At 44.4% G+C, this 144,179-nt stretch overlaps 2 protein-coding genes, 1 non-coding gene and 1 pseudogene across 5 annotated transcripts; 3 read left to right on the top strand and 1 right to left on the bottom strand.

The window, feature by feature from the left end:
* Positions 1 to 5,948: 5,948 nt before the first annotated feature.
* LOC128597239 (60S ribosomal protein L35a) lies at positions 5,949 to 6,373 on the top strand. The gene has a single exon (XM_053607453.1). The coding sequence runs from the start codon at positions 6,010 to 6,012 to the stop codon at positions 6,340 to 6,342; it is 333 nt and encodes a 110-aa protein (XP_053463428.1). The 5' UTR covers positions 5,949 to 6,009; the 3' UTR covers positions 6,343 to 6,373.
* Positions 6,374 to 48,376: 42,003 nt separating this feature from the next.
* CAPN8 (calpain 8) lies at positions 48,377 to 138,871 on the bottom strand. Of its 3 annotated transcripts, XM_053607647.1 has the most exons (21): positions 138,586 to 138,855; positions 133,264 to 133,333; positions 102,402 to 102,520; positions 101,858 to 101,991; positions 98,940 to 99,108; positions 97,541 to 97,624; positions 95,360 to 95,445; positions 92,815 to 92,889; positions 91,946 to 92,106; positions 88,525 to 88,700; positions 84,921 to 84,932; positions 82,169 to 82,380; positions 80,545 to 80,581; positions 69,165 to 69,233; positions 66,963 to 67,020; positions 65,343 to 65,407; positions 53,522 to 53,590; positions 53,039 to 53,117; positions 52,329 to 52,445; positions 51,376 to 51,434; positions 49,832 to 49,992 (listed from the first exon to the last, which is right to left on the bottom strand). In XM_053607647.1, exons 1-21 carry the CDS (start codon positions 138,820 to 138,822, stop codon positions 49,969 to 49,971), a joined length of 2,112 nt encoding a protein of 703 aa, XP_053463622.1. In that variant the 5' UTR covers positions 138,823 to 138,855; the 3' UTR covers positions 49,832 to 49,968. The 3 variants fall into 3 exon arrangements, with proteins under 3 accessions (XP_053463620.1, XP_053463622.1, XP_053463621.1); XM_053607645.1 differs by lacking the exons at positions 80,545 to 80,581; positions 82,169 to 82,380; positions 84,921 to 84,932 and having other exon boundaries at positions 48,377 to 49,992; positions 51,339 to 51,434; positions 138,586 to 138,871; XM_053607646.1 differs by lacking the exons at positions 80,545 to 80,581; positions 82,169 to 82,380; positions 84,921 to 84,932.
* On the top strand, positions 109,678 to 110,126 carry LOC128597341 (40S ribosomal protein S16-like; annotated as a pseudogene).
* On the top strand, positions 125,298 to 125,405 carry LOC128597877 (U6 spliceosomal RNA). The gene has a single exon (XR_008383432.1). It is a non-coding gene; the product is annotated as a U6 spliceosomal RNA (small nuclear RNA).
* Positions 138,872 to 144,179: the final 5,308 nt, after the last annotated feature.

Genomic DNA, 144,179 nt, shown 5'->3' with positions numbered 1-144,179 from the left:
TAAGATCCTGTTCGCCACCATGTTAAGCAGCTCCAAAGAAAAGGAGTGGAGGGTGAAGAAACTGGCCACCAGAGGAGGTAGGGAGCTGCCCTGAGGGGATTGAATTCAGTTATGGAGAGATCAGTGTGCATACTGCAGGGAGACTTGCCACTGGGCCAGAAAATGTCCAAAAAAACGGGAAATGGAAGATGGCGGACGAGTAACACCTTCCTTGCATCTGGGCACCGTGAGTCCGGGGAGATAGGACTCCAGGCATCTCTGGCTGGTGGGATCTGCCTATCATCACCCCTGCGAGGATACAGGGAGTCAGCAAGAGACTTCTGGACCCCAAGAGGAGGACTAAAACAGTGGAAAACCAGCAAGTGGTCGCATGTGTTCAATCCGTCTAAGCCCGCCCGCAACTGTAAGTTCAGTAGCAGAGAGACTGCAAACCAGAAAGGCCTTACCTGTGAACTGTTTTGGTGTCTTTGGACTTGGCACTCAGTTGAACTGCCTTGGGGAGAGCCTGAGCAGGAGTGCGGAGAACTTTGGCCGTTGTCTAGGGCCCCAGTCTGAGCCGCTGAGCCAGACAGAGCTAATAGTGTTTGGCTGTGGGTCACAGGGAGTCATTGTGAGTGATCTGCCCTGGCAAGCTCCGCCCTCAGGGTCGCAGAGCTAGAATTGGGTGGGAGTTGGTAACCCAGTGACCAAGTAGCCTAAGGGCGGGTCTGAGCCGCCTTGCAGCCCTAACCCTCAGGGGCAGATGAGACCAGTTTTGGCACACAGGGTAAGTGGATAGCCACTTCAGCAGTGATGCCAGTGACAAGCACTTTCCTGGGAAAGCTTCTGCTCAGCAAGTGAACAAGTTCAAAGTGCCTTTTAAGTGGGCTGAAGGGAGATTTAGGGTGTCTACCTGCTGGGGTTTGAGAAATCAGCAGCCTCCAGTCATATCAGAACTGTGATTAACATCTCATACCCCAGAAGACCACGTGTTGTCCAGACAATATTCAATAACATATAAATACTGCTTTGTTTTTGATTGTGTTTTTTTTTGGGGGGGGTTGGTTGTTTTTTTTGTTTGTTCATTTATTTTGATGTTGTTGATGTTGTTTTGTGTTTTAAGGTCAACCTTTTCCATATACATCCTTTTTCTTTCTCAATTTTTCTAGTTTAATTACAATTTTGCATTGCTGCCTTTTTCAATAATTAGAACTTCATTTTTGCTAGTGTTTCTACCGCTATTATTTGGTTTCCCACCCAATTTTATCCAGTAAAGTTTTCTGTTTCCTCGTTTTGGTTTGACTTATAGCATTTTTGTCTTTCCTCTCTACTTGGTGGAGGTGGGGTACTGTGTCTGATCAGGTTAGCAAAGAGCTGCTGACCTCAAGGGAACCACCCAACTGGGCACCCCCAGAAGGTGGGGTTTTTATAAGGTTGTGTCAAAGTACCCTACTGTAAACCTATATTGCTCTGTCTCCCTCTTTCTGTGCCTCTCTTTTTTTTGTCAATATTCCTTTTAGCCAAACCCTCTCCTTTCTCTATTTTTCTTATCATTCGGTCCTCCTTTCTTTCATCCCTTTTTTGCTCTTCAACCTTCTCACCCTTCTGGTCGTGTAACCCTTAGTCCACAGGCACAAGAACTTAAAGAGCAAGAGGAAGTGAAAGGAAATTAGGGCAAGGAAAAGATAAAAGAAATCACTCATGAGGAAGAATCAGCAGAAAACTCCAGGCAACATGAAGAACCACTCCAGAACAAGCAAGGGGCCAAGGGACCATGAGGTAGCTACTGCAGATGATTCCACCTATAAAGAAATGTTAGGAATGACAGAAAGGGAATTCAGAATACACATGTTGAAAACAATGAAAGAAATGGTGGAAACAATGAAGGAAACTGCTAATAAAGTAGAAAATAACCAAAAGGAAATCCAAAAACAGAATAAAATAAGAGAAGAACGATATGAAGAATATAAAAAGGATATAGCAGAGCTAAAGGAACTGAAACAGTCAATTAGGGAACTTAAAGATGCAATGGAAAGTATCAGCAACAGGTTAGACCATGCAGAAGAAAGAATTTCAGAGGTAGAAGATAAAGTTCTTGATATAACTAAGATAGTAAAAGAGGCAGAAAAGAAGAGAGAGAAAGCAGAATGTTCACTGTCAGAATTATGGGACTTTATGAAGCGTTCCAACATACGAGTTATAGGAATTCCAGAAGGGGAAGAAGAATGCCCCTGAGGAATGGAAGCCATACTAGAGAACATTATAAAAGAAAATTTCCCAAATATCACCAAAGATTCTGACACACTGCTTTCAGAGGGATATCGGACCCCAGGTCGCCTCAACTCTAAACAAGCTTCTCCAAGACACATTGTGATGAACCTGTCCAAAGTCAACACAAAAGAAAAGATTCTGCAAGCTGCCAGGAGTAAGCGCCAGTTGACCTACAGGGGCAAATCCATCAGAGTGACCGCAGACTTCTCTAATGAAACTTTCCAAGCAAGAAGACAATGGTCATCTACCTTTAATCTACTTAAACAGAACAATTTCCAGCCCAGAATTCTGTACCCTGCTAAGCTAAGCTTCAAAATTGACGGAGAAATCAAATCATTTACGGATATACAAACATTGAGGAAATTCGCTACAACAAGACCAGCTCTACAGAAAATACTTCAACCTGTTCTGCACATTAACCACCACAATGGATCAGAAACAAAGTAAGAACTCAGAAATTAAAGGACAGAACCTAACCTCCACACTGATGCAAAAGATAAAACTAAGCAATGGACTCTCACCAAACAAGACTAATAGAATACTAACACACTTATCAATTATCTCAATAAATGTTAATGGCTTGAATTCCCCACTGAAGAGACATAGATTGATTGACTGGACTAAAAAACACAAGCCATCTATTTGCTGTCTGCAAGAAATACACCTGGCTTCAAAAGACAAATTAAAGCTCTGAGTCAAGGGTTGGAAGACAATTTTTCAGGCAAATGGAATTCAGAAGAAAAGAGGAGTTGCAATCTTATTTTCAGATACATGTGGATTTAAAGCAACTAAAGTCAAAAAAGACAAAGATGGTCACTTTATATTGATCAAGGGAAAAATACAACAAGAAGACATTTCAATTCTAAATATTTATGCACCCAATTTAAATGCTCCCAGATTCTTGAAACAGACCTTACACAGTCTGAGCAATATGATATCTGATAATACCATAATAACACTGATATCTGATAATACCATAATAGGACTTTAACACTCCTCTTACAGAGCTGGACAGATCCTCTAAACAGAAATTAAACAAAGATATAAGAGATTTAAATGAGACCCTAGAACAACTGTGCTTGATAGATGAATATAGAACACTCCATCCCAAAGATAAAGAATATACATTCTTCTCATCGCCCCATGGAACATTCTCCAAAATTGATCATATCCTAGGATATAAAACAAACCTCAACAGAATCAAAAGAATTGAATATTTCCTTGTATCTTCTCAGACCATAAGGCAGTAAAGGTGGAACTCAACTCTAACAAAAATGCTCGACCCCACCCAAAGGCATGGAAATTAAACAATCTTCTGTTGAATAACAGATGGGTGCAGGAAGAAATAAAACAGGAAATCATTAACTTCCTTAAGCATGATAACAATGAAGACACAAGCTACCAAAACCTGTGGGATACTGCAAAAGCAGTTTTGAGAGGAAAATTCATTGCTTTAGATGCCTACATTAGAAAAACAGAAAGAGAGCGCATCAACAATCTCACAAGAGATCTTATGGAATTGGAAATAGAAGAATAATCTAAGCCTAAACTCAGTAGAAGAAAAGAAATATCCAAAATAAAATCAGAGATCAATGAAATTGAAAACAAAAGAATCATTCAAAAAATTAATGAAACAAGGAGTTGGTTTTTTGAAAAAATAAATAAAATAGATAAAACATTGGCCAGACTAACGAGGAATAGAAAAGTAAAATCTCTAGTAACCTCAATCAGAAATGATAAAGGGGAAATAACAACTGATCCCACAGAGATACAAGAGATCATCTCTGAATACTACCAGAAACTCTATGCCCAGAAATTTGACAATGGGAAGGAAATGGATCAATATTTGGAACCACGCCCTCTCCCTAGACTCATTCAGGAAGAAATAGAGCTCCTGAACAGACCATTTTCAAGCACTGAGATCAAAGAAACAATAAAAAACCTTCCAACCAAAAAATGCCCTGGTCCAGATGGCTTCACTCCAGAATTCTATCAAACCTTCAAGGAAGAGCTTATTCCTGTACTGCAGAAATTATTCCAAAAAATTGAGAAAGAAGGAATCTTCCCCAACACATTCTATGAAGCAAACATCACCCTGATACCAAAACCAGGAAAAGACCCAAACAAAAAGGAGAATTTCAGACCAATCTCACTCATGAATATAGATGCAAAAATTCTCAACAAAATCCTAGCCAATAGATTACAGCTTATCATCAAAAAAGTCATTCATCATGATCAAGTAGGCTTCATCCCACGGATGCAAGTTTGGTTTAACATACACAAGTCCATAAACGTTATCCACCATATTAACAGAGGCAAAAATAAAGATCACATGATCCTCTCAATAGATGCAGAAAAAGCATTTGATAAAATCCAGCATCCTTTTCTAATTAGAACACTGAAGAGTATAGGCATAGGTGGCACATTTCTAAAACTGATTGAAGCTATCTATGACAAACCCACAGCTAATATTTTGCTGAATGGAGTAAAACTGAAAGCTTTTCCTCTTAGAACTGGAACCAGACAAGGTTGTCCTCTGTCACCTTTACTATTCAACGTAGTGCTGGAAGTTCTAGCCAATACAATTAGGCAAGACAAGGAAATAAAGGGAATCCAAATGGGAGCAGAGGAGGTCAAACTCTCCCTCTTTGCTGATGACATGATCTTATACTTAGAGAACCCCAAAGACTCAACCACGAGACTCCTAGAAGTCATCAAAAAATACAGTAATGTTTCAGGATATAAAATCAATGTCCACAAGTCAGTAGCCTTTGTATACACCAATAACAGTCAAGATGAGAAGCTAATTAAGGACACAACTCCCTTCGCCATAGTTTCAAAGAAAATGAAATACCTAGGAATATACCTAACAAAGGAGGTGAAGGACCTCTATAAAAAAACTATGAAATCCTCAGAAAGGAAATAGCAGAAGATATTAACAAATGGAAGAACATACCATGCTCATGGATGGGAAGAATCAACATTGTTAAAATGTCTATACTTCCCAAGGCAATCTACCTATTCAATGCCATTCCTATCAAAATACCAACATCGTACTTTCAAGATTTGGAAAAAATGATTCTGCATTTTGTATGGAACCGGAAAAAAACCCGTGTAGCTCAGGCAGTTCTCTGTAACAAAAATAAAGCTGGGGGCATCAGCATACCAGATTTTAGTCTGTACTACAAAGCCATAGTGCTCAAGACAGCATGGTACTGGCACAAAAACAGAGACATAGACACTTGGAATCGAATTGAAAACAAGAAATGAAACTAACATCTTACAACCACCTAATCTTTGATAAACCAAACAAGAACCTACCTTGGGGGAAAGACTCCCTATTCAATAAATGGTGTTGGGAGTACTGGATGTCTACATGTAAAAGACTGAAACTGGACGCACACGTTTCTCCACTCACAAAAATTGATTCAAGATGGATAAAGGACTTAAATTTAAGGCATGAAACAATAAAAATCCTCAAAGAAAGCATAGGAAAATCACTGGAAGATATTGGCCTGGGGAAAGACTTCATGAAGAAGACTGCCATGGCAATTGCAACAACAACAAAAATAAACAAATGGTACTTCATTAAACTGAAAAGCCTAAACGCCCACCAACCCAGGAATGGATTAACAAGCTGTGGTATATGTACACCATGGAATACTATTCAGCTATTAAAAAAAATAGAGAGTTTTTCCTCTTTCTGCCATCTTGGGGCCTGTGGAGGTCTGCTGGGAACAGGACTTCTAAAAGGCAAATATGTCTGGAAGGCTGTGGTCCAAGGCCATTTTTGCTGGCTATAAGAGAGGTCTCCGGAACCAAAGAGAGCACACAGCTCTTCTTAAAATTGAAGGTGTTTATGCCCGAGATGAAACTGAATTTTATTTGGGCAAGAGATGTGCTTATGTATACAAAGCAAAGAACAACACAGTGACTCCTGGCGGCAAACCAAACAAAACCAGAGTAATTTGGGGAAAGATAACTCGAGCCCATGGAAACAGTGGCATGGTTCGTGCCAAATTCCGAAGCAACCTTCCTGCTAAGGCCATTGGACACAGAATCCGTGTGATGCTGTACCCCTCAAGGATTTAAAGTGATGAAAAGTAAATAAAAGTAGATTTGTGCTGTTGTAAAAAAAAAAAAAAAAAAAAATAGAGACTTCACATCCTTCGTATTAACCTGGATGGAAGTGGAAGACATTATTCTTAGTAAAGTATCACAAGAATGGAGAAGCATGAATCCTATGTACTCAATTTTGATATGAGGACAATTAATGACAATTAAGGTTATGGGGGGGAGGAAAAGCAAAAAGAGGGATGGAGGGAGGGGGGTGGGGCCTTGGTGTGTGTCACACTTTATGGGGGCAAGACATGATTGCAAGAGGGACTTTACCTAACAATTGCAATCAGTGTAACCTGGCTTATTGTACCCTCAATGAATCCCCAACAATAAAGAAAAAAAAACGGGACAATGAGGACCTCCCTCAAAACCGAGCCCATGTTCTAGAGCTTAGGGAACTCAGTGACTAGAGGGGATGGGATTTGGATCACCTCCCCGAGCCCTGGGTACCCTCAAAGTGGAGGGGGCACCAGTAGACTTCTTAGTCGAGACAGGTACACAACACTCAGTCCTAGTTGAAAGGAGAGGCAAGTTAGCCTCCAAGAAATCCTGGGTGCAGGATGTCACTGGGATGAAACAATACTCGTGGACCACCCAGAGAACAGTGGACACAGGGGCAGGCTGAGTGTCACGCGCATTTATGGTCATCCCAGACTGCCCTTACCCCTTACTTGGTAGAGACCTCCTTAGCAAAATTGGAGCACAAAATTCTTTCAAACAAGGAATGCCACAGGTTATGGACAGACAAGGACATCCTGTCCATGTCCTAACCCTGCACCTACAGGATGAATATCAACTCCATCAGCAACCTCTGCCACTGAGCCAACCAGATATCTTTGACTGACTGAAATCCTACCTGTCACTCTGGGCCAAAACAAGGGGAATGGGACTGGCAAAACACCAGCCCCCAATCATAGTCGAGCTCAAACCTGAAGCTGAACCGGTGCGGGTAAGGCAGTACCCCATGACCCCTGAAGCCAGAAACGGGATTCTACCACACATTCCGTGGTTACTAGATGCTGGGATCCTAATCCCCTGCCAGTCCCGATGGAATACCCCCCTGCTACCAGTCAAAAAGCACCTCACTAATGATTATCGGCCAGTCCAAGACCTCCGGGAGGTCAACAAGCAGGTAATGGACATTCACCTGACTGTACCAAACCCCTACAACCTCCTAAGCTCACTGGCCTGGTATACCCCATCCCAGACCTGGTATACAGTATTAGATTTAAAGGATGCCTTCTTCAGCTTGTCGCTGGCGCCCTGGAGCCAGGCTGTGTTTGCCTTCATGTGGAGTGATCCGGAAAAAGGCATCAGTGGACAGCTAACTTGGACCCGCTTGCCACAAGGGTTTAAGAACTCTCAACTATCTTTGATGAGGCCTTGCATGAAGATCTGGGTGAGTTTCACAGACAAAACCCCAACCTGACCATCCTCCAGTATGCAGATGACATCCTAGTAGCGGCCATCAGCAAACAGGACTGCCTACAAAGTACATGGGACCTGCTCGTCATCCCAGCAGGGGTATCGGGCATCAGCGGAGAAGGCCCAGATCTGTCAGCAAACTGTGTTACCTGGAATACACTCTTAAAGATGGTCAGAGGTGGCTCACTGAGGCCAGGAAGCAGATTGTACTCAAGATCCCAACCCCAACCAACCCCAGGCAGGTGTGAGAGTTTCTGGGGTCTGCAGGGTTCTGCTGACTTGGGTACCAGGCTTTGCTGAAATCGCGAAACCCTTCTATGAAGCCACAAGGGAGGGACACCCCTTCAAGTGGATAACAGAAAGAGAATTGGCCTTTCAGAGACTTAAAACTGCTCTGCTTTCTTTCCCCGCTTTGGGGCTCACACACATTACAAAATCATTTCATCTCAGTCTCCTCTTCACTGTGGCATCTCCAGGAGGACCCAGCTATCTCTGCTGCAGTTTCTCTCACCTTGGGACGTGCAGGTCCTGGGAGATCTGTAGGGAAGTCGGAGGGACATCCTGGAAACAGAAATGGGCTTGCTGTCTCTAAGCCAGAGCTCATCACCTGTCTGGAGCAAAGGAAAGAAACCTGGAAGGTGAAGACTCACCAGACAGTGGTCAAGCACCCAGAGGCTCCTGTCCAGAAGGAGAGTTAAAAGACAGAAATTTAGCAAATAACCTGGTAGATTAGAGCTGCACCAAGAGAGAAGGTTGAAGAATGTACATCAACCCTGCTGAGGCAAGCTGTGACCCCAAGGATACAAACAAAAAGTACAAAATCCATCACCAAGAGGACGGGAGTCCCCTCCCCCATGAGAACGGCTCAGAGTACCCCAGAAACAAACGAGCAGAGTTCAAAAGTCCTCCCACTATACTCCACAGGAGAGACCCTCTAAACCCTGGACCTACTTCCCCTACTGGGTGCCACAGTGCTCGGCTGCCAGGCATAAAACTGTGCAAAACTGTATATATTCTCTACCTGCAATTCCCTCCAGCACACCCCTCCACTCTCACTCTGAGGTCTGGAGGTCTGTCCCCCAGGACTCCAGAATCTTGGGTGATTTCTCGAGGGGTATGAATAGTGCCTGGACTACAGCTGGTCAGTGCTGATTCTGTGGCATGGGACTGAGGAGAGGATGGTCAGCTAAGAGGGAACCACATCAGAGCAGCAGTGCCCCAAGGCACAGAGCAGCAGCCATTTTTGGCAACAATAGGGCTCACCTCTGGATATTCTATAGTCACACCCTCTATCTCTCTGGGCAACCAGAGGAGGCCGGGCATCTTCTCAGGTGGCAACGACCAGCAGAACAGATCTAGGATGGAAACGCAGGCCCAGAATAAAGGGTTTGCCTGAGGCAGTACCCACCTGGGTAGAGTGCAGGGACTAGAAAATGCACGCACAGTGCCGGCTGACTCCCAGGGTGGGGCAAACCCTGAGGACTGCTTTACTGAGCCTAAGACGCACCTGGCCCCAGGGGATCATCAGCCTAGACAAAGGAGGGCAGGAGGCTAGAACTGACAGCTAACCATGCTGCAAACACAAACCTGCAGCAGCCAAAACAGGGCCTGAGGTGCAGGTTCTGGGAACTCAAAACACCTTCTCTTCTCCAGGGGAATTTAGCCAGGACAAAAACAAAATCTGCAAAGTTGTTCTGTTCGGTCAGTAACATCAATCAAGGGGGAGCTGGAACTAAGTGAACACCCCCAACCTCCATCAGGCACCTGAGGTCATCAGCCCTTACCTCCCCCTCCTGGATAGAGGTAGAGAGCAGCGGCCTGGCTGAGGAGAAATACATTTCCCTGTGATTCAGGCAGGTGCAAACCCCTGGAGTATCTGCTCAATGGAGGCAACTGGGTCACAGCCCTGTGGGGTTATCAGTGACTGGGTAACAGAGGTGCAAGGTGGGGAAGGAGACATCAACCTTCCAAGAATAATCTATTTGCTGGGTGGGTCCTCGTGACCTCACAGAGCACCAGACCAAGTCATATTTGACTTGTCAGCAGACCCCTGTGATCTAGTTGCCAGAGACTTTTTAAACTCTTCCACCTGAGACAGGTGCTGACTAAGATAATTGAACTGAGATTTTGAACTGAGCCAATCACCTGAGGACTATCCAAGTGGTGCCCTGGGTGTGTGGTTGTAGGAAGGTTTGATTTTCCTCTTCCAATTGTTGCCTGTGGGGGACGGGGTGACTTAATTGCTGGTATTTCTCCACAGCTGAGACTTCAACCCAGAGTAACTGTTTCACTAGGGTCGGACAGAGACCATCTGAAAACAAGACAGAGCCTCTTAGCCTCACCACACGAAACAGATCTCCAGTTTCTAAGGCCATAGCACTGTACAGGTCCTCAGCAAAGCTCCAGGGGAAAAGTCAAATGGTGTAAAATAATAATGAGGCAGAATCAGCGGAAAAACTTAGGTAACATGAATAACCAGAGTAGATCAAACCCCCCCAAGGAAAGATATGGCAGATGTAACTGAAGATCCCATTCATAAACAGATGGCCAAGATGTCAGAAATCGAATTCAGAATTTGGATTGCAAACAAGATTAATAGAATGGAGGAAAATTTGGAATTAGAAATTCAAGGAGCAATTCAAAAGTTGGAATTAAAAATAAAAAAAAGACATGTGCCGGGGGCATGTCTTATTTGGGTTGAGTTGTGCTGGGGTTCTGAAACTGTCTGCTATCTGAATTTCAGAATCTCTTGGCATGTATTGAAAATTCTCTTTCATAATTTTATGGAGAAGGGCCTCTGTGCCTTGCGAAGCCACTTCATTGCTTTTAGGATTCCAATGAGGCGGACATTAGCTTTCTTCAAATTATCTCAGAGCCCCAGAGCTCTCTGAGAGAATGATCCGTTTTTGCTCTCCATTTCTCTTCCTCTTTGAGAGTTTGGGAGAGTTCAAAAGCTTTGTCTTCAATGTCAGAAATTCGTTCTTCTGCTTGCTCCACTCTGTTATGGAGGGATTCTACTGTATTTTTCAGATCTTTGAGGACTGCAAGTTCTTGCTTCAATGTGTCAAAATCTTTGGTGGTTTTGTCTTCAAATTCACTGATTTCTTGACACAACTTTTCAATTTCTCCTCACTAAAGTTAATATGAAGGAGAAAATCCTGAAAGCAGCCAGACGTAAGAAAACCATTACGAACAAAGGGAAGAATATTAGAATGACTGCAGATCTCTCAGCGGAAACTTTTCAAGCCAAGTGGTCATCGACTTTTAATCTTCTAAAACAAAATAAATTGCAATTATGGATCCTATATCCAGCTAAACTGAGTTTCATTTATGATGGAGAAATTAAATACTTTAATGACATTCACATGTTGAAGAAATTTGCCATAAACAAACCAGCAATTCAGTATATTCTCAGACCTGTCCTCCATAATCACCAGTCCAATCCTATACCACAAAAATAAACTCACTCAGAAACTTTTGATCAAACTCCAACTTCCACACTGGCAAAAGGATTAAAAATGTCCACTGGACTTTCAAAAAACTCAATACCCAAAATTTTACCAGACTTATCAATGTTCTCCATTAATGTGAACAGCTTAAACTGTCCTCTAAAGAGGCACAGGTTGGCTGACTGGATACAAAAACTCAGGACAGATATTTGCTGCATACTAGAATTACATCTTACCTTAAAAGATAAATATAAACTCAGGGTGAAAGGATGGTCATCCATATTTCAGGCAAATGGTAATCAGAATAAAGCAGGTGTTGCAATTCTATTTGCAAACACAAATAGAAAGCCCAACAAAAGTAAGGAAGGATAAGAATGGTCACTTCATATTTGTTAAGGGTAAAATTCAATATAATGAGATTTCATTACTAATATTTATGCACCCAACCAGAATGTGCCTCAAAGTATAAGAGAAACTCTAACAGACATGAGCAACTTGATTTCCCCCAGCTCAATAATAGTCAGAGATTTCAACACTACTTTGGCAGTGTTGGATTGATCCTCCAATAAGAAGCTGAGCAGAGAAATTTTAGATTTAAACCTAACCATCCAACATTTGGATTTAGCAGACATCTACAGAACATTTCATCCCAACAAAACTGAATACACATACTTTGCATCAGCCCACAGAACATACTCCAAAATCGATCACATCTTAGGTCACAAGTCTAACCTCAGTAAATTTAAAGGAATAGAAATTATTCCTTGCATCTTCTCAGACCACCATGGAATAAAAGTTGAACTCAGTAACATTAGGAATCTGCATACTCATACAAAAACATACAAGTTAAATAACTTTATGCTGAATGATAGCTGGGTCATAGATGAGACTAAGAAGGAAATTGCCAAATTTATGGAACAAAATGACAATGAAGACACGAATTACCAGAACTTCTGGAATACCACAAAGGCAGTCCTAAGAGGGAAATTTATAGCACTGCATGCCTTCCTCAAGAGAACAGAAACAGCCTTAATCCTTAGGGGCAGAGTGAGATGGTTTTAGCACACTGGAGCCTTGGGCTGTTGCCCTGGATAGACTGCCGTGACGTCACAGCTCATAGCAACCTCAAACTCCTGGGCTTGGCACCGCCCAGACCTCCATAAGAGCTGTGCAGCAACCCCCGACCGGTGACCCACACCCACCGGGCTTCTGAATTTCCTGACAAGGAACTGCGGGAGCCACACAACCCTGCGTCCTCCCTCTGTGACCTCCCAGTGTCCACACTAGCCAGTTCATCTGGACAGGGACTCTGGTAACTGCTTGCCCTTTGGAGCCATCCCTGCCTCTGTGCAGAGCTCTTCTCCTGGCCAGAGACTGCTGGAGCCTTGGGCTCTCTGTGCAAAAGTCACTGGGCGCTGGGCACTCCCAGAACCATGCGCACCACCCCCAGCCCTGTTGCTGGATCCGGGTGTGTCACAAACCAGAGCTGCTTCCACAATCAGAACTCCCTAGATAGAGCAGCCCCAGAGGAACTACACAGGGTCACTCCCTACAAAGATCCAGCAAAAATAGAGTGATCCCGCTGGGATCTAATCTTGGAGAGACACCTCCCCAACTCTGAGGACAGCCAGAGGCAATGGTGAAAAACAATCTTGAGGCGAAATCAACAGAAAAACTCTGGCAATATGAATAATCAGAGTAGATAAACTCCCCCAAGGATCAATGGGGCAGACACAGCACAAGACCCCATGCACAAACAAACAGCTGAGATGTCAGAAATTGAATTCAGGATCTGGGTAGCAAATAAGATCGAATTAGAATTCCAAAAGTTATCTCAAGAATTCAACGGATTCAAAGACCAAATGACCAAAGATTTCGACACATTGAGACAAGAAATTGCATCCCTCAAAGATCTGAGAAACATAGTAGAATCCCTCAGTAACAGAATGGAGCAAGCAGAAGAAAGGATTTCTGACATTGAAGACAAAGCTTTCGAATGCTCCCAAAGAAGAAGAGAAATGGAGAGCAAAAACAGACCACTTTCTCAGAAAGCTCTCGGATAATTTGAAGAAAACCTATATTCGTCTTATAGGGATCCCCGAAAGTGACAAAGTGGCTTCACAAGGCACAGAGTCTCTTCTCCATGAGATTATGAAGAACTTTCCAGACACGCCAAGAGATTCCGAAATTCAGATAGCAGACAGTTTCAGAACTCCAGCATGACTCAACCCAAATAAGACATCCCTCAGACACATCATAATCAATTTCACTAAAGTTAATATGAAGGAGAAAATTCTGAAAGCTGTCAGAAGAAAGAAAACCATTACCTACAAGAGGAAGACTATCAGAATAACTGCATATCTCTCTGCTGAAACGTTTCAAGCTAGAAGAGGATGGTCATCGACTTTCAATCTCCTAAAACAAAATCTTCTCAGACAATCATGGAATAAAAGTTGAACTAAATAACAACAGGAACCTGCATACCCATACAAAAACATGGAAGCTAAACAACCTTATGCTGAAGGATACATGGGTTATAGATGAGATTAAGAAGGAAATCACCATATTCTTGGAACAAAACAACAATCAAGACACGAATTACCAGAACCTCTGGGATACTGCAAAGGCAGTCCTAAGAGGGAAATTTATAGCACTGCAAGCCTTCCTCAAGAAAACGGAAAGAGAGGAAGTTAATAACTTAATAGAACATCTCAAGCAACTGGAGAAAGAATACCACTTCAACCCCAAACGCAGCAGAAGAAAAGAAATAACCAAAATCAGAGCAGAATTAAATGAAATTGAAAACAAAAGAATTACACAACAGATCAATAAATCCAAAAGCTGGTTTTTTGAAAAGATCAATAAAATAGATAAACCTTTGCCCAACCTAACCAGGAAAAAAAGAGTAAAATCTCTAATTTCATCAATCAGAAATGGTAATGATGAAATAACAACAGACCCCTCAGAAATTCAAAAAATCCTTAACAGATACTACAAGAAGCACACCACCTACCAAGACTTAGCCAGAACGAAGTGGAAATGTTGAACAGGCCTATATCAAGTTCTGAAATAGCATCAACTATACAAAATTTCCCTAAAAAGAAAAGCCCAGGACCAGATGGCTTTACGTCAGAATTCTACCAAACCTTTAAAGAAGAACTAGTACCTATACTACTAAACCTCTTCCAAAATATAGAAAAAGAAGGAATATTACCCAGCACATTCTATGAAGTAAACATCACTTTGATCCCCAAACCAGGGAAAGATCCAACAAGAAAAGAAAATTATAGACCAATATCACTAATGAATATAGACGCTAAAATACTCAATAAGATCCTAACAAACACAATCCAACAACACATCAAAAAAATTATATAAAAAAAATTATATACCATGACCAAGTGGGATTTATCCCAGGGTCTCAAGGCTAGTTCAATATACATAAATCTATAAATGTAATTCAACACATAAACAAACTTAAAAATAAAGACCATATGATTCTTTCAATTCATGCAGAAAAAGCTTTTGATGATATCCAGCAATGCTTCATGATCAGAGCACTTAAGAAAATTGGTATAGAAGGGACATTTCTTAAACTAATAGAGGTCATCTACAGCAAACCCACAGCCAATATCGTATTAAATGGAGTTAAATTGAAATCATTTCCACTTAGATCAGGAACCAGGCAAGGTTGCCCATTGTCTGAATTGCTCTTTAACATTGCAATGGAAGTTTTAGCCATTGCAATTAGGGAAGAAAAGGCAATCAAGGGTATCCACATAGGGTCAGAAGAGATCAAACTTTCACTCTTCGCAGATGATATGATTGTATATCTAGAAAACACTAGGGATTCTACTACAAAACTTTTAGAAGTGATCAAGGAATATAGAAATGTCTCAGACTACAAAATCAACACCCATAATCTGTAGCCTTTATATATACCAACAATAACCAAGACAAACAAACAGTCAAGGACTCTATTCCTTTCACAGTAGTGCCAAAGAAGATGAAATATTTTGGAGTATACCTAACAAAGGACGTGAAAGATCTCTACAAAGAGAACTATGAAACTCTAAGAAAAGAAATAGCCGAAGATGTTAGCAGATGGAAAAACATACCATGCTCATGGCTGGGAAGAATCAACATTGTTAAAAGGTCCATACTGCCCAAAGCAATAAATAATACTAATGCAATTCCTATTAAAGCTCCATTGTCCTACTTTAAAGATCTTGAAAAATATAATACTTCATTTTATATGGAATCAGAAAAAACCTCGAATAGCCAAAACATTACTGAGCAATAAAAACAAAGCAGGAGGAACCACACTACCAGACTTGAGACTGTACTAAATCCATAGTGACCAAAACAGCACGGTACTGGCACAAAAGCAGAGAAGTAGATGTCTGGAACAGAATAGAGAACCAAGAGATGGATCCAGCTACTTACCGTTATTTGATCTTTGACAAGTCAATTAAAAACATTCAGTGGAGAAAAGATTCCCTATTTAACAAATGGTGCTGGGTAAACTGGCTGGCAACCTGTAGAAGATTGAAACTGGACCCACACCTTTCACCATTAACTAAGATAGATTCTCACTGGATAAAAGATTTAAACTTAAGACATGAAACTATAAAAATACTTGAAGAAAGTGCAGGGAAAACTCTTAAAGGAATCAGCCTGGGTGAATATTTTATGAGGAGGACTCCCCAGGCATTTGAAGCAGTATCAAAAATACACTACTGGGACCTGATCAAACTAAAAAGCTTCTGCACAGCCAAGAACATAGTGAGTAAAGCAAGCAGACAGCCCTCAGAATGGGAGAAAATATTTGCAGGTTATACCTCCGATAAAGGTCTAATAACCAGAATCCACAGAGAACTCAAATTAATTAGCAAGAAAAGAACACGTGACCCCATTTCAGGGTGGGCAAGGGACTTAAAGAGAAACTTCTCTAAAGAAGACCGACACAAAATCTACAAACACATGAAAAAAAGCTCATGATCCTTAATCATCAGAGAAATGCAAATCAAAACTACTTTGAGATATCACCTAACCCCAGTAAGAGTAGCCCACATAACAAAATCCCAAAACCAGAGATGTTGGCGTGGATGTGGAGGAAAGGGCACACTTCTACACTGCTGGTGGGAATGCCCACTAATACGTTCCTTCTGGAAGGATGTTTGGAGAATACGTAGAGACCTAAAAATAGACCTGCCATTCGATCCTATAATTCCTTTACTAGGTTTATACCCAGAAGACCAAGAGTCACAATATAACAAAGACATCTGTACCAGAATGTTTATTGCAACCCAATTCATAATTGCTAAGTCATGGAAGAAGCCCAGGTGCCCATCGACCAACGAATGGACTAGCAAATTGTGGTACATGTATACCATGGAATACTATGCAGCTTTAAAGAAAGATGGAGACTTTACCTCTTTCATGTTTACATGGATGGAGCTGGAACATATTCTTCTTATCAAAGTATCTCAGGAATGGAAGAAAAAGTATCCAACATACTCAGCCCTACTATGAAGCTAAATTATAGCTTTCACATGAAGACTATAACCCAACTATAGCACAAGACTATGGGGAAAGGGCCAAGGAAGGGGAAGGGAGGGGGGAGGTTTTGGTGGAGGGAGGGTAATGGGTGGGGCCACATCTGTGGTGCATCTTAGAATGGGTACTGGTGATTGCACTAATGTACACAGCTATGATTTAACAATAAAAAATAAAAATAAAATAATAATAATAATAATAAAGAGAACAGAAACAGAGGAAGTTAACAACTTAATGGAACATCTCAAGCAACTGGAGAAGGAAGAACATTCCAACCCCAATCCCAGTAGAAGAAAAGAAATAACCAAAATTAGAGCAGAATTAAATGAAATTTAAAACAAAAGAATTATACAACAGATCGATAAATCAAAAAGTTGGTTTTCTGAAAAGGTCAATAAAATAGATAAATCTTTGGCTAACCTAACCAGGAAAGAAAGAGTAAAATCTCTAATTTCATCAATCATAAATGCAAAGACGAAATAACAATAGACTCCTCAGAAATTCAAAAAATCCTTAGTGAATATTACAAGAAACTTTATTCTCAGAAATATGAAAATCTGAAGGAAATTGACCAATGCTTGGAAGCACGTCACCTTCCAAGACTTAGCCAGAACCAAGTGGAAATTATGAACAGGCCTCTATCAAGGTCTGAAATAGCATCAACCATACAAAATCTGCCTAAAAAGAAAAGCCCAGGACCAAATGTCTTCACGGTCAGAATTCTACCAAACCTTTAAAGAGGAATTAGTACCTATATTACTCAACCTGTTCCAAAATATACAAAAAGAAGGAAGACTACCCAACACGTTCTATGAAGCAAACATTATCCTGATCCCCAAACCAGGAAAAGATCCAACAAGAAAAGAAAATTATAGACCAATATCACTAATGAACATAGATGCAAAAATATTCAACAAGATCCTAACAAACAGAATCCAGCAACACATCAAATATACATCAAATATTGGTCAATACATCATGACCAAGTAAGTTTTATCCCAGGGTCTCAAGTCTGGTTCAATACACATAAATCTATACATATAATTCAGCACATAAACAAATCAAAAAACAAAGACCATATGATTCTCTCAATTGATGCAGGAAAAGCTTTTGATAATATACAGCATCCCTTCATGATCAGAACACTTAAGAAAATTGGTATAAAATGGACATTTCTTAAACTGATAGAGGCCATTTATGGCAAACCCACAGCCAATATCGTATTTAATGGAGTTAAATTGAAATCATTTCCACTCAGATCAGGAACCAGACAAAGCTGCCCATTGTCTCCACTGCTCTTTAACATTGTAATGGAAGTTTTAGCCATGGCAATTAGGGAAGAAAAGGCGATCAAGGGTAGCCCTATAGGGTCGGAAGAGATCAAACTTTCGCTCTTTGCAGATGATATGATTGTATATCTGGAAAACAACAGGGATTCTACTATAAAACTCCTAGAAGTGATCAAGGAATACAGCAGCATCTCAAGTTACAAAATAAACATTCATAAATCGGTAGCCTTTATATATACCAATAGTCAAGCTGAAAAAAACAGTTAAGGACTCTATCCCATTCACAGCAGTGCCAAAGAAGATGAAATATTTGGGATTTTATTTTTAAAAGGACATGAAAAATCTCTATAAAGAGAACTATGAAACTCTAAGAAAAGAAATAGCTGAAAATGTTAACAAATGGAAAAACATACCATGCTCATGGCTGGGAAGAATCAACATTGTTAAAAAGTCCATACTACCCAAACCAATATATAATTTTAATGCAATCCCAATTAAAGTTCCACTGTCATACTTTAAAGATCTTGAAAAAATAATACTTATTTTTGTATAGAATCAGAAAAAAACTCAAATAACCAGGACATTACTCAGAAATAAAAACAAAGCAGGAGGAATCATGCTACCATACCTCAGACTATTCTATAAATCAATAGTGATCAAAACAGCATGGTACTGGCACAAAAACAGAGAGGTAGATGTATGGAACAGAATAGAGAACCAAGAGATAAACCCAGCTACTTACCATTATTTGATCTTTGACAAGCCAATTAAAAATATTCAGTGGGGAAAAGATTCCCTATTTAACAAATGGTGCTGGGTGAACTGGCTGGCGACCTGTAGAAGACTGAAACTGGACCATTAATTTTCACCATTAACTAAGATAGACTCTCACTGGATTAAAGATTTAAACTCAAGACATAAAACTATAAAATACTAAATTCTATACTAAATAATATATTCTAAAATACTACCCTGTTTCCCCAAAAATAAGACAGTGTCTTATTTTAAGGTGTGCTCCCAAAGATGCGCTAGGTCTTATTTTCAGGGAACGTCTTATCTTTCCTGTAAGTAGGTCTTATTTTCAGAGGATGTCTTATTTTGGGGGAAACAGGGTAGAAGAGGGTGCAGGGAAAACTCTTGAAGAAATCGGTGTGGGTGAATATTTTATGATAAGGAGCCCCCCACCCCACCCCAGGCAATTGAAGCAGCTTCAAAACTACACTATTGGGACCTGATCAAACTAAAACTCTTCTGCACAGCCAAGAACATGGTAAGTAAAGCAAGCATAAAGCCCTCAGAATGGGAGACATTATTTGCAGATTATGTCTCTGACAAAGGTTTAGTAACCAGAATCTACAGAGAACTCAAATGTATTAGCAAGAAAAGAACAAGTGATCCCATCACAGGCTGGGCAAGGGACTTGAAGAGATACTTCTCTGAAGAAGACAGGCGCACAGCCTACAGACATATGAAAAAAATGCTCTTATGCAGCCTTAAAGAAAGATGGAGACTTTACCTCTTTTATGTTTACATGAATGGAGCTGGAACATATTCTTCTTAGTAAAGTATCTCAAGAATGGAAGAAAAAGTATCCAATGTACTCAGCCCTACTATGAAACTAATTTATAGCTTTCATATGAAAGCTGTAACCCAGTTATAACCTAAGAATATGGGGACAGGGAGAGGGCGGGAAGGGAGAGGGGAGGATGGGTGGAGGGAGAGTGATTGGCGGGATTACACCTACGGTGCATCTTACAAGGATAGATGTGAAACTTAGTAAATGTAGAATATAAATGTCTTAGCACAATAACTAAGAAAATGCCCTCTGGGCAATTGAAGCAGCTTCAAAAATACACTACTGGGACCTGATCAAACTGAAAAGCTTCTGCATAGCCAAGAACACAGTAAGTAAAGCAAGCAAACAGCCATCAGAATGGGAGAAGATATTTGCAGGTTATGTCTCCGACAAAGGTTTAATAACCAGAATCCACAGAGAACTCTAACGTATTAGCAAGAAAAGAACAAGTGATCCCATCGCAGGCTGGGCAAGGGACTTGAAGAGAAACTTCTCTGAAGAAGACAGGCCTACAGACATGAAAAATGCTCATCATTTTTAATCATCAGAGAAATGCAAATCAAAACTACTTTGAGATATCATCTAACTCCAATAAGATTAGCTCATATCACAAAATCCCAAGACCAGAGATGTTGGTGTAGATGTGGAAAAAAGGAAACAGTTCTACACTGCTGGTGGGAATGCAAATTAATATATTCCTTTTGGAACGATGTTTGGAGAACACTTAGAGATCTAAAAATAGATCTGCCATTCAATCCTATAATTCCTGTTCTAGGCATATACCCACAAGACCAAAAATCACATCATAACAAAGATATTTGTACCAGAATGTTTATTGCAGCCCTATTCATAATTGCTAAGTCATGGAAAAAGCCCAAGTGCCCATTGATCCTAGAATGGATTAATAAATTGTGGTATATGTACACCATGGAATATTATGCAGCCTTAAAGAAAGATGAAGACTTTACCTCTTTCATGTTTACATGGATGAAGCTGGAACATATTCTTCTTAGTAAAGTATCTCAAGAATGGAAGAAAAAGTATCCAATGTACTCAGCCCTAGTATGAAACTAATTATTGGCTTTCACATGAAAGCTGTAACCCAGTTATAACCTAAGAATAGGGGGAAGGGGGAAAGAGAGGGGAGGAAGGGGGGAGGGGGAAGAGGGAGGATGATTGGTGGGATTACACCTGCAATGCATCTTACAAGGGTACATGTGAAACTTCGTAAATGTAAAATGTAAATGTCTTAACACAATAACTAAGAAAATGCCAGGAAGGCTATGTTAACCAGTGTGATGAAAATATGTCAAATGGTGTATAAATGCAGTGTGTGGTGCCCCATGATCCCATTAATGGGATCAGCTATGCAGATCCCATTAATCAGCTATCACAGCTATGATTTAATAATAAAAAAAAAAACGTTTCTTCTCTATGTAGATGAACACAAAGGGATAGCCAAGTGGGTGCTGACTCAGACCTTGGGGCCCTGGACCCATCCAATAGCCTCCTTATCAAAAAAACTAGACCCGGTGGCTCAAGATGGCCCCTCTGCCTTCGCATTGTGGCAGCCACTGTGCTGCTCATAAAGGACGCAGACAAACTCACCATGGGGCAGGAACTGTTGCTAACCACGCCCCATGCCATTGAAGGGGTCTTGAAACAACCCCCAGACTGGTGGATGAGCAACACGCAGCTAACACACTAGCAGAGCTTATTACTAAACCCACCACGAATCCAGTTCTTGCCCAGCACCACCCTAAACCCTGCTACTCTCCTGCCCAACCCGTACATGGAGACACCACTCCACAATTGCCAGGACATCCTAGCCCAGGTCCACAGCACGCGCCAAGACCTGACCGACCAACTGCTGCAGGACTCCGACGAGACCTGGTTCACAGTTGGCAGCAGCTTTGTGAAAGTTGGCCAATGGTACTCGGGGGCAGTGGTGGTCTCCGAGGCAGGTACACTTTGCGCTGAACCCCTTCCAGTCAGAACCTCCGCCCAACAGGCTGAATTAATTGCCCTTACCAAGGCCCTAGTTCTAGGCCAAGGGAAAAAGCTTAATATCTATACTGACAGCTGATATGCATTCACCACCGCTCACATACACTGGGCCATCTACCGGGAGAGGGGGTTGCTGAGAGTGGAGGGGAGAACTGTTAAAAACAAACAAGAAATACTAGACTTACTAACGCCATCTGGCTACCAAAAAAGCTAGCCATCATCCATTGCCCAGGACACCAAAAGCCCACTACCCCAGTGGCAAGGGGCAATCATCAGACAGACAAAGCTGCCATAAGTGCAACCCTCAGAGCCACACAGCCCCTGGAAGTTACCCTACCTGACATTGGGCCTCCAGTCCTGCCAGAAGAGCCCAGATACACCCCTGAAGACTTGGCATGGATCCACACCATCCCTCAGGCACATAACCCCTCCCAGTACAATGGCTGGTGGTGCACAGCCAATGGAAAGACCATCCTCCCTGTACAGCTAGGGCTAGACATATTGCAGTGCATGCACCAGGCAACCCATATGGGCAGCAGGAAGTTGAGAGACCTAATCAGACATGCACGGATTAAGATTGAGCGAATGGATGCCAAAGTGGACAAGACAGTTAACGCTTGCAAAGCTTGCTGGCTCACTAATGCCTGAGCTGGGCCTACTACCCAAGGCACCCACCTGAGGGGCATCAAGCCTGGTGCATCTTGGGAAGTGGACTTAATGGAAATTAAGCCTGGTCGGTGTGGGTACAAATATCTCTTAATCTTTGTAGATACCTTCTCAGAGTGGATAGAAGCTTTCCCCACAAAACATGAAATTGTTCAAACCATGGTGAAAAAGCTGCTAGAAGACATTCTTCCCAGGTATGGACTACCAGCTATAATTGGCTCAGACAATGGGCCAACCTTTATATCTCAAGTAACTCAGGGAGTAGCCACAGCACTGGGAACAACCTGGAAATTACATTGTGCGTACAGGCCCCAGAGCTCAGGGCAGGTAGAAAGGATGAATAGAACTTTAAAGAGACCTTAACCAAATTAACCCTAGAGTCTGACCGGGACTGGATGGCTCTCCTTCCCTTTGCCTTATATAGGGTCAGAAATTCCCCATACACCCTAGGCCTCTCCCCCATGAAATTCTTTATGGGAGACTACCTCCTATCCAAACAACCATATAGACCTTTTAACAGAGGCAAATGATGAGGATTTTCTTCTTTCCCTCCGCTGTTACCAGCAGATTCAAAAAGAGAATTGGAATGGCCTGAGTGCCACCTATGCAGAAGGCCCAATTCCAGAGCCTCACAAGTTCCAGCCAGGGGACTGGGTCTATGTCAAGAGACACTGGCAGGAAACTCTCGAACCACGGTGGAAAGGGCCCTACACCCTGATCCTGACCACCCCCACTGCACTCAAGGTTGATGGCATTGCTGGGTGGGTCCATCACACCCATGTCTAGTTGGCAGACCCATTTGCCATCAAGGAAGATTACACCCCACAATGGAAGCTCAAAAAAGACCCTGCCAACCCACTCAAGCTCAAATTCAAGCGTCCAGCACAGTCGCCCTGATGACAGTCTTGGCACTCTTGTTAACTGTATGTACCCCTTGCTCAAGCTCACGCCACATCCCTAGCAGCCCGCACCAGCCTTTCAACATCACCTGGCAGATCCTGGGAGGAGTCAAGGGAGGAATTCTAAACCAGACCTGGGGCTTACACCCCCTGGGCAACTGGTACCCAGATTTACAGGTAGATTTAAATGATTTAATTGAAACCATCGGATGGGACACCAGCCACTACTGTGTGCCCTGGCTATAGGGTAGACAAGTATGGCGGAGCAGAGCATTTTTTCTGCCAAGCTTGGAGTTGCATCTCCACAGGCCAAATCTGGTGAGATCCCCTTCACAAAGAGGACCTCATTACAGTACGGCGAGCCACGGTGTCCCCACCGTCTTGCCCACAAACGGGGGCGTGGGGTCACCCAAATCAACCTTGCGACCCCATACTCATCAGGTTCACGGCAGCAGGATGGGAATTTGCCTGTATGACAGAGTCCGGTCGCCCTACATGGACAAAGGGGCTACGTTCACCCTAAAGGTTGTCTATACAGCCCCCAACTCAGGCCCCCCTTTAGCAGTAGGCCCTAACATAGTTTTGCAACTGCACCCACCAGCTCTGGCTACTCCACCCTGTATATCCCCTGCACTCCCCTCTCCTAATCCCTTTCTCAGCTCCTCACCAATTAGCCCCACCAGGACCCAGATCCTATTTGGGACCTCCTCGTCAGCACCTATTGGGTACTTAATCAATCACGGCCAGAGTTGACTGATGCATGCTGGCTCTGTATTGATGTGAAGCCCCCTTACTATGAGGGTGTAGCCCTCCAAGATAGCTTCACTCCTGGTGAGGCCACAGCTTGCCACTGGCATCAGCATGGCCACCCTCTCCTTACCCTCCAAGCTGTCTCAGAGAAGGGAACTTGCGTGGGATGGGTGCCTACCTCCCACAGGTACCTGTGTAATAGTACCTACCAGTGGAATGGAACCCAGTATTTACTGCCCCCCAAAGACGCCTGGTGGGCTTGTTCCACAGGCCTGGCCCCATGCATACACTCAGGAGTCTTAGATGCAACCAAAGACTACTGTGTCCTTGTGCAACTGATACCTAGATTAATTACCATAAACAAGAAACTATTTTTCAGAGAGTTGAAAGCACAGGCCTTCATTTCAAAAGGGAGCCTGTGATGGCACTCACCATCTCCACCCTGTTAGGACGGGGATTAGCAGGAGCAGGTACCAGAATCTCAGCTCTAGTCCTCCAAGATAAAAACTATGGGGTACTGCGAGTGGCTATCAATCTAAATATAGAAAGAATAGAAAAATCCATCACTCTACTTCAGGACTCCCTCACTTCCCTCTCTGAAGTAGTGCTCCAGAACCGGAGGGGGCTCGACTTGCTGTTTTTGCAGCAAGGAGGATTGTGCACTGCTCTAGGCGAAGAATGCTGTTTTTATGCTGACCATTTTGGGGTAACTAAAGAATCCACGACCCTAGTAAGGGAAGGACTACAGAAACGCAGACAAGAGAGCAAGCCCAGAATTGGTATGAGGCTATGTTTAATTAGTCCCCTTGGCTTACCACCCTTATTTCTACCATAGCTGGGCCCCTAACCCTGTTCTTACTAACCTTAACAGTAGGACCATGTGTAATTAACAGACTTATATATTTTATAAAAGAACGAGTTGGGGAAGCACAACTCGTGGTCCTCAGAGCCCATTATCAGCCCTTAACCTCCCCTGATGATCACAAACTCATCATTGAGGTCCCATGATTGGGTTCTCTTAGCTACAAGGAGAAGGGGGGAATGAAAGACCTTGTGGTGCGATTTTGGACTTTCATCCTCCATTTTAGAGCAAACCTGAAAGTCCCTAGTTTCATTTCTTGGTAGACCACACCCCTCCCCATCTCCTGGAGTGTATGCCCCATCCCCCACGCCCCCAGCCGTTAAAATTGGCGGGACCCAATCAGCTTTAAACTCTAGTATAAGCATAAGAAGTAACCAATCCAGGGACCATACTTTGTTTCCCACACCCCTCACCCCATATCCACCCCATAAAAACCCCTCCCGCCTGGAGCACATGGCTCTCAGTCCCAGCTGCATCTGGGAGTGCTGGCAGCCCAGGCTTGAGCTTGAATAAAATGCCCTCGTGTGATTGCATCAGTGTCTGGCTCTCTCGTGTGGTCATTGGGGACCCCGATCCTTGGGTGCAACACTCTAAAAGGTCATTTTGAATTCAGGCTTAAATACCATCACCTGGTGAAACAAAAAAGAAGGGTTTGGGTGATACCAGTCATGGGAGGCGACCAGGAAAAGCAGGGAACAAGGACAAGGTTTGTTATGCAGATTTGTCAGTGCCTCCTCCATTGATAAGAGTCTCTGGTGCAGAGGTGCCCAATCTTTTTTCTTTTCTGCTGCACATTGAAACTATAAGAGTTATCTTAGGCAGTTAAATACACAAACCCTAACGTAAGCTGATGAGCAAAACGGATAAGCAAAATAGTCTTCAAATAGTCTGCTTGTGGCCATCAGGCCCCAGATTGGACACCCCTGCAAGCACTTTAGAGTCAGTCTTCTGGTACAGAAAGGGAAACACACTTACAAATGGAGATTTCCCTTGTACATGTAAATTTCCCTTATAGAAGAGTAACTTTTACTGTTTTCAGGGTTTCTCCTGTGTCTGCTGTTTCTTAAAATCATCCTTATGGCCAAAGAGACATATTTTGGAGTTGCATATTCTGCTGTCCTACAGAGGGGATGGTGGCAGCATAGGTGAGTGTTTAAAAAGGAAGAAGAGAAAAGGGAGCTCCCAGGTTGAAGGAAAAGCCCCAGCAAGGGTGTGAAAGTCATCTTGTGCTGCTCTAACACAATCCCTGAGACTGAATAATTTATAAAGAACAGATATTTATTCATTTATTTTTTCCTTCTGGAGGTTGGGAAGTTCAAGTTCAAGGCGCTGCAGCATCATCACATTCTGGAAGGCATCACATGTGAAAAGAGGGTGGGAGGGGTGCAGCAGGGCTGAACCTGCTTTATAACAAACTCACTGGAGATGGAGCAGGGACTCCCTCCCTGAAAATAAAGGAAAAATCTTGAGTCCCTTCAAGTAAAATTCCAGGCACCTGCCTCACCTGGGGCAACCTGACAAGCAAGAAGGTAATACTAACAATATTACTATCTCCAAGCAAACCAAATTTTGTTCCTTATAGAAACTAAAAGATAACATCAGAACGTATGTTCTTGAGTTGTTTTTCAAAAACCATCCCCACCAGATGGAAAATGCAGAAAGAGGGGAACTGAGGAATTGAACTCTGACCTCCATTTGTTCTTTCTTCTAAATTTCTCTCTGAAGAGCCTGGAGAGAATCGCACCCCCCCTTAACATTCCTTTCCATGATGAGGCTTTGTTTCCTTAACCAACTGCTAATCAAAGAAGCTTTGTATCTGCCTATGACCTGTAAGCCCACTCCCATGCCCCTACCTTCACTTTAAGATATAGTACCTTTTGGGGCCAAAGCAATGTATGGCCTCCATGTCTTGATTTACTATTTTGCCAGAATTTCTGTATTCCTGAAATGTGCTCCTGTCTTTAAAAACCCTTGCATGGCACAACATAATAAAATGCCTCTTTATCTCCTGATGCAACTCTGAGCATTGTTGCAGAGGGAATGGCCTGAAAAAATAGCAAAAATATTTTCTGTCTTCTCACCATTTGGGGAACTGAAACCTGCATCCCTTCCTCATGCCCCTGGTCTGGAGAGGCAGGGAATGTCTCTTGTTCTCTCTACCTCAGGAAATAGCTCAAGGAAATTGACTGGGTGAAGATCCTTCTATCACTTTAGCTGAAAATGGGATGAATGGAAGTCACGAGAGTGTCTTAGACAAAGATGAGATGAATCTAGCCAGAGGCCACAAGAGTGTCTTGGCCCAAGATGGGATTATGAAATCATAACCTTTTAAAGCTTTGTGTTTCTGCTCAGAAGCAGGAAATTGGATTTGAGACCATTGTCAACCATTTTCCTCTTTTGCGGACAAAATAATAAACTTCTCTTTCCTCCTCCTCAAACTGCATGTCCTTCTTTTTCTGATGTGGCTTCAGGGGACAAGTACCAAACTTTTGGTAACAGCACCAGTGTCCGGCTTTGCTGAGCTGGATGAGAGGCCCCTTGTTTGGTTTGATAACACACTCCCATGATAATTGAGAAGGGACATGAAGAAAGGGGCTTCAAGGGGGATGGGCAGGAAGCCTGGCACTGGAACCAGGAAGTCTGGAGGGCCCTTAGAATGTGAGTATGAAGTAACCTAGTTAACCATTGACCAATAGGAAAGGGCAATAATGCCTGCAAAGAAGCCAGTGAAAGACTTGCAAACAATTTCAAACTGAAGAGGGTATTTATACCCCTGCAGGCCTTTATGTCTGGCTCTCTCACCTCTTCTTAATGGAAGGACCCACTTCCAGCTCTCTTTGGAAGTGCTCTAAACTTTCTATTTTTTCTTAAAAGTCTACTTTGTTACACTGAGACTTCTATAGATTACTTTTGCTCTCTATTCACGCTGCCCGTGCTGCTTCTGTATAATTTTCCTTTTCCACGCACTTTTGCTTTCAATTCCTGCCAAGCCTCGGTTGAACTTTCTAGCTCAGCCAAGTAAATAAACCAGGTCAACTGGGTTCAGAGAAGCAGGATCCCAACCTCCAACAACAAGGACATTAATCCATTCATGAATGCAAAGCCCTCAAGACCCAAATACCTCTCTCATTAGGCCCTACCTCTCAACACTGTGGCACTAAGGTTCCAACACATAAGTGAACAAAAATAAAATCATGACTAAATAGACACCCTCTCTGCCAAGGAGACCCAGAAACACCCTACAGCTGAGTTGCTGGTCATGAGAAGGAAGGTCAGACAGTCCTCCTCATGCCCCCCCTCCCTCATGGAGATACCCTTTGTAACTCATTAACAGGCCTCAGGTGATGCAGGGCAAAGCTTAAAGGACACCTTCAGGTCATCAAACAGCTCACTTGAGTCTAGGTGCATGTGCAGTGGCTCGCCCCTGATTAACAGACTTCCTTACCTTAACTTAAACATCCCAAGCCTTTCCAGGGGGGTCCAACCTGAAGCTCGCCCATGCAAGACTATGTGCTGACTTTTCTTTCTTTTCTTTTCTTTTTTTTTTTTTTTTTTGTAGAGACAGAGTCTCACTTTATTGCCCTTGGTAGATTGCTGTGGCTTCACAGCTCACAGCAACCTCCAACTTCTGGGCTTAGGCGATTGTCTTGCCTCAGCCTCCTGCATAGCTGGGATTACAGGTGTCTGCCACAATACCCGGCTATTTTTTTGTTGCAGTTTGGCCCACCAGCCTCAGTATATGGGACCAGTGCCCTATCCACTGAGCCACAGGCACCGCTCTATGTGCTGACTTTTTAAGGAGTATTTTTGCTTACCTGTAGTGTGGCATATCACAAAAAGTATGTACAGACCCTTTAAAAAAAAAAAACTATTCAGCTTTCATTAGTGTTGGTATATTTAATGCATGGCCCAAGACAATTCTTACTCTTCCAATGTGCAAAGAGAAAAAAATGGTTGGACACCCTGATTTAGACATAGCTTCATTTCTTTAACCAATTACAAATCAAAGAATCTTTAAACCCACTTATAACCTGTAAGCCTCCCTCCCAGCTTTCAGATGTCCTGCCTTTGGGGGCCAAACCAATGTACACTTCCATGTATTGATTTATGACTTTAAGTGTAATTCCTGTCTCACTGAAATGTATAAAAGCAAACCACAACCCAACCACAGCAAGGCCACTTACTTAAGTCTTCTGTGTGTGCCTCCAGGCCATGGTCTTCAAACTTGGCTCAAAATAAACCTCTTAAAAATTATTTTACAGAGTTTGAGTTATTTTCCATTGGCATATGGTATAACAGAGGTAAGAGTCTACAACAGGGCAACAAAATGCTTTGGAATGTTTTAAGTTAAGAACTCAAGTGATCTGTTCAATAAATGATGATCTGCAGGTGTGGTTCAAGCTTTGTCCTAGGCCTGTTTATGAGTTACGAAGGATATCTTCAAGAAGGGAGGGGAGCATGAGGAGGCATGTCTGACTTCCTTTCTGATGGCCAGCAACTCAGCTATAGGGTATTTCTGGGGTCCCCTTTGCAGAGAGGGCATAGTTGACACTAGGGGGCTTAGTTCACACATCCAAGAAGGGTCTTGAAACACTATGCTAAGGAATTGGACTTGACGTTCATTCTACTGGCAATAGGGCAACAATGAATGTTTTGAGAAAAGAAAAACATAACACACTCAGTGGTTAAGCTGTAGCAAGAGCCAAGGCCGACACAGACCACAGGCACCAGTTGGAAGAGGAAGCAGCTTTATTCACCAGACGGGAGACTCAGCAGACTAGTGTCCCAAAAACTGAGTCCACTGACTCAATCTCTGGCCTTCCTTTTACACATTTTAGGGCTTGGATGCATGTGAAAGTCTTGTGATTCAGGGAAAGGTCAGGTCAGCCCATGCCCTTGGTGTAGCACCACCTGTCCTGAAAGACAACAGAAGGTCAGGGAAGTTACAAGGTTACTACATAAGTCCAACGCGTACCCTCCAAAGGACATAAAGATAACAGTGACATCTGCTGCAGTATAGGGGTAGCAATTAGGGGCTTTTGTACTTGACACAGACTGCCTGGCTAATGCCTGTACAGAGTTAGTAGGAAAGAGTCTAGCTCTGCTTTACTCCTTTGCCTCATTCTCCCCTTTGAGACTCAAAACAGCTTGTTATGAGGTCTCATCACCATCTTCACCAACCTGTGTCATAGTTCGTTGGTGATTCATGTAATACACTCCACCTGAAGCTCTTTGAGATGTAGCTGAATCTACTAGATTTCTTACTATTCAGAGTAATACCAGCAATAAGCATGGGTGGAGAAGGCAAGTACCCAATAACAGTAAGATGACTATTATGAGGGTTGTAAAACCTCCAAAAGCAGAGAACCATCCTCCATAGATGGATTTTGGGTCAAATCCATGCCACACCTGTACTGGCACATGAGCCAATTTGGAAATTTCATCAGCTATATTTTCTACCCACTTAACCTTGATCATCTATTTTCAGACATCAGTTGGTTAGACTGAACTTTCCACATACTCCTCCTTCTGCAGCAAGTAAATAATCTAAAGCAAATCTGTTCTGGTACTCAGCATTTCTTATTTGGGTTTGCTGGTGGGCAAGGAGAGTCAAAGCTTTGCTAGTTTCATTAGTGATTATTTCTAAGACCCCTTATAATCATATAATATGATTTAGCATACAGATGGGGGTCTGGTAAGCCAATGACCCATCTTCTGCCCATGTAGCTGGCCCATAATATTGTATTATTTTCTCTGGGGGCCACTCCTCTGTTTGTAAGTCTTGATGTTGCCACCAGACCTTTTCCTGAGGAATGGCTACTGTAAGTACAAATAATTCTCCTGCCTTGATGGGCAGTAGAAAGAAAGTTTAATAAAGCCTGTTATACAACTTCCAGTCCATTGATTAGGTAACCGGGTGTAGGCCTTATTCCCACAAATCCAATACATTCCCTGAGGGGCCACACCAATCCTGTGAGAATCAGGGGATTCAGTTCCATTCAATTCAGTCCCAACCAGACAGTTATTCCAGTGGTAGCGTTGTACAGCCTTTGACTGAGGCACTGTAGCTGCCCTACCGGCACAGTGAGGTTTTTCCCTTCACTTCTTGCTAGGCAATGTTGTCTGATAATTGGGGCCTTCAGGATCCATACGTTGTCCTTCAGGTCTCTCCGATATGGAGGAATGTCTGGGGTAAGCTCAGTGGGAGTAAGTTCTTTAGCTTCACATGGCCACCGATCTCCTGTCATAGTTCCTCCACATATAAAGCAAGAAGTTACATTTAAGGACTGTGCCACATTTTCAGCCAACTGGAAGAATAAACTTTTTGTGCTCCTGGTGTGTGACTGGAGCAGGGCTTGCTGTTTTCTGCAATACCCGCTTAAGAGGGTTGTAAGGATCTGGGATGGCCTTCCAAGGTCTGGGAGTTGTCTAGGTAGGGAGGCCAAGCTGTGGGAACACAGGGTTGGCTGCCACTATCACTTTCTGCTTGGTATGGTTCCTCTTAGGTGGGGGTGGCCCCTCCTCAGGTCAATGGTAGGTTTCACACTGCTGTAATGGATCCAGGCAGGAATTTCTGCTACTCTTACTGCAGATGACATTGTAAGGGCCTTTCCACCTTGCCTCAGGGGAGACACCTTCCAGTCTTTGACCCACATTGTGGTTCCTGGGGAGAAAGGGTGGACAGGGGAGAACAAACTAACTGGACGTCTCTCATTCGCCATCCTGACTCTGCTTCTGTCACTTTGCCCAGGGCTTGCAGCTGCTTCCTCAACTCTACCTCTCCCAAGTCCCAGGAAGATCCTGGCAAGGTTTGTAGTTAGGTGGGGGTAGCCTATGATATAAACCTTTATAAGGTGAGAATCCTGTCCTCTTAGTGGGAGTACACCTAATCTTTAATAACACCAAGGGCAGGGCGCTTACCCCCTGTAAATTTGACTCCTGGCACACTTTCCCTAAACTTGTTTTGATAGTCCTATTCATGTGTTCCACCTTCCCTGAGCTCTGTGGGCGGTAGGCTGCATGGAGTTTCCAGGTGATGTCAGGGACCTTCGCTGTCTTCTGGACTAATTCAGATATGAATGCCAGTCCATTGTCTGACCCAATCCATAGCAGGAGCCCAAAACGTGGTATGATGTCTCTCAGGAGTGCCCAGGTGACTTCTTGTGCCTTCTCGGTGCAGGTAGAATATTTTGCTTCTACCCAGCTGGAATAGGTGCAGACCATCACCAGCAAGTACTTGTTCCCTCTACACCTGGGCATTTCAGTAAAGGTCTACCTGAAAGTCCTTGAAGGGCATCACTCCCTTCAAGTGACTGGATTTCTGAGGGTACTGTTGGTCCTTGGAGTATGTTGAACTGGCTGCAGGTGACACACTGTTGACTGACAGTTTTGGCCAGGGCTGCCAGGTGGAAGATGTAGAAGTACTGACCCAGCAATTTCACCAAAGACTCCTGTCCCAGATGAGTGCTCTCATGCATGGCTGTCACCACAGTGGCTCCTAGAAGCTGGGGGACTGCTCCTCATCCATCTGGCATCTTTATCCATCCTCCCTCTGTTTTCTGGCTCCCCTCTACTGCCAACCATTCCTTCTCCTCTCGGGAGTAGATAGTAGATAGTGTAAGCTCTGGAACCCACAGGATGAGGGAAGCCACTCATGACACCTGGTACAGCCCTTCTTACCTCAACATCGGTCCTAGCATTCCCGTTAGTGATGGTGGAAGCATCTCTTTGATGACGATGACAGTGCATCACTGCCACCTTCTGGGGTTTCCATACCACCTCTAGTAACTGAAGAATCTCCTGCTGATACTTATGTCCTTTCTCCCAGAATTTAGTATTCCCTTTTCCTTGTATAGTGCCCTGTACACTTGGAGAGTCAGAAAAGCATACTTGGAGCCTGTGTAGACATTCACACTTTTCCCTTGACTTAGTTCTAAGGCTTGAGTCAAGGCAATCAACTCAGCCTTCTGAGCTGGTGTTCCTTGGAGTAGGGCTTTGCCTCTCCAGTCTCTGTTAAGGTGACCACTGCATATTCAGCCCGTTGTTCACCTTGCACTGTCACATAACTATCTACATACAAGTCCCAGTCTGCCTCTGTCCAAGGTTGGTCACGCAAGTCAGGCCTGCTCTAGATGTTGTAAAAGACAGTCTGTGCCTCAGGCACAGCCCTCCAGGGTAGGGTGCCCTAAGAGGAGGTCATCAGCATATTGGAGCAGCACACACTCAGCCGGGAATTTCTGGAGATCATGAGCCAGCACTTCTCCAAAAATCATGGGTGAGTTTTTGAACCCCTGTGGCAACCTAGTCCATGTGTACTAGATCACAGTTCCTGTGTTTGGTTTCTCCTGCTAGAAAGCAAACAGCCTCTGGCTCTCTGGAGCCAGTCTTATACTGAAAAAGGCATCTTTCAAGTCCAGGCAAATGAACCACTTAACTTCTGCTGTCAACAGACTCAGCAGAGTATACGAATTAGGCACAATAGAATGCAGTGTTGCAGTTGCCTGATTAATAAGCCTCAGATCCTGCCCTGGTCTATAGTTTTTTGTGCCAGGCTTCTGCACAGGGAGCAAGGGAGTGTTACAGCGAGACTGGCAATGTATGATTACGCCAAACTGCTCAAGTCTCTGAAGGTGAACCTGGATCCTTTCCAGGGCCTCCCTGGGCAGTCGGTACTGTTTTTGCCTCACTGGCCTTGCCCTGACTTTACCTCTACTATTAAAGGTGGCTGGTTCATTGCAAGCCCTGGGGGGTTATCTTCTGCCCAGACCCCTGGCCACCACTGGGCCAGCTCAGGCTTAAGTCCTCCCCCAGCTCAGTCACAAACAGCCTCCATTTCCCTTCTCGTGACATTGTTAGAGCTAGCACTAGACCTGGTTTGGACAGTTTTAGCTGCATAGTTCGAGATTGTGGCTCTTAGTTTTCCTAGGAGGTCTCTACCCAGGAGAGGCAAAGGACAGTCGGGCATGTAGAGAAATTGATGAGTCACCTCATGATTTCCTATGGAGCACTTCCAAGGGAGGCAAAAAGCTTGTTCAGTAGTGGTCCCAGTTGCTCCTATGATATCAATTCTGTAGTCTGAGAGAGGGGCTACTGGCTGGGTGACCACTGAGTGTTCAACCCCAGTATCAATCAGAAAATCAATGTCCTTGCCCCCAATCCTTACTCAGACCATGGGCTCTCTGGGGGCGACTGAGTCCGGTCCCCTTCAGTCTAGCAGGGCCTCTCCCACTAAGTTGTAGAGTGCTTCCTGCCTTTCTGGGTCTGTGGCCTCTCTCCCAGGATCTTCCACATTTCCTTGCCTCTGGGAACACTCGTTCTTCTAATGCCCTGTCTCTCAGAAAATTGCACTTTGATCCCTCCGCAAGGGGGGCCCTTTTACTTGAGGTCCTCTACTTCCTCACACACTTTGACCCTGTCCTATTCAAAAGGCGGGAGGGAGGGTGCCCCCTTTGTGCCTTCCAGAGATGCAGCTATGACATCGGCCCTCTGTTTCATGCGCCTATCTTCCTCCCTACAGCCCACTGCTTCCCTATTTACAAAGACATTCTGGGCTATTTCAAGAAGCTGTGAGGTGTTCATACCTGCAAACCCCGCCTGCTTCTGCATTTTTTACCGTATATCCTCAGTGCTTTGACTAACTAGGACCATATTAACCATCCTCTGGTTCTCAGGGCTATCCAGGTTAAAAGGTGAAATGCTTCACATAACCTCTCATAGAACTGGCCTGGGCTCTCAGTCTTTTCTTGCAGGACCTCATTCACTCAGGCTAGGTTGGTAGTTTTCTGTGTCCCTTTCCTCAGTCCCTGCAACAATGCCTCCTGGTACCAGGTTAGGAATGGCTTGTCCTCTGCCACATTTGGGTCCCACTGGTGGTCCTCTCCAGGAAGCTGGACCCTAACGTACTCCTGAGGGTTTTGGAACCCATCTGGGGCAATCTCTCCTAACCACTTAGAGATAGCCTGAATCACATGGCATCTCTTGTCTGTGTTAAAGAGGGTCATGTGCAGTTGGTAGCAATCTGCTCATGTAGGGTTATGAGTCTGAAAAATGCTTTGCATCATATCAACCAAAGCCTGGGTCCTCTCCGTGTAAGAAAGAGTGTGATGCCTCCAGTTCAGTAAGTCTGTGGTCATGAACAGCTGATATATCATTATTCTTCATTCCACCATATGCCCCTCCTCATCCACTTCAGTGTGTCTAGTCTCTCTGAGGGGCATCTGGACTCCCAGTTTAGGCTTTAGTCAAGCTGCTATGGTGGGGATGGACCTCCTGGGACCTTTCCTTTCTTTGCAGGAGAGGTGCCTGGCTGGGCTGGGTGTGGCTCAGTCTGCCTTGGAGGTAGAATCGGCTCCTCAGGTACTATAGCGCCTGCAGTCTCTGTGTACAGGGGCAGTGGAACTTCAGCTAGGAGATCCTCCCTCATGGAGTCTGTCAATATCTTTGGCACCACTACTCTAGGTCAGGTGGAAAGCACTTTCCCTTCCTGTCCCTGTGCTACTAGCACTGTCACTACCTGCCCTCTCAACCAGGTGGTGTGTTTACTACTAGCTGTAACCAAGTATCAATGTAGAGAAACCAGTCAGGGTGACCACCTCTCCCAGTGACTCTGTGTCATACCTTAAACACTAAGGACCTCTCTAGACTTCCCTCAGACAGCCATCCCACCCCAAAAGAGGGCCGCTCCCACTTACAAAGACTTTTTAGCTTTCCTGGGCCATAGTAACCCCATAGTCACCTACAAATTTGTTCTTAAAGTTCTTCAACATGGTAGCCAGTGGGGTGGGCTTTCCTTGCTCATTTCTCATCTCCACCCAGGGTCTCCCTCCCAAGACAATGCACACTCACACCATACTCTTTCACACATCTCCTACCTGCCAGTGACCTAACACCCAAGGAGTTGGTCTGACTCCTTCTTCCACAAAAATTGTAGAGGGCCCCAGTAAGTCCCACTGTACTGTAGACATCCTGGCACCACCTGTTGCTAGTTCTTTCCTGGTACTTAGCTGCTGCAGGGACCTCGGCAGCTCAGTCTCGATGAGGCATTCCTCTGAGAGAATCGGTCCCAGGAGCTGAGGACTGTGTCACCAAACCAACTGTCCCCACAGGGATCGTCCATGGGCAAACCCAACTCAAAGAGTCCGACTGCACAGTCTGCCATCAAGAAATGTTGGTGGGACCTTTCCTTTCTTTGCACAAGAGTTCACTTCCCAGTCAGGGAACCAAGAAATGTTGCAGGAGCCCACGCAGACAAAAGACCCCAGGCAGTTGGAAGAGGAAGCGGCTTTATTCACTGGCCGGGAGACTCGGCAGACTAGAGTTCCAAAAGCCGAGTCCACTGATTCAGTCTCTGGCCCTCTTTTCATACATTTTGGGGCTTAGGTGCACGGGAAAGTCTTGTGATTCAGGGAAAGGTCAGATTGCTGTGCCTTTGGTGCAGGGCCACCTGTTTTCAAGGACAACAGAAGGTCAGGGAAGTTACAAGTTTACTACAAATGAGAGAGGATACCCAAGAAGAGTGAGGTCCAGGAGAACAGATCTTCTCAAGGACACCACAAGAATACAACTGCGGGGTCCTCTCCATGGTGACTCAACTCTTGGGAATTTGTAGACTTGACTTCCTGAAACCTGAGAATTTCCACTTCTATGAAATCTTGTAGTTCTGTGGGGGCTAGAACAGATGTCCCACTTCACTCAAACTAACCAATGAAAAAGGTATCTGTGGGTTGGAACTTTTTGACTGGAGATAAAAAGGGAAAGACCAAGCCAGTAGGGGAGCTCGGCCATTTTGAATTCTTCTATTCCATAAGCTCCACCAGCTGAAATAAAGAGCCCTTCCTTTTATAAAATGGTGTTTGGGTGCTCTTTCTCTCCCTTGGGCCTTGTCTTCCTGCAACAATAGATCCAATATGTATCCTCCGAAGGGCATAAAGATAACAGAGACATCTGCTGCAGTAGGGGTAGCAATTAGTGGCTTTCGTACTTGACACAGACTGCCTGACTAATGCCTGTACAGAGTCACTAGGACAGAATCTAGCTCTGCTTTACTCCTTTGCCTCAAAGGTAGTAACTCCTGATGCAGGGAACAGAGAGGAAAGAGTTTGAAAAGAAAAGAATCTCTTAGGAGAGTCTCTGTACATGGTCAGGCCAGGAGAAACAGGGTAATGGCCTGAATGTCAGCAGTGGAAAGCATGGGGAAACCAGGAAAGGGCAGAAAGAGAACAGATAAGAATCAGTGAGGGGTTAGCCCTGACAATGAGAAAAAGGAGGAAGTCAAAGATGACAGAGTTTTGTAGCCAAAAGGCTGCGTTATGGCATTAAGTGGCATCAAGGACTTTTAGCTACAAAGGAAGGAGAATGAGTTCATTTGGGGACATGGAGAATCTCAGAGACCCTCAGGACAACCTCCTGGAGATCCCAGAAAGCAGATTGAAACTTAACCACGTCAGAGATATTTAGGCGGGTGTAGAGGAATGGACACCATGCTTGCAAAGAACAGTTACTGATTCTTATCACATTAAAAGGACATGCTGAGAACAGGACAGTCTCCTGGCAAGCCTAGAGATGTTTTGTGACTTGGGGGCAATACCCCAAGTAACTCAGTGTTCCAGAATGAGATAAGATGAGTCATTCACTAGTAAGCATGTGATAAACATTGATGCTTAGTACTTCTTCATGGGGGGTCTGGGGAAAGAACATGTGAGGCGAGTACGTGGCAATCCTTACGCATGGAGCCCTCGTATGTAAGCACCTTAACTCCCCACACCTGTTGTGTATGTCAATTACCTTAACTCTCCACACCTGTTTTGTGTATAACCTTAATAAATAGCCGTTGTGGAGGGGGCTCGGGGCTACTCTGCAACTAAGGTTAGCCCGCCTCCCACGAGCTTGTACTTCTAATCCATGTCACGCCTGGGTCCTTCCTGCAGCAACCGAGACCAGTGCCATAGGGGTCGTGACAGGCTGGGAACAAGATGTGGATCTGGGAATTGACAGTGAAGGAAATGTAGCATTTAGATGTAGCATTTTGACATACTGGATTCACTGAAGGAGGCTCAAGGTCTCTCAGAGCTTTCCCCACCAGCAGCACCACCACTGGGGACTCTCCAGAAATCTGACTTCTCTTAATCTTCCTAAGATCCAGACCCAACTAGGAAAACAATTGTCCTTTTGGTCCCCTCCCTGTAAGACCGGAAGTGTGAACAGGATCATTTAGATTCCAAAATAGAACTATTAACCAGTTAATTGTCACTCCCGTTCATTAGGCCTCCCTGGTGGTCCCTGTTGCCCTGGACATATTTTCTCTTCTCCTGCAACCATAACCTGTTTACCAGAAAGGCATGTAAGCTTCTGTACCCCACTGCGGAGTTGAATCTACATTTTCTAGGGGTTCCCATATATACACATTAAATAACTTTGTTAATTTTTCTCTTATTCATCTGCTTTATTGTGACTCTATTTTTCAGTGAACCTTCTGAGGACAAAGAGGAAATTTTCTCTTTGCCCCCAAAATAGCATTAGGAAGGCTGAGGAGACTGAGATGGCAACCCAGGAGAATGCAGAGCTGGTGGTGGTGAGCACAGACACATCACTGGTAGCTAAAGATGAAGAGGGATCCGTAGGTAACTGGAGTCAAAACAAAGTCTAAAAGGGATGGCTGTGTGGTGGGGGAATGGACCCCAAGTGCACAAAGTCCTTCAGCTCCCAGAAAGAAGAATTTCTATCCCTGTGTGGGCCCAGGAGAATTGAAAAGAAAACATACAAATATTCCGAGTTACTCAGACCAGATCAGGCCCCTTCCAGGTAGCATGGATGTAGGCTATTCTGAGTTATTCAGAAGAAAGATTTATACACCTCAGATTATTATGACTTTGCACACTTCAGATTAATTCTCTCTTAATGAATTAAAACAGACTTTTCATCACTTTATAATCATAAGTGGTTGAAATATTAAAAACAAACAAATAAGAACTTCTGATCATATGACATCCTTCATTTGCTCCAGTCAAAAATATTGTCATTATTCTCAACTCCTCTTTTCTGTTCACACCCCATATCTAACAGGACAGCAGAGCCTATAAACTCTTTTTTCAAAGTGCATCCAGAATCCGATCACTCCTCACTACCTCTGCAGCTGCCAGACTGGCACACGCTGCTGTCATCTCCCACCTGGGTTGTGACTGTAGCCCTCTGGCAGTCTCTCTGCTGCTCCCCAACCCAACTCTCAACACAACACCTTTTGGGGGCGGGACACAATTACAAGAGGGTCCTTATCTAACAAAAGCAATCACTGTATCCTGGCTCTGTGTACTCTCAATGAATCCCCAACAATAAAAAAAAAAAAGAATTGTCCAGATAAAATGCAAGTGGGACCTTGTTGCTGTAGGGACCACGGTGCTTAACCCTATGGAGATTTACTGAAAAGCACTGACTTGAGGCAGATTGATTACTAGGAGAAGAGACACATATTTTATTTAACATACATACACAGGAGCCTCCCAAATAAAGAGCCAATCCCCCAATGGGGTCAGAAGCTTATATACCATCTTGAGATTACAGAAAGAATGGGGGCTGGGATCCTGGCTAAGCAGGGTATGGGAGGCGGGGGAAGAGGAATTCTCTTGAGGGGCAATAAATTGCTTACTAGGGAGAATGGATGGATGGAGAATAGAGATTTAACAGGCAAACAGCTCTCTTGGGATTTGAAAAATTCTGAAAGACGGACATTATCTTGTTAAAAAAAAAGTCTGTTTAGGTGTGGTTATATTCTTGGTCTTCTTTTCTGTAGTAGATAATGAGATGACAGGGAGGGAAAGAAAAAAAATTGTTCTCTTTGGTGAGTCCAGACTTTAGGCAGATAAAGGAACTTCGGAGAACAACTTTATCTTTTTTTTTTTTTTACACTCAAATATTACATTTAATAGTAAACAAAATGAACTGTGTAAACTGTGAAATATACACCACTGCAAATGACAAACAGTTCCTTCCTTAAACAGTATAAAGAAAGACTCAAGTCATATCACTTTCTGTGTGAGCAGAAACCAGTGATGACTGACTCCCTTGTGTTGTCTCTCCCTACTGATGCTAACCTAACCCTCTCTCTAGAACCACGTGCAAGACAAGACAGTGTAATTAGTGGTACTCAGTCACTGCAGGGTCAGAGATGTCTCCCTAGTTGGCTGCACGTGATAATCAAAGCCCTCTTGTCATACTTACAGAATTTTTCTTATCAATCTGTCTTTGCCCGAACAACTTTATCTTATGCTTTGGGAGAGACAGTGAAGATGCAGGGTTGGGTGGCCAGAGGGATCTGAGGCTTCTTCAATCCAGCAGACCAAAATGCCATATTTGGGGCATTGGTTTCTGAGTCTGAACACTACCCCTTAGCTCATATCCTCCAGTGACTTCTATCTTAGAATGTTCATGCTGCTATTTAAAAAAATACCTAAATTGGGTAATTTATAAATAATGGAAATTGATTTCTCACATTCTGGAGGCTGTGAAGTCCCATGATCAAGGCCCTGGGCAGATTCAGTGCATGGTGAGGGTTCCCACATGGCAGAGGGCAGAAGGGTGAAAAGGAGGCCTAAGCTGATCCCTCTAGCCCGGCGGTTCTCAACCTGTAGGTCGCGACCCCTTTGTAACAATGAAAATACAACCTGCATATCAGATATTTATGTTACGATTCATAACAGTAGCAAAATTACAGTTTTGAAGCAGCAACAAAAATAATTTTATGGTCGGGGGGTCACCACAACATGAGGAACTGTATTAAAGTGTCGCAGCTTTAGGAAGGTCGAGAACCACTGCTCTAGCCCTTTTATGAGGCACTAATCCACTCGAGAGTACAGAGCCCTCATGGCTAATCATTTTCCCAAAGGCCCTACCTCTTAATACCACTACAGCGGGGACTACGATTCAACGTGAGTTTGGGGATGGACATGATTGTTCAAGCCACAGCAGCTCTCCATCTCCCTGGAGTACAATCCAAAGTCCTTACAATGGCCTAAAGACCTGACATAACTGGCTCCTGCTCTCTCCGCCACGGCCCTCCTTCTCTGCAGACTCAGCATGGCTGCACTCCTGCGCTTCCCTACTACCTGCTCTTCTCCAGGACAGCCACACAGCAAGCTTGCCCATGTTTTTCAGGCACAGGGCTGTCCAACCTTTTGGCTTTTCTGCACCACATTGGAAGAACAGTTGTCTTGGGCCACACATTAGAAAGACACAAACACTAACAAAAGCTGATTAGAGAAAAACAAAAATCTGTGAATGATTTTCATATTTTACACCACAGATAATCCAAAAAATTCTCATATAATGTGCATGTGGCCCACAAACTGCAGGTTGGATGCGCTACAAAGTCATGTCCTCAGAGAGGTCTTTTCAGACCTTCCAATTTAGAATTGAACCCTTACCTCCCTCACACACTCTCACACCCTCCTTTCCTCTCCCACACTCCTATTTATGCTACATAATTTACTCATTTATTTGTTTATTGCCTGTTTCCCTCAACTGAGGTGTAAGTCCCCAAAACATGGGTATTTGTCTGTTTTGTTCACAGATGTGTCCCCAGGGCCAGAAAAGCACCTGTCACTTTGTGGGTGCTTAAAAATCTATGTTGAATGACTGACTTTCCAGCTTGTGGGCTGAGAGCCCCCTTCTGAGTCTGTCTGCACACTGTGTGACCACTTGGTTCTGTCAAGCTCCGCCAACAGGGGGCATAAGCGGCAGCTGAGTCCTCTTTGCAGGTTTTCCTGCACGTGTAGAACCAGCCTCCCCATGATACCAGCTCCTCCAGGTCTGAGTTTCAGCTCAATGGGATCTCTTTTCCAAGTTCTTATGTTTTAATAATTCCAACCTCGCCCCTTTGTTCACACAGTCCCATAGCAGCTTCTCAAAGTTGTAATCTTCGTGATATATTGAAGTACTCTTTTTACCTATTCAGGTACTAGTTATAATCTAGTTGACAGTTGTTACATTAAATTCTTTGTGTTCAACTAACTGATGCAGTTTCCATCTCCAAATAAAAGTGACAAATACAACCCTCCTCTCAGGATAACCACCCATTGCCTACAGCCTTCCTGCCTGGCCTTCTACCCGTGGCCTGGATGCAGAGTACACCATCTAGGTAGACTGGAAGCAACTCTTATCTCTCACTCTCCTCTGGGCCACATAGCCTTTCCTGAACCCCAAGATGGAGCTCATGTTTCCCTGTGCCCTCAGGGCTCCCTATTCCTGGCATCACCATTGCTCCCACCATCTCATTTTTTAGCCCTTGTTTTTATATCTCTTTCCCTCTCAGACGTGGTGACACACCTAAAGGTAGAGTTCATATCTTATTCATAGGTGTAGCCCTACTGCCCTGCATACCTCTCTGCACATAGAAGGAACTCAATAATATTCAATAAACCTAGTATTTAATAACCACGATATTCCAACATGATCTGAAGGTCACTCATTTTAATGTGTCGTTCAACCTGGTATAAATTAAAAGAAAGAAATCCATGTGGCAATAAAAACAAAAGAGAGAGAGAGAAACTAGAGCTGCTTTAATTACCACAATGCAAAACATAACTTTCAGATAAAAAATGTGCCAGTCCCCAGTCTCCTCACGATGTTGGACCGTAATCATGCTTACATCGGGGCTGCATGCTACCGTTTCCATCTCCGTGTTGGTGTTCGCACAGTTGTCAGGCTCCATAAGTAAGACTTTCTTCTCTAAGCCCAGAGATGGCTGCACAGCTCTGGGCTGGGCTGCTGAGGCCCTGGACAGCCATCCTCATTCCTGTGATCAGAAGGGTCTAATGACCAAGGCTTTTCTTCTGTCTGTCCATCTTTCTCTCTCGTTCTCCCTCCCACTCTTCTTTTCCCTCTTTCCCTCCCCTCTTATTCTCCCTTCTCTCATTTCTGGTAGTTCATTAGAATCACTTGTGCGATAGATAACAACCCTGTTATAGCTGCTAGTGTGCTTCCCCTGTGTAATTAGGAAGCACATTGTTGTGTAATTCAGAAATTAATTAGTAGTAAATGTTTCAAGAATGCGGGTGGAAGTGAGAGCCTGCTGTGCTCCTTCAGCCATGGGTCTGGATTGCTTTTTAGCTCCAGAGGAACATTTCCAGGCTCACCCAGAGACAATCTCCACAAAGGACACTACCTAGGCCTCTGTGTTTCTGGGGTTTGGCACTTTCTGAGTGGTGAGCATATATCTTTCAGGGCCACAAATTAGCTGCATATCAAGGTGCCTTGACCCATTGCTGGGCAGCAGCCACCGAAGGTGTCTCTTGTCTGCCCAAAGAGCTCTCAGGGTCCTTCTAGCCAGGGTAATGAATGGAGTAGATGTTACCAAGCAACCTGAACCTCACAAGCCCAAGGACCTTGCCCTATCTGGGGAGTAGCCTGAAATTACTTCTCTCTGGCATAGAATAGAGAAGTGCCATATTGCTTAACACAGGCAGGATCACGGAACAGAAGACAGGAATAAGCAGGGAAGATGGCTGCTTCCTGGCTGCAGCTGTCCTGGGGGGCTGCAGTGATGGCCTCAGAGAAATGATGAAGCTCAGTGTCCTCAGGAAGAGCCTAGGCTTCTCTATACAGGCTCAGTCTTTCCGTCTCCTATTGCATTCCCTCAATAGGTTTTCCTCTCATTTCTCAGTGCCTCATGCAATACCTAGAATATGGGATGCTTAATAAATATTTACTGAATGAATGAAGTTCTATTTGTTAAATTCCTACCTATCCTCCATGAAGCCTGCTCCATTTCCTGAGACACTGTTGACCTCTCTCCTCTTGGCTGAACTGACTTTCTGGGCCTCTCTTAATGCACTCATGCCACGTTGTTTCAAATTATTTTTATGTGCATATGGGTCTATCTTCCCCCATTGGACTACAAGTTTCTTGAATGTAATCACCTGTCTTATATACTCCTCTTAAGATGGTGGAGGTTCCATCCAGATACCTAGGAGGAACCCAGAGGCCCAGCAGGAGCATCCCATGTCCACCAGGTAAATCCACTGTGCAAATCCACTCATTAGTATCCATGAAGTTCTGGCACAGACTCCCCAGCAGTCTCTTCCAGAACATAAGCAGAATAATTTTGACTACAGGACGATTTTGGCTTGAATTTCATCACCAGATCATATCACTCATCTCCTAATCCTCTCTTCCTTCTTGAACTGAATTCAACTCAATAAGCCTAAATTGAAGGCTTATAATACACAGAATCTTCTAAAATCCTGGCAAGTTCCCATCTGCCTTCCTCTGTCTTCAGTGGAAACTCAGAAGCAGATTTACTTTGGCAGAGCCTCTGCCTGCCCTGAGCCTGATGTCTTCAGAGCCTCAGATGGGTCAGGATGGGTATAGCCCTGCCCCTAATGGTCAAAAGTAACTCTTGGTAATACAACTCTGAGAGAATTGCTGAACCTCAGCATCCTCTAACTTAGACTTAAAATTGACCAGGACCAAAGGGAAGCCTGGCAGACAAGGCTCGATACCTATAAAAGAGACCCAGACTCTGTCTCGCACAATGACTACAAAAATGCTAATAATCCCTGATATTTATGGCATGTCTCCTGGGGAAATGGGCACTTTCTCTGTGCTTTTATTGATCCTTACAACACCCCATATGGTACATATATATTATTATCTCTTTCTATAAATAAGGATGCTGAGGCACAGAGAAACTGGCCGTAAGATGACAGCCCAGGAAATCTGTGGAGATCTGTCTGAAGGTGGAGCAGAGTGGTGATTAATGTCTAGGTTAGGGGTCCTCAAACTGCGGCCCATGGACCACATGAGGCAGTGTGATTATATTTGTTCCCGTTTTGTTTTTTTACTTCAAAATAAGATATGTGCAGTGTGCATAGGAATTTGTTCATAGATTTTTTTTTTTAACTATACTCCGGCCCTCCAATGGTCTGAGAGACAGTAAACTGGCCCCCTGTTTAAAAAGTTTGAGGACGCCTGGTCTAAGTGGTGAATGAATGGGTGAATGTATGGGGTGTGGTTACAGCCCATGGGGTCCCTTTTGGAGAAATCTGAGTACAACTTTTGTCTTACCTTCTTCTCTTTCCACAAGTGAACTGTTGCTTGAATAAGCAGAATAATTCACTAAGGTCTCCAGCCTCCTCCACACTATGGTCAGCAGGTGGCCAAAGCTATGTGTTTTCTGGTCTTAGGGGATGACTTCAGACAGGGTATGACTGTGACAAAGGCAGCCAGCAGAGAATTAAGAATGATTCAGAAGAAGGAGGGGTCAGGAAAGAGATGTTCCCAGCAGGGACCTGTTCCCACACTGGCAGGGGCTCCCAGCCCAGACAGTCCTGGAGCCAATGGGTGGGCCTAGGAGCAAGAGATGCCTCCTCCAAGGACTAGCAGGCCTAGACAGTAACCACAGTGGAGTGAAAATTAGACATCTTCTCCCCATCCTCCTGTCCCTGTAAACCATTCTGTGTGGCCCTGGGGAGCAGGAGGAACTCTGTGTGAGATTTAATTAGACTGAGAAACATGTAGAGAGAATTCATATTGCCAGCATTTTGGGTTTTTGTTTTTTTTTTAAGTCCAATTACTCATTAGTCATTCTATGGCATGGGAAAAAGGAAGATTGCTCTAGATTAAGAAGTGCAAGGTGAGGACCTTGTTTGAATCCTCATTCAACAAACCAACTATAAAAACTACACTTTGAAGCCAATCAAGGAAATTTGAATATAGATTTGCTATTAGATGTGATTAAAAGAATTACCGTTAATTTTATTAGGTTGGCTAATAGTGCTGTGGCCATGTAATAGCATGTCTTTTCAAATAGATGAATAATGTAGGATTAAATTCATGAAATCTGTGATTTACTTCAGCAAAAAAAAACTCGGTAAAATCTTCAGCAGAAAATGATAAAATAGAAACGGTAAAATATGAAAATCTAATTGTTATTCCAGAGGGCTTCAGTATACTGTTATTTTACTTTTGTTTATATTAGGTTTACATAAATAATATATAAATATGTAAATAAGCATATAAATTTATATAATTTAATAAGCAAATGATACAATAATTTATATAGAAATAAGTTAAATTTATTGACTACAAACATAAGAATACAAATATGATACAAGTGTTTTCAAGAGGAAATGTGCCCATAGATGATGATTCATTGAAGGATTTCCCCCACTCCTTGCATGGCCTGGCTCTGCTCTGAGCCATTACGTGGCTCAGAGATGGGATCAAAGCCTCTGACTTATCTCCATCCCCCATAAATTCCTACACTTAACTGGTGAACCAAGTACACAGGCCTGCCAAATTTGCGAGAAGCCAGCATACGTCGTCACATATTGAAAACTCCAAATAATCACCCTTTTCCCCATGAGCAGTCCCTCCTTCTCCATGCAGCTGCCACTGGTAAGTGACTACTGTGATCCTTTCCAAAGACCAAAGCCAAATGAGAGGGAGTTCAGACATGGCCTGTTGCACGTCAGACAGGATCTAAGACAGAGGATGTGCAGGCTGGTTCTCTCCATCCTTGTTGTCTTAGCCTGTTCTGGCTGCTATGCATCAATAACAAAATACTATAATCTAGGTGGCTTATAAACAACAGAAATTTATTTCTCATAGTTTGGGAGGCTGAGAAGTGAGATCAAGGTGCCAGAAGACATAGTGTCTATGAGGCCCACTTTCTGGTTCACAGATGACTATCTTCTCATAAGGGACTTTTACAAAGGCACTAATCCCATTCACAAGGGCTCCACCCTCATGACCTAATCACCTCCCAAAGGTGCCCTCACTTTGGGGGTCAGCATCTAACATGAATTGGAGTGGTTACAAATGTTCGGTCTATAGCACTGGTTCTACCACATAGCTCAAAGTGTAAAGAAAAGGCAGCAGACAAGTTCCCTCCAAATGGATTCTTTCATCTTGGTTATTCACTGTCAGTTATCACCCAAGCCCATATGTAAATCAAAGAAAAGGATTCACATTGATCAGGAGTCTGAGGTCCCTGTGTGGGCTGGGGTGTGGCAAGACAGTCGTGTCCTGGAGCCAGGTGTAGAAGCAATCTGTGGAAGAGGGGCTCACAGGGAACTGGAACATCCAAAGCTGCAAAGATGCTGGACAATTGAGAAACTTGCAGGTTGAACTTGCTCCAGCTCAGAACAGCTGGCGCTAGAGAAGAGCGACAGAGGAGCCAGCCAAGGAGCCAGAGCAAGACCACCCCCCAGAGGGCAGGGAGCCTCCCTGCCAGTTGTGCTGGGCCATGGTGCGTAACCTGCAGGATCAGGCCCTTGGCTGAGAAGAGCCTCTTGTCTGCCTGCAGAAGGGCTGCCAGCCTGATGCTCCCAGCCCTGCTCAAAGCTGCCTCTGTGATTGTGCATAATTACACAAAGCCCTGCCTGGGCAGGTGGATGTGAGCAGAGAGCTAATTCATGATTCTCAGCAGGAAAGGGAGACTTGCTGAGATGGCCTTGTTTCTGTGGGATGACCCAGAATATTAGGCATGTGCCAAATACCTAAATGTTGGCTTCTGCATTCCAGGAACTCTCAGATGAGTCTGGGGGTTGTGTGGAGTCCTGTGTTTCAGCAAGTTCACTAATGAGGAAACAAATGTTGTCTCTGAGAGGTGAAATGAATTGGCTCTGAAGGTTAGGGAGGCCTGGAGTGCAACAGGGGAACAGTAACTGAGACCCCCAGGTGGACTTAAGCCCCCCACTGAGCAGTTTATTTCCTTACAGAAGTGGGGATCCAAGTGCTCTCTGGGGTTCTCTGCATAATCAAAGACCCTGCTGACAGGGAAGTCAGTTCAGATGCAGCCACAGTTTCCTCTGCTCCTGCCACTGAGGGGGTTGAGAGGAGCTTGGGGCCATGACTTCTGCCAGAGCTTCACAGTCCTTCAGCCCCACTTCTGACAAGAGACTCAGCTTTGGTGAATCTTCCTGTTAGAAGTAGTGCCTGTGAGGGCTTCTGTCGCTAGACACTGCTGTGTCATCTGGAAGGGGCCTGACAAACCCACTGTCTCTGTTAGAAAAACGGGGGGGTGGGGGGGGGCAGGGACACCTGCTCTCCAGTCCCTTCTCATCTGCACAGGGGAAGAGCTCTCTTATTCACCAAGCACCTGCATAGTGCCAGGCATTGCTCCAGGCTCTACGGAGACAATGGAAAGTCCATCTCTGCGGCCACAGACTGTCCCACGGGAAAGGGCAGACAGACCAGTCAGCAAGCTAATCAAGTATGGTGTGGGATCTGTGGTGGACATGCAGGATGCTGTGGCAGCTGCTGGTCCCAGGAGGAATCCTCCTGGGAGACAGTCATATTCAGGGACAGAGGAGACACCACACCAAAAGGTAAAATGTCCCACTGCCTGAACCTGGGGGAAGAGAAGAACATGTAAGGCAAACTCTAAGGTGTATGAGAAGAAAACTGTGTCCTGTTGGGATCTTTAACCTGCTTGTGAGCTGTATGGGTAAGGAGTCCCCAAGACAAGCCTTAACTGAGACCCAAGGCCCCAAAGCAAATGACATTTTGTAATGACACTGTATTTATTTTAATTACCAGACTATTGCCTAAAATAGTTGAACCTGTTGAGCTTCAAAATATAACTACTTGTTGCAAGTTGATTATAATAAAGCACTGTATATTTAGGGGAGAATTGGTCTGCAATGCTTTCTAAAGGAGTACAATGGAGAATGGGGTTCAGTGAAGAATGAGGGAGGGTGGAGTCTTGTACCTAGTCAGTGTGTCAATGAGCGTGCAAAAAACATCAGGTGGGCCAGAGGGGCAGGCAGGGTGGCCTCTCCAGGCAGCCGGAGGGTGGTGGGCCATGCACTTGTCCTCCCCCACCCTCAGACCCCTAACTGAACAGGGAAGGACCCTTTTCTTCTGGGATCCACAGATATAAAACAAATATTCCTATTCTTCATACTCAGATTAACTGAGCCTTCCCTGCAGTGGTGTGATGGCAGAGTCACTCCCCAAGGGATGACACCCTGAGCTTTTCCCTCTTCTCCTCATTTAAGAACCTGCCCCCTCATTCTCTATTGGGTCTTTTCTTCTTTGATTTTTTTTTTTTTTTAGAGATGGGGTCTCCCTCTTGCTCAGGCTGGTCTGGAATTCCTGAGCTTAAGCAATGCACCCACCTTGGCCTCCCAGAGTGCTGGGATTACAGGCGTGAACCACCACTGCACCCAGCCTGGGCATCTATTTTCTTAGCAACAACAAAGATGTCTGTGTTCAGCTGTGAAAAAACTAACCTGAATTGCATTTCACCTGTAGCTATTTGTCAGGTAAGAAGTCCAGTCAGCTCTGCGTAGCAGCTTCCCCTGCCGCAAGTAAGGAGGAGAGCCCTGTTGTCCCTGTAGCCCATCCCTGCACCCTTCCTGGGCTCCTTTCTTTTTTTTTTTTTTTTTTTTTTTGTGGTTTTGGCCAGGGCTGGGTTTGAACCCGCCACCTCTGGCATATGGGACCGGCGCCCTACTCCTTGAGCCACAGGCGCTGCCCCCTGGGCTCCTTTCTTGAAGGCAGCCCCTAGGGGTCCATAGCAGGCCTTGCCTCCAAGAAATTAATCCACATTTTCTATCTTTCAGCAGTTTGGGGTTGCGTCACTTCCCAAGACTATCTTTCCTAAAGCATCAGAAGCTCAGGGTGCAATAGATAACACACCACTAGAGAAGGGCAGAAACCACTCGAGTCCACACTTTAATCAGGGGTCCTCAAACTGCGGCCCATGGGCCACATGAGGCGGTATGATTGTATTTGTTCCTGTTTTGTCTTTTTACTTCAAAATAAGATATGTGCGGTGTGCATAGGAATTTGTTCATAGTTTGTTTTTTTTTTTAAACTATAGTCTGGCCCCCCAACGGTCTGAGGGACAGTGAACTGGCCCCCTGTTTAAAAAGTTTGAGGATGCCTGCTAATTGATCGCTTTTCCTCTACTGGGCCCTGATTCAGCTGAAACAGCTCACAGGTGGGTGCTGCTCTGCTGGGACGGGCCAGGATCCCAGGGCACAGTGAGAGGCAAGAAAGATATGAATAACCAGTGAATGAATGCTGCTTGAGGATAAGTGTTCAGGAAAATGTAAAGAAGGGGAGAAAAGAAGCAAGCAGGGACGCAGGGAGTGTCGCCGACGTCCAAAACCCTGGGTCAGACCAACACGCAGCACAGCCACTGCAAAGAAGAGAGACAAAGGTGAGCCTGCAGCCTCTCAGGGAGCCGGTGTGGGTCCCCATGGGTCCTCTTGCCTCTCAAGAGTGTCATCCTTTATCTCCACTCTGCAGTGAACAGTGAGTATTGTGTTCAACTATGGTGAGCAAGGGGGCCCTGAACTAAGTCACTGGTTCCTAAGCCAGAGCATTACAGAAATGCAACTTAGACTCAAAGGAGTTGCTAAAATAGGTGTGTGTGTGTGTGTACACACATATATCATATCATATATATACTCTCCTATGTGTGTATATTCCTATATATGGATTTTTTCTGTTATTGTGTGATGTCTGTGTATATATATCCTTATATACACTCTCCCTCTCTTTCAGGTTTCACTCTGTTATTGTCCAGGTATCTGACAGAATCCCCAAATATGTTTCTTGAAAGGCATTTCCCAGACCACGGCAAAGAGGCCAGTGATATTCCCATTTTAGAGAAGAAAAGAAAGGGGTTGGGCCTAAACAACTTGGTATGGGCAGCAATAACTCAGTACTCTGGTTCTATTGCCAGTGCTTCTCACAGCCTGGACCCTGGGACTCTTGCATGCTTCTGGCTGTCCTCTCCGGCCAGTGAAGTGTCTGCAGTACAAAACTGCAGCCCCACATAGGGCAAGTCCTATGGTTTTGTTTTTCTTTTTTTTTAGTCCTATGATTTTTTCTACATAAAATACTGTGTGTCTTATATTCAGTAAAAACACTCATTTATCTTGTGTCTTCTTTCTACCTTGTTGCAATTTCATTTTTTGTTTCCTGTATCCTTTTATATGTTAGTCTAAAATAGCTGGTGCCCAGCACCTCCAACTCCATCCCAATTAACAAAAGCTTGAATCTTTAAAATCATTTGAAGTGTAGCTGTTGCCTTATCATTAAGAAGATAATAAATAGGCCACCTGTATGGGCTCACAGCTATCATTCTAGTACTCTGGGAGACCAAGGCAAATGGATTGCTTGAGCTCAGGAGTTTGAGACCAACCTGAGCAATAGTAAGACCCCATCTCCACTAAAAATAGCCAGGCATTGTGATAGGCCCCAGCTATTAGGGAAGCTCAGGCAAGAGAGTTGCTCAAGCCCAAAAGTTTGAGGTTGCTGTGAACTAAGACACCATGGCACTTTACCCAGTGAGACAGAGTGAGACTTTGTCTCAAAAAATAATAATAATAATAAATAAAAATGTTTGGAAAACTGCATGTAGATGATCACATTCCTCTCTTAATGATGCAGAATGTGTGTGGAATTCATGTGGAAATAAGGCAGTCAGTAGTAATAAACTCCACTCAGCACTTACACCATCCAAAAATTTCTAAGTACCTTCAACAAGCAGTTCATCAAACCTCAGGCCATTTACCTCAGCCAGAGAAAGCTGAATGATGCCATCCTGGTTCTTGTCCAGAAGTCTGAACAGTTCTAAAATGCCAGAGAAGGAATGAAATTAGAGAGGGCTTGTTTCTAGGCTTTGGGACAGTCCGGAGAGCTGCTGCTGTCCACCCTGTGCCAGCCTGGGCACCTCCCTTTTCCCTACACACCCTCCCCTCCAGCTCCCACGTAGCCTCAGGGACCTTGAAGAGCTCCATCTAGACCCAGGGCCCAGGATAAACCATTTTGGCAGCAGGTGTCCCCCTGGCCAAAAGGAAAAACCCAGGTGCCAGCAGAAATAGTCCCTTTGGCATCTCCACCCACAGAAGATTTGTGCCAGAAACTTTGCAAATATTCTATCAAGGGTGAGACTGTGGAACAGATAGTGGTTGCCTTGTTTGTGGGTAATCCTGTCCCTTAGCTTTGCCTCTAGATAACTGACCCTTTCTTTACCCATCAGAACTCATCACCTACCAGTCCTCAATGGAAGGAAACCCCCCTCCCTTAATGAGATGTCTGATTCCAAGGCCCAAGGTGGCCAAAGAACACATATGGCCTTCCAGAGGGGTCCCTGATCCTCTCACTGGAAGGTGACACATGTTCTCAATATGTGGAAGCATAAATATAAAGCTTTCTAAGCACTACTATGGGATTCAGTCATCTCAGCATAGGGACTGCACACAGCAGATCACAATAACCTAGATGGCAGCTTTTTAAGTCTCCAAGAAAGAGCAGCCTCAGACCTTAGGTCTGGCCAGCTTGGACATCTGCATTCCCTTCAATTTCTTCCTGCCCTTGCCCCAGGGTGCCACAGTTTCAGAACCCCATCCATGGTTTCTTGGACCCCTTGGCCTCCAGAAAGCAAGGTTCTGCCTCCTGGCCCTGCCCTGCCACTCCCTGCAGCTCAGGAGCAATGGGGTGGGGTTAGAGGATAGGGTGACTCACTGAAGAGGGTCTCCAGGCGGATCATACAAGCAACGAAGCTGTCAAAGTCAATGCCAAGTTTGCTGCATGCATACCGCACAGCGATGGTCTGCTGCACCTGGTTGTTGAGGATGAAACCTGAGGGTAGAGAAGGCCTGGGTCACAGGTGGAGTGCAGGACTCGGCACTGCCTCTGATCAAAATTCATGGAGCTGACATCAGAGGGGCCCTTCTGTGGTTCTACAAATCTACAAACCAGGTCTGACACTTCTTTCTTCTTCAGGGGATCCCAGAAGTGTCCTGTCATCCAATCCCTCTCCTCTTGGACACTCCTTGCCAGGATTATCTTCAACTGGTGGTCCGACACCAGCACCCCCACTAACTCAGCCAAGGATCACATTAGCCATAGCAAGTGAAAGCAGAGAAGGTAAGGGGACAGCCTGTTGGTGGTCCCCTGCCCATTTCCTTCATAGCCCCATACTCTGCTATTGTTGTCATCTTCCCAGTAACAGGTAGAGCTGTTGAAAAATTCTAAAGAGTTAAGCTATATAGAATTCAGAAACATTCTCGCCTTCCTGCATAGGAAAGGCCCTCTCCAAAGCTTTTTTGTCACACTGATATCCAGCATAAGATAACCACCAATGATGTTTATCGGCAATCATCATAATGAGAATAATGACTTAAAATGGCCCATCTGGGTCCCAAGACCTTGTCTCTGGGATGTGTCCTCACCTGCCTTCTTGAGAGCTGTCCTCATATCATGGGCATCGATAGTGTCCATGTGGTTATGATCCATTTCTTGGTAGATCTCCTAAAGCATAAGAAAAACTCTAAGTAGGAATAATCATTCACGATCCCTACACCTCTGCCAGAACCATCTCCCTCCACCCTCATGCTTCCTTGAAAGGCCAGAGATACAGTTGAGGTGAGATCCCGCTGACTCCAAGAAGCTTTCAGAGCAAAGATAATGGGCTGACCAGTGCTGGGCCATCTGCCATCTGAATGGCAGGACTTCCTGAGCAGGGGCTGGGGGGAGAGTTTCTTATGACCTCTTGTTCCCTTCTAACCAACAAGCCCAGATTTTGTAGTTTTGACCATGATTAAGGATCTGGTCAGATTATAATCCAAAATAGACCAGAAATGAATGTCATGGAGGGTTAAAACAGAGGAGAGGGTCCAGAGCCCAGAGGATGCCCAGAGAAAGAGGAGAGTTACCAGATACTTCTGAATCTTCAGCCAGAGCATCTTGAATTCCACTGGCCCCAAGGTGCCCGTTCCATGGCTCTAGGCAAATGTTAAAGGCCAACCTGAGCCCATATGCTACATGCTTTATGGATTTCTTTCTCTTGTGATCTTGCATGAGTGCCCCAAGGCTTCAGTGAACCTTCCATGTCTGCAGCAAGTAGAGCAGTAGGAGTGATAGAGGGAAATGACTTCAAGAGAAGATTAAAAAGTTAAATGCTCACCAAGACCCTCCTTTGAGGTCAGGGACAGAGCTGGGAACAAAGAGTAAGTCATGAGCCTATAGTCTTCCTAATACTGTGGTGCCCAACTCCCTGGCTGAGGACCAGTGCCAGTAAACAATCTGTTAGGAATCAGGCCACACAGCAGCAGGCAAGCAAGCCAAGCTTTGCCTGTCACTGTCTCCCATCAGTCCCAGATGGGACTGTCTAGTTGCAGGAAAACAAGCTCAGAGCTCTCACTGATTCTACATTATAGTGAGTTGTACAATTGTTTTATTATATATTGAAGTTTAATAATAATAGAAATAAAGTGCACAATAAATGTAATGCACCTGAATCATCTCGAAACCACCCACTCCACCCGATTCATGGAAAAAATTGTCTTTTATGAAACTGGTCCCTGGTGTCAGAAAGGTTGGGGACTGACGACTGTCCTGGCAGCATCATTAACTAGCATCTCACACCCTAATCATCCTGAGTTATTAACAGTGTTGAGCTATATGATCTGTAAATTCACTTCCAGTTTAAATGTCTGCGACTGACCATTCAGACGTTAGAGTTTGTTGGAATGTCAAAGCATGATCGGAAAGTAATCAGGAGGAATGAGATGGGGATTCCCAGGCATGCAGTCTGTTCACAGGCTACTGCACAACCAAAACAGCCAGGGAGCTGTGTGGAATTCTCTGTGTCCAACTTACTCCTTGACTCTTTTTGGAGCACTGTGCTAGTCTGGAGATTTGGTTTTGTACTGTCCTTCCATAATGAAGTTAAGTCTCTGAATCTCTACTCTTTACTCACCAATCACAACTAATCAATAAACATCAGTATCTTACAGCATCAATGTTCACATTCTGAAACAGACTGTCACTGCCACCTTCTTTAACCAAATAAACAAAAAGTCCTGTTTTACACCCAAGAGTGTAAACCTCACCCTTTAAGATAGTCTGTATTTTCTTTCTTTCTTTCTCTTCCTCTCTCTCTTTCTTTCTCTCTCTCTCATCGCAGTTTCTTGGCCCAGGCTGTGATGTGTTATGATGATGTTATGATCATAACACACAGCAGCCTCAAACTCCTGCGCTCAAGCAATCCTTCTGTGTCAGCCTCCTGAGTAGCTAGGACTACAGGTGCCTGCCACAACAAGCAGCTATTTTCTTTTTAGTAGGTACAGGGGTCTTCCTCTTGCTCAGGCTGGTCTTGAACTCCTGAGCTCAAGCAATCCATCCACCTCAGCTTCCCAGAGTGTTGAGATAACAGGCATGAGCCATCACACCTAGCCCTGTACTCTTGCATCTATAATCCACACTGAGTGTTGAATGAATCACAGCCTTAAAACCCTTACTAACAATTCCTCCCACAAATCTCAGAAAAGTAGTGTGCAAAGGAAGCTAACACTCTAAGTGCAGGCACTTTATATACACGTGTCTCACTTCATCCTCATAATAACCACATGGGTTAGATATTGTTACACCATTTCCCAGGAGAAGAAACTGAGGTTCAGAGTATTTAATAACTTTCTCAAATATAAGCATTTATATTAAATGTTCACAATAAGCAAATTCATAGAGACAGAAAGTATGTTGTGGTGGCCAAAGGATGAGGGATCAGGGAAAAATGGGAAGTGACTGCTAATCTGAGTGTGAGGTTTCTTGTGGAGGTGAAGAAAATGTTCTAAGTTACGTGACAGTGGTCGTGAAACTCTATGATTACACAAAACCATCAAAGTACACACTTTAAATGGATATGTTGTATGGTGTGTAAATTATATCTCAATACAGATGTTATTTTTTTAAGGACTCCATGGGTTCTGCTATACATTATGATTCAGAAGCACTTCCCCCCACCATCTAAACCCTGGAATAAAAAACTCCCAAAGAGTGATAGAATCACACCTCTCTTGGAACTGTGAGAAACACAAATACCAGCGAGGACAATGAGCAGGCAGACCACAAGGCAAGCCTCAAATCTAAATGGAAGTCAATGGGCAAGGGTTTTTTTTTTAATTTATTTATTTTTATTGTTAAATCATAACTGTGTACATTAGTGCAATCAAGGGGTACAATGTGCGGGTTTCATATACAATCTGAAATATTCTCATCAAACTGTTCAACATAGCCTTCATGGCATTTTGTTAGTTACTACATGTAGGCATTTGTATTCTGCATTTAGTAAGTTTCGCCTGTACCCATTCCAAGATGCACTGTAGATGAGGCCCCACCCATTACCCTCCCTCCACCAGTACTTCCCCCCTCCCTTCCCCTTCCTTGGCCCTTTCCCCATAGTCTTGTGCTTTGGTTGGGTTATAGCCTTCATATGAAAGCTATAATTTAGCTTCATAGTAGAGCTGAGTACATTGGATACTTTTTCTTCCATTCCTGAGATACTTTGCTAAGAAGAATATGTTCCAGCTCCATCCATGTAAACACGAAAGAGGTAAAGTATCCATCTTTCTTTAAGGCTGCATACTATTCCATGGTATACATGTACCACAATTTGCTAGTCCATTCGTGGGTCGATGGACACTTGGGCTTTTTCCATGACTTAGCAATTATGAATTGGGCTGCAATAAACACGCTGGTACAAATATCTTTGTTATATTGTGACTTTTGGTCTTCTGGGTATAAACCTAGTAAAGGAATTATAGGATCGAATGGCACTATTTTTAGGTCTCTAAGTATTCTCCAAACATCCTTCCAGAAGGAACTATATTAGTGTGCATTCCCACCAGCAGTGTAGAAGTGTGCCCTTTTCTCCACATCCACGCCAACATCTCTGGTTTTGGGAGTTTGTTATGTGGGCTACTCTTACTGGGGTTAGGTGATATCTCAAAGTAGTTTTGATTTGCATTTCTCTGATGATTAAGGATGATGAGCATTTTTTCATGTGTTTGTAGATTGTGCATCTGTCTTCTTTAGAGAAGTTTCTCTTCAAGTCCTTTGCCCACCCTGAGATGGGATCACGTGTTCTTTTCTGGCTAATACATTTGAGTTGTCTGTGGATTCTGGTTATTAGACCTTTATTGGAGGTATAACCTACAAATATTTTCTCCCATTCTGAGGGCTGTCTGCTTGCTTTACTTACAATGTTCTTGGCTGTGCAGAAGGTTTTTAGTTTGATCAGGTCCCAGTAGTGTATTTTTGATACTGCTTCAATTGCCTGGGGAGTCCTCCTCATAAAATATTCACCCAGGCTGGTTCCTTCAAGAGTTTTCCCTGCACTTTCTTCAAGTATTTTTATAGTTTCATGTCTTAAGTTTAAATCTTTTATCCAGTGAGAGTCTATCTTAGTTAATGGTGAAAGGTGTGGGTCCAGTTTCAATCTTCCACAGGTTGCCAGCCAGTTTACCCAGCACCATTTGTTAAATAGGGAATCTTTTCCCCACTGAATGTTTTTAACTGGCTTGTCAAAGATCAAATAACGGTAGGTAGCTGGATCCATCTCTTGGTTCTCTATTCTGTTCCAGACATCTACTTCTCTGCTTTTGTGCCAGTAACGTGCTGTTTTGATCATTATGGATTTATAGTACAGTCTCAGGTCTGGTAGCGTGATTCCTCCTGCTTTGTTTTTATTGCTCAGTAATGTTTTGGCTATTCCAGGTTTTTTCTGATTCCACATGAAACAAAGTATTATTTTTTCAAGATCTTTAAAATATGACAATGGAGCTTTAATAGGAATTGCATTAAAATTATATATTGCTTTGGGTAGTATGGACATTTAACAATGTTGATTCTTCTCAACCATGAGCATGGTATGTTTTTCCATCTGTTAACATCTTCAGCTATTTCTTTTCTTAAAGTTTCATAGTTCTCTTTGTAGAGATCTTTCACATTCCTTTGTTAGGTATACTCCCAAATATTTCATCTTCTTTGGCACTACTGTGAAAGGAATAGAGTCCTTGACTGTTTTTTCAGCTTGGCTATTGTTGGTGTATATAAAGGCTACAGATTTATGGGTGTTGATTTTGTAGCCTGAGACATTGCTGTATTCCTTGATCACTTCTAAAAGTTTTGTAGTAGAATCCCTAGTGTTTTCCAGATATACAATAATATCATCTGCGAAGAGTGAAAGTTTGATCTCTTCTGACCCTATGTGGATACACTTGATCGCCTTTTCTTCCCTAATTGCAATGGCTAAAACTTCCATTACAATGTTAAAGAGCAATGGAGACAATGGGCAACTTTGCCTGGTTCCTGATCTAAGTGGAAATGATTTCAATTTAACTCCATTCAATACGATATTGGCTGTGGGTTTGCTGTAGATGGCCTCTATTAGTTTCAGAAATGTCCCTTCTATACCAATTTTCTTAAGTGTTCTGATCATGAAAGGATGCTGGATATTATCAAAAGCTTTTTCTGCATCAATTGAAAGAATCATATGATCCTTATTTTTTAGTTTGTTTATATGTTGATTACATTTATAGATTTATATATATTGAAGCAGCCTTGAGACCCTGGGATAAATCCCACTTGGTCATGGTGTATAATTTTTTTGATGTGTTGTTGGATTCTGTTTGTTAGGATCTTATTGAGTATTTTTGCATCAATATTCATTAGTGATATTGGTCTATAATTTTCTTTTCTTGTTGGGTCTTTCCCTGGTTTGGGGATCAAGGTGATGCTTGCTTCGTAGAATGTGTTGGGTAATATTCCTTCTTTTTCTATATTTTGGAAGAAGTTTAGTAGTGTAAGTACTAGTTCTTCTTTAAAGGTTTGGTAGAATTCTGAGGTAAAGCCATCTGGTCCTGGGCTTTTCTTTCTGGGAGATTTTGTATAGTTGATGCTATTTCAGAACTTGATATAGGCCTGTTCAACATTTCCACTTCGTTCTGGCTAAGTCTTGGTAGGTGGTGTACTTCCAGGTATTGGTCGATTTCTTTCAGATTTTCATATTTGTGAGAGTAGAGTTTCTTGTAGTATTCGTTAAGGAGTATTTTTTGAATTTCTGAGGGGTCTGTTGTTATTTCATCTTTACCATTTCTGATTGATGAAATTAGAGATTTTACTCTTTTTTTCCTGGTTAGGTTGGCCAAAGGTTTATCTATTTTATTGATCTTTTCAAAAAACCAACTTTTGGATTTATTGATCTGTTATATAATTCTTTTGTTTTCAATTTCATTTAGTTCTGCTCTGATTTTGGTTATTTCTTTTCTTCTGCTGGGTTTGGGGTTGGAGTGTTCTTCCTTCTCCAGTTGCTTGAGATTTCCCATTAAATTATTAACTTCCTCTCTTTCTGTTTTCTTGAGAAAGGCTTGCAGTGCTATAAATTTCCCTCTTAGGACTGCCTTTGCAGTATCCCAGAAGTTCTGGCAATTCGTGTCTTGATTGTTGTTTTTTTCCAAAAATTTGGTGATTTCCTTCTTAATCTCATCTATAACCCATGTATCCTTCAGCATAAGGTTGTTTAGCTTCCATGTTTTTGTATGGGTATGCATGTTCCTGTTGTTATTGAGTTCAACTTTTATTCCATGATGGTCTGAGAAGATGCAAGGAATAATTTCTATTTTTTTTAATTTTCTCAGGTTAGATTTGTGGCCTAGGATGTGTTCGATTTTGGAGTATGTTCCAAGGGCTGATGAGAAGAATGTGTATTCAGTTTTGTTGGGATGAAATGTTCTGTAGATGTCTGTTAAGGCCAGATGTTCAATGGTTGAGTTTAAATCTAAGATTTCTTTGCTTAGCTTCTTTTTGGAGTATCTATCCAGCACTGCTAAAGTGGTGTTAAAATCTCCAACCACTATGGAACTGGAGGAAATCAAGTTGCTCATGTCTGTTAGAGTTTCTCTTATAAATTGAGGTGCGTTGTGGTTGGGTGCATAAAAATTAATAATAGAGATCTCATCATATTGAGATTACCTTTAACAAATATGAAGTGTCCATCCTTATCCTTAATTATTTTGGTTGGTTTAAAGCCTATTGTGTCTGCGAACAGGATTGCAACGTCTGCTTTTTTCTGCTTTCCATTTGCCTGGAATATAGATGACCATCCCTTCACCTTGAGTCTATATTTGTCTTTTAATACAAGATGCGATTCTTGTATGCAGCAGATATCTCGCTTGAGTTTCTGTATCCAGTCAGCCAATCTGTGCCTCTTTAGAGGACAGTTTAAACCATTCACATTAATTGAGAATATTGATAAGCCTTTCGAGAGTCCAGTGGACATTTTTAATCCTTTTGTGACTGTGGAAGTTGGAATTTGATCAAAATTTTCTGGGTGGGTTTACTTTTGTGGTGGAGGATTACACTGGTCTTTATGAAGGATAGGTCTGAGAATATCCTGGAGAGCTTGTTTAGTTATGGCAAATTTCTTCAACATGTGAATGTCGTTGAAATATTTAATTTCTCCATCATAAATGAAACTCAGTTTAGCTGGGTACAGGATCCCGGGTTGAAAGTTATTTTGTTTTAGGAGATTAAAAGTCGATACCATCCTCTTCTAGCTTGAAAGGTTTCAGCAGAGAGATCTGCAGTTATTCTAATATTCTTCCCCTTGTAGGTTTTCTTTCGTCTGGCTGCTTTCAGAATTTTTTTCTTCATATTAACTTTAGTGAAATTGATTATGATGTGTCTGGGGGATGTCTTATTCGGGTTGAATTGTGCTGGAGTTCTAAAACTGTCTGCTATCTGAATTTCAGAATCTCTTGGCATGTCTGGAAAGTTCTCCTTCATAATCTCATGGAGAAGAGACTCCGTGCTTTGTGAAGCCACTTCATCGCTTTTGGGGATGCCTATAAGACGAATATTGGTTTTCTTCAAATTATCCCAGAGCTCTCTGAGAGAGTGTTCTGTTTTTGCCCTCCATTTCTCTTCCACTTTGAGAGTTTGGGAGCATTTGAAAGCTTTGTCTTCAATGTCAGAAATCATTTCTTCTGCTTGCTCCTTTCTGTTACTAAGGGATTCTACTATGTTTCTCAGATCTTTGAGGGATGCAACTTCTTGTCTCAATGTGTCAAAATCTTTGGTCATTTGGTCTTTGAATTTGTTGAATTCCTGAGATATCTTTTGGGTTACTGCTTGGAGTTCTAATTCAATCTTATTTGCTATCCAGATTCTGAATTTGATTTCTGACATCTCAGCTATTTGTTTGTGCATGGGATCTTGTGCTGTGTCTGACCCATTGATCTTTGTCGGAGTTGATCTACTCTGATTGTTCATATTGCCAGAGTTTTTCTGTTGATTTCACCTCATGATTGTTTTTCACCATTGCCTCTGGCTGTCCTCAGAGTTGGGGAGGTGTCTCTCCAAGATTAGATCCCAGCGGGATCACTCTATTGTTGCTGGATCTTTGTAGGGAGTGACCCTGTGTAGTTCCTCTGGGGCTGCTCCAGCTAGGGAGTTCTGGTTGTGGAAGCAGCTCCGGCGTGTGACACACCCGGATGCAGTAACAGGGCAGGAGGTGGTTCGCACGGTTCTGGGAGTGCCTGGCACCCAGTGAATTTGGCACAGAGAGCCCAAGGCTCCAGCAGTCTCTGGCCAGGGGAAGGGCTCTGCACAGAGGCAGGAAGGGCTCCAGAGGGCATGCGGCTACCAGTATCCCTCACCAGACAAGTGGGCCACTGTTGAGGCTAGGAGGACACAGGAGGGAGGACGCAGGGTTGCACGGCTCCTGCAGTTCCTGGTCAGGGCATGCAGAGGCCCAGTTGGTGTGGGGTTGCGGCACAGATCTTATGGAGGTCCAGGCAGTGCCAAGCCCAGGAATTTGATGTTGCTATGAGCTGTGACACCACGGCACTCCACCCAGGGCAACAGCCCGAGCCTCCAGTTGGCAAGGGTTTTTTTATTATTATTGTTGGGGATTCATTGAGGTTACAAGAAGCCAGGTTACACTGATTGCATTTATTAGGTAAAATCCCTCTTATACTTGGGTCTTGCCCCAAAAAGATGTGTCACAAACCAAGACCCCCAAACCCCCTTTCCTCTCTCTCCTTATCCCACCCCCTCCCTCCTTCCCTCTCTCTGCTCTTCCTTTCCCCACCACTCCCTCCTTCTTTCTCTCTCTGCTCTCCACTTCCCCCACCCCCCCTGCATCCTTAATTGTCATTAATTGTCCTCATATCAAAGTTGAGTACATAGGACTCATGCTTCTCCATTCTTGTGACGCTTTACTAAGAATAATGTCTTCCACTTCCATCCAGGTTAATAGGAAGGATGTAAAGTCTCCATTTTTTTTAATGGCTGAATAGTATTCCATGGTGTACACATACCACAGCTTTTTAATACATTCCTGGATTGGTGGGCATTTAAGCTATTTCCACATTTTGGCAATTGCAAATTGAGCTGCAATAAACAGTCTAGTGCAAGTTTCCTTGTGGTAAAAGGATTTTTTTCCTTCTGGGTAGATGCCCAGTAATGGGATTGCAGGATCAAATGGAAGGTTTAGCTTGAGTTCTTTGAGGTTTCTCCACATTTCCTTCCAAAAAGGTTGAATTAGTTTGCAGTCCCACCAGCAGGGTAAAAGTGTTCCCTTCTCTCCACATCCATACCAGCATCTGCAGTTTTGAGATTTTGTGATGTGGGCCATTCTCACTGGGGTTAGATGGTATCTCAGGGTGGTTTTGATTTGCATTCTCTAATAATTAGGGATGATGAGCATTTTTTTCATATGTTTGCTAGCCATTCATCCATCTTCTTTAGAGAAGGTTCTATTCATGTCTCTTGCCCATTGATATATGGGATTGTTGGCTTTTTTCGTGTGGATTAATTTGAGTTCTCTATAGATCCTAGTTATCAAGCTTTTTGTCTGATTCAAAATATGCAAATATCCTTTCCCATTGTATAGGTTGTCTATTTGCTTTGGCTGTTATCTCCTTATCTGTACAGAAGCTTTTCAGTTTAATGAAGTCCCACTTGTTTATTTTTCTTTTATTAAATCATAGCTGTGCACATTAATGCAGTCATGGGGTACAATGTGCTGGTTTTATATACAATTTGAAATATTTTCATCTAACTGGTTAACATAGCCTTCATGGCATTTTCTCAGTTATTGTGTTAAGACATTTATATTCTACATTTAGTAAGTTTCACATGTACCCTTGTAAGATGCACGGTAGGTGTGGTCCAACCAATTACCCTCCCTCCACCCATCCTTTCCCGACTTGTTTATTTTTGTTGTTGTTGCAATTGCCACGGAAGTCTTCTTCATAAAGTCTTTCCCCAGGCCAATATCTTCCAATGTTTTTCCTATGCTTTCTTTGAGGATTTTTATCATTTCATGCCTTAAATTTAGGTCTTTTAATCATTTTGAATCAATTTTTATGAATGGAGAATGGTGCAGGTCCAGTTTCAGTCTTCTACAGATGAATATCCAGTTCTCCCAGCACCATTTATTGAATAGGGAGCCTTTTCCCCAATGTATGTTCTTGTTTGGTTTAGCAAAGATTAGGTGGTTGTAAGGTGTTAGTGTCATTTCCTGGTTTTCTATTTGGTTCCAAATGTCTGTGTCTCTTTTTGTGCCAGTACCATGCTGTTTTGACCACTATGGCCTTTGTTGGGTTTTTTTGGTTTTTGTTTTTTGTTTTCGACATAGTCTTACTCTGTTGCCCAGGCTAAAGTGCTGTGCCCTCAGCCTAACTCACAGAAACCTCAAAGTCCTGGGGTCAAGGGATCCTCCTGCCTCAGCCTCCCAAGTAACTGAGTCAACAGGCGCCTGCCACAACTCAGCTAATTTTTCTATTTTTAGTAGAGATAGGGTCTTGCTTTTGCTCAGGCTGGTCTCAAACTCCAGAGCTCAAGGGATTCCCCCCTAAGCCTCCCAGAGTGCTAGGATTAGAGGCATGAACCACCATGCCCAGCCTAAGAAGCAAGGTTTGATGAGTGATTTAGAAACTAAGGAACTATTTGTAGCAAAAGTAATCAACACTTAACAGTCCTTCGTGGCCCACAAATCAAATCTTACACAGGGAAGACATGGGGAAGAGCCCCAGCCTCATTCAGGTTCTGAGGCCGAGAGAGCACCATCAGTGCATGATAATAGGCAAGCAGAGGTTGGCAGGCACTCTGTCACCCAGGACCACTCTGTGTGATCACCACTCCTCTCAGCCCACAGTTAATGGAGGAATCCTACTGCAAAAGTGGTCAGAGCTCAGCAGTCAGGCCCTAAGGAGAACTCTCCAAGGCTCCAATTTTTAAAGAAATTGCCTTTACCATCAGCACTGTGGGGAACAATAACCTGGACCTACTGTAGGCAAAGCTCTAAGGAAGCAATGTTCAACCATTCACCCTCTGTGCCTTAATACCTAGAATGTTCTTTCTACCTAGAATGCCCCAATCTTCTCTACTCCTCCCCAAAACTACTGCCCATTTGCTGTAGACAGAGTGTTTATGTCCCTCCAAAATTTATATGCTCAAACCTAATCCCAATGTAACAATATTAGGAGCCAGGAACTTTTGGAGTTAATTAGGTTACTAGGATAGAGCCCTTATAAATGAAATTAGTGCCATTATAATAGGGACCCCAAGAAACTTCCTCGCCCCTATAACCACGAGAAGTTATAGTCAGAAGATGGCCATTTATGAACCAGGAAACAGGCCCCCACCAGACATGATATCTGTCAGAGCCTTGATCTTGGACTTCCCAGCCTCCAAAACTGTGAGAAATAAATTTCTGTTGTTTATAAGGCACTCAGTTTATGGTCTTCTGCTATAGGAGCCCAAATGGCTTCACACAGCATTGTTCGATATAAAATGAAGTGTTAAGCTCAGCACCCATAGCTTAGTGGTTAGGGTGCCAGCCACATATACCAAGGCAGGTAGTTTGAACCTGGCCCAAGCATGCTAAACAACAATGACAACTACAACAAAAAAACAGCCAGGCATTGTGGCGGGAGCCTGTAGTCCCAGCTACTTAGGAGGCTGAGGCAAGAGAATCACTTAAGCCCAAGAGTTTGAGGTTGCTGTGAGCTGTGACACCACAGCAACCTACTAAAGGCAACATATTGAGACTCTGTCACAAAAAAAAAAAAAAATAGCCAGGCGTTGTAGCGGGCATCTATAAACAGTTACTTGGGAGACTGAGACAACAGAATCGCTTAAGCCTAAAAGTTAGAGGTTGCTGTGAGCTGTGATGCCACAGCACTCTATGGAGGACAATATAGTGAGACTTTGTCTCAAAAATACAAAATAAAAAAAAAAGCGAGAGTTAAATTAAATCAGAGGGAACAAATAGGTTTTATCTCATGGGACCATTTTAAAAACTATTGCTAGTTGGTGTCCAAGGGCCTGGAATGATTTCTAAACTAAGCAGATAGTGATGGGGAGAGCCAGGGCAGGGGCGGGGATAGGGGACAGAGCGGAGCAGAGGAGGGCTTCCACTAACAGTGCGGAGGAAGGTGGGCACACATCACATGCTTGCTGGCTCTAAATCACATGACTTTAACAAAGCACTTAAACACTGCAGGCCTCAGCTTCTTCACCTCTATGTGAAATGGAGATGACTTCAAGCTTTCTGAGGGGCATTGACACTGTGCTCATCCCTTCTTCTTTCTCCCCTTTTCTACCCTTCCCTTTCTTCTCACTGGAAAAAATTAACGAACCTTTAAAAACAGGACAAAAATAAAAAATAACAAGACATGCAAAGGATACATCCAACAGGCTGATCATTTCCCTGCAAGTATTGATGTTGAATCCGTCAAATTTTATGTCTGTTCCTAAATATTTAAATAGAAAAAGGAGGTAAGAATCAGGACTATTTGAAGACAGAGGAAATAATCTCCATGGTAGGAGAACTCCAAAGATACCAGCCAGAGTAGGGAGCCAAACTTGGTCTTTGCCAATAGGGAGCGCATCGTGGCAGGGCTTGCAGACAGACACCGCGGCGCCTCCTGGTAATGTAGGCAGCAGGGTGCAGGAACACTGGCATCAGCCTCAGCATCTGAACCCTGGCTTGGCTACTCACTGTGGCAAATTAACATCCCTGAGCTTTAATTTCCTCCTCCATCAAGTGGGACTAATAATAACAATGGCAATACTTGCTCCAAAGACTGGTTGAGCATTACTTCAGATAATATAAGTGAAGTTTAGCCTAGTGCCTGGCATGTGATAAGTTCTTAATAAAACAGCTAACTTTTTGTAAGCTAAGTATATTTTAAGCACTGTACATCTACACTTCCAAATAACTCCATAGAGTAGATGCTATCACTATCCTCATTTCATAGATAAGGAAACTGAACTCCAGAGAGGTGACATAAATTGCTCAAGGTCACTCAACCAGTTGGGGGCAGAGCTGGGTTAAATTCCGGCCAGTAACACACAGCCACTCAATGACAGCGTTTATCCATACTTGCTAACCTGATGGTGTCTCCCTGGAGCTCCAGCCATTCCTGGCCTCCACCCTCACCTTCCTCACTCCTGGGAGCCCAGAAGGAACCCTGTACCCCCTCCTCTCTCTCCTCTTCTCAGCAACAGCAGGAGGCAGAGTAGAACAGAGGAGGGAAGGGCCATCCCAGTCAGCGCCTGGGCTCTGAGCCCTGCGGTGCAGCTCAGCCCTGGGTCTGTCTCCAGGAGGGGTTCCGCTTGGCTGCTCTTGCACTGGCTGCCCATGGTTCCTGCATCCTCAGGCCTGCTGCTACTGCAGTGGGTGAATGAGAGAACCCATCACTCAACCAGCTGGAAGACTTAACCTGGCCCATGGCTGAACCGGGTGAGAAACCAGCTCAAAGCCACTTCCTGTGGTGATGGGCTTCAAAGGGGAGAAACAAACCTTCCCTCCTGGTGCAGTCTGACCCTCTGACAGCTCCTGAGGCTTGCTTAAGCCTGAAGATGGGAACTGAACACAGTCTAGGATCATCAGAATCACCCCTTCCTCCCTTTTTCCCCAAAGATACACTACAGAACAAGATCTTTCATCTGCAGAGGTTTCCACAGCTTCAACATTATTAATTTTTTAGAAATAATTTAATGGAGTCAACCTCAGTCCTCCCAGGACTCAGCATGTGATTTCATGCGACACCAGGGGGCCTTGCTCCCACAGGGCTAGCCAGTCACCAGCACCAGCCTTGCCCCTGTGTCTGCCCTTGCCACTCCTTACCTACCTCTCCTGCCTCCTGGCTCTGTTCTTGCTGAGCCAAATCAGGATCCCTGTGGTCTGAGGTCAAAACCCCTTCTCCCAGCCACAGTACTCCTGGCCCATGCCTGCTACACTCCCTCACCACACCCTGACATGGCTCTTCAGTCCCTAAAGAAAGACCCGCAGGAGAAACTTACGTTTGGAAAATGCCCCATTCAAAACCTTCTTGAGCTCATTAGCACTGATCTCAGAATCCTAGAAAAAGAAACCCAAATGCAAACCATGTCAGGCTCTGACAAGTCGTTTTAAGATGTTAAATGAATATGGAGCTTCCTACATGGTAGACACCAGGTCCACTGATGCTTGATTTTAAAAGCATACAACCTCTTTAAAAACTAAAATTCTCCATTTCCTCTGGGATTTCCAACAGCCTGGGCAGAGGTGTGTGTTGATGACCTGGGCACGGTACACACCACAGCTAAGGGAAGCCATGCCAGGCTCCTGCCACCCATCCCAGGGCTCACTCAAACAGGGAGCAAAGCCAGGAGCCAGCACGGATGTGCCATGCCCGATGCGGATACCTTTAAATTCTCAAAACAGCTCCACAGCCATTTCAGAGTTAAGGAAGACATGATTTTGTAAACTGCTGAACACTGAACACATACACGATGTTATTTGTCATTTTCATGTGATACAATTGCTTGGGGTTCACAGCTACCAAATTGCAGATCTGAGCTTGGAAACCTAAGCCTGTCTCGGCCCAAAGTGCCAGCCGTCATGCCACACCAATGGGAGCCACTATTTCATGCCGTAGCTCCTCTCAAACAGAGAGTTGAGATATGGGCAATGGGATATCCCACGTGCATTTGAGATAAACACTGAGCCAGCAGGGAGATTTGTCCCTTCATGCTCAGATGGAGGACAGACCTCAGCCAGGATGACGAATGAGGTGCAGAAGAGTGCCACTGGGCTGAGGCCTGGGCTTCCGTCTGGACTCTACCCCTTACTTGCCATCTGACCTAAGCTAAGCCACTTCCCATCCTACTATCCCCCACTAACCAGGCCCCAGCAAGCCTACTGGAAAAAAGGGAGATAAGAGCAGCACAGGCAGTGGCTTCTGGAGTGCAGCTGGGCCCGTTCAGCCACAGAATGGTCAGTCCCAATAACAAGCCCTAAGGACCCTCTGAAAAATCTCCAGGTCTAGAAGACCACCCTCATTAGCCTGCCAGGAAAGAAATGGGATGTTGAGAGCCTACACTGGGAACTTGGCCCTGCCTTTATGAAGCCCCATGCCTCAGGCCCCCAGCCAGCTCCTTAACCTCGCTGTGACAGGCACTTTATAGCGTATCAAGGAGACTGATACTGCCCCATACCACAAAAGAAAAGTAAGATAAGGTACATAGAGAATTGTACAAATACGAGCTTTTCTTTTCTATCATTCTTGATATTCTTAATAAAATACAGCCTCCTGCCAGCTAGGAAAACAAGATTTTTTAGCAAAAATACCAGTCTGACCATCCATCTGAAACATAAATTGGGCCACCTTTGGAAGGGTTTTATTCAATGGCTATGCAAAGGAACTGTTCCCAGGTTTTCTTTTCTTCAAGGGATCCTGGTGTATTTTCTTGAGTCTAGAGAGCTATCCTGAGCTTCCTTGGGGAAAAGGGAAACACTGTTTTTTTTTTTTTTTCCTTTCCAAGGCCCTTTTCATGTACTTTATTATCCTCCAAAGAGCAGCACAGTGACTGTATTTATGGGGCTGGTTTGACACTTTGAGTCCTAGCCATGCTGTGACTTACGCCGGCCCAGCAGGATGGGTACCCCTATGAATGTGTGCCAGCAGGGCGGGGGAGGGTGGGGGAGGAAGAGCCCCAGACACTTTTCTCTGCTCTAAGCACTCCAGCTTGGATTCTGCAGGCCAAGTGTTGAGAACTTTCGGAGGGCAGGGTGAGGGTGGGCAAGGCGGCACGATGGCAATGACAAGCCAGCTGTGCCTCAAGCTCCAGTCCCAGGCCAGGTCAACGGAGCTGCCTTCCACAAAGGCTGCCCGATTCCCCCTCTAAGCTTATCCATTTGGAGAGGTTTCTAGGCAGAGCTTCTATGTGACAGGACCAATTTACAAACAGAAGGGCTTTAGGCAAGACCTGGAGATTTGGCTTTTCCTATTTCTCAGTGCACCGAGAGCGGTCTCGTGCCGGTGATTACTTTCCTCGGCAGTGCAGGAAAGAGCTGGATCTTAAGACAGGATAAAGTGACAGACAGAGGAGCTGGGGGCCCCCCAGGACCTGCAGACTCACCCTATTTTACTTCTAGATACTCAAGGGAATAAAAATTAAGTCGTCTAAGCATTCTTGAACATTCTCCTGCATGCTGAGAGGCTGTAATTGCCCTCCACTCACCTTCTCTGCAAGCTTCTCCAACAGGCTCTTGAATTGGCCATCTTCTTGATCCATCTTACTGGGATGTGGCTAAAAGGAAGGGTGTTTGCAAAGTAAAATGGGAACTACTGAGGGAATGAAAGATGAAGACTTAAAATTCATGCATCATCCTTCAGTATCTATTGTGCTTCTACCCTGGGCCAGGCTTTGGGCTTAGTGGGGCATGTGGTGATAAACAGCAGAGACATCCAAGGTCCCAGCCCCAGAGAGCTTGAGGCCCAGCAGGGACACAGAACTGGGACCTGGGGTTTCCTCTCTGAGTGATGTGAGGAAGTGAGCCCCAACAACCCTGGGTTTCTGATGTCAGCCCTGAATCACATTCAAAGAATGAGAAAAGCCTGGACATCAGAAAACCTCAACCTGGATCTGTGGGCTCCTGAAGGGTATACCCATGACCTTCCAGGGTCTGTGAACTCCAGATATTGCATAAAAATTTGGGATCATATTTATATTCATTTTCTTAGTTTTCATCAGATTCTCAAAGAGTGACATAATTAAAAAGCAGTCAAGAACACAGCCTGGGGGAGAGACAAGATGGCGGACTGAAGCCAGCTTTCCACAGAGGCTCCTGTCCAGAAGGAGAGTTAAGGGACAAAAATTTAGTAAGTATCCTGGTGGATTTGAGCTGCACCAAGAGAGAAGGTTGAAGAACGCACATCAACACCGCTGAGGCAAGCTGTGATCACAAGACACAAACAAAAGGTACAAAATCCATCACCAAGTGGATGGGAGTCCCCCTCCCCCATGAGACTGGCTCAAGAGCCCCACAATTAAACAAATGGGCAGAAATTAAAGGCCCTCCCACTACATTCCACGGGAGAGACCTTCTAAAAACTGGACCTACCTCCCCTACTAGGGTGCCATGGCATTCTCCTGCCAGGCATAAAACTGTATAAAACTTTAAATATCCTTTGCCGGCAACCCTGAACCCCCAACACTCCCCTCCTACTCACACTGAGGTCTGGAGGCCTGTCCCCCAGGAGTTCGGATTCTTGGGTGATTTCTCAAGGGGAGTGGACAGTCCCCGAGCTGCAACTGGTCAGCGCTGACTCTGAGGCGTGAGTGAGGAGAGGGCACCCGGCAAAGGGGGAGTCACGCCTCGGCAGCACTTCCCTGCGGTGCGGTGCAGCAGCCCTCCCCGGGCAACAATACGATGAGGCATAAAACTGAATGAAACTCTAGCTTCCCCGCTGAGCTCCCAGCACTCCCCCCCACTCTCACTCGGGGTCTGGGGGCCTGTCCCCCAGGAGTTCGGATCCTTGGGTGATTTCTCAAGGGGAGTACACAGTGCCCGAGCTGCGAATGGTCAGCGCTGACTCTGAGACACGCAACCGAGAAGAGGGCACTCGGCTGAGGGGGAGTCATGCCTTGGCGGCACTTCCCTGCGGCGTGGTGCAGCAGCCCTCCCTGGGCAACAATACGGCCAGGCATAAAACTGAGTAAAACTGTAGCTTCCCCGTTTCCAGGGCTCAGCTCCCAGCACTCCCTCCAACTCTCACTCAGGGGTCTGGGGGCCTGCCCCCCAGGAGTCCAGATTATTGGGAGATCTCTCGAGGGGTGTGGACAGAGCATAAACCATGGCCTGTCAGTGCTGACTCTGGGGCGTGAGACAGAGGAGAAAAGGGTCGGCTGGGTGCCCACACCCCAGAGCGGCAGTTCCTGGAGGCAAATCAACAGCCATTTTTTCTTTAACAGCAAAACAGCTCACTTCTGGATATTCTGAAGCCACATCCCCGTCTCCCTGGGCAACCAAAGGTGGCCACCAGTGAGGAAAGGATTTACCTGACGCTGCTCACAAACCCGGGAAGCTTCCAGGGCAGGGCCAACTCAGAGAGGTAATCAGACACAAACCTCCAGCAGCAAAGTCATTTGAACTCAGAACAGCCCATCTTCTGCAGGCGATTTTAGCAGAAACAGAGACAGAATCCCGCGAAGTTGTCTGTTCTGTTCTGTTAGCAACATCAATCAGGGACGGGGCTAAGCCTGAGTGAACACCTCCCCCACCACCACCTGCATCAAGCACTCAAAGATGTCAGGCCCCACCTCCTCCTGCTAGATAGCAGCAGACTGCAGGGGCCTGGCAGATTTCCTTGCAATTCAGGTAGGTGCAAACCCCTGGAGTATCTATTCACTACAGGCAACTGGGTTAGCCATCTGCAGAGATACCAGTGACTGGGTCCGATGGAGGGGCAAAGTGGGGAAGGAGACATCAACCTTCCCAGACTGATCTATTTACTAGGTGGCTCCTCCTGACTCCACTCAGCACTGGAGTAAGCCATATCAGAGTAGTCACCAGAACCCTGTGATCCAGTTCCCAGAGACCTCTTGAACTCTCCCACCCGAGACAGGTGCCGATTGAGACAATCGATTTGGACCTTTTGAACTGAACTAATGGACTGAGGACTTTTCAGGCGGTGCCCTGGGTATGCGGTTGTAGGAAGGTTTGATTTTCCTTTTCCAATTGGTGCCAGAGGTGGGCGGGCGGGGTGACTTAATTGCTGGTTTTTCCACACAGCTGAGACTTCAAGCCATAGTAAATGTTACAACAGCTTAAAACAAGACAGAACCACTTCGCCCAACCACACAAGTCAGGGCCCCAGTTTCTCAGGCCACAACACTGTACGGGCCCTTGATAAAGCCCCAGGGGAAAAATCAAAGGGAGTAAAATAACCATGGGGGCAGAATCAGCGGAAAAACTCTGGTAACATGAATGACCAGAATAGATCAACCCCCACAAGAAAAGATAAGGCAGATGTAATTGAAGATCCCATTCATAAACAACTGGCTGAGATGTCAGAAATCGAATTCAGAATTTGGATTGCAGACAAGATTAATAAAATGGAATTAGGAATTCAAGGAGAATTCAAAAGTTGTCTCAAGAATTTAACGAATTTAAAGACAAAACAACCAAAGACTTAGACACACTGAAGCAAGAATTTGCAGCCCTCAAAGATACGAAAAATACAGTAGAATCCCTCAGCAACAGAATGGAGCAAGCAGAACAAAGGATTTCTGACATTGAAGATAAAGTCTTCGAATGCTCCCAATCTCTCAAAGAGGAAGAGAAATGGAGAGCAAAAACAGATCATTCACTCAGACAACTCTGGGATAATTCAAAGAAAAGCAATATACAAATAATTGGGATTTCGGAGAATGATGAAGTGGCCTCGATGGGCACAGACGCCCTTCTGCATGAAATTATGAAAGAAAATTTTCTAGACATGCCTAGAGAATCTGAAATTCAGATAGCAAACAGCTTCAGAACCCCAGCACGATTCAACCCCAGTAAGTCATCCCCCAGGCATATCATAATTAGCTTCACTAAAGTTAACATGAAAGAGAAGATTCTCAAAGCAGCCTGGCGAAAGAAAACCATTACATACAAAGGAAAGAATATTAGAATAACTGCAGATCTCTCTGCTGAAACTTTTCAAGCCAGAAGAGGCTGGTCATCGACTTTTAACCTCCTAAAGCAAAATACCTTTCAACCCAGGATCTTGTATCCAGCTAAACTGAGTTTCATTTATGGTGGAGAAATTAAATACTTCATTGACATTCATATGTTGAAAAAATTTGCCATAAGTAAACCAGCTCTTCAGGATATTCTCAGACCTATCCTCCACAATGACCAACCCAATCCTATACCACAAAAGTAAACTCACTCAGAAACTTCAGATCAAACTCCAACTTCCACACTGGCGAAAGGATTAAAAATGTCCACTGGACCTTTGAAAAACTCGATACCCAAAATTCCACCAGACTTATCAATACACTCCATTAATATGAACAGCTTAAACTGTCCTCTAAAGAGGCATAGGTTAGCTGACTGGATACAAAAACTCAAGCCAGATATTTGTTGCATACAAGAGTCACATCTTAACTTAAAACACAAATACAGACTCAGGGTGAAAGGATGGTCATCCATATTTCAGGCAAATGGTAATCAGAAAAAGGCAGGTGTTGCAATTTTATTTGCAGATACAGTAGGCTTTAAACCAACAAAAGTAAGGAAGGACAAGAATGGTCACTTCATATTTGTTAAGGGTAATACTCAGTATGATGAGATCTCAATTATTAATATCTATGCACCCAACCAGAATGCATCTCAATTTATAAGAGAAACTCTAACAGACATGAGTAACTTGATTTCCTCCAGCTCCATTATTGACGGAGATTCAACACTCCTTTGGCAGTGTTGGATCCATCCTCCAGCAAGAAGAAGAGCAAAGAAATCTTAGATTTAAACCTTACCATCCAATATTTAGATTTAGCAGACAGCTACAGAACATATCATCCCAACAAAACTGAATACACATACTTCTCGTCAGCCCACGGAACTTACTCCAAAATTGACCACATTTTAGGTCACAAGTCTAACCTCAGTAAATTTAAAGGAATAGAAATTATTCCTTGCATCTTCTCGGACCATCATGGAATAAAACTTGAACTGAGTAACAACAGGAATCTGCATACTCATACAAAAACATGGAAGTTAAATAACCTTATGCTGAATGATAGCTGGGTCAGAGATGAGATTAAGAAAGAAATCGCCAATTTTTTGGAACAAAATGACAATGAAGACACGAACTATCAGAACCTCTGGGACACCGCACAGGCAGTTCTAAGAGGGAAATTTATAGCACTGCAAGCCTTCCTCAAGAGAACGGAAAGAGAGGAAGTTAACAACTTAATGGGACATCTCAAGCAACCAGAAAAGGAAGAACATTCCAACCCCAAACCCAATAGAAGGAAAGAAATAACCAAAATTAGAGCAGAATTAAATGAAATTGAAAACAAAAGAATAATACAACAGATCAATAAATCAAAAAGCTGGTTTTTTGAAAAGGTCAATAAAATCGATAAACCTCTGACCAACCTAATCAGAAAAAAAAGAGTAAAAATCTCTAATATCATTAATCAGAAACAACAAAGACAAAATAACAACAGACTCATCAGAAATCCAAAAAATCCTTAATGAATATTACAAGAAACTTTATTCTCAGAAATATAAAAATCTGAAGGAAATTGACCGATACTTGGAAGCACGTCACCTTCCAAGACTTAGCCAGAATCAAGTAGAAATACTGAACAGGCCCATATCAAGTTCAGAAATAGCATCAACTATACAAAACCTCCATAAAAAGAAAAGCCCGGGACCAGATGATTTCACGTCAGAATTCTACTAAACCTTTAAAGAGGAATTAGTGCGGATATTACTCAACCTGTTCCAAAAGGTAGAAAAAGAAGGAAGACTACCTAACACGTTCTATGAAGCAAACATCACCCTGATCCCCAAACCAGGAAAAGACCCAACAAGAAAAGAAAATTATAGACCAATATCACTAATGAATATAGATGCAAAAATATTCAACAAGATCCTAACAAACAGAACCCAGCAACACGTCAAACAAATTATACACCATGACCAAGTTGGTTTTATCCCAGGGTCTCAAGGCTGGTTCAATATATGTAAATCTGTATATGTAATTCAGCACATAAACAAATTAAAAAACAAAGACCATATGATTCTCTCAATCGATGCAGAAAAAGCTTTTGATAATATCCAGCATCCCTTCATGATCAGGACACTCAAGAAAATTGGTCTAGAAGGGACTTTTCTTAAACTGATAGAGGCCATCTACAGCAAACCCACAGCCAATATCATATTGAATGGAGTTAAATTGGAATCATTTCCACTCAGATCAGGAACCAGACAAGGCTGCCCATTGTCTCCATTGCTTTTTAACCTTGTAATGGAAGTTTTAGCTACCACAATTAGGGAAGAAAAGGCGATCCAGGGTATCCATATAGGGTCAGAAGAGATCAAACTTTCACTCTTCGCAGATGATATGATTGTGTATCTGGAAAACACTAGGGACTCTACTACAAAACTCCTAGAAGTGATCAAGGAATACAGCAGCGTCTCAGGTTACAAAATCAACATCCATAAATCGGTAGCCTTTATATACACCAACAATAGTCAAGTTGAAAAAGCAGTTAAGGACTCTATCCCATTCACAGTAGTGCCAAAGAAGATGAAATATTTGGGAATTTACCTAACAAAAGATGTGAAAGATCTCTATAAAGAAAACTATGAAACTCTAAGAAAAGAAATAGCTGAAAATGTTAACAAATGGAAAAACATACCATGCTCATGGCTGGGAAGAATCAACATTGTCAAAATGTCCATACTACCCAAAGCAATATATAATTTCAACGCACTCCCTATTAAAGCTCCACTGTCATACTTTAAAGATCTTGTAAAAACAATACTTCATTTTATATGGAATCAGAACAAACCTCGAATAGCCAAGATATTACTCAGAAATAAAAACAAAACAGGAGGAATCACACTACCAGACCTCAGACTTTACTACAAATCGATAGTGATCAAAACAGCATGGTATTGGCACAAAAACAGAGAAGTAGATATCTGGAACAGAATAGATAACCAAGAGATGAATCCAGCTACTTACTGTTATTTGATCTTTGACAAGCCAATTAAAAACATTCAGTGGGGAAAAGATTCCCTATTTAACAAATGGTGCTGGGTGAACTGGCTGGCAACCTGCAGAAGACTGAGATTGGACCCACACCTTTCACCATTAACTAAGATAGACTCTCACTGGATTAAAGATTTAAACTTAAGATATGAAACTATAAAAATACTAGAGGAGAGTGCAGGGAAAACCCTTGAAGAAATCGGTCTGGGTGAGTATTTTATGAGGAGGACCCCCCAGGCAATTGAAGCAGCTTCAAAAATACACTACTAGGACTTGATCAAACTAAAAAGCTTCTGCACAGCCAAGAACACAGTAAGTAAAGCAAGCAAACAGCCCTCAGAATGGGAGAAGATATTTGCAGGTTATATCTCTGACAAAGGTTTAATAACCAGAATCCACAGAGAACTCAAATGCATCAGCAAGAAAAAAACAAGGGATCCCATCGCAGGCTGGGCAAGAGATTTGAAGAGAAACTTCTTTGAAGAAGACAGGTGCATGGCCTTCAGACATATGAAAAAATGCTCATCATCTTTAATCATCAGAGAAATGCAAATCAAATCTACTATGGGATATCATCTAACTCCAGTGAGACTAGCCTATATCACAAAATCTCAAGACCAGAGATGTTGGCGTGGATGTGGAGAAAAGGAAACACTTCTGCACTGCTGATGGGAATGCAAATTAATACATTCCTTTTGGAAAGATATATGGAGAACACTCAGAGATCTAAAAATAGATCTGCCATTCAATCCTGTAATTCCTTTGCTGGGCATATACCCAGAAGACCAAAAATCACACCATAACAAAGATATTTGTACCAGAATGTTTATTGCAGCCCAATTCATAATTGCTAAGTCATGGAAAAAGCCCAAGTGCCCATCGATCCACGAATGGATTAATAAATTGTGGTATATGTACACAATGGAATATTATGCACCCTTAAAGAAAGATGGAGACCTTACCTCTTTCATGTTTACATGGATGGAGCTGGAACATATTCTTCTTAGTAAAGTATCTCAAGAATGGAAGAAAAAGTACCCAATGTACTCAGCCCTACTATGAAACTAATTTGGGGCTTTCACATGAAAGCTATAACCCAGTTACAACCTAACAATAGGGGGAAGTGGGAAAGGGAGGGGGGGTGCGTAGAGGGAGGAGGATTGGTGGGATTATACCTGTGGTGCATTTTACAGGGGTATTTGCGAATCTTGGTAAATGTAGAATGTAAATGTCTTGGCACAGTAACTGAGATAATGCCAGGAAGGCTATGTTAACCATTGTGATGAAAATGTGTCAAATGGTCTATGAATCGAGTGTATGATGCCCCATGATCATATCAATGTACACAGCTATGATTTAATAAAAAAAAAAAAAAGAACACGGCCTAGTAGAAATAGTAGATCTAGAAACCAGGAGACTAGAGTTCAAACAGCAGATGACCACTTACTGGACACCATCTCAGAGCTCCGAACATCTGTTGCCCCCAGTCTAATATTTAGTTAGCCATACCTGTCTCATGGGGTCATTTTGAGACTCAAATAAGACCTAATGTGGGTCACAAACCTTTCAAAATTACAACCCATTATATGAATGCCCCTATCCAGAGACATTCTGATGTGACAATGGGTTCTACCCAAATAGAAACACACCCTCGACTGTCACCACCAGAGAGAATGAAGAAGTCTCAGCTACCAAGATGGCTTGAAGTTTCTGGAAAGTTAGGCAAATTTCTTCCAAAACTGTCTCTGAATACAAAAGGCCTAATATGGCCTGATGGTACTGTTCTCACAAGAGTAACAACAGTAGCAATAATACTTACCTTTGTTGAGCACTTACTATCTGCCAGGTACTTTACATGAATTATTTCACTAAATATGCACAACTACTCTACGAAGTCAGTCTCATTCTATCCACATTTTTCAACATACTGGGGTTTAAAAATGTTAAATATAAGGCCAACACCACACAGCTAGTAGGAGCCAAGATTCAGACAGTCTGTACTCATCTCGGCCCCCTCTCACATGATAACCACAGCAGATATTCTCTGCATCCGGCTCCTCTCAGCCTGTCTAGGGCTGTTTCGTCACCCATACCATGAGAATATCAATGCCTCCCAGATTGTTTATATATATATAAGATGTGCAAATCCAAAATTACATCTAGATTTTTAAAAGAAAAAGTGATAAATACATCGCATCTCAACACACATATATGATTTTAAAGAGGTTTTATAGAAAAAAAGTTATATTGTTCATGTATTATAATATTGCCTACCAAAATCTAGTGGGTTATACATACATTCTGGACCTGAAGTAATTCTATTCTGAAAAAAAAAAAGAGTGAAATTGGATATCCAAAAAACAACAGCATATGGATATGGACATACACTGGTAGTATATACCAGGCACCCCGTCACCAGGGGGGATCATTGTACACAGGAGAATTGGGGGCTACTAGGAATAAGAAAGATGCATTTACATGATGGCAAACACAGGACTTCACCATTTGTTCATTAATTCAAGAAAGATTACTGAACACCTGTCACATATTGGAAACTGTTCTGCATCTGTGTCTGAATGCAGCAGTGATCAAGACATGGCTCTTGTTCTCAAGCAATTTATTCCAGTGGAATTATTTGTTGTAATAATACAATATATGTGAAAATTATTTGCAAATGGTATGTCAGCATGGCAAAAGCAGGGAGTTATTTTCTTATTATTAAATCACATCTTGACAGCATCTTTACAACCTTGATCAAAGTGAACACATCTAAATTCCAAGAATATGTTTATTCATCCTGTACTTTTCCCTCCCCCATTCCAAGACTTTGAATGTCTAACTATCCATGACTTGGAAATTTCTGCAGGGAGGAAAACAGAAGTTCTTAAAAGCAATGGTTCTTCCTGGCTCCTGTAAAGTCCTGAGTCTCCTGAGGGCATTATCTCCAAGTGAGCGTGTGCACACATGTGTGTCAGGGGAGGGAGGAGAGAGGGGTGTGTGTGTGTTTGTGTGTGTGCATGCCAAGGGAGGAAGGGGTGCCCTAAAGAGAAAAGACAGTGTTCCCCTGAGACAAGGAAGACCTTGGAAGTTCACAGAACCTTGGGATATGGGACCCTAATAGCATGGCTCCATAGCATGCCCTGAGGACCTCAGAAGGAAGGCTGGGGACCCCAGTTCACCGCAGATACTAAGCCCCAGGCCAATCCATGGCTTTTAGCCAGGAAGACACTTGTCAGCTGACTATAGGGTGACCAGTGTGGACCCATGAGCAGAAGAGACTTCTTATTGTTTGGGGGCTGTAGAAAACCCCAGTACTACAGGAGGTGAAGGTAGGAAGGTGACTAGGATTGAACTCCTGCCAACCTGGTGTAATGGGGGCTTAGAAACAGTTTTAAGTTGATTTAACAGGAAAGGGGTGGATGACAAAGAGAAAGAGATTATGTGATAATCGCATATGTTATGAGCAAAAGAAAGGATAATTCAGAGAAAAAGGTAGGGGGTGGTGAGAGGATATTCTTACCACCTGAACTGCAGACTCAGCTCCATACTCTACACTGGCAAACTGTGACTTTCTAATGTACCTGGGCCCAATAGTAAGAGACACCACTGTGAATGACAAGTCCTCTTGGGAACAGCAAGAGGCTGAGCTGGCACCTGCAACCGGGACAAGAGCAGCAGGATTCTGACCAGCTCACATCACCGAGAGCCACCTGCATGGAAAGAGCTCTCGTGCCAGATACCGCCAATGAATCAATGAATCAAGGCGGGAGGCACTGTGACCATTGGCTTAACTACTGAGCACCGAGTCCCAGGGGAACAGTCAAAGCCGTCAGAGCTAACTGGAGTAAGCAATGGCAGACGGTGCCAGTTGGATTAACTTACAACACAGACCCCAAGGGCAAGAGGAATCCTTATTTGGCAACTTCTCGCGCATCTACAGAAATATGAGCTTACAAATTTGATAACGTTAAATAATAGAGTGTGTCTTCCTCACCCCCTTTCAGCTATTGGTGGCAAACTCCACAGCTGGGGGGGTGCGGGGAAGGTGCTCCGTGTGGCACCTGCAGCCAGAGATACCTCAGTCCTTTTGGGTGGTTGGGTCAAAGGGGCAGAAACTGGGCCTGTGCCCCCCCCAGAGAGTTCCCTGGATCCAGTCCAACTGTCCACTATGTCTCCTGGACTGACCACAGACATAGTGTGGCCCTCACAGAGCAGCAATGCCTGGAGGCTGCCACAACACATGTCATCCAAGGGAAATGACAGTAAGTTGAAGGCCCAAGTGAAAGATAAAGGGAGTGAGGTGATGAACCCACACCTCAAACTCTGTGTGTTTCTTCCTCCAAAGACTGATCTGAACCCTCCTCCTTCCCAGCAGGCGCTCACTCCCGCACCCTTTGGGCTACACACACAGGCTTAGATCCATTTCTGGCACTCGCTTTCTTTCATCTTTTTCACGTGCTTCTGTCATTGGTCCTCCAATAGACTGGAGGTCACTCCAATAACAGGGGACCAGGTCTACTTCTTGCATTGACTTCGCTGTCCTGCACAGAATGGCTCAGGCACACAGTGGGTGCTGTCTCTCTGTGGGTCCTGCTCAGTGACTGTAGCAAATGCTGAGGCACCCCCAGGGCATAAAGAATGCATTATAAAGCCTGAGTTCCAATGCTGCTTCTATCTTCCCTTCATCAGGAAGAGCCAGAAAATGTTATGGCCCTAACTAATATATAATATATATAATATAACTAGTTCTTAATATATAAAGAACTCTGATGAATCAATAAGAAACTCCAAATGACTGCAGTACAAAAGTCATTATGGCATACTAAAAGATGGCATACCTCACATGGGTTTCCAGATACCACATCCCCAACTTTCCTGAAATACAAAGAAAGAAAGAAACCAAACTTGAATAGGTAAAAAGTATTACCAATGGCTAGGTTCTTTTAGGAAGATTTTGATTCCGCCGAGGGATTGGCTTCCCACTCAGAGTCCAGTTTCTACTAAAAACTACATAAACTGAGTATTTAACCAGGATCCCTTTCCTTGACCCCCTCAACCACTACCCTACCATGAATTTTTCATCAGAGACAAGAACTTCCTAATTCAATTGGCCCTTCCTGGATTCTAGAATGTTCACCCTGACAGATCACTCTTCTGGGGAATTCTTTCCCCACCTTACCCCAGTTACCACTCTTCCCCTCCCCTGAATGTAGCTAAGAGAATCACTGTTGAAGTGTTCCCTGGGGGATGAGCCAGAAGCTCACAACCCTTGCATGCACGCATGTGTGTGATGTGTGCTGTGATGTGTGTGTGGTGTGTATGTTGTGTATGTGTGCTCTATGTATACTTTAGGAGTGTGTGGTGTGTCCAGGTGGTATGTGATTGTGTGGTATGTGTGTGTGGTATATATATGTGATCGGTGCAGTATGTGATGTGTGTATGTGTGATGATGTGTGTGGTGTGGGATATGGTATGTGAGGGCTGTCCAAAGAGGATCCAGCCAATGTCATATGAAGAATAGAGACATACATGGCTAGATACTTTCTGGACAGCATATGTGTGGCGTGTATGGATGGTATGTGGCATGCATATAGTGTGTGTGGCCCCAGGTGTGTTTGAGTGTGTGTATGATGCATATGGGAGTGTGCATGGTGAATGCAGTGTGTGTGTGTATAGTAATATGTGGGATGTAGTAGGCGTTTGGTGTGTGTGTGCATGGTGAATGGTGTATACATGTATTGTGCATGTGTGATGCAGTGTTTGTGGTGTGTGTGTACAGCGTGATGTGTGTGCATGCACAGTGTGGGGGATGTATGTGGGATATGTAGACATGGTGTATGGTGTGTACATGTACTTTAGGTTTATGATGTAGTGTTTGTGATGTGTGTGTGGTTGGTGTATGTGTGTGCATGGTGTGTGGTATATACCTGTAGTGTACATGCGTGAAGTAGAGTATGTGGTGTACGTGTGTTTCGTCTGTGTTGTGTGTGGTATGTGGTGTGTGATGTGTGGTATGTGTGCATGTGTGGTGTATGGTATGTGCCTGTGTGTCATATGGTGAATGGAGTGTGTATGTGTGGCATCTGGTCTTTGTAGTGTGGGTGTGGTGTGTGTGTGTATAAGGAGAGGGGTGCTCTAATCTAGAGCATTCTCTAGCTTCATGTCATGCTCCATGATGAGGGTCCCCCAGTTTGCTACTGTGCCCTTTCTCTCTAGCCTTAGCCTTCTTTTTATTTTTAAAGAACCCTCCCCCACAACCCCCTGGAGCAAAGTGGAGGAGACAGGAGAAGGATACCAAGTGAAGGCCCTGTGGGACCTGTGGTGTCCTACAAATTTCTTCTAGGCACAGCGGCTGGGAGCCAGTTGGTCCCACAACAGCGCCCTGCACCCAGGCTGGGCATTTCCCTCTGAGGCCACCCAGATGACCACCACCCCCCACCCCCAAGGGGCCTGGAGACGCACGGAGCCTGGGCCTTCTTCTCTGAGAACACTCTCAGGCAGAACTCGCCATCTCTGAAAGGCTCAAAAGTGGACGGCACCACCAGGTACTCCCCGGGGGGCAGCCGAGCCCGGCCAGAGACCTCCCTCAGGTTGACGTAGGTGCTGGTGCGGGCTGAGGGCTGGTGGCCCAGAAAGAAATCCCGGCCCAGGTGTTCATCCGGGTGACCCTGTAGCTGTACAAAGCAACAGACATGGTCAATTTCTCATTTAATCCTGGAAGATGAAAGCCAAAGGTTTTATTGTGCCGACTTAGGGACGGTTGATTTTTACCACTTCACCGAGGGTCAGGACGTCTTGGATTCATTCTGCCATGGGCTCACTGTGTGTGCCAGTCCTCAAGTGCCAGGTCTTGTTTGAGACATTGACCTTGTCTATGCAAACTTGCCCTCTGGGCCTCCCCAGTTAAAGGAAGGGTTGAGCAGCAGGGTCTCCAGCAGAGTCTCTTTGAATATTTTCCCTCTTGAGTCTGACACTCTTTTATTCTGCAGCTGTCCCTGGTCCCAGCATAGGCCTGAAACCCTGATCCTCAAGCCAAAGCTGCCAGAAGGGCCTACTCACCTTTGACTGTCTGGAAAAACTGCTCTGCAAGGTGACCAGCAGGGTGGTTAGGCTAGGAGCCAAGGAGGTAGACAGAGGGGGCAGCAGCCAGGCCTGGTCTGGGTTCCCCTCAGCCCCCTTGGGGCCTTGGCCTATTCACTAGGAGGGAAGGAGGCAGGAGGCTGTTGGTACATGGCACAGGCTAATTAGTGACTATAGTGTGCTTCCAAAACACAGGTGCCAATGTGGCCATTGCTGTAATTAAGCCAGCCCATAGCACTGTCTTCACAATCAATCTTCATCAAGATGTCTGTGACACAGGCCAGGAGCTGATAAGCTGCAAAGGATGTGACTTCTGTGTGACCCAGAGCTGAAATGCCTACCCCACAGTGAACAGCATCCATTCATGGTCACCAGACCTTCCCTGGATCACAGGTCTGCTGCATCAGGGAGGAAGCAATGCCTCCTGTCCCTACTGCCCTGCCAGGACTCCACACAGAGGCTCTAGGGTGACCCAGGACCCACTGACACAGCTACTGGGGCAGCCACAGTGCTTGGGATTCCCTGTAAAAATGCTTCCACTCTGGGCTCGGCACCCGTAGCTCAGCAGTTAGGGCACCAGCCACATACACCGAAGCAGGCAGGTTTGAACCCAGCCCGGCCTGCCAAATAACAATGACAACTACAACCAAAAAGGATAGCCGGGTGTTGTAGCAGGTGCCTGTAGTCCCAGCTACCTGGGAGGCTGAGGCAAGAGAATCACTTAAGCCCAAGAGTGTGAGGTTGCTGTGAGCTGTGACATAATGGCACTCTACCGAGGGTGGAATAGTGAGAGTCTGTCTCAAAAAAAAAAAAAAAAAAATGCTTCTGCTCTGGGCAAGACAATGTTTGGGCATGGACAGCAAGCCATGGCCCCAGCCAAATTGTCCTAAGTTAAAGATCATTCTTGCCATCCCTGCTGACAGTAAGGGGAGGAGACCAGGTACCAGCAGGAGAAGGTACTCAGGAGAGTTGAAGGGGTAAGCTCACTCTAATTTGGGTTGGGCCAAGAAAGGGGCAAATGGAATTCCAACAAGAATCCAGAGAACACATTACAGAAACCCTGTCTGGGAGACCAGAATGGAAATTGGAGGTCACTGAGGCAAGAGCTGGGTACCCTCTGCCCCGGCACAGGCAGGAGCCACAAGATCCCTCATGCTCACATCTTCCCTTGACGTGACCCAGCTCCAAGTGACAGGATGGAGGTTGAGCAGGTTTAACTGAGGGTGGGTCTCCACCCATGGGTGGAGGATCAGCAGGAGAACTGAAGGATAACTGCTAGAAATGCACATTGTCAGGCTCCCCCCCAACCTACAGAACCAGAATCTTGGGGATATTAAATAGACCATGCTTTAACAAGCCTTCTGGGGGTTCTGAAGCATGTCCATGTTTGACAACTGTTGATCTGAAGGCCTGTGGACACCCGCTGAGCCCAGGATCCATGGTAACACACTGAGGGTGCTGTGAGGTGCTGCTGGAAGAAGCATCGTGTGTGCATGTGGTCACTCATACAAATGGGACGTTTCTGATGGGAACCACCAAAAACTACACATAGCTTGTTTTTAATTAATTTCTAATAATAAGAAGAGTTTGCCCTAAATCATCCACACTGCATTGTCTGTTGCCTCTGTAATCAGTAACATGCATCTGTGAGCCAAGCGCAGGGCAGATCAGCAGGCTGCAGCCTTGGGACCAGGCACGAGCCTATGAATTTGGGCCTTGTTGGCACATGCTCCAGGGCTGGCCAAGCTTGAGAATCTGGGACAGTTGGGGCAAAGCTGCAGCAGGGCAGATGTACCTCTATGTAATTCGTGCAGTGGACTCCAGCTGGGGGAAGCCCAGCTAGAATGCTGGCTCTTAACCTTGGCTGCATTTTGAAATCACCCTGTTCAGAACACCAAGCACACAGGGAACAAAGGTTACCACTGTTCCCACCATGGGGGCCTGACAGATGGGACTTGAGATGGTCTTCACCAACTCTCAGAGCTACTGTGTGATCTGGTTCAGGACCAGATTGTGTGAGAGTCTGTGGGAGAACCGGCTTCCATCACAGGAGGCAGGTGACTTTGGGTGCCCATCCCCCAAGCAGCCAAGCTGTTTCTCACCAGAGGAAGGTGTCTCTGTCATACTCACATACCTCCTCAGGAACCTAGAGAGCAGAAGGAAAAAGCAGGTCACTTGAGAGCTCCAAGGCCCTCCCAACATCCTGAAGACAAACTGTAATCCTGGGCCACTAGGGAGGAAGTTCACTCTAGAATGAGAAACTGGTCAGCATTTCTGAAACTGGAAAGTCATTGATGAATTTCAAGGCCATGTGCAGACTATTGAGCTCTAGAAATCTAAGGGGGGGTGCTCTACTTTTTTACTTTACCCTCTAGTTCAGTGGTTCTCAACCTTCCTAATGCTTCAGCCCTTTAATACAGTTCCTGTGGATCGCGACCCACAGGTTGAGAACCGCTGCTAGTTATACAATCTTCCGGAATCACAAATTCTTCAGGAGGAATAACCTTAGGATTTAAATGAGAGCTAGCATCTTCCTACAGAATTTCAGGCCTGGCCTCTTAAATCAAGGGAACAGGGGCTCTCACTCAGCCTGAGCCATAATTTATCCTGCCCTTGGCTGTGATGAGTGGCCCAGGAACAGGCACATGGCCCAAGCTGAGTTCATCAGTGACTTTCCTAGGATTTTTGAATCAGAACTAAGAGAAGGGGCCCCTTTCTTAATGTTAGTAGTATTAGGGAAGAAATCTAGACTACCACAATGGCATCGGCACTAAAGAGGAGACATGGAGAGAAAGTCCCATTAGCATCCAAGACCTTGTCCCAAGCACCCCTTTCCTTCCCTTGTTTTGGTTGCAGAAGCTGGTGAATTCTTTTTTCAGTAGCCTAGCTTGAGTCAGGCTCTATTATTTGCAACTGAAGTGTTGACTCAGGAGGTCAGAGCTTTCAGACCCAGGTGGGGACCCTCCCATGCCCAGAGCTTCTGGGTCAGGCTCAAGAAGGTGATTCTGATCCTCAGTTTGTCCTTGGCCCTCCTTTGCCCCTGCCCCACATGGGCTCTTTTGATGAGAGGAGTAGGACAGGTATTATTTGTGGCTTCCGTCTGGACCAACAGCCTACAACCCTGAGAAACAGAAATATTAGGGAAAACTTGGATCAGCTAGCAGCCTCGCTGCTGCAACCGCCATTCATCATTGGCAGCCAGGGAAAGTCCAGGTTGATGGTGACTCCTCTAATTTTGAGTGTGAAACCAAAATCCCCCACACAGAGGCCCTGGCCCTGGGAAAGCAGAGGCTTCACAGGTATCTTCATCTCGGCCACAGGCCTGACAGCCTTTACCCGCCTCAGCAGGGCCTTTCCTAGCTGCGTCGGCTGCCCTTTCATTAATGACTCAGCCACCGCTGCCTTCAATATGCTCTGATTCCACCCTGCCAAGAGTCACTGGACAGGAACTGAGCCAGGTGGCACCAGTCTAGAGCAGCATAACCACTGCCTACTGATAGATAGAAGGGACAGTCATCTGTGAAGTGCAGGATCCTGAACACAAATGACAGGCTGGACTGGAGGGAGCCTGTTGTCACCGCAGGAAGATAAAGGGGAGAGAGAGGAGACTAGACAAGGAGGGCTCCTTAGTCTCCAGGGGATCCTGGCTGCTGCTTAATTGGTGGCAGGTTTTCATCCTCAAATCAGACTCCAATTTCAGATAAACAGTCAAAGCAGGAGGAGGGAGATACAGGGGTAGGAGTGTGGGATCCCTACAACCAGATACTCCCCACAACACTCTATATGCCCTTAACCCAACTTTAAAACTGCTTCTGTTCACAGATGACATGCTCGAAATTATATTCCTCTGGCCATAAGAAGAAGGACCACAAGCCAGGCATGGTGGACCTCACCTGTAGTCTCAGATACTTGGGAGGCTGAGGTGGGAGGATCACTTGAGCCCAGGAGTTCAGCATCAGCCTGGGCAACATAGTAAGACCCCCCCCTTCTCAAAAAAAAATAAGAAGAAGAAGAAGAAGGTCCAATGGATCACATACACTAGAATATTTTACAATATAAATAACTATAACTTGACGATTAAAAAACCGATGTTTTTCTATATTATTTATGAGAGCATACAATGCCACACAAAGCTATTTCAGTCCCTTTGGAAGACTGCTTTGCTGATCTGGCTATCTCAGGTAGGCCCAAAGGTGACTGTGGTCCCCATGTAGCCTACCTTGCAACCATGCCCACCTGCTATCTGCTCTGCAAAACCATCACTTATTTTTGAACTATCAAGAAGTGCCCTTCTGGCTAGAATGTTCTCTCTTCTCCACCTTTGAAATCTAGCTCGTCTTATGAAGTCCTGATCAAAAGTCTCCCCCTCTGTGAAGTTGAGGAGACCCCTGCCTATAGTTGTGATCCCCATCATAGCAGGTCTGCCCTGCCCTGCCCTGCCATTGCTCAAACACGTGTCTGATTCCTGCTCCAGACTATAAGCACCCAGAGGACAGTGACCACATGATATTCCTCTGTGTCTTGTGCCCAGCTTGATTCAACACAGCACATAGTAGACACTCGTTAAAATTCATTGACTCCATATGTACACAATCACCTTCTCTGGTTGTTATCTCTGTAGGCAAAGAGTCTGGTTTTATGCTACTTTCATTCTGGGTAAGGATGAAAAAACTAAGCTGAAGTAGAATTGGAACATATTCATTTGCAATTCTTTTCTTCCCACCATCAAGTAGCAAATATTTTCCAACTGCTGTTCTTCCAACATAAAATAAACACACACACACACACCAGAAACTCTAAAGTCATAAGTTCCAGAATATGAGAAAGAGAGGGGTGGGCATGAGGTGTATGAGCTTGCCAGTTGTACTTTTCCTTACTGCTTTCTTATTACAATACTTCTTTTTCATACCTTAATTTATACTGAGATTTTGGGCCTCCAACCAGCTCTTGTTCTTTCTGATTAGAACTATTCCTTTCCCAAGACATTCATTTTTAACAAAATCATATAAAAATACCCACCATGAATCCCTTTGGAATTTATTATAAGGAATCTTTTCCTGTATAAAAAAAAAAAAAAGATTCCAATTTGTTCCTAGCTAGACTTGTCAAGACCCAAAAGTCTTGCTTTAACATATCTGTGAGGCTGTTAAACCCGTGTAGGGTGGTTCCCAGGGTAAAGCAGCACCCAGGGACTGCAACCTTGGACAACAGCCAGCACGTATCCAGCCCCAGACACCAGAACAGAAAATGGCCACATAGCTTCCATCACCCCAGCCCATGCCCTGCGTGTTCCAACAAGTGCCTCAGGCCACCCAGGGTAGAAGGAAGGGCAAATTGTCTTTGACTCCTATACCCAGCCTCCTTCCCAAACTCAAGGATGTCTCTTCTGCTCCCCACATCACCCCAAGTGCCTCATGCTTCATGTTCTTAGTTCCTGTCCCCTGAAAAGGTAACACATGAAAAAGAATCTAATGAGCACAAATACTCTGAGTCCTCGATGATGGGAAAAGTTTAATGAACTACACATCTCAATGTTAACACCAGAAGGTTAAGCCATAGGAATGAATCTCTAAGTATGGAAGTCAGAGTTCAGTAAGGCCACTGGGAGAGGAATTTAGGGAGCAAAGACAACACTTGACTAGCAACAATGAAGCAATAGGAAAGATATGCTATAGTCACTGGGCAAAATACTCAGCAAGACAAGTATGCAAACAAGGATGAACCCAGCTCGGCGGTACCTGGTAGACAGCGTAGCCAATGCTTAGCATGCCCTGGCCTATCCTCTTCTGTCGCCTATGATTTTTCTGCATCAGACCCAGCAGGACCGTACAGCAGGGTTCACCATCGCCCTCCTCCTGGTCTTCATCCACCTCATCCAAATGGATTTTGAACTGGGGATTGGTCCAATAAGTGGCTGGAAGTCACCCAGGTGATGGTGGTTCCCCATATGGGGGCGTTGAGAAGGCAGGGAGAAAAAGAATGAAAGGGAAGAACTTGGTCATCCCAATGGAAGCACAACTCTGTCCAGACTATGCCTCGGAAGTGTTCTCTACAAGAAAGCCAAGCATTTCCCTCTACCTCCGTACCCCACCCACACACAAGCAGCCACATCCTGTAGCATTTGGAAAATTTGCGCTTGTCCATTTTATCAGCCAGGAGCCCACAGGGCTTGACTAGAAATACTCAGGATTCCATAATCCCAGGACCACAGGGAGCTACCACCTCCAAGTCTTCCTAAGGAAATAGTTTGCATCCCTTGTGTTCAGCTCCTGACCTAACTCCTGGAGAACAGGGGATCTCTAGGTAAAACGCTTGTCCCTGGGACAGATGAGGACAAAGTCCCAGAAGAGACTAGCTTCCAGGGAGGCCTCTACCCAGTCAGATAGGAGATAACCGCTCTCACTCTGTGACTGGCACATGTTCTCTCTCCAAGGACAGTTTCAGGGAATGACCGGAGGCTGTTGTCCCAGGTTGCAGCACCCAGAGACTAAGAGCTAATCTTCCATCCATCACCCCAGGGAGCTCACATAATGGCTTCAGTGTCCCTGCCCATCGGTGAGCCACACACCCTTCAAGAGGGAGTCAGTTAGTAATGCAGGAGGAATCACAATGGGCAATTAAGAAGCTTTCCCACCACACTAACTATGGCTATTTTAAAAGACTCTATTTCTTGGCAGTGCCTGTGGCTCAAAGAAGTAGGGTGCTGGCCCCATATGCCAGAGGTGGCAGGTTCAAACCCAGCCCTGGCCAAAAACTGCAAAAACAAAATAAAAGACTCCATTTCAGGATGGTGCCTGTGCCTCAATGGAATAGGGCGCTGGCCCCATATGCCAGAGGTGGTGGGTTCAAATCCAGCCCTGGCCAAAAACTGCAAAAAAAAAATTATAAAAGACTCCATTTCAAAGATGACTTTTAAAAAATCTCTCAATCTCTTGACTACTCAACACAAAGCACAAAGGGGTCAGAGGGCTCATCCAAGGGTGCACAGAAATTCTATCATGGAGTTTAGCAGCAAAACATAATTGAAGAAGATGGGCCTGACAGGTGTTTCCATGCTTGGACCTCAGCAATTTTAATAATGATGTACCCTGGGGGAAGAAAGGTGTGGGAAGGGATGGGGGAGTTCCTACATCCTTTAGAGAAGGGCTATGACTTAATAAATCATTCATAGGTGACCAAGAGCCATTGATTATTATATTTTCTTAACAATATGATAATGTATTCAATTTCACTTTCCTGGGATCTCCATTTGCAGATTTTTTTAAGGCACAAGTATATATAGATTTGAAAGCCAAATATCTATATATTCCAAAGGAGACAGAGAAGAGTCTATGATCCTCTATACTGACATCATTACCAAAGAGCTAGAATGATCCGTCTCTTCCTGACAGCTAGTTGGCGGCACAGATGGGTCTGTGATTTGGTGCCAACAGACACCTTGGGTACCGGTACATTTCTGAACTCCCAAAATGATCCATGCAAATCTCCTACACATTCTGTAAGAGCTTGCTAATGCTGAGCATATTTTAATTTCTCCCAAATGCAACATTACTGCAATCCCTACATTTTCTGTTTACTCCTTAACAGTACTGGAGGAAGAGAATGGGCCATAAAAATAATGCATCCCATTTGTAGAATACTACACAGTTTACAAAGTGCTTCCCCATACACTCTGTGTTACAGCACTTCCAGCGACCCAGTGAGGTTGGAAGGTAGAAATGATGACCTCATTTTAAGGATTTGAAAACTGAAGCTCAGGCTTGGCACCCGTACTCAGTGGTTAGCACGCCAGCCACATACACAGAGGCTGGTGGGTTCAAACCCGGCCAGGCCCTGCTAAACAACAATGACAACTGCAACAACAACAACAAAAACAGCCGGGCATTGTGGCAAGCGTCTGTAGTCCTACCTACTTGGAGGCTGAGGCAGGAGAATCACTTAAGCCCAAGATGAGCTGTGACACCACGGTACTCTACCGAGGGTGACACAGTTAGACTCTGTCTCAAAAAAAAAAAAAAAAGAAACAAAGAAAGAAAGAAAACTGAAGTTCAAAAAAGGTTAATGCCCCTCACAAAAGCTCACAAAAGCTAAGCTAGCAACAGGAGCAGGACGTGGAAATCCCTCCTTCCTCTCTGCTCACCACTCTGGTCACAGCCGCCAGGACTAGAAGCTTTGGGCTGGAAGCGGGTAAAAAAGGAGAGACCTTGTCAAGAGCCCAGCAGTGTACCCAGGTGACGTTTTATTACAATGCTGCTTCCACTCAGTGAAGAGCGTCTTGAGGAGAGTGAGTGGCCCTGCCCCATGGCTTACAGTCTAAGTCAATCAACATATTATCAGCAAACCGAGCAGGGAGGTGGAAAGCGGAGAGGGTGGGTTTTGCTTTTCTTCATTTCTCCTTAGAGATGTGGGGTCGATTTTTGGAGTTTCTTCATCAGGCTCTGACTCAGCCGATTCAGCCTAGGAGGAGCCTATACATGTACGCATTAGTGATCTTTTGTGAACTGCAGAAGGCATCCCACCTTTCAGAAGATGAGGACCCAGGGTTAGTGAGAGGCAACATTTTGCACCAGACTATCCCCATGAGGGACTGAGTCACAGTGACTCCTGTGGGAGAGGGGAGCAGCCAGTCTCATGCCCTGCACCTGTGTGTGGCCATCCCTGGTGCACACTGTCTACACCCCTCCACCTCTGACTCAGGCACAAACACGAAGGAAAACGGCCGCCCTGATGGATGCAGTCTATTGCAACAGCAGCTGTTGTCCCATGTTCCTCTAGCACACCATGAGCCACAGCATCCCAGAGCTCAGCAGATGGTGTCAGCCTGCCAGGTTAGGTGGGGATGGCAGAAGCCCAACAGAAGAACAGGAGGTCTTAGCGTAGGGTGCCAAGGTCAGGTCAGTAAAAAGAAGTACATCCTTCGAGGACAGGGGAAGGTAGGTGAAGCAGGGACAGTGTGAACACACAGAAACTGAGATTGGGTCTCAGGGTGAGCAGCCACAGAGCCACTGCCAGTCCTTGTGCCCTGGCCCCATGCTTTGGACAGAAGTCAGGCCTCCAGAGAGTGCCCAAGAGCTAAAGATCCAAGTCCAAATTCCAGAAACTAACATATATAGTCACCCAGCTCCGAGAATACAAGTCAGAAGGAGCCCTTCACCCTACCTGGGTAGTTCTGGCAGCCCCCAGCACTGGAGCCCCGGGTCCAGCGGCCGTTGAACAGAAGCAGGTTCCATTTGTGCACCTCCTCGCTGCTCAGAGAGTCTGGGGACAGGTTACAGATCTCCAGGCGAGAAAACTGCTTTAAGAAATCTGAAAATGACATCCTGAGGGCACAGGAACCAGAAGGCTCTCAGTGAATAGAGGTGGGTTGGCTGAAAAGGTGATTAAAGCCATGCCTACTGGCCTGGGAGAGATCACTGGAGGCAGCCCTGGAGCTGTGGCTGGCTTCCCCTTCCTGCCACCCCCTGATGCAGACGTGCAGAGCCTGCTCTCTACATGTCTTGCAATTGTCAGCTTCTGCGTTCTTGTATGGAACCTCCTCACTTATCTTACCAACCCCAGGAAGTCATCTGAACAAGCTTCTGCCTCTAGGCTGAGTTAAGCCGAGGCCCACAAGAGGTTTCTCTTTATTTAATTCTCAGTGATGTCTAGCTAAGTTGTACCAAATTCAAGGGGTATCCTTATTATCTTCGGGAGTTCACTAGTGAGAAAGTTATCCTGTATCTGTGGTAAGCTAAATCTTCACTTATAGAGATGGAGCAGCACTCTCAGTTCACTGGAAAGATACAGAAACTGAGAAAGACAGGCTGGTAACTAAGCCACATTGGGGGCCCAGATATCTTGGTTTCAGCACTTTCGACATAGCAGTATAGTGGTAGAATTGTGCTAGGACAAAAGGGGGAGAAGAGTGAATGCTCCGTAGCCAGGAACTATGTCCATTCCTGAGAAGACCTACAACTGGCTGTGCCCCCATCAGAACTGGAAATGGACCCATAACCAAGGGGACAGATCTCCAGCAGAAACTCTCTCACCAGAACTCTCCGTCCTCAGCCTTCTTATCCAGCTCTTCCTTCTGCCTGGGATCTATATCATTCCACTCTGGTGCACTGCGGGGAAGCGGGAGGGTACAAAATAGAGATGGTAGTTCCTGAGGGGTCCTGCTGAGGCACAAGACATTTATTACAGCTAAACTTCTCCTAAGGGATCAGCACTGGACCACCAATAACATCTGGGTGGAAGATGAACAGTGTGGGAGAGGGCGCCGACTAGGAAGGGGATGCAGGCTGGGGACATGGGCTCCATAGGCACTAACGGAGCAGGGAAATTATAACCTGGCTCTATTTTTCACTCTCCAGGTAAGTTTGACACTTCTCACTAAGACTCCCAGGCCCCTGATCACAGGAATAGGGAAGTCTAGGAGGGGAGATTTAAGAGTTCATGTCACAAAAAAGGTATGCACTCCAGTATCATTTAGAAAGTTGTCATTCTGACTTATCCATCATTCTGGGATGAACATATTGGGAAAGGGGCTGACCAGCTCTGGGTACATGGACATGATCCAGTTCTGAGCCTACAAGAATGACCATCAGGCCCAGTTTTATGGCAATTTCCCTGAAGTAACATCACCCTGGGTGGCCTCTTGCTGGCAACATTTCCATGGCAACATTCACAGACTTCATTCAAATGCCATCCCCAGCTGCCTGACCTTTACAGAGTTAAGTTTTCCTGATATATGTATGCAGCGAAATATCTGAACAATATCAAGATCCATCTTTTTAAAAAGATTCCCTTCCTTGAGTACTCTCAGCAAACCTAAACACCTTTCCTCCCTGGCATAAAAGCTGGGGCTCAGCCCGGCCTAGCCCAGCCCAGCCCAGCCCAGCCCAGCCTATCCCTCTAAGCTGGCCTTCCAGGGCCCTGGGGGAGCATCAAAAGAGTTCCCAGGGCTCTTTTAATTCATTGAAACACTAATTTGATCAGAGCCAAATCTCAGAATGTACTTCTTCTTTTTTTTTTTTTATTGAAACAGAGTCTCACTATGTTGCCCTTGGTAGAGTACCATGGCGTCACAGCTCACAGCAACCTCCAACTCTTGGGCTTAAGCGATTCTCTTATCTCAGCCTCCCAAGTATCTGGGACTATAGGTGCCCACAACAATGCCCAACTAAGAATGTACTTCTTATAAACAAAAATCAGGACACAAGTTGGTAAATTCTAGATCTGACCTAATCTCTCAATTTTTTTTTAAACTTAAGTAAAATCTGGCTAAACATTGAGCTGAGCTTAGGAGTGTCACTGCAGAGAGCCAGTGTCCTCCTTCCCCAACAGCTGATATGCAAATATCCCAGGCTACAACTCCAGCTGGTGGGCCCTCAGCCCTTGACAGTCACTACGTGCCACCCCTGGGCTCTTCCCAGCCTGTTAGAGGGTGGGTGGCTCTGGGAAAGGAAATAAAGTCATACAGCATTTTTGTCAGTTTGGTAAACAGCTATTGGTGAACAAGGCCCAAACTCAGGGGTTCAATTTCATGTAGCCATATCATCTATTTAGGACAGTTGGCAGAATCATGCTCTTGGATTTTGCTCAATCTCAGTGCACTGAGAAAACCTTTCCTCCAGGAGTCCCATCTGTGGCCCCAGGGACACACGTTTCTTTATGATAATGTGTGTCCTGAAGGAAACTACTGCAGCTTTGAGCTGCAGTCAGCAGTGATGATGCTGTGATTAAATACAGCAATCTTCCCTTCAAAAGCCCTAGTGCCATCACCAAACATGGACAACCGTCCAGGGGTTGTCAGAGGGCTATATTGAGAGGGAGGAATTGTTACAATCATTTCCACTCCGTGGCTCTTTCTTAAAGAGACTGGTGGTTCTAATCCATTCCCTGACATCAATCTGCCTCCTGCACTCCAGCTGTGAGAACTGGACAGAAACTAACCTATGCTTTCCCCATCCTCCTGTACCCTGGGGACATGGAATCCAGGGCACAGCAGGCCCAGACACCACCACCCCTGCCCAACTTCCTGTCATGAGCAGAGAGAACTGCCCAAATCAGCGATCAATACCTGTCCCTGTCACAGCCAGTCTCTGCTCCCTCCCCACCCCCATCCCACCCTGTTCTTCCCTGCCTGCTGGGCCCAGAGCCCAGGGTGGCCAGAGTCAAATTCCATTTTCTCAGCACCTGTCATGTCCTCTTGGTGCTGAGGGCTTTGGCCTTTGTCAGAGTGACCAGTGTTTGTGGAGTGGAAAGAAGCAGATTGTGAGGGATCGATTTGACCTTTGGACCACCACAGTGTGGTAGGTGAAAAATACAAAAACCCTTCAGCACTAAGCAAAATTCAATGGAGCTGCCAACTTTCAAATACCAAAGCAGAAAGCCAAGAATCAAAGACTACAGCTCAGTGGTTTTCATTTGTTTTTCCCAACCTGGAATCATTTAATACTCTTTCTGAACCGGCTGTGTGATTTGTGGATAGTAAGTGCTGCTGAGCTCACAGTGGCAGGAGTCTCATGGTGTGTTTTACATGACATCTTCTGCAGAGGGAGGTAAGCACTGGGGCAGGAGGGAAGAACATACTCATCACTCCAGGCTCCTGACCACTCCACTTCTCCCCATGGGTTCCTGAGTCTGATCAGCTTCTCTGGACGACCGCGGAAATCTACCTGCAAGTTCCACACACAGAAAAGAATTACTGCGCTCCTGCTGCTTCACATTCATGTCTGCACCTAAGAGATTTGTAATAAATTTTTCAAACATCCCTAAATGACCTTACTTTTATTTATTGTATGTTTTCAGACTTTGGCCAACTGATCTATTTTTCATAATTTATTTGAATAAAATAGTGAGTCTAGTACAAAAACAAGTTTATGCCTGCTTTAACTGGGATTTACATGGTAGAGTTAACTCAGGTTGAGTTCGTTCTTAACACATGCGCCCTAATGATAATAAATGCCCTTCAAACAAACACCAATAGCACTGCAGTTAGCATTTACTGAGTATGATCTATGGACTAGGTGCCATGCTAAGCATTTCAAATTCATTATCACTTCATTTAAAGATCATTACAATCCTGTGAGCTGTGTACTATTATTATCTTTATTTTATAGCCCCCAAATCTGAGATTTAGAGAAGTTTTGTTACCTAACATTCCCATTAATAGATGGAAGATGCAAGATGGGAACTCTGACAGTCTGTCTCCAATACCCATGCTCATAAATCCACACATATATCGAACACTCAAGTACGAGCCCCAGGCACCCCTGCACAGTGTTTGCATTCACCTACACACACACAAACTGAGTGTGGACTGTTAGGTCTTTGTTGTCTTAATTTCTTTTGCATGCTCCAACATGCCCTGGCCCAATGTTCACATATGCATACACAATTCATGTTTGTGAGATTGACTTGATTAAAGAGTATGTTTGTGAAACACAGATACAGGTAATGAGCATCTATGCTATTTCAATAAATAACAAAGGCAAGGATATCCATTATCATTTTTGCCTGGGCTATTGGGAAGCCCAAAGCAAAACTGATTTCCCAGTTGTGGCACTGTCTCTACTCTAGATGGATATATTTTACTTTAGTTGCATAGTTTCATTCTGCCTATGCTTTCATTTATCTTTATTTTTATTTTTGAGACAGAATCTCACTTTGTCACCTTCAGTAGAGTGCTGTGGCATCATAGCTCACAAGAATCTCAAACTCTTGGGCTCAAGTGATCCCCTTGCCTCAGCTTCCTGAGTAGCTGGAACTACAGACACCCATCACAACGCCTGGCTATTTTTTAGAGACAGGGTCTCGCTCTGGCTTAAACTGGTCTCGAACTCATGAGCTCAGACGATCCACCTGCCTTGGCCTCCCAGAGTGCTAGGGTTACAGGCTTGAGCCACTTCACCCAGCCTTACGCTTTTTATTTTTTCAAAAATCAATATATGTATTTATTTAGCTTTTTAAAGACAAGGTCTTTCTCTGTCACCCAGGTTGCAGTTCCGTAGCACAGTCATAGCTCACTGTAACATTGAATTCCTGGGCTCAAGCAGTCCTCTAACTTCAGCCTTCTGAGTAGCTGAGACTATGAGTGCGCACCACCATGCCTGGCTGACTTTTTTGTAGAGACAGGGTCATGCTGTGGTGCCCAGGCTGGTTTTAAACTTCTGGCCTTAAGTAATACTCACACTTTGGCCTCCCAAAAACACAAGCCACAGTACCTAGTCATGTCTATGCTTTTGTAAACCACCTCAAATTCTTTTTGGAAATAACCAGAACCTAGGAAATAAAATAATAGAAATTATAGCCCATGCTTTCTCCTTGGGTTGGAGAATGAGGAATACATCATTATTCTTACCCTGAAAGTCAGGGCAGGTACTTTTCTCCTTCTTGGGATCCCATGGGTTTCTACTGTTTTACCCACACAAACACACTTTTCAGAATATGTGTAGAATCTATCTGACAATCCCTACAACTTTCCTTGCCACATCTCAGAAGAATGCCTGCATTTAGTTAGAACCCACAAAGCCAAAGCTCAGAGAAGTCAAGTCTTCCATCTCCGAGCAGAAGGAGTCAAACGGGCCGTTCTGAAAAGCAGGAGTTAACTGCAGATTTGCAGGTGGAGGCTCTGTGCATGCAGAGATGGACTGCACCCCTGCGGGCAGAAGAGCTCTGAGTAGTGATCACCACTGTGCTTCTCTCAGGGGGCCCTGGATTTATGGAAATACTATCACATGTCACCATCTCCCTCCTTCTGTCTGATCTTACCTCTTGGACTCCAGTGACAGAGTATGCATGACTCTTAACCAACTTCTGGCTGGTGATGGCTTCTACTTCAGCTGCACTGGAGACCTGGGCGGAGCAGAAAGTCCACTCAGAGTGGCTGACCCTATCTCTTTGGGGCCAGCCCTGCAATGGTTTCCAAGGACACACTACACAGCCATGGGGGCCCCAGTGCCAGACTAGGGGTACAGGTGTGGCCATAAACCTCGGGTAAATAGAGCCTTTTCTACATAACTTTGGCAGTTCTAAGCAGGTGTTGTATGGCTGCCAAGCCAGGAATATGACTTGCTAGCTTTCAGAATGCCACTGAGAAACCAGGAAGTCATTTATTCCCTGAGAGTGACCCCATGCTGCCTGAAGAAGCCTATACATGGCACTGGCTCTGCACAAGTCCTGGCCAGCCAGTGTTGGCACCAAATGGGCTTCTTCCTGATCATCCTTCCTCTTTCCCTAGCACCCCTCTCCCATGCCCCATACCACCTCCCCACCAGAAACACACATCTCCTGCTGGGGTGTTCATAGAGAAGAGAAAGGGAGACTATTCTCACTTTGTAGTTTAAATGTCTGATATCACCAGGCAAAGGCAAGAGAGCAGGGCAGAGCAGCCATGAGCAGGCAGTGACAGGACCTCAGGGCAGTGGCCACTGGCCTCTGGTCTCCACAGCCACCCTGGAATTCTATACAGCCAACCCTCCTGTCAGGCCATGACCCCTGATTTCAAAATCCCTTCCCTTTACTTCCAAGTCCGTTGAGTATTGTCAATCATCATATTTGTTGATGACTGCTTAGCAAAACCTTAAGATTGTTTAACAAAAGGAAAATAGGCTCGGCGCCCGTAACTCAGTAGTTAGGGCACTGGTCACATACACCGGGGCTGGCAGGTTCGAACCTGTCCAGGGCCTACTAAAAACAACAATGACTACTACGAAAACAACAACATCAAAAAAAAAAAAAAATAGCTGGGTGTTGTGGCAGGCATCTGTAGTTCCAGCTACTCAGAAGGCTGAGGCAAGAGAATGGCTTAAGCCCGAGAGTTTGAGGTTGCTGTGAGCTGTGATGCCACAGCACTCTACCGAGGGCAACATAGTGACACTCTGTCTCAAAAAAAAAAAAAGGGAAATAGCAGAGGTAGGACCCAGGAGCCAGGGACCAAGACTATGTCATCAGGGCGACTCCAGCTGTACTAAAGGGCTCTGACAGTTGGGGATAGGGGGCTGGGGCTACCCACTAATTAGGTCTTAACCAGCCTCTGCATGCTGTGGACAGTGTATTGTCAGTGCATTGTCCATTGAATCTCAGACCCTTCGCTGTCCTCTCTGCCCCTGTCCTATCCATTCCTGACCACGCATGGGGAGAGAGAATAGAGAGACACTGCCTGGCTCACATCAATGGAGCAGCCCAGCAGAGACCCCGCACGGAGGGCCTTCCGGATGATCTGATACAGGCAGGATGGTGGCTTCTTCAGGTCGTAAAACTCAGAGATGCCACCTGTGAAATCCTCAAACCCCTCCACTGTTGATCCTCCAGCCAGGGCCTCATAAGAGCCATTGAGCCTGTTGGAAAAGAAAGAAAATATCTTGGGAGAGGAGCACAGGGATTGGGGACAGGGATGTCGCCTGGAAAGTAAAGAAGGGGCCTCTGTCAGTTTTACCTAGAAGCCAAGAAGGTGCTTAGACCACTAATTCCTGTGGCCATCTCAGCACTTTACTAGGAACAGATCTCAGACAACTCTCTCCATGCCACCTGTACCTTTACAAATCCAAGGATGAGGCTTTCAGAGTTAACCCCAGCTGCTTGGGTTCCTGGGGTTGGGGACACAGGTAGGGAGGAGGGGGACCCTCCCTCAAGGCTCTGAGGTAACTGCCAAGGCTTGCTTTGAGAACAGGACTGGAAAGCAACTGGGGTTGTAGAAAAGGGTGTCAGTAAACAAAACTAATTAAAAGAACACCCCAAAAGGCTTTGAACTTCAAATGCCAGTGAGAAGGAGAATGACCCCTGAGGAAAGAGCAGACTTTATTGAGTTTGGTATCTAAGTACATTTGCTTTATTACTACTGAGTGTCCCAAAAGTCTCACCTAAAGTCATCATATATAGGGAAAATAGAAAATTATAGCTAAATTCACCTTTATTTACAAACTATCACAAAATTTTACAAAGAGGTGGTCAACACATAGAGAATATTTTGTAAATATTTTGTAAAATTTCACAATGAATACAATGTATACACATTTTAAGAAAGGAAAAACTTGCACTCAGATTGTAATACTCAATACATACCAATAACAAAACAAGAACTCAAGTCACGCCTTGGTGTGTGTCACACTTTATGGGAGCAAGACATAATTGCAAGAGGGACTTTACCTAACAATTGCAATCAGCGTAACCTGGCTTATTGTACCCTCAATGAATCCCCAACAATAAAAAATAAAAATAAAAAAAAAAAAGAATTCAAGTCACATTCAACTTCTATCATTACCAGAGGTCCTCAAAGTGGTGCCATCAGCGTCCAGACACTTCTGATTACTGCAAATTACTGCTCAGTGATGTTGACTAAAGGGTCTGCTTGTACTGCTGCACGTGCCCTTTCGGTTCTTCCTGAAGTACCACCAGTGCGGCCAGTTTTCTATGGTCCAACACATCCTTTAAGGTCCCCCATAGGGAGAAGTCAAGCAGTTTTAAGTCAAGAGAACATGGGGAAAGTCAACCGCACTTCTTCCTCCCATCATTGTCCTGGCAATTGTCATCGAGGTCAGCTCTCACGTCTCAGTGGAAGTGTCCTGGGGCATCACCTTGATGAAAGTAAAATTGATCATTCCCCAAAGGTGTACAAATTTCAGGTAAAATGGATGTGTGCAACATGTCTGGGTACACTTGACTAGCAATGGTACCTTCAAAAAAAAATGGCCCAGGCCGAGTGCTGTGGCTCACGCCTGTAATTCCAGCACTCTCAGAGGCCAACGCAGGTAGATCACTTGAGCTCATGAGATCAAGACCAGCCTGAGCAATAGTGAGACCCCATCCATCCCTACTAATAAATGAAAAAAAACTGAGGCAAGAGGATCACTTGAGCCCAAGAGTTTGAGGTTGCTGTGAGCTGTGATGCCATGACATTCTACCATTGGTGACAAAGTGAGACTCTGTCTCAAAAAAAACTATGGCCCAATTAGTCCCCTTAAAGACGGTCCACACCAGGCATTGATTTCTTTCTCCACATAAACATAGATTTTCTGGTGCCTGGTACACACAATTACGCCTGCTCACTATTCCATTCAATTTAAACTGCACTGCCTCAGACTAAACTGCAAATTCCTCAATTCCTCCAATTCCTCTCCTACAGTGTTTTGGAACCATTCACAATACTGCACCCTTCAATCAGGGTCATCTTCATTTAGTCCCTATAATAATCTTGGGATGAAAAATTTCCATTTTGCTGTTTTAAGGTTGCATCGTATGCTTGTTCTGCTAATTCTTGACTCACGTGCACACTGTTTGGTAGACTTCCCTGGCAAGCATGTGAACTGTTCCAACACCACAGCAGAGGAGCAGGACTTGTTGTGCAAGGCCTCCGATCTTTCCTGGTGCACATCACACACAGCACCATGAGTCTCAAACTTGTCTCCAATATGTGCAGTTGTTAGGGCCGTTGGAGGTTCTGGTGCATTCTCATGCTTCCATTGTCATTGTACTTCCTCAAAGTTCTCGAATTTCAAACACCACTTCAAAATGGTCAAACAATAACTGTGCTTCCACCATTGTCTTTGACTATCCCCGGAATATGATGATGGTAGCATTCATTTGATTAAAGCCATCTTCTGAGCAGAGTAATACTACACATTGCTATTGTATGTAATTCGATTCAACTTCAAAACATTAACACATACATAACATCACTTAAATTGTGCATACATTTTTTGGTACCCCTGTTATTTTTCAAATAAAGATACATTTAGTTACAATTTCCCATTTTCCCTATGTATGAGGACTTTATGGGCAACTTTGGGGACATTCTGTATTGTTCATCATTCTTTTTAAAAATCATGTTGCTCTAAGAATTTACCTTGGGGGTTGGAAAAATAAAAAGCCAAGGTCCAGAGGGGCAAGAAGGCTTGCCTACCATGCATGGGACAGAGCTGAGATGTTAAACTCTCAGCCCAAATTTCTGTTTATCTTAGTTCCTGAAGGAGAGATGTTTCCTCTACAGCCTATGGGGGTCTGTGTGCTGGGAAAATGTGACCATGTCACCCCATATTTGAGATGGTAAGGCAGATGAGAGTCTTCTAGTCCCTAGCTGCCCCCACTTACTTGGCGTAGGCTTTCTCCAGCAGTGCACTCCAGAATTCATTGCCTTCTTCGGAGTGTAGGAAGAGGAGCTGTCCATTCTTGGTGGGCAGTCTGTCATCGATGACCACCTCTACCCACTCTCCATACTGCCAGAACTGGGGAAAGGGGGAGACATAGTGGCTGCTTCCCTCATGAATGAGCAAATGGGGAGGAGTCTCTACAGCAGACCTCACACTGGGACTCTGTGCCACCACTCCAAACTCTGTAAGAGCAGGATCTGGGTCTCACTCCTCTGTGTCCATAGGAGATACCAGTTGGAATAGAAAACTTCTAGTAACATTGCTTCTGGCAGCAATGGGGATTCAGATCCACATCTCCTACCCTCAGTCCAAAGTGCTTTCCTCCAGGCCACATGGCTTGGGGAGAATGAGTGGATGGAGGCATTAGAGCAGACTTTGGTGTGCATTGGAATTACTTGGAGGGACTGTCAAAGCATTCAGTAGATCTGAGATGGGACCTAAAAGCATGGAAAGTAGTGACAAAGGTCATGAGCAAGGCACAATACCTGAAAATGAAAGATGCCCGCATAGTCCTTCTGGAAGTTCTGATCCTTGGGGACCACCCGGTAAAGCAGCTCTTCATTCAAGGTCAGGGAGGCAATGGCGGCCAAGAGCCAACAGTCACCTGCGCAGTGTCATGAGGGACACAGACTGGTCAGGCCAGGCCTGCAGGGCTCCTGCTTTCTCAGACCCTCGCTGCCTTATTCAGTCCAGAGTTCATGTCACACCACTCCCCGCTAAGTCAGGCAAGCAGATTCTCCTCCCCCAGGGTCAGAAATGCACCTGCAGCCAGCAGCTCCTGCTGCCTCGTAGGCAGTCATTTACTGGGGGTGGAAATTCTCTGCTCCTTGGCCTGCCCTGACCCAGTTGCTGACCATTTCCCAACTCCTAGACATTCAACTAGTGGAGTAGAAAATGATAAGAAAGGGGGGAAAAAAGAAACAAAAATTAGTTCCTTTGGTCCCTTATTAGCAACACTGACAAAAGTAGGGGATAGTGAAGCTATTTAGTCACCACACAATGTGTGTGTGTGTGTGTGTGTGTGTCAAGAGAAGTTAAAAATCTTGAAGCTTGGGGCGGCGTCTGTGGCTCAGTCGGTAAGGCGCCGGCCCCATATACCAAGGGTGGCGGGTTCAAACCCGGCCCGGCTGAACTGCAGCCAAAAAATAGCTGGGCGTTGTGGTGGGTGCCTGTGGTCCCAGCTACTCGGGAGGCTGAGGCAAGAGAATCGCTTAAGCCCAGGAGTTGGAGGTTGCTGTGAGCTGTGTGATGCCACGGCACTCTACCGAGGGCCATAAAGTGAGACTCTGTCTCTACAAAAAAAAAAAAAAAATCTCGAAGCTTGGTGTTGGTCACTTTAGAGATTCAAGTAAATGCAGAAAAAAATGGAAAATCCCTTTCTGTATGAGTAGGGACCTCCCAGACCCATGCCACATCTCTCTCTCTCTCTCTCTCTCTGTCTCTCTGTCTCTCTGTCTCTCTCTCTCTCATACACACACACACGCATATGTTTTGAAAACCTTTGCTGATCCAGGAGGTAACTCAGTTTCCCACCTTGCTCTCTCACCAGACTCCACCTCACTGACAAACACCATCCTCCTGACAGCAATAGGGCTCCTAGGTGAGGCTAAACCACCTCACCTAGCCAAGGAAACAGCATGGGTATGGATGGGCAGGCACAGTTTCCTCCTTTCACCCAGCTCCTCTCGACCCAACTTTCTTCCTATGAACACCTGTGAGCATGTGTTCCTCTGTTCAAAAACCTGCAACTGTCTTCCATTGCTTGCAAATGAAATAAAACCTCCTAACAGGGCATTGTGGCTCCTGCCTACTTCTCTGGTCTTTTTCCCATTGCCCTACCCCCAGAAATCTAATCTCCCCACAAAACTTGGATGTGCCTGACATGCACCCTGGTCTTTTTCACTGTTGTGGATTTTCTCATTTGCTCCCTCTGCGTGCAAAGTCCTTGCTACAACTTCACTAGCTGAATCTCACTCTTCCTCCACAAAGCCTTCTCCGAATGCCTCCCACCCTCCAGTCAGAAGTCACCTCTTTCAGTGTGTGTGAGCCCTAAAGACATTATTTGCACTTCTGCACACTTTCACAAGTTGCCTCCTATGACAGTTGTCACCCAGACTGGCCTCAAAACTCTGTTCATGCATCAACTGCTTGGTGATGCTTTCCATGGCCCTCCCCCAGCCTGCTGCACCAGCCCAAGCCCCTCCTTGGAGCTCCCCAGCACTTGATTAGTCTGCTTGCCTCTCCCTCGCATCACTCTCTGATCTCTTCCTGCACAGCAGGCCTGTGGATTCACGTATCTTGCTATCCCCAGCAGGTGGCTGACATGACACATAGAATAAGCTCATAGAATGTCTTATGAATAAAAACAAATCTGCAGATGACCCAATGAATTGTATTTTGTTCTGCAAATCTCTACCAGCACCTTATATATCTTGTACCTGAATCTCCCAGGTCTGTGGGGAAGTGGAGTTGAACAAGCATTGAACCTGACAGAGTCCACTCCCACCAACATTGGGCCAAGGGAGACTGACACACTAAGACAAGCGAAGCCCAGGGCGTGGACAGGGTGACCGCTCAGCATCACCTCTGAAGCAAATGACTTCTCAAAAGGATCAGAGCGCACGAGGCCTCCTTACCAGGCGTGGCTCTGGCTGCCTTCTGATGTGATGTCCCTGCTGCCTACCCAAGCGGCTTCCAGCAGCCCATCCAGGGCACTCTGTAGACATTATAATTCCAGGCACAGCAACAAAATGTTCCTCAGTTGTTGACATCAAACAAGGCAGCCCAGCCGGAAAAGGGTTTAATTTTCTCTTCATCTGCCTTTCTCCAGATGTTTCACGGGGTCCACCAGGCCTTTGCAGCAGAGGCTCTGTGGAGACGCGGTGGGCGTGTGCAGCTTTGGGCCCTTGCCATTACGGAATAAGGTGTGAATGGATCGTCATGACAAGGATGGGGTTTCTCTAAGGAATGTGTCCAATGATTGTGTTCCCCGTCAAAGAGTCCTCTTGAGAGGACAGACATTTACTCTGTTGTTCAAAACATTTCAGAAACTTGTTTTGAGGACTTACCTTGAAGCCTATGGCACATTCTTTGGACTCTTCTCAGTGGGAACACAGTTTTGATCTTTGAGCATAGTTTTAATTTCCAAAAGGAGTCAAGAGGCTTTTAGATCCAAGTTTGGTGGTGCATGAGGTAAACAAAAGAGCTGAGAAATTTCTCCATGGATAGGTCCCTCCTCCCCAGACACCTCCAGCCAGGGCTGGTTATGGGTTAGAGTTTTCACCAGGAACTTTAAGTACAGGTCCACTCAGGAGAAATTATTTGAAGAAAGCTTTTGATTTCCTGGTGAAATGGGCAGACTTGGCTGGCAGAGTCTTTTTTGCCCACAATTTTTCCCCTTCATCCTACTTAGAAAGTCCACATTATGCCTGAAATGCATACAAAGCCATCTTGCAATCCCAAGGCTCTAAGCGTAAGAAAGTCAACACAGTAGGAGAACAGAGAAGGATGTGTAAGTCTGAGCCCCCAAGGGCGTTATTAAAAACTAAACTAGCTCTGGGCCACCTACCTCCAGATTTCTTGTTGTAAAAGAAAAATTAGCCCCATATTTGTTTAAGTCACTATGGTAGGTTTTATGCTGCTTACAGCCAAACATTTTTCTAACTGATACAAGAATGCATACAAAGTATTTGTTATGCCTCATTAAACTGGTCTCGGAAAAGGAAATCCACAAAGGAATTCCCAAAACATGTTGGGAATAGAAGCAGTATAGAAATTTATACACTGTCCCAGGCATTGGGAAAACTGGAAGACCTAGGTGGGAGTGCCTCTGTCTGGTCCCCCAGGAAGGGTCCTAGCACAAGGAGCTGCAGAGCACAGAGTTTTCATATGGCCCCCACCAGCTGAGACTGGGAGGGAGACTGCCTGGGAAACCAAGAGGCTGCCCAGTCCAGTAAGCACAAACAGACTTTGAAGTATGGGAAGCGTGCTCTTCTAGGGACACAGGTGAGAATTATTGTGAGCCTAGATGCTGTCTGTGGGATGTCTGTGTGTTGCATGTGTTTGTGTGTGTGAATGTGTATCATGTATGTTGTATGTGTGTTGTGGGGGGTTGTGAGGTATAGGGGAGTGTTGTATGTTATGTGTGTGATGTGTTATACATTATGTCTGGTGTATATGTATAGGGTGTGGTATGTGGTATGTATATGTATGGCATGTGTGTACCATACAGGTTGTGGGGGGTACATCTATGGGGTGAGTTTGCTGTGGTTGTTGACAACTCTGGGTTTTATGAAGAAGATGACTAGATGGCTGGGCGTGGTGGCTCATGCCTGTAATCCTAGCACTCTGGGAGGCCAAGGCAGGTGGATTGCTTGAGCTCCTGGGTTCGAGAACAACCTGAGCAAAAGCAAGACCCTTTATCTACTAAAAATAAAAAAACTGAGGCAAGAGGATCACTTGAGCCCAAGAGTTGGAGGTTGCTGTGAGCTATGACTCCACGGCACTATACCAAGGGTGATAGCTTGAGACCCTGTCTCAAAAAAAAAGAAAAGAAAAATGGCTCAGCACTCATAGCACAGTGGTTATGGAGCCAGCCACATACACCCAGGCTGGTGGGTTTGATCCCAGCCTGGGCCAGCTAAACAGTTGCAGTTGACAATTGCAACAAAAAAAATAGCTGGGCATTGTGGCAGGCACCTGTAGTCCCAGCTACTCAGGAGGCTGAGGCAAGAGAATTGCTTAAGCCCAAGAGTTTGAGATTGCTGTGAGCTGTGATGCCACAGCACTCTACTGAGGGTAATATAGTGAGACTATCTCAAAAAAAAAAAAAATGACTAGGAATAAGAAATCCTGCCCAAGGCTTCAGAGAACTACTTTTCAGATTGATTACAGTGACAAGATATAATCCCTTAGCAAGAAAACAAAACAAGACACAGTTCAGGGTGGCGCCTGTGGCTCAGGGGGTAGGGTGCCAGCCCCATATGCCGAGGGTGGCGGTTTCAAACCTGGCCCTGGCCAAACTGCAACAAAAAAATAGCTGGGCATTGTGGTGGGTGCCTGTAGTCCCAGCTACTCGGGAGGCTGAGGCAAGAGAATCACCTAAGCCCAGGAGTTGCAGGTTGCTGTGAGCTATGATGCCATAGCACTCTACTGAGGGTGATAAAGTGAGACTCTGTCTCTAAAAATAAATAAATAAAAGACACAGTTCAGAAATTTTTCTCTGCCATCACTAGTTGTGTGAACTTGGGCAAGATACACTACCTCTCTGTATTGGCTTCATAATCTATAAAATAGGAGTAACAATAATGCCTACTACAATCAGGACCATGTGATCAAATAAGATTGGTAACAACTAGAACATAGCAGGTGTTCATTAAATTACAGTTTCCATAGCATGAGAAGGCAGAGAAAGAGTAAACATTGGGGTGGAAGGCAAACCCATCCCAGTGTGTTATCCAGACATCAGATGAAGAGAGTGTCTTGAGTAGAACAGGTTGATCAGCTGGGTCAGACGCTGACAAGGGTCCAAGAAGGTGAGGACAGAGCAGTGTGGAGCCCTCGGTGACTATGGCAGAGACATTTACAATTTCCTACATATCCAAGGGCTCCCTCATGTTTCCAGCTCCTTTGTAGGGCTATGTGACCAGCTCTGGCCAACAGGTCATGAGTGGTGAGTTTCACTTCTGGGCCAAAGGACATAAGAGCCAGCATACAACCCTCCAGCCCTCTCTTCCCTGTTTCTGTTACCCAGAGGGTGCCTGCTCTGGATGGCACAGCCTGGACACCTGATTCACAGTATAGAACAAAGTTGCTTGGAGAGTTCCAGAATCCACAGCAAACCTTACGTGAATGAGAAATAAACCTTTAGGTGTTACACCACTTAAAAAAACTACAGTTGCCATCCTTCCTCTCAGTGGCACAACAATAATGCTACATTTGGGCCACTCGTGGACTCTGATTGAGCAGGATTTGGGCAAACGAGGGAGCTAGAGTGGGTCTCCTGGGTCACTGACCTCATGGGAAGTTTTGGGAACTATCTGAGCTTTGTTCTTCTAATTCCTTATTCAGGTTATATAGGTAATGAGTTTAATGTTCATTAAAATAATAAGTTGATGTTTTAATTCCACTCAAATAATGATGTCCTAGAACTCCTCACCTATTTTATCAGCAGGTGTCAGGACTTCAGTAAAGAGGAGACAGACCCCCAACCATAACAATGAAGTCATTACCCTGCTCTGTCAAAAAAAAAAATTGTTTTAAGTTCGCCAAGAGACAATAATCCTGAATCAGGCTTTGTTAAAAAAGAAATCTCTTAATTCAAAACGTCCCTTTATACATTAAAATCAAAGCTTTAAGTTCTGAACATCTAACGTTATTTTAAGCTGTAGGTAGTAAGAACTCAATCTATAGCTTAATGGAATTTCCCAAACACCGGGGGAAGAACAGGAGACACTTCTGGGCTGGAAAGAGAGAGGAAGGAAAGAATAGAAAGGAAAAAGTTCAGACACGAGACCATGCAGGAGTCCCTTCCTCATCCTGAGGTTGAAAAATGGCTGGAGCGGGAACAATGGCAACACTCCAGATAGTTTGAAGAGGAAGCCAAAGCAGAGAGTGCTTAGGATCTGCTTCCCATTTGGGAATCTGGGGACAGAATAAAAATGGCATCGTGGAGTACTTCAGCAGAAAGACGATGAGGGGCATGGAAAGGGGCCCTCCCCTAAGTCTCCCTCAGCCGTCACATGGCTGAGCTGAGTGCAGGAAGGAAAAGGTAGGCCGATTCTGGGGCAGAGGCTGTGGGGAGACCTCAGGGGCAGGCACTGGACAGGCAGTGTGATGTGTGGTGCCTGTAGTGCTAATGAGTGCTATGCTGGGGCTGAGGTAGCCAGGGAGGGTCATGAGAGGAGACCACACAGGTGCCCCAGCCACACACAGGAGGCCAGCAAGGCCCCAGGAGAGGACAGCCAGCTTCTCCCGTTGCCTTGTGGAGAGGGTGGGGAGGGACAAGCCTTTACGAAGTGGGAGAGACCCACCTGACTCCACTCATGCTGCTATAACAAAATTCCACACAGAAGACCAGAAATAGGCAGAGGCATAATAGTGTCTTTAATTGGCTGGTTTATGTTTCCCTTCCACTCATGGTCAACAGAAATCAGGGTTCCCTGGCAAGCTAGGAACAGTTGAGAAAAATAAAGAATACCACACCAATTGTACATCTGAATGTAATGTAAAGATTTTGACCCTGCTAATAGATGCTTGTTTTTTAAAAATCCATCTTCAATATTTGATCACAACTGAGACGTACTTTGCCTACTCTTTCATAGAAGGTGGCTCTGAGTGTTTTTACACACAGGCCTCTCCTGCAACTTTGTGCATTACTGCTAAGAAATCACAGAACCTCCCTCCATCCCTCCCCTTGGTGCATGTGACTTTTCAAGCCCTTGACATTTAATTCATGCCATTTTGGCTGCATTAAAATGCATGTATACACATACCAAAACACGCTTTTGGCTATTCTTGCTTTTTTTGGAGATTTGCATCTCTCTGGCTAGATGGGAAGCTGGCTGGAGGCAGATAGTGGATATTATGGTTCTCCTAGACCAGTGTTTTTCAATCTTTTTTACCTCACGGTAAACTTGAACCTATAGTTAAACTCTGGTAGCACATTTAAATTATGTTGATCAAAAAAAATGAGTAAAAAAAGAATAGACTTGTCCGTTTGTGGAGCCAAGCAGTGAGGACCTTCAGTCTACACCCATAGCCATGCCGTCCAAGGGCCCACTGCAGTCCGTGCAGGTGTTCAGACGCAAGAAAACCGCCACAGCCATGGCGCACTGCAAACGTGGCAATGGCCTCATCAAGGTGAATGGGCAGCCCCTGGAGATGATGGAGCCGTGCACACTGCAGTACAAGCTATGGGAACCTGTTCTGCTTCTGGGAAAGGAGCAGTTTGCTGGTGTAGACATTCGTGTCAGTGTGAAAGGTGGTGGTCACATGGCCCAAATTTATGCTATCCGTCAGTCCATCTCCAAAGCCCTGGTGGCCTATTACCAGAAATATGTGGACGAGGCTTCCGAGAAAGAGATTAAAGACATCCTCATCTAGTATGACCAGACCCTGCTTGTAGCTGACCCCAGTCGCTGTGAATCCAAAAAGTTTGGAGGCCCTGGTGCCCGAGCTTGCTACCAGAAATCTTACCTATAAGCCCATCATGTGGGTTGGGGATCACCTGTACAATAAACAATGGTTGTAAGGTCATGGGGCGGGGGGGGGGGGGGGAGGAGAAGCAGAGAGAGGGAAGGAGGGAGAGGGGTGGGGCCTCGGTGTGTTTGCCACACCTTCTGGGGGCAAGACATGTTTGCAAGAGGGACTTTACCTAACAAATGCAATCAGTGTAACCTGGCTTATTGTACCCTCAATGAATCCCCAACAATAAAAAAAAAATGGAAAAAAAAAATAGACTTACTATGCTTTGAACTTCTTTAGAAAATAATTCAATCAATGATCTTTAAAATGTTTCATAGCATGCCTAAGATCCTCTCACAGCACACCAGTGTGCTGCGGCCCTGTCCTAGACTCCAGTATAAAATGCTCACTGAATGAATTCACCATGGCATGAATTTGTCAGATGTGATCTGAAAGTTCATGCCTTGATTACCAGCAAGAAATTCTTATGATTTAAACCATTTTGTAGTTGATAATTTCAAACAGAAGTAGAGAAAGCAGCATATGTTAATACTGTGCAGAGCTAGAGTTGGATTTAGAAGGCAGAGCTACTATCTCAGTTAATAAAGCCCCGGTAATGCAGGTGGCTCCTGATGGGACAGGACTTCTCAGTCTCAGCACTGTTGGCACCTGGGGATGGGGGCCATTTGTGGTGGCATCACAGGATCAACAGCATCCCTGGCCTCCACCCACTATATGTCACAATGTAGGACAACCAAAAATTGCCAAATTTCTGCTGGGTGGGAGAATCACCCCTCACTAGGAGCTAATGAGCCAGAAGGTCCACAGTAAAATCGGTGTTGAGAAAACTCTTCCTGCATTTGAAGGAGGTTGGACAAGATGGCTTCTAATAAGTCTACAGTTCTAAACAATTACTTAGTAATATAAATGTTGCTGATGATGACAGCCTATCTCTATTAGAGTTTTCTGGGACCCACTCTCTGCTTCTTCCTTCCTTCTCTTACTTCTACCCTCTCTGGGTAAAGGAAATTTCAGCAAAGGCAAGCTCCCACCCGGTAGGACCTTGTCTCATCCAGTTCTGACATTCATGTGTCAGAAGATCCCTTGTATACGATGATTAGACTCAGGTCCACTTGCATTTGGGAGAGTGACCTCATGACCTACTTCAGGACCTTTAAGCCATACAATCATTCCATTCTTCTTTACCCCCAAGTCCTATAGATGCCAACCCTCACCCCCTGTGAGGAGGGGCAAAGTTAGTCACCCTGAACCTAGCAGAATCCAACTCCCTTGGGTGTTTGGTGCCACTCCCCTCCCCCAGCTCAACCCTGGATCCAGACACCTGCCAGCCCTGGTGACACCTGGGTCCAGCAATGCCATGGCCTTTTTGCACCTTCAAGTATTTCTTTTTACTCTGAGATCATTGTCACCTGCTCCCCCAAGCCACATCATCACCACTCAATAGCAGCACCTGTGAATGAATTGGCCATGTCTTATAGACATCCTGAGCTAGAGCCTCCTTCTAAGTTCCAATCCTCTTAGAATCATTTAGTACCACCTTGCACCAGCCTCAACCCTCCTCAGAAAACACATCCTGAGGTTGTCTCCCTCTGGGCTAAGGGCTAGCCTCCTATGCCCTCATTACTCGCCAGCACTGCACTTAGCAAGCATCACCATGTGCAGGACAGTCTGCAGGACACTGTGACAAGACAGATGTAAAGGACTCTGCCCTCAAGAAGCCTACAAGCTTAGAAGAGTAGAAATAACACAGGCATTGGATTCAGAGAGCCTGTGTTCAAATCCCCCGGCCCTCACTGGACTGTCCAGGGGCCTGCAGTAGTCTCCTGACTCCTAGGAGTCTCGGGTTCCTAATCTGCAAAATGAGCTGTCCCTCCCAGTATATCATACAGGGTCATTTGATACTGAGTGACAAGGACTTATTTATAACAAATTGAAATGTAAATACACACACACAAATATATATGGAATCTGCAGTCAGCCTTCTGAATCTGTGTGTTCCAATCCAGGGATTCAACCAATTGTGGATTCAAAATATTCAGGAAAAAAAAATGGATGGTTGGATCCATACTGAACATGTATAGACTTTTCTTTCTTATAATTATTCCCTAAACAATACAGCTTAACAACTACTATATAACATCTACATTGTATTAGGTATTATAAGCAATTGAGGAGCAATTTGAAGCATATGGGAGGATGCAAATAAGTTATAGGCAGATGCTACATCATTTTATATCAGAGACTCAAGTATCCACAAGTTTTGGTATACACACTGGAGAGGGTTCCTGGAGCCAACCCCCCATGGATACTGAGGGACTACATGTGGGCAGATAGATAGATTTGATATATTTTCTCCAGTAGGGTAGAGAGGACATCAGGAAACAAAAGTATCAAAGCTACACATAGGTACGCACACAACAGAGGAATCAATGCCTGCAGGATTAACAGTGGGTGTCTCAGTTAGTGTCACTTTCCCTCATCCCACCATCAGCACAGCTTCAAGGAAGTGAGCCAGGGAAGAGCAGTAAGACCAAACTCCTGAGGGTGAGGCAGCGCCTGAATGGATGGGTGTGAGCACAGAGGACAAAGGGCCTCCTGGCCCCTCCCCCACTGGGACCCAGAGAAAACCATGACAAAGAGAGGTTTCGTAGGGCACCACCAGGCATCCCTCGGCTCCCCAGTGACCCCTCAGTCCTCCTGAGGCCTAAACAGAAGAAGATGAGAGGCTGCTGGTCCAACACCAGCAGTGAGCACAGCAGAAGGCCCACATGGGAGACAGGCAGCCATACCTGGGCAGACACAGGCCAGCATGTACAAGGGCCTAGCTGGCTGGTCCTAGAGGCCCCTCCAACACAAGCAGCACCATCTTGGAGAGGAGAAGGGATAGGTGTCCAGGAGGGACAGAGTCATGCCTAAACAAACTGCTTGAATTTGGAATGGAACAAAGTTGTAAACTGGATTAGACTAAATTTAGTCCCCCACTTCCCTAACCAAAGCTCCTGAGGAGGATTAAAGCCATATTAGATTTACACACATTCTCAGTGCCAGATCTAGGGGCTGCCAGAGGAGCTCACCGGAGCTTCAGTTAAGTCCCCCCAATAAGCAACTGCTTCCCTGCTGATAAGGAACAAGTTGTTGGCCTACCTGTATCTAGACCAAAACAGGACCTTCAGTGACTTCTGGAAAACCCTGTGTGGGCATTCAGCCAGCACCTCAGGCTCCCTCAAACAGACAACGTGGAGCCCAGGGAAGTGCATCTGGGAGAAGCCGCTCACATGCACAGTGACAAACATGAGTCCCTGCACCACGGCCCCGCTCTGTCCTGACCCATCACCTCTTTACCACCTGCCTGCTCTGCTCTGAGTCAGCTTCAAAATGCCAGTTCTCTTCACCTTCTTCAAACCTACCAATGCCCCTTCACATCTGGAAATTGCCCCTATTATCGTTAATTCTACTTTAGCAAGTAGAATTAAAGTAGGTTAATCCAGTGGCTTCTGGACAGAGTAAGTTCGTGCAAACTGGAGATAAGAAAAAATGCTTTCTAGGCTCAGCCCTTCACCCCCCAGGAGTTCCTCTGAAATCACATAAGCCACACCCTTGTTAGTGTATTGCACAAGGAGAATACTGTCTGTTAAAAACATTTCAGTTGGGAGGCCAGTAGTCTGGGGCAGCTATAGCTCTTTAAGTTTCTAGGCAGCAAACCAATGCCCTGTGTAAAGACGAAAATCAAACCAGAGACTTTACCAGTCAGAAACCACCAACTAACCTCTAACTAGGGTCTTTCTACCCTAACCAATCAAATATATTGTCTTTGTCTTCTGCATTCAGCCTATCAAAGCCCACACTACCACAGCAGACCTCCCTGAACCTCTTCTGGTATTGAGTGCTGCCAGTTCACAAATCCTTTGCTCAAATAAACTATTAAATTTATTTTTTAAATAAAGTTTTTCCTTTAACACTTCCTATATTTGGTCTGCCAATACTTTGCACCAGATAAAGCAGGCATGTGATACCCATTTGCTTGATAAGTAAAACTGAGGCCCTCAGCTCAAATGTCTACCCTCCTAGGCAGTCAGTGTCAGAGCCAGGGCTAGTCCCTTAAGATGATGAGCTTGCCTCCTCTTCTGCACCCTGCAGTGCCACTTGTCAGCTGAAATAAACACAGTTTTCACCATTTGAAATTTATGCCCTTGACCTCTGTACAAGAAGAGCAAGAATTTTCAAGAATGGTCCCTCCTCACCTCGGTTCACACCTAACTTGTTACTAGCCTCTCCACATCTTCAATTCCATTTGCCTTCATCCATCCTCCCTTCCCACCCCATCAAATGGTAACATTTGATTCACCCTCTGACCTACCCCACACGACAGCAGCTCCTTAAGCTCCTTACACTGAAGTAACACAAAATAGCCACTACTTTTAGAGTTGTTATGAAGATAAAAATAAGTGCTTGCCGCACAGAAAGCCCTCACTAAACCTCCTTATTTTGCCATTATCACCCAACACACAATTAAACCAAAACACAGGGGAGCCCAAACGAGTGAATCAGAAAACATTTATTGAGTGTCTACTACTTAGAAGAAAACAGAAGCTAAAATGATACTAGGAAGTTGCTAGTGTCTTTCTGCATACCATCCTCACATTTGGCATAGGGAGCAGAGCTGCTACTTAGCTGTCACCCACCTGCCTCCCTGTGCCAAGTTTCTCCCTTCAGGTGATAGCACCTCTGATTTCTCAGTTGCTCGAGCCTGGGAGCCATTCCAATCCCTTTCCCCACTCCATCTCTCCATCCACATCCAATTGCTTTAGATTTTATTCCTGAACAGCTCTCACATCCCATCCTCTTCTCTGACACCACTGCCATTGCTGCTTTTCCCACTGAGACTATAAGGGACCCTCTTTCTCCAAACAGTCATTCTCTAGGAGTTACAAATAGGATGTTGCAGAAATAAGCAAAATTGCCATGACATAAAAACATTCATGAGTTTGCACCTAACCATCCCTTCCCACTTAACCCTAGTAACACTAATAACTACCAACCTGGCCAGCCCCTCCTGCAAACACAACACAAGGCAATTGCAAAGTGACACTAAACATTTTGCTAAATTTGCAGGATTTCATGAAGTCGATGAAAGTGACAGCGGAAATCTGCTTCAGAGCCATTGACCAAGGAGAAGTTGACAGAGTTTAAGCCGTTGCAGCAAAAAAGAGAAAAGTGCCAAGGCTTAAGGCAGGATTGGCATTTGAAAAGGGAATGGTTTGGGCATCTGGGAATTGCAAGAGGTCCTCAGGGAAACAGAAAATCCTTGAATATCTTCATGATTTTGCCTCAAAAGTCAAGCAGGAAGTAGAAGGTATTGAATCCTGCTGTCTTGTCATTTCTTTATTTAAAAAAAGTACCCCCCTCAAAAGTCAACAATTGAATCCCCCCTTGTAAGAACTAGCACAAAGCTGCAATTATTGCGTAACTATTATGAAATAGAAGACAAATTTTTGTGTAATTTTTTGTGTCATTTTTCAAAGTAAGATCTTTATCAAACATTTTTAAGGAACTATTTAATGAAAAATGTGGGTTTCGATTTTCTTTTTAGTAGCCCCCTTCCAATACCAGTCGTGTTCAAAGGCTGAGGATTAGGGTTTCCTCGACTATGCGATTGTTGGTTGCCTGGTGTTTCTATCTGCCCCACCACCACCACAGCAAACCTGGCTGTACACACCCCTGCTTTCAAACCTTCCATGCTTCCATATTACCCTCAGGAATAAAGTCCAAACTTCTCCACACAGCTCCGGGCCTTGCATGATCTGGCCATTGCCTCCCTCTCCACCCTAAGTGTCTGCACTGCCTACACCCTGTTTGCTCCAGTACCACCACTTCATGGCAAGTCCCCCCCAGGGGTGTGCTCTTTCAAGCTGAAGAACCTTTATTCACATCCTTCCTGCTCACTGGAATTCTCTTCCCCTCCCTCTTTATCAGGAAAGAAGAAACAGTGCCTATTTTTTCTCCACTGTTTCCTGGCATGGAGAATATGGAAATGAATGAATGGGCTGTGACCCTACTTGATTTTGACAATGAGTATGTCAGATAAGCCACATGTTACTTCACTCTTTCGAGCGTCCACCCTCAGCCGCACCTGAATGCGCCACTATTCAATACCATGAACACACCTGCTGCTATTTGTGCATTTAAGAACCCAGCACACCTTCCTGGAACAGTGTCCTCATTCTATTGCTGCACTGTATCAAGGTACCATTGTTCTAGAAGCAAGACATTAGAGTACATTAATCCTGAGCATCAGAGATGTCCAAAATCTCCAGGGACCCAGGAGCCATGTTCTCAGCAAGGGTGTGGGGTATAGGGTCACCCTGGAAATGAGTCACTAACAGTTTCAAAAATTAGCCCCAGGTCTTACTGTTGTTTTTCTGAGCAAGGGCAATGTGACTCATATGTGCAACTGTAATTTTTATATCCTCAAAATATCTCTTTTTTTTATTAAGTCATTTGTACATAGATCATGAATACATTTATGCCATTATGGGATTCAATGTGTTGATTATTTGTACACATTGGAGTGCTTACATCATACTAATCAACACAGTCTTCACCTCATTTACCCAATTACAGCGTTAAGACATTTGTGTTCTACACCTGATAGATCCATCTTGTACTTGCAATATGTTCCATAGGGGTGGTCCCCCTGTTAACCCTCCATCAGCCCACAGCCCTCCCTTCCCCTCTCCCTCGCCTTCCCTCCTTCATCCTAGGCTATAGTTGTTTTTCCATATCCAATGTACTCATTACTACTGTGAAACCAATTTATAATCACTCACACTTGCATATGAAAAATGAAAATAACTCTTAAAGCAGTACTACATATAATAAAGCACACTAAATAATCCACTTTTGCTGCCCCCCACAGGCCACCTGGCACCTCTGCTCCTGTTTCCCATGGCGACCCAGGCCTCTCAGACCTGGAGGCAAAATGGGGGCAGCTCCGCAGGGAGGGGTGACGATGTGACTTCCCAACATTTGCCTGAGGACAATTCTGGGCTGCGGGGCAGGGGGTGGGGGGGCCAGGGTGGAGGGGTGGGGAGGGGGTGTCTTCAGCTTCCAGGGGCTACATAGCACCACAGAGAGTTAATGTGCTTCAAAAAAGAGGAAAAAAAAAAAAAAGAAACAAGAAAATCTGGATAATGAATAGGAAAGGTCATCGTGGAATCAGAAACCATCTTACCTTACTTTCTAAGTTATCAGTGAAGAGGAAAAGAAAGAAGGAAGGGGGTGGCACCTGTGGCTCAGTCGGTAAGGCACGGGCCCATATACTGAGGGTGGCGGGTTCAAACCCGGCCCGGCCAAACTGCAACCAAAAAAATAGCCAGGCGTTGTGGCGGACACCTGTAGTCCCAGCTACTCAGAAGGCTGAGGCAAGAGAATCGCTTAAGCCCAGGAGTTGGAGGTTGCTGTGAGCTGTGTGAGGCCACAGCACTCTACCAAGGGCCATAAAGTGAGACTCTGTCTCTACAAAAAAAAAAGAAAGAAGGAAGGGAGGGAGGGATGGATGGATGGAAAGGGGAAGTGGAGGGGAAGGAGGGAGGGAGAGAACTCATCACAGCTGAGGTACTTATTCAGACTATTTCAGAGTTTCTTCCAAGTTGCTCAGGAATCCTGCTGGCCCATTCTCATCTAACCTCTGCTGTTATTGAAGGAATAAGACCCAGTGGCATGAAACCATTTCAGGCCTTCCCTGCCCCACCCCTGGCTTTAAATCAGACCTTCAATGCTATTTAGAGTGGGAAAAAATTAGTAGTAAATTATAAAAGTGGAACTGATTCACCAGAAGGGGGGAAATCACTAAGTAAGTACATTTGGAGCTTATGTAAATACATCTCAGAGCCTGTTTTGAGGGAAAGTGGCTTACTTACTAACTTTAATTATAGTACTCTTTGGATTCAAAAATAAAGAGAAAATGCTAGAAGTCAGGTGTAAGAAATAAAGAAATTAAAAGATGAGCACCATGATTGAAATTGTTAGCTCCAGCCATGGCTGAAATGTGTGATGAGATATGGAAATGGTACATCGCTATTATTGCTGGGGACAGCCTTGACAGGTTGTTAAACATCTCCCCCAGAGATGACTGTTAATTGAATGGGACTGCCAACTCAGCGTTAGGTAGTCTGAGGCTTCTGAATGTTCTGTGGGGGTCTTTAAAGTGCATCAGGTGTTAAACCCAGGATAGTGGAGACTCTCACAGCAAGATGAGGATGGCCTTCCAGCCTCAAATATATGAGGTGAAGTGAACTCAGATGCAAAAATGTCCAGGAGCCCAGTGGGATGTTATGGACAGGAGGCGAGGCATTTGGGGGGCTGAGAAAATATGGAAAACACCAAGTACAGCACCTATCAGCAAAAAGATGCAAAAGGCGATAGGAAGCAAACTCTTAAAGGGGACCCTGGCCAGGCTGGTGGTCAGACAACTGCAAAAGAAGTGACTTCAGGCACAGGCATGCCTGGGGCGTGTCTGCAAAGTCCCAAAGTTCAGTGCCATAATTCTAGTACAGTGGGGGCTTGGCATAGACGGAAGGTGACAGTCAAACTGGCTTGCAGACCTATTCCATACAGTACTGGCCCGCACAGTGATTTCTAGATGACTAAAAAAATCTAGATTTCTGGTTTCTTAAGAAAACTGCCAAATCTAGCCAAAATTCCTCCATCCATTCGTTCTACAAATATTTATTGAGTCTCCACTGTGAACCAAGTATTCTAGGCCCTAAGGACACAGTGGTATGTGTCATGGAGTATATATTCTAGTGGGTAAGACAAACAATAAATACCGGGTGGTGGTAAATGCTACAAGGAAAGGAAAGCAGGGCGGAGTAACTGGGGCAGTGCTGTTAAAAACAGGGCCGTCAGAGAAGCTCTCTTAGCTCCTGCAAGGTAACATTGGTGCGAGCTGGGTGACAGCTTCCCTCTCACACAGGGCATGCTCTCTAGTCTCCCCCAGTCCCCACTACTCCTGGCCTACTTTACTCATCTGTGTGACCTCTATAGGCATTTCATTTGTCTCCAACTCTGGCTACCCAGGATCCAGGAGAGAAAGAAGAAAAGGAGATGCTGGGCCCAAGGAAAACAAGTAAGAGCAAATGGATTTGAAGGGATAAGACAAGGAGGGGACCCTGTAAGAGCTGCACCAAGCTGCACCCTTGCACCAAGTCTGATGGGGATAAGAAGGGACATTTTTGGCCACAGGCCTGGAAAGTAATGGAGAAACACTATTCTCAAAGGGCCAGGTACAGCGCCTTACACATGTAAACCTAGCACTTTGAGAGGCCAAGGAGGGACGATCACTTGCAGTCAGGAGTTTGAGATCAGCCTGAGCAAGAGTAAGACCCTGTCACTACAAAATATAGAAAATGTAGCCAGGCATGGTAGCTCGTGCTTGTAGCCCCAGCTACTTGGGAGACTAGGGCAGAGGGATTGCTTGAGCCAATGAGTTTGAGTTTGCAGCAAGCTACAATGACACCACTGCACTTTACCTAAACAAGTGTACAGAAAGGGCCCAAGATAAGACTGGGTAGGGAGATCTGTCTCTCCCGCTAAGGAACACAAGGCTGGGGGCCCAGGCAGCCAGGGACTACGGACCAAGGTTGAGGCAAAAATGAAGGCCACTATGACCAGGTACTGGGTCGTGAAGCCTGGAAACAAATCCCAAGGCCACACAGCTATCCTGTGGGATGCCCAAGGATGGCACAAAGAAGCTTCTTGGAGCAGAAGGGAGAAGGTAAAGCAAAGTGTAAAGTAGAGAGGGTCCCATACTCCAAAGCATGGAGTGTCCCAGCTATAACTCTGGGAGGTGACTATGGGGATACCAGGAGCATTGGGAAAAATAGACTGCACCTTTCTATGGCTGGGAAGGGAAATACCCAACCAGCTTCTGTTGGCTAGTGAGAGATTGTCCAGCCCAAGATCAGCAAGAAGAGAAGAGACAGCAAGAGGGAGATGATAGGAACAACGGGGCCAAGAGAAAGCACTGGAAAGATAGTGGCAACTGCAAAGGGCTTTTTAGATGGCACTTGTTTCCATTCCTCATATCTGTAGCCTCTTATAAGAAAGGAAGCATTTTTCACTCCTCCCATGTGCAAACAGCATGGATTTGTTTCTGGGAGGACCAGGCTTTTCCGGGAGGATCCATGGATGGTAGGAATCAACCTACTGAAGAACTGAGGGTATGGCCTCCAAGCTACCATTCCAGATAATGATGCTGCTGCTTCTAATAAATGCCCATGGCTGCCCTGAATGAGACAGAGGCCTGAGCACATCCTTACTGAGCCTGAACCATCCTTCCTGCCTCCACCTTTTTCCTCTTCAGTGACATCCCAGGAGTCAGCATGGACGGGCTGCCCAGAGCCTTGGGGACAGGGACATTGCATCACTGGTGCTCAATCAATTGCACTGTCTTCAGGTGGCCCTGAGGGGTCCTTTAGGTAGCCCCTTTAACCAGCTCTATGTGCTGGACCTGATGGCTAGGTGGGGGCAGCAGTGTACCCTAGTAAGTCAGAGAGAGCTAGAGCTTATGGCCAGGCTGTGACAGAGAAAGTGTCCTTGGATCCTGGAGTGATGTCTGCAAAACTTAAGCCTCCGGCAGTGAGCTGAGCTGTTGAGTATAAAGTCCAGCCTTACTAATAGTGGGGTCTATGGAATGGGTTAAAATAAGTGTTCTCTAAAAATGTAGGACAGATGTATGTCTGCAATCACTTCTCTAAGTAGGAATCAGCAACCCCATGGGACTTGATTTTTAGACCCAATCCTCAGGCTGTTCAGCTGAGACAGGTCTCAGAGAGCACCCCCTGGCCTGGCCCACTCCCCTCAGAAGTTTAAGGAACCTCAAAGTTAAGGGGCTCTCTCCCTAGGGACTCAGACTCACCTGTACTTTTTGCACCTCTCTTCCAAAGTAAGGGGTAATCAAGATACCTTTGAGTAGGAGAGTGCTGATAAAACTCCCTTCTGACAGCTTGGCGCCTGTAGCTCAGCGGTTACGGCACCAGCCACGTACACCAGAGCTGGCGTGTTAGAACCCAGCCGAAGCCTGCCAAATAATGACTACTACAACAAAAAACTAGCTGGGCGTTGTGGCGGGCACCTATAGTCCCAGCTACTTGGGAGGCTGAGGCAAGAGAATTGTTTAAGCTCAAGAGTTTGAGGTTGCTGTGAGCTGTGACGCCACGGAACTCTACTGAGGGCGACACCTTGAAACTCTGACTCAAAAAAAAAAAAAATTCCTTTCTGGCACCCTTAGCAGAGCAGCCTAGCATTCCTGCAAGGCAAGATTCTTAGCCTTTCCTGTGCATGGACCAACTTTGCCTTTCAATGAAGTCAGGCTCTGATTTTGGAATAATCTTTCTAAATGCATAAAATGAAAAATAAAACTATAAAAATAATTACATTGAAAGTCATCCAAATATGTTTTCCAAAAAGTATAATACAGTAAGGTTTGTTGTTCTTCATTAGCATTCTAAATAAACGGCTTGGAAAGGAGCCTAATAAACAGCACAATTCTGAAACAGCGATGAGCAGAAGTGGCGTTTTGACTATTTGTAACAATTGTTAGGTGACATGAAAATAATCTGTGACTTCTCAGCCTGTGCTCATCACCTGCATTTATACCGAAGAGAAATAAGTTAGCAAGGGTTAGTGAAACTCACCACATACTGTGGAATTCTCTAATGCTCTTAAAGTAATGCACAATATTCTCCTGTAATTCACTGTCCCAAATCATCATTGTTAAAGTGGAACTGGTTGTCCTGGGCCCTTTGCTCTGACTGGATAGGACAGTGGTGCGATTAGAGCAACACAGAAGGGCACTGATCACCAGGAACCAAGATGAGGGAAAAGACAAACCACCAAGAAGGGAACTACAGGCAGAAAAGACCCCGTTAGCAAAATGACGTCCCCACCAGGCTGCATGGAACTGTCATCTGCAGTTTTTCCTGCCTCCCAGAAGTCTAACCCTGTGCTCTCCAGAATCAATGAGCAATTTGGCTCTTTAAGATATCCAAGGCTTCCATGATCGCTCATTAAAAGCAACCATTCTCTCCTAGTGAATTGATTTCCTTCCCCCCAGTCCTCAAAGGATGCTACAGATCAAAGGGTACCTGGGAAAGTGGTCTTAAAGATGCTGCTATGACTCCTAATTACCGACTAGCACTGTTCCCAGAGTCCAGGCCTTGCTGCATGAGGGTGCTCTGGCTCCCTGAGAAAAGCCACTGGGAGGGGTGCAGAGAGAAGCAACTGATTTTAGGTTGCTGCTATTGTTTTTTTGTTTATCTTTAGAGACATATTAAAAGGTCCAGTTATTCACTTTTCAAAACAGAAATACAGAATATAAAACTCTATTCAATAAATAACAAAGATAGAAAAAAAAGGTATCAGTTCCATAGAGGCAAAGAGAAAAATCAGGTCGATAGAGAACAGGGGGCTGGGAGAGGTAAGCACACACAAGCACAGACACGTAAAGTACATGGGACAAAGCGAGAAAAAGGAAGGCAGGATGCAGAGAGGGAGACCCCAGTGCTTACCAAACCCTTCAAAGCAAACGCAAAGTTCATATCGTTTACTAACCCTGTTCCCCATGGAAAATAAACCATCCACTAGATCAAAAGTCTGGGTAAATCTTATAGCATGTGCTCTTCAAACATCACTCTAGTTTCTACGCACAATCTGGATGTCTCTGTAGCTCATTTGTTAAAGAAGAAAATCTCCTGCTCCTCAAAGCAGCAAGCAACAAACTTCATTTTTCAGAGACCAAGGTCTTCTGCTTCTATTGAGTAACATCCCTCATGTGGCCTTTGGGCCCATTTGTACCTAACAATAGTTTGGGTGCTGTTGCGTTTTCACAACCGTCAGCACAAATGATGCCATGTCTTAGCGTGTCCTTATTTGTAGGTGAAGTAAGGCCTAGACGGAGCCTGCACAGTGAGCAGTTGGCAGCTGTGATCACTGCTGCGCTAGTGAGAGACAGGCCAACTCTGGGTCCCACTAGGGAGCCACAGGGTCCAGCAAGTGTGTTCCTTTATCCATAGCCATCAAGAGCTTGGGACAGTCTCAGTCCTGGTCTGATTCTGGGGCATTCTTCCATGGCTGAGGACCAGCAAGCACCTCCAAACACCTTTATGTATTATACCTGCCCAGCAGTGTCTGCAACCTGGGGACGCGGCAAGTGGATAAGCCACTTTGCATGAAACTTTGAAATCCTTTAAAAATAAAGACACTAGGGCACCTCTGGGTGGGATTTTTATTTTATTCTAAATGCCTGATCCAGCCTGATTGTCAAAAGTGGTACTGGGAAGGAAGGAAGAAAAACATAAGTAGCCTCTGATTTAGGCTATGCCTGTTTTCAAATGATTTAATAATGACAAAAGGGTTTAGATCAACAGATCAAAAGACATTAGACATTCCTCTATGTCTATGTCTATGTTCCTCTATGTCCTCAGGCCTGCTATGCCTCAGGCACTGAGGCTACAGAGATGTGTAGGGCAGTCCACAAGCCACACGGTCAGGACTCCCAGAGTTATTAATATCCACGTCCACCCTCAGCAGTGCCCACTTCCTAGAAAACAGGTCCAAAAGTCAATTCTCTACTCAACCACTCAGGCGGCTGGGTTTGATTGTATCCCCACTTTATAGTTATGAAAACGGAGGTAGAGGGGCCGCAGGCAGGTCTACTTGTGCTTGCTGAATTAAGCACTGCTAGTGATAGATCCAGACAGAGAGGAAGGGTCTGCAGCAAAGGCATTTCCAGTAGCATTGCAGAGTGGTGGGTTTAGGGGAGGGGAAAGATGCCAGCAACATGAGGCTCAGAGGCAGAGACGGCCTGGGGGAGGGACAGCACAGGATGGCCACACTTGGGTTCCCCACACCCCATTACCTGTTGAGGTATACTTTCCTTTCTCTGTCTGTCCAGAGCCATCTCCCCCTTCTTTTGGAGAATTCTCCCTGTGGTTTGTGAGGGGCTTTCCAGTTGCTAAAGGCTCTCAACCAAAACAGTGGACCTATGATCCAGGTTGTGCTGACCAAATTGTACCTTACCCCCGCTCCTCGGCTGTAGTAACCAGCCCAACAAGTCAGTGAAAACCCAGACCATCACACTAGAATCATTTTAAGTCATCTGTAAAACCAAAGCTGGTTGAGGATGAAGCTTGGAACCACCAGTGGTCCTATGTCTTGCCAGTTGGATCCTATCTGCCAGGGAAGACAGTGAAGCCAACCTGTAGATACCAGCAGAGACAAAAGGTAGGCATGGAGTGTGCCAGGAATATTTTCCCCTGGATCCAGGTTTGCCAGAGACCAACACTGCCCTTCCCCTTTTATGGCCTAGTGGATGAGCCAATAAGTCCCCCTTTTCCTTAAGCTACTTGGCTGGACTGCTAAGGCCAGTGTACAAAGGAGATGTGGTTCATACACAGGTATAATGTACTATGTGGGGTGCACAAAGCCAGAAATAGGTACTTCCTGTGCAGGAGAGGGTCTATGTCAGTGGCCATAAAGTCCTCAAGATGCCCTGAGATGTGCATGGACCAAAATGCAAAGGAGAGACAGATTGTGCTGGGATGAGCAGCTGAGGGATGGGCAAGGGCCCTGCAGCTCCCTGAATGATGTGCAGAGCTGGTAGCACCCACTGAAATGGACACCCACAGACGTGGTCCGCAGAGAAGTGGGTGGACACCCACAATATTGGGTGGGGGGCCTTAGATATCCTCATACTCCAGTAGGACACTGACTGTGTGGCCCTTGCTAGACCTGGTGAGTACAGGCTCCACAGAGAAGAAGGAGCAAGGTAAGACTAGGATTACAAGGTCATCAGGGTCTCCTGTTGGAGAACTCTGCTCCTCCACATGCCAGCAGGCCTGGGGGCCCAAGGAGAGCTTTCGTTTGCAGGCTTTTTCATCAAAGGATTTACATGTTTGATTACTTGTGTAGAAGCAAAACCACGCTTGCTCCTGCAGGGGCTGAACTACCCCAAAAAATGCCATATCCTGAAGTAAGAATTACCTGGAAACACAGGATCCTTAGCATCTAGCCTCCTTTATCTTTATTTCCCTAAAATACGAACAGCTCCTGGGCTCTGTGTGAGCATAAACTCTGATGGGAGCCAGAGGCTCACACTTTCAGGACAAAATCTGGCTGTGCTGTGATCACTTAGGTAGCACATATACTAAAATTGGAATGATACAGAGATTAGCATGGCCCCTGCCAAGGATGACATGCAGATTTGTGAGGCGTTCTATATTTTTGAGATAAAAAAGGAAATCATTAAATTCCTTGAACATAATGACAGTGAAGCCACAAGCTATCAAAACTTGTGGAATACAGCAAAAGCAGTCCTAAGAGAGAAATTCATTACCTTAAATGCCCACATCCAAAAACCAGAAAGAGTGCACATCAACAACCTAATGAACCACCTCAAGGAACTGGAAAAGAAAGAGCAATCCAATCCCAACCTAGCAGAAGAAAAGAAATAACCGAATTTAAATTAGTAATAAATGAAATTAACCAAATTTAAATCAGTAATAAATGAAATTAAAAACAAAAGAATCATTCATAAAATTAAGCAAACAAAAAACTGGTTCTTTGAAAAGACAAACAAAATCAATAAACCTTTGGCCAGATTAACTAAAAACAGAAATGTAAGATCTTTAATAACCTCAATCGGAAATGAAAAAAGGGAAGTAACAACAGACACCACAGATATAAAAAATATCGCCCCTCATTACTACAAAAAACAGAAATTTGACAAGGTGAAGGAAGGGGACCAATACTTGAAATCACACCATCTCCCTAGACTTAACTAGGAAGAAAAAGAGCTCCTGAACAGACCAAATTCAAGCACTGAAATTGCAGCAACAATAAAAAGCTTCCAACAACAACAACAACAAAAGCCCTAGAACAGACAACTTCACACCAGAATTCTATCACACCTTCAAAAATGAACCTGTACCTATACTACAGAACCTATTCCAAAACCTTGAGAAGGAAGGAAACTTCCCCAACTCATTCTATGAAGCAAACATCACTCTGATACCAAAACCAGGAAAGGATTCAGCTAAAAAGGAGAACTACAGACAAACTTCATTAATGAAAATGAATGCAAAGAATAATCAATAAAATTCTAGCAAATAGAATACAGCTGCACATTAAAAAAATTATACATTACAATCAAGGAGGCTTTATCCCAGCAATGCAAAGTTTATTTAACATACACAAATCCATAAATGTAATTCACCACATAAACAGAAACAAAAACAAAGACTACATGATCCTCTTAATAGACGCAGAAAAAGCATTTGACAAAATCCAGCATCTTTTTCTGATAAGAACACCTAAGAAAATAGACATAGATGGGACATTTCTTTCTTTCTTTCTTTTTCTTTCTTTCTTTTTTTTTTTTTTTTTGTAGAGAGCTGTAGTGTCACAGCTCACAGCAACCTTTGGGCTTAGGCGATTCTCTTGCCTCAGCCTCCCGAGTAGCTAGGACTATAGGTGTCCACCACAACGCCCAGCTATTTTTTTATTGCAGTTTGGCCAGGGCCAGGTTCAAACCCTCCACTCTTGGTATATGGAGCCAGCACCCTACTCACTGAGCCACAGGCGCCGCCCGACATTTCTTAAACTGATAGAAGCTATCTACAACAAGCCCCCAGGCAATATCTTACTGAATGGAATAAAACTGAAAGAATTTCTCTTGAGGCTGGGCGTGGTGGCTCACGCCTATAATCCTAGCACTCTGGGAGGCTGAAGCAGGTGGATTGCCTGAGTTCAGGAGTTTGAGACCAACCTGAGCAAGACTCTGACTCTACTAAAAATAGAAAAACTGGGCAGCACCTGTGGCAGGTTCAAACCTGGCCCCAGCCAAACTGCAACAAAACTGCAAAAAAAAATTACTAAGTGTAGAATATAAATGTCTTAACACAATAGCTAAGAAAGTGCCATGAAGGCTATGTTAACCAGTTTGATGAAAACATTTCAAATTGTATGTTGAAACCAGCACGCTGTACCCCATGATTGCATTAATGTACACAGCTATGATTTAATAAAAAAAAAAAAAAGTTGAGCATTATGGTGGGTGCCTATAGTCCCCGCTGCTCGGGAGGCTGAGGCAAGAGATCGCCTAAGCCCAAGAGCTGGAGGTTGCTGTGAACTGTGATGCCATAGCACTCTACGGAGGGCAACAAAGTGAGACTCTGTCTCTTAAAAAAAAAAAAAAAAATAGAAAAACTGAGGCAGGAGGATCACCTGAGCCCAAGAGTTTAAGGTTGCTGTGAGCTATGGTGATGACATGGCACTCCTCCCAGGGTGACAGCTTGAGACTCTGTCTCAAAAAAAAAAGAATTTCCAATAATAACTAGAATCAGATGAGGAGGTTCACTATTGCCACCGCTTATTCAACATAATGCTGGAAGTTCTGGCCAATGCAATCAGGCAAGGAAAGGATAGTAAGGGCATCCAAATGGGGGCAGAGGAGGTCAAACTCCTGCTCTTTGCAATGTTATGATCTTAGAAAACCCCAGAGATTCAACCATAAGATTCCTGGAAGTGATCAAGAAATACAGTATCACAGGATATAGAATCAGTGTCCACAAATTAGTAGCCTTTGTATACCTTGTATACTAAAAGCTATTATATACTAAAGGCTGTTATACCAGTAACAGCCAGCTGCAAAGCAAATCAGGACACAATTCCCTTCACAGTAGCTTCAAAGAAAATGAAATACCTGAGAATATATCTAGCAAAGGAGGTGAAGGATCTCTGCAGAAACCCTAAGAAAAAAAATAGCAGAAGACATTAGCAAGTGGAAGAACATACCATGCTCTTTGCTGGGAAGAATCAACATTGTTAAAATGTCTATACTACCTGAAGCAATCTACAGATTTAATGCAATCCCCATTAAAATACCAACATCATGCTTTGAAGAACTAGAAAAAGTAGTTCTTCGTTTAGTATGGAACCAGAAAAAAACCCATATACCCAAGGCAATTCTCAGCAATAAAAACAAATCCGGAGGCATCACTCCACCAGACTCCAGGTTATATTACACGTCCACAGTGATCAAAACAGCATGGTATTGGCACAAAAACAGAGACATAAACATATGAAACATATGGGTGGTGCCTGTGGCTCAACGGAGTAGGGCACCAGCCCCATATGCCAGAGGTGGCGGGTTCAAACCCACCCCCAGACAAAAACTGCAATATGTGTGTATATATATATATATATATATATATATGGAACAGAATAGAAAACCTAGCGATGAAACCAGTCTCTTATAGCCGTCTGATAGTTGATAAACCAAACAAAAGCATACACTGGGGTAAAGAATCACTATTTAATAAATGGTGCTGGGAAAACTGGATAACCACATGTAAAAGACCAAAACTGGACCCAAACCTTCCACCACTTACAAAAATTGACTCCCGATGGATAAAAGATCTAAATTTAGGACATGAAGTGAAAAAAAACCCTAGAAGAAAGTATGGGACAAACTTTTGATGATACCAGCCTGGGAAAATATTTTATGAAGAAGATTCCATTGGCAAATCACAACAACAAAAATAAATAAATGGGACTTCATTAAACTAAAAAGCTTCTGCGCAGCCAAGGAGACAGCAATTAAAGCAAACAGACAACCTTCAGAATGGGAAAAGATATTTGCATGTCATGAATCTGACAAAGACTCGATACCAGAATCTACAGAGAACTCAAATTAATCAATAAAAAAGAGCAAACAATCCCATCAATCACTGGGCAAGAGATATGAACCAGAAACTTCTCCAAAGAAGACAGACTAATGGCCAAAAAACATATGAAAAAAATTCTCATCATCTCTAGTCATCAGAGAAATGCAAATCAAAACCACCTAATCCCAGTGAGAATAGCCCTCATCAAAAAGTCCCAAAGCTGCAGATGCTGGCATGGATGTAGAAAGAAGGGAATACTTTCTGGTATTGGTAGAATTGCAAACTAACACAGTCTCTATGGAAAGAAATATAGAGAATCTTCAAGAACTAAAAGTAGACCTGTCCAGAAACGATGGCTCACATCTATAATCCTAGTAAGTATTATAGGAGACTGAGGTGGGTGGATCGCTTGAGCAAGAGAGAGACCCCATCTTTAAAAAATAGCTGGCCATGGCTCAGCACCTGTGGCTCAAGCAGGTAAGGCACCAGCCACATACACCTGAGCTGGTGGGTTCAAATCCAGCCCGGGCCCGCCAAACAATGACGGCTGCAACCAAAAAAATAGCCCGGCATTGTGGCAGGTGCCTGTAATCCCAGCTACTTGGGAGGCAGAGGCAGGAGAATTGCTTGAGCCCAGTAGTTGGAGGTTGCTGTGAGCTATGCCACGACACTCTACCCAGGGTGACAGCTTGAGGCTCTGTCTCAAAAAAAAATAAAAATAAAAATAATAGCTGGTCACTGTGGTGGGTGCCTGTAGTCCCAGCTACTCAGGAAGGTGAGGCAAGAGGATCACTTAAGTCTAAGAGTTTGAGGTTGCTATGAGCTATGACACCATAGCACTCTACCAAAGGCAACAAAGTGAGACTCTGTCTAAAAATAAATTAATTAATTAAGTAACTAATTAAATAAAAGTAAACCTTCCACTTAATCCTGCAATCCCATTACTAGATATCCATCCAAAAAGAAAAAAAAATCATTCTACCATAAGGACATATGCCATAGAATGTTTATAGCTGCTCAATTTGTAATCACCAAGATGTGCAATCAGCCCAAGCGCCCATCAATCCATAAGTGGATTAATAAACTGTGATATACGTATACCATAGAATACTATTCAGCCATACAAAAATATGAAGACTTTACATTTTTTGCATTAACCTGGATGAAGTTGGAGAATATTCTCCTTAGTAAAGTACCACAAGAATAGAAAAGCAAGTATCTAATACGAAGCCAATAAACAAACAAACATGTGCCCACACAAGAGAAAAACACAATTAAACTCAAGTGGGCAGGAAGAGGGTGGGGGGAGGGAGAGGGATCAGTGTGCTCTCACCTAACTGGCACAATCTAAGGGTGCATGCCATACCTCCTGGGGAGGGGGCACACTACAACTTGGACCTAACAAATGCAAACAATGTAACCTATCCATCTGTACCCTCATACTAACCTGAAACTTAAAAAAAACAAAAATCTGGCTTTGCAAGGACAGTCAGGAGGAACAATGGACACTCCACTCTCATGCAAGTAGCCATACTTTGGAGCTGCGGGCAAACAGCCTCCCACCTGCAAGATGAATTATGAACAAAGAGATTCAATCCAATACTTTTATAATGGCAAGAGAGAGAAAATAACTCATGTGTCCATCAAAGGGAGACAGGATACATCATGAATCAACCGTGGTGCATCCGCACAAGTAAGAACAGCACTCGGAATGTGTAAAAAGAATGGAGTTCCTCACAGACTGCCAGGGAGAGATCGCCAAGACACTTTATTAAATGAAATAACAGTGAATAATGACAAGGTGCCAAACAGTGTTTATGGTATGCTGCCTTCAATGCAATAATGGGATAAAAATTAAAATATATATTTTGATTTGCTTGAATTTGCATGAAGAAATGCTGAAAGAAATTTCTGGGGTTTTTTTTAAGTGGTTAGGAGGCAGTAAACACTGATATAGATGTAGACAGGTTGGCTGCAGACCACCGGGCACCTTTCTGTTGTTTAATTTTTTAATTGTAATGTATTCAAAATAATACTAAAAATAATAACACAGAATTCTATGAAAAAGATATAATTTTCATTATATAGACCAACTGTTTGTTTTAAAAAATCATAAAATTTTTTAAGAGAATCTAAAGCCCACCCCCCATGCTGTATTCAGTTTGAACAGCCAACAAAGCATTTAACAAATATTAGTCCATGTTGCACCCTAACTCAACAAGGACTGTGTTGTCCATAAAAATGCCATGATGACGCCTTGTCCTCTGGAAACCCACACTGTATATCAAGTGAAGAGTCTCTCCTCTTAATCTCTTCACAATTCACTCATTGTTCAGGACCAGCCTTGGCTCAGATCTCACAGGCCACACAAACTGCTGCAACTCAGCCACTGGCTCCCACCCCAGCCCTAAGCTGCAGCCTCAGCGCTGTGAGGCACCCATTTTTCTACTTGCTGAAGCTCAGACTGCACCAGGCCCCAGCCAGGGGGCTGAGCTGCACAGCCCCTCTCCACTCTGTCATTAAAACCACCACTGCGGAGGCTGCACTAACCCATTGGTTCTGACTGACGTGAGATGGATTCTGAGAGTCAGCTAGGTTCATTTCCTCACTTTCAGCCTCCATCTCCACTGGCACCACACACTCACCATGGTAACGCTCAGGCCCCGTTTGGTACTCTTCTTTTTTTTTTGGTTTTTGGCCGGGGCTAGGTTTGAACCTGCCACCTCCGGCATATGGGACTGGCGCTCTACTCCTTGAGCCACAGGCGCCACCACAGGCCCCGTTTGGGAAACCCTCTCTTCTCCTCACTTAAAACCATTCAGAGAAAAATCCATCCAAGGCAATCGATGAAAAGGTGCTTATTAAATTCCTTTCCCAAAGTTAAAATGTCTTTAACAAGGAGCTGTTAAAGGCACGTTCAAAGTTGTGCTTCCCTGTAACTCATGCTAAATTAGGTTAAATGTGGAGCTTGAAGTAAGAAGGCACCACACACGTACAAAGAACATGAAAAGGTCAGAACGCTACCCATCTGTGATCCCTCGCACAGAAGCCTGGGAAATGGAAGCTGCGCTTTTCAAGGAACATGCTTGTGTGTGATACCCCAAACCATCCCTGCCGCTTCATCATCGTGCTCCGTGATCCGTGGCTGAGGCATTTTGCTATACTCATTAAAGGAGAGAACAATGGAAGCATTTAAAATAAAATGCCCTATGATTTTCAAAATCATGAAAGTTGCCAGCAGGCTGGAGAGGTTTCCTAGCTGGAATAAGGAGGAAAGAGAAAAAGAGAAAACCTCCTAAAAACTGAAAGGTTATGGGGTCAGTGTGGATGCAGAGGTTTTTGTTTTGCTGATTTTCACCACTTAGGATTTGTTTCTTCTTTGCCTTCATTTTCAGTTCTACATTTGGCAGCTGTCACTGGATGGCAATTTGGAAGCCCCAGGAATTCAATTCAGGGCCATGTTGTCTGTAAAATGTAAGCATTATCCACCTCAACGCAGAAACTCCCATCTGAGAGGCCCTGGGATCAGGAGAGCTGATGAGATCAATAAAACTAATCTGACCAAGAATCATCTCAGTTTCTGAGAACTGAGGCTAGAACTTACAAAGCCAAATGAAATTATTTCTTAAACATAGCTGCATCTGACTTGAAAGGAATATGATGGGTTGAGAAATGAAAGTTCCTTATTCCATGATCCCAGGACTACAAAAGAAAGCCCTGCCAGGCTCAGCACCTGTAGCTCAGTGAGTAAGGTGCTGGCCACATACACAGAGGCTGGTGGGTTCAAGCCTGGCCCGGGCCGGCTAAACAACAATGACAATTGCAACCAAAAATTAGCTGAGCGTTGTGGTGGGCACCTGTAATCCTAGCTACTTGGGAGCCTGAAGCAAAAGAATCACTGAAGCCCAAGAGTTTGAAGTTGCTGTGAGCTGTGACACCCACAGCACTCCACCGAGGGTGACATAGTGAGACTCTATCTCAAAAAAAAAAAAAGAAAGAATTCCTGTCTAGAAATACAAGATTCTTGTGTTCTTACTAATTATCAGAGCATCTATTATAACATCCATAATTAGAGAGACATGGCCATTCCACAGGGCAAAGCATGTGTGCTTTAAGGTAACTGCTATAAAAACACAGTCAGCACAGTTGTCACTCTGTGCCTATGATCCCGGCTCATTACTCCAGCATTGAAGTAGTTAAATGAGCTGGAAGAAAATCTCTTGCTAAGGGGGACCCAAAAGGTAGTTCCAGCATTCAGACCTAGAGTGAGGAATGCAGTTTCAAAAGCACAAGACCATATGGAGAAATCAGGTACATAATTCAGTTGATCAAGCCTTACATTTTAAATCTGATCTTGCTCATGACACATACAACCCACCCTCTCACAAAACAAACAGGAGTCTGCCCAGTTACTCACCGAGACCACCCTGACAAATGTCTGTGCACGTGGCTCCACCAATGATAAACTGGGGGCTGGAACACAATTCCTAAAAGTAATTGAGGGAAGAAACACAGGTCACAAGACACTCAGTGATGGTGGCAGCATGGGTGAAGGGACATTGGAGTCACAGAAGATTGTCTACTGTACAGAACATGGGTTCATTGCTGAGAAGTGTGAAGTCCAAAGAAGATAGGAGGCCCAGCCACAGTCACAGAGCCACTGACACAGCTGGTAATTTAATTACTATATCATGTGGTTGTGTGTGTGTGAAAGGTGGTGGGGCACAGGGAGGGCAGAGGAAGGCAAAGGCTGAGATAATAGTGTGACGAAGTATGATCTTACCCATGAAGACAACACCCCTATTTACATAAGATGGAGCATTAGAATCATGTTTAGCAAAATGCTGTGCACCCTGCAGACACTTGTTAAATACTTAACTAAATGATAATGATCCCAAATGCTGATGGAAATACTGAGGTGTCAGGAAGTGCCATCTACCGCTGGAGGACAACTCAGCTCTGACGCATTCAAGTGTCTGACCTGCAGTTCCTCCTCTCCCCTACCTCAACTGGCATCTGCCTATAGGCAATCCCTGGTTCAAGATGGATAAAAGACTTAAATTTAAGGCATGAAACAATAAAAATCCTCCAAGAAAGCATAGGAAAAACACTGGTAGATATTGGCCTGGGGAAAGACTTCATGAAGAAGACTGCCATGGCAATTGCAACAACAACAAAAATAAACAAATGGGACTTCATTAAACTGAAAAGCTTCTGTACAGCTAAGGAGACAACAACCAAAGCAAAGAGACAACCTACACAATGGGAAAGGTTATTTGCATATTTTCAATCAGACAAAAGCTTGATAACTAGGATCTATAGAGAACTCAAATTAATCCACATGAAAAAAGCCAACAATCCCATATATCAATGAGCAAGAGACATGAATAGAACCTTCTCTAAAGATGACAGACGAATGGCTAAGAGACACATGAAAAAATGTTCATCATCTCTATGTATTAGAGAAATGCAAATCAAAACAACCCTGAGATATCATCTAACCCCAGTGAGAATGGCCCACATCACAAAATCTCAAAACTGCAGATGCTGGCGTGGATGTGGAGAGAAGGGAACACTTTTACACTGCTGGTGGGACTGCAAACTAGTACAACCTTTCTGGAAGGAAGTATGGAGAAACCTCAAAGCACTCAAGCTAGACCTCCCATTTGATCCTGCAATCCCATTACTGGGCATCTACCCAGAAGGAAAAAAATCCTTTTATCATAAGGACACTTGTACTAGACTGTTTATTGCAGCTCAATTTACAATCGCCAAGATGTGGAAACAGCCTAAATGCCCACCAACCCAGGAATGGATTAACAAGCTGTGGTATATGTATACCATGGAATACTATTCAGCCATTAAAAAAAAAAATGGAGACTTTACATCCTTCGTATTAACCTGGATGGAAGTGGAAGACATTATTCTTAGTAAAGCATCACAAGAATGGAGAAGCATGAATCCTATGTACTCAATTTTGATATGAGGACAATTAATGACAATTAAGGTTATGGGGGGGAAGCAGAAAGAGGGATGGAGGGAGGGGGGTGGGGCCTTGGTGTGTGTCACACTTCATAGGGGCAAGACATGATTGCAAGAGGGACTTTGCCTAACAACTGCAATCAGTGTAACCTGGCTTATTGTACCCTCAATGAATCCCCAACAATAAAAAAAAAGAAAGAAAGATTATTTCAAAGTCCCACACTGCCTCAGGGAGCAGCACCCAGAGCACTAGGTGTCAGCAGTGTACACATCTGCTGAATCCTCCTGAACAAAAGCATTTTCCTAATAAATATGACCTCCTACCTGTAATCACCATGTCCTCTACCGTCTGGGAAATTCACCAATTCTAACCCAACTGAAGCAAGGAAAACAGGTCTATGAGACACACAGATATTTCTTCCCTTCTGACAAGGTGGGAAGGCAAAGTTGAAATTAGTTTGATGTGTAGAAAAGGAAAAAAGAAAGAAATACTGTATCCATAATACTGAGTATTCTTCATGTATAAATGTACATAAATGTATTTTTTTCCTGTGACCATTTAAAATGTACAAAAAGTTACAGAAAAATCATAACACCATGGACATAGTCTAATAATGTTAATATGTGCTCATTTTTAGGTTTCTCATGTAGATTTATGTGTGTGTGTGTGTAAACAGAAAATTCCTCATTTCATTGTAAATAAAGTATATGTTAACTAAAAGCTTATTCTCAATGTTCTCCCTTCATTTGAATGATAACTTCTAAAAACACATACAGAAGGTGTATGTGGGTTTACCCTGGTATAATAGAACCGTTGTATACTGTTGGTGCGAATGTAAAATGGAGCAGTCACTATGTAAAACAATATGTTCCTTAAAAACTTGAAAATGGAATTAACATATGATCTAGCAATTCCACTTATGGGTACATTAAAAAAAGAATTGGAAGCAAGGTCTCAAAGAGTTATTTGTACACCCATGCTCAGTACAGTACGATTCACAATGACAAAAAATGGAAGCAACTCAAGTGTCCATCCACTGATAAATGAATAAACAAAATGTCACACATACAAACACACACAATGGAATACTATTCAACCTGAAAAAGGAAGGAAATCCGGACACATGCTACAAGATGGGTGACTCTGGCTCAGCGCCCATAGCACAGTGGTTATGGCGCCAGTCACATACACCGAGGGTGGTGGGTTCAAAGTGACTCGGGACAGCTAAACAACAATGACAACTGCAACACAAAATAGCTGAGCCTTGTGGCAGGCACCTGTAGTCCCAGCTACTGGGGAGGCTGAGGCAAGTGAATTGCTTAAGCCCAAGAGTGTGAGATTACTAGGAGCTATGATGCTGCGGCACTCTACTGAGACTCTGTCTAAAAAAAAAAGATGGGTGAATCTTGAGGACATTTTGCCAAGTGAATTAAGCCAGTCACAAAAGGACAAATAAAGCCAGGCACAGTGGCTCACACCTGTAATCCCAGCACTCTGGGAGGCTGAGGCTGGATGACTGCTTGAGCTCGGGAGTTCAAAACCAGCCTAAGCAAGAGTGAGACACCATCTCTAAAAAATATTGGGTGCTGTGACAGGCACCTGTGGTTCCAGCTATTTGAGAGGCTGAGGTAAGAGGCTCATTTGAGCCCAAGAGTTTGATGGTTATTGTGACCTATGATGATGTCAGGGCACTCTACAGAGTGTTGCCTTACAAAGGGCAACAAAGTGAGACTCTGTTTGTACTTATTGCCACTAAATGGTGCACTTAAAATGGTTAAGATAGTAAGTTTTAAATGTAGCAAGAAAACTTGTAATGCACCTCATTTCTGGGATCTCCTTGCAAGCCCCTGGGGAGGCCTCTTGGGAGAAAAAAAAATAGAAGCATTTAGGTCCAGGCTGAATTTCCCAGGATCCAACATACATTCCTGATAGAGACAGAATCACAATCTCCACAGGCTCAGAAAGTCTATTCAATAATCTATAAGATCTTAGAGGATAAAATGTTCCCTTGTCGTATGTGAATGGGAGCCTGGCCAAAAGTGCCATGTGATAATTCTTCACTGATGACTGGCAAAGGAGAGATTACATTTTGACACATATGTATTTATTTAACACACCCTTGAGAACTCCAAACAGGAGTCCTTCAGTTCCACATCCCACGTTAATCAGGTCCCAAGGCCTCGTCCTCTGGATTTTGTTGACAGCACATCCAGCCTAAAATCACCACATTTCTGTGGACAGTAAGACTAGGTGAAGACACAGTTTGAGAGAGAATAGGCAGGAAAAATACTAAGCAAAGGATAACTGATACCAGACTTTGGTCACTAAAAGAAATATTCCCCCTCTCCATGACCTCTCTCCTCTCCCCTGAGCCCTCGGGATCTTCAATTCCGCTCCTCCCTAAGACTTGTCATTAGGTTCCTCTGGCCTGGGAGTTATGCCTCTGCTAAGCACTCACTTCATCTTGCCCTGGGCATAGTCCTTCGCTCACATCTCTGTCTGCTCACAGCTTCCATCAGAACTGACAGCAGGGCTCATTCCTCAGTTTCTCCCTGACCACCTGCCCAAACTATGTGCAGCCTATGCCCAGCATAAAACAGAGGCTCAACAAACTGTTGGAATGAAATGTGGCTGTCAAGTCTTGAAATATGGGATATAAAACCACAATCCCCTGTCTTGCCTTCATCAATGTGTCAGGGTAACTCCATAGGTTTCAAAGGAGGTTGGGAAGTGGCCCACATGGGCAGGAGTGGGGCCTAGCAAAGGCGTTATTCTCCCAGGTGGAAACTGCTGTGCCATGTCAATAGGATGGGACCAAAAAGGTAGAGGTAGTAAGAGTTAAAGGGTGATTTTGACCATTTTAAAGTAATTATTCTCCCCTTACCTTCCCTTTTCAACCACTGTCAAGAAAATAGGAACCATGACTTGATTCTCCTGTCATGACAAAAGGTGCCCTGACCAAAGGCCACTGAGCTTGTCCATGTCATAGCTTCTCAGACACTGAACAGAGCACTTCCTATGGATGAACTCAATTCTCACAGCCACTCTATGTGGAGAGAGCTCTTACCCTGAGGTTAAACAACTTGATGAGGCTCACCTTGTGGTGAGTCACAGGCCTAGGTATTTGGAGGACAGTTCTCCATCCCCTGCCCATGAGCACTGGATAGGACCCCCTGACCCCAACCTGCATCCATAGAGCCCTGGCTCCCACCTCTTCACCTATCAGCCCTGATGGAGCAATGACAACTCATGACCTTAAGCGACCCTGAACCTTTCACCAAGATATTGTCACAATTTACCAGCATGCTGACTACAGGCAGCCTTGAACTGTTCCACTGTGAGTTGGCAGAGGGCTCTGGGCAGTTATAACTACTGTGTCCTCTGTATCTATTATGGGCCAGGCACTATGCTCTGAGATTTATCTCTAATCTTATGCCAACTCTGAGAAAATAAGGTGCCAGCAAACGCATTTTACAGATGAGAAAACTGAAACTCACAGGATTCATCTGCCCAAGACCACATAGGGAGAGCCTGGATTTAAATCTAATTTGCCTGGCTCCAGATCCATTCATTCCCCTCCCTCTGCACCTCCCTGCCTCTGAACAAGATTTTAAAAGGTGGCAGGAGTCAGGGGATCTAAAATATGTGGTCCAGAAACGTAGGATCCATAGCCATGACTTCTCTTTTAGCTCCTTCTGACGAGACACAAGGGCCCTCCCCGCTGTGTGACACGCAGCAGCAAGCCCTCTTCCTTACCGTGGGCCTCTTCCAAATGATGCCTTGAGTTTTAGGAGAGTGTAGTCCAAGATCCTTGTAACCCAAAGCTGATGGACACGCTGGGAACTCTGGGTCCTTAAATAGGACCCCTGAGTTCAAACATTGTTGCTTCAGTGTCTCGAAGTCCTGGCCCAGGTACTTCACGGCTTTCTGGTTGCAGCCTACACCTTCAGCAGAGGCACGGTGCTTGGATATGTCAACTGCCTGAGCTGCCATGGCTGTGTGCTCCACAGGCCAGACAGGAGAGCAAGGCTGTTGTATGTACTCAGACACCTGCCCCACTGGGAGGGGAGCTATAAGGCAGCACCCAGGGAGGTGGACCAAGCAAACATTTCACCCAAGGCCCTGTTCCCGAAGGAAGTGACTCAGGCCAGGAACAAATATGTACCCAAGGTGCCAATGAGTTCTGCCCCCACCTTCCCCTTCTGCCTTTTACAGACAATTTAGAACAGTGGTTCTCAACCTTCCTAATGCCTCCTAATGCTATGACCCTTTAATACAGTTCCTCATGTTGTGGTGACCCCCAACCATAAAACTATTTTTGTTGCTACTTCATAACTGTAATTTTGCTACTGTTATGAATCATAATGTAAATATCTGATATGCAGGATGTATTTTCATCTTTAAAAAGGGGTCACAACCCACAGGTTGAGAACTGCTGATTTAGAGGCTGGGAACTTCCAAGGACGCATCCTGGGCAATTAGAGTAAGAAATCTCTAAGAAATCCATTAAGATCTCGACCATCCTCTCCACTTCTTTGTAAGAACTTCTTGCCTTGTGTTGGGCCTATTAACTGAGATGACCTAGAAATGTGGTTCTAAGCAGGAGGAGGGCGAGTAGTTAAAAAGTTCTCTTTTTTCCCCAGAAAGTTTCAGTGCCATATTTTCTAGAAAGGACAAAAAAAAAAAAAAAATCAGAGTATGGCGATTCACAGAGTAGTTTTGGAATAAGCCCAACTGTCCAGCTGGAGGCTGTTTCACCTACAAATGAAGGTTTTGGCCTCTGACTGCCTGTGTCTCTATCCCAGCCATACTAGTGAATAGCTCTGTCACCTTGAGCAAGATATTTAATCTCTTTTCCCCTTAATTTTTTCATAAAAATGAAATCATAATAAAGAAATTATGTCCATCAAGAAAATAAGAACCAGAAACCAGAAGTCATCAGGACAGTGAAGATATTTAGCCAAGAAATTTTAGTGGAAAAAATATAATAAAGTTAGTTTTATGATTAAAAAAAAAAAAAATGAAATCATAGGACAACATACCCCACAGTGTCGTTTGGAAGAGTGGTGAGGCCGGGCATGGTGGCTCACACCTGCAATCCTAGCACTTTGAGAGGCTGAGGCAGGTGGATTGTCTGAACTCAGGAGTTCAAGACCAGCCTGAGCGGGCAGCGCCTGAGCTCAGTCAGTAGGGCGCCGGCCCCATGTACCGAGGGTGGCGGGTTCAAACACGGCCCTGGCCAAACTGCAACCAAAAAATAGCCAGGCATTGTGGTGGGCGTCTGTAGTCCCAGCTACTCGGGAGGCTGAGGCAGGAGAATCGCTTGAGCCCAGGAGTTGGAGGTTGCTGTGAGCTGTGTGAGGCCACTGCACTCTACCGAGGGCCATAAAGTGAGACTCTGTCTCTACAAAAAAAAAAAAAAAAAGACCAGTCTGAGCAAGAGCAAGACCCCATCTCTAAAAATAGCCAGGCATTAAGCCTTCAGGCATTTGCTCCAGTTTTTTTTTTTCTGTTAAAATTTTTATTATGCCTTTTGACACCTCCTTGATACGCATTTTCGTGATGGCTAGGCCAAAGAAAGTGAAAAGAAAACTGGACTACATTTTTGGCCAGGGCCAGGTTTGAACCTGCCACTTCCAATATATGGGGCCGGAGCCCTACTCCTTGAGCCACACGTGCCGCCCAGAGTCCACAGGCACGAGAACTTAAAGAGCAAGAGGAAGTGAAAGGAAAATTAGGGCAAGGAAACAGATAAAAGAAATCACCCATGAGGAAGAATCAGCAGAAAACTCCAGGCAACATGAAGAACCAGTCCAGAACAACCCCGCCAAGGGACCATGAGGTAGCTACTGCAGAGGATTACACCTATACAGAAATGTTAGGAATGACAGAAAGGGAATTTAGAATACACATGTTGAAAACAATGAAAGAAATGATGGAAACAATGAAGGAAACTGCTAATAAAGTGGAAAATAAACAAAAGGAAATCCAAAAACAGAATCAAATAAGAGATGAAAGATATGAAGAATATAAAAAGGATATAGCAGAGCTGAAAGAAATGAAACAGTCAATCAGGGAACTTAAAGATGCAATGGAAAGTATCAGCAACAGGTTAGACCATGCAGAAGAAAGAATTTCAGAGGTAGAAGACAAAGTTTTTGAGATAACTCAGATAGTAAAAGAGGCAGAAAAGAAGAGAGAGAAAGCAGAACGTTCACTGTCAGAATTACGGGACTTTATGAAGCGTTCCAACATACGAGTTATAGGAATTCCAGAAGGGGAAGAAGAATGCCCCAGAGGAATGGAAGCCATACTAGAGAATATTATAAAAGAAAATTTCCCAAATATCACCAAAGATTCTGACACACTGCTCTCAGAGGGCTATCGGACCCCAGGTCGCCTCAACTCTAACCGAGCTACTCCAAGACACATTGTGATGAACCTGTCCAAAGTTAAGACAAAAGAAAAGATTCTGCAAGCTGCCAGGAGTAAGCGCCAGTTGACCTACAGGGGCAAATCCATCAGAGTGACCGCAGACTTCTCTAATGAAACTTTCCAAGCAAGAAGACAATGGTCACGTACCTTTAATCTACTTAAACAGAACAATTTCCAGCCCAGAATTCTGTACCCTGCTAAGCTAAGCTTCAAAATTGATGGAGAAATCAAATCATTTACGGATATACAAACATTGAGGAAATTCGCCACAACAAGACCAGCTCTACAGGAAATACTTCAACATGTTCTGCACACTGACCACCACAATGGATCAGCAGCAAAGTAAGAACTCAGAAATTAAAGGACAGAACCAAACCTCCACACTGATGCAAAAGATAAAACTAAGCAATGGACTCTCACAAAATAAGACGAATAGAATACTATCACACTTATCAATTATATCAATAAATGTTAATGGCTTGAATTCCCCACTGAAGAGACATAGATTGGTTCACTGGATTAAAAAACACAAGCCATCCATTTGCTGTCTGCAAGAAACACACCTGGCTTCAAAAGACAAATTAAAGCTCCGAGTCAAGGGTTGGAAGACAATTTTTCAGGCAAATGGAATTCAGAAGAAAAGAGGAGTTGCAATCTTATTTTCAGATACATGTGGATTTAAAGCAACTAAAGTCAAAAAAGACAAAGATGGTCACTTTATATTGGTCAAGGGAAAACTACAACAAGAAGACATTTCAATTCTAAATATCTATGCACCCAATTTAAATGCTCCCAGATTCTTGAAACAGACCTTACTCAGTCTGAGCAATATGATATCTGATAATACCATACTAACAGGGGACCTTAACACTCCTCTTACAGAGCTGGACAGATCCTCTAAACAGAAATTAAACAAGGATATAAGAGACTTAAATGAGACCCTAGAACAACTGTGCTTGATAGACGCATATAGAACACTCCATCCCAAAGATAAAGAATATACATTCTTCTCATCACCCCATGGAACATTCTCCAAAATTGATCATATCCTGGGACACAAAACAAATATCAACAGAATCAAAAGAATTGAAATTTTACCTTGTATCTTCTCAGACCATAAGGCACTAAAGGTGGAACTCAACTCTAACAAAAATGCTCGACCCCACCCAAAGGCATGGAAACTAAACAATCTTCTGTTGAATAACAGATGCGTGAAGGAAGAAATAAAACAGGAAATCATTAACTTCCTTGAGCATAACAACAATGAAGACACAAGCTACCAAAACCTGTGGGATACTGCAAAAGCAGTTTTGAGAGGAAAATTCATCGCTTTAGATGCCTACATTCGAAAAACAGAAAGAGAGCACATCAACAATCTCACAAGAGATCTTATGGAATTGGAAAAAGAAGAACAATCGAAGCCTAAACTCAGTAGAAGAAAAGAAATATCCAAAATCAAATCAGAGATCAATGAAATTGAAAACAAAAGAATCATTCAGAAAATTAATGAAACAAGGAGTTGGTTTTTTGAAAAAATAAATAAAATAGATAAACCATTGGCCAGACTAATGAGGAATAGAAAAGTAAAATCTCGGGCGGTACCTGTGGCTCAAGGAGTAGGGTGCCGGTCCCATATGCCAGAGGTGGCCGGTCCCAGACCCAGCCCCGGCCAATAAAAAAAAAAAAGAAAAGTAAAATCTCTAGTAACCTCAATCAGAAATGATAAAGGGGAAATAACAACTGATCCCACAGAGATACAAGAGATCATCTCTGAATACTACCAGAAACTCTATGCCCAGAAATTTGACAATGTGAAAGAAATGGATCAATATTTGGAATCACACCCTCTCGCTAGACCCAGCTAGGAAGAAATAGAGCTCCTGAACAGACCAATTTCAAGCACTGAGATCAAAGAAACAATAAAAAAGCTTCCAACCAAAAAATGCCCTGGTCCAGATGGCTTCACTCCAGAATTCTATCAAACCTTCAAGGAAGAGCTTATTCCTGTACTGCAGAAATTCTTCCAAAAAATTGAGGAAGAAGGAATCTTCCCCAACACATTCTATGAAGCAAACATCACCCTGATACCAAAAACAGGAAAAGACCCAAACATAAAGGAGAATTTCAGACCAATCTCACTCATGAACATAGACGCAAAAATTCTCAACAAAATCCTAGCCAATAGATTACAGCTTATCATCAAAAAAGTCATTCATCATGATCAAGTAGGCTTCATCCCACGGATGCAAGGCTGGTTTAACATACGCAAGTCTATAAACATTATCCACCATATTAACAGAGGCAAAAATAAAGATCACATGATCCTCTCAATAGATGCAGAAAAAGCATTTGATAAAATCCAGCATCCTTTTCTAATTAGAACACTGAAGAGTATAGGCATAGGTGGCACATTTCTAAAACTGATTGAAGCTATCTATGACAAACCCACAGCCAATATTTTACTGAATGGAGTAAAACTGAAAGCTTTTCCTCTTAGAACTGGAACCACACAAGGTTGTCCTCTGACACCTTTACTATTCAACGTAGTGCTGGAAGTTCTAGCCAATACAATTAGGCAAGACAAGGAAATAAAGGGAATCCAAATGGGAGCAGAGGAGGTCAAACTCTCCCTCTTTGCTGACGACATGATCTTATACTTAGAGAACCCCAAAGACTCAACCACAAGACTCCTAGAAGTCATCAAAAAATACAGTAATGTTTCGGTATATAAAATCAATGTCCACAAGTCAGTAGCCTTTGTGTACACCAATAACAGTCAAGATGAGAAGCTAATTAAGGACACAACTCCCTTCACCATAGTCTCAAAGAAAATGAAATACCTAGGAATATACCTAACGAAGGAGGTGAAGGACCTCTATAAAGAAAACTATGAAATTCTCAGAAAGGAAATAGCA

Source organism: Nycticebus coucang, chromosome 10, assembly GCF_027406575.1.
Source record: "Nycticebus coucang isolate mNycCou1 chromosome 10, mNycCou1.pri, whole genome shotgun sequence".
NCBI lineage: Eukaryota > Metazoa > Chordata > Mammalia > Primates > Lorisidae > Nycticebus > Nycticebus coucang.
Note: the sequence above shows the minus strand (reverse complement) of the source record. Positions and strands in the feature narration are given on the sequence as shown.

Bases quoted from the DNA above. Each gene is read 5' to 3' on its own strand.
- LOC128597239 (XM_053607453.1), top strand. From the start codon at position 6,010: ATGTCTGGAAGGCTGTGGTCCAAGGCCATTTTTGCTGGCTATAAGAGA.
- CAPN8 (XM_053607647.1), bottom strand. From the start codon at position 138,822: ATGGCAGCTCAGGCAGTTGACATATCCAAGCACCGTGCCTCTGCTGAA. The intron at 102,521-133,263 runs GTGAGTAACTGG...GACACTGCGCAG, and splicing joins CATTTGTCAGGGTGGTCTCG to GTGACTGTTGGCTCTTGGCC. The intron at 69,234-80,544 runs GTATGCCATCTT...CCTTCCTTTTAG, and splicing joins TATCTGGAAACCCATGTGAG to CCACATCCCAGTAAGATGGA.